The 140,647-nt window shown below is 42.9% G+C and overlaps 7 protein-coding genes, 1 long non-coding RNA gene and 1 pseudogene across 18 annotated transcripts; 6 read left to right on the plus strand and 3 right to left on the minus strand.

The window, feature by feature from the left end:
- Nucleotides 1-32,785: 32,785 nt before the first annotated feature.
- Nucleotides 32,786-40,253, plus strand: LOC114800361 (uncharacterized). The gene is made up of 3 exons (XR_003751378.1): nucleotides 32,786-32,856; nucleotides 34,588-34,641; nucleotides 40,229-40,253. It is a non-coding gene; the product is annotated as an uncharacterized LOC114800361 (long non-coding RNA).
- LOC114801495 (uncharacterized) lies at nucleotides 39,859-39,991 on the minus strand (annotated as a pseudogene).
- A 3,690-nt stretch (nucleotides 40,254-43,943) lies between the features above and the next one.
- On the plus strand, nucleotides 43,944-89,795 carry sema3fa (sema domain, immunoglobulin domain (Ig), short basic domain, secreted, (semaphorin) 3Fa). Of its 6 annotated transcripts, XM_028997956.1 has the most exons (19): nucleotides 43,944-44,146; nucleotides 44,772-44,912; nucleotides 75,919-76,079; nucleotides 76,163-76,225; nucleotides 76,345-76,464; nucleotides 77,042-77,131; nucleotides 78,520-78,613; nucleotides 78,695-78,814; nucleotides 79,008-79,147; nucleotides 80,747-80,861; nucleotides 84,491-84,560; nucleotides 85,170-85,314; nucleotides 85,389-85,611; nucleotides 85,921-86,009; nucleotides 86,098-86,139; nucleotides 86,642-86,799; nucleotides 86,955-87,022; nucleotides 87,107-87,240; nucleotides 87,669-89,795. In XM_028997956.1, the coding sequence occupies exons 2-19, from the start codon at nucleotides 44,801-44,803 to the stop codon at nucleotides 88,149-88,151; spliced, it is 2,427 nt and encodes an 808-aa protein (XP_028853789.1). In that variant the 5' UTR covers nucleotides 43,944-44,146; nucleotides 44,772-44,800; the 3' UTR covers nucleotides 88,152-89,795. The 6 variants fall into 6 exon arrangements, with proteins under 6 accessions (XP_028853789.1, XP_028853792.1, XP_028853796.1 ...); XM_028997959.1 differs by lacking the exon at nucleotides 77,042-77,131; XM_028997963.1 differs by lacking the exons at nucleotides 43,944-44,146; nucleotides 44,772-44,912 and adding an exon at nucleotides 48,117-48,177.
- A 1,622-nt stretch (nucleotides 89,796-91,417) lies between these two features.
- Nucleotides 91,418-95,879, plus strand: gnat1 (guanine nucleotide binding protein (G protein), alpha transducing activity polypeptide 1). Its single transcript, XM_028997964.1, has 9 exons — nucleotides 91,418-91,647; nucleotides 92,543-92,585; nucleotides 92,674-92,815; nucleotides 93,555-93,712; nucleotides 93,799-93,927; nucleotides 94,020-94,149; nucleotides 94,668-94,821; nucleotides 94,905-95,118; nucleotides 95,630-95,879. Exons 1-8 carry the CDS (start codon nucleotides 91,542-91,544, stop codon nucleotides 95,093-95,095), a joined length of 1,053 nt encoding a protein of 350 aa, XP_028853797.1. The 5' UTR covers nucleotides 91,418-91,541; the 3' UTR covers nucleotides 95,096-95,118; nucleotides 95,630-95,879.
- A 7,797-nt stretch (nucleotides 95,880-103,676) lies between these two features.
- Nucleotides 103,677-106,660, plus strand: cplane2 (ciliogenesis and planar polarity effector 2). 2 transcript variants are annotated; one of them, XM_028999041.1, is made up of 5 exons: nucleotides 103,677-103,847; nucleotides 104,220-104,372; nucleotides 105,338-105,462; nucleotides 105,595-105,731; nucleotides 106,219-106,660. In XM_028999041.1, the coding sequence occupies exons 1-5, from the start codon at nucleotides 103,736-103,738 to the stop codon at nucleotides 106,430-106,432; spliced, it is 741 nt and encodes a 246-aa protein (XP_028854874.1). In that variant the 5' UTR covers nucleotides 103,677-103,735; the 3' UTR covers nucleotides 106,433-106,660. The 2 variants fall into 2 exon arrangements, with proteins under 2 accessions (XP_028854874.1, XP_028854875.1); XM_028999042.1 differs by having other exon boundaries at nucleotides 103,705-103,866.
- Nucleotides 106,661-106,700: 40 nt separating this feature from the next.
- On the minus strand, nucleotides 106,701-107,810 carry LOC114801182 (heat shock protein beta-7-like). Of its 2 annotated transcripts, XM_028999195.1 has the most exons (4): nucleotides 107,627-107,810; nucleotides 107,386-107,538; nucleotides 107,179-107,295; nucleotides 106,701-107,097 (listed from the first exon to the last, which is right to left on the minus strand). In XM_028999195.1, the coding sequence occupies exons 2-4, from the start codon at nucleotides 107,410-107,412 to the stop codon at nucleotides 106,918-106,920; spliced, it is 324 nt and encodes a 107-aa protein (XP_028855028.1). In that variant the 5' UTR covers nucleotides 107,413-107,538; nucleotides 107,627-107,810; the 3' UTR covers nucleotides 106,701-106,917. The 2 variants fall into 2 exon arrangements, 1 of the variants encoding a protein (XP_028855028.1); XR_003751464.1 differs by lacking the exon at nucleotides 107,627-107,810 and having other exon boundaries at nucleotides 106,703-107,055; nucleotides 107,386-107,509.
- Nucleotides 107,811-108,456: 646 nt separating this feature from the next.
- Nucleotides 108,457-117,952, plus strand: glyctk (glycerate kinase). 3 transcript variants are annotated; one of them, XM_028999582.1, is made up of 10 exons: nucleotides 108,457-108,805; nucleotides 109,477-109,815; nucleotides 109,964-110,115; nucleotides 110,811-110,986; nucleotides 115,965-116,081; nucleotides 116,235-116,363; nucleotides 116,454-116,529; nucleotides 116,805-117,052; nucleotides 117,146-117,262; nucleotides 117,437-117,952. In XM_028999582.1, exons 2-10 carry the CDS (start codon nucleotides 109,528-109,530, stop codon nucleotides 117,532-117,534), a joined length of 1,401 nt encoding a protein of 466 aa, XP_028855415.1. In that variant the 5' UTR covers nucleotides 108,457-108,805; nucleotides 109,477-109,527; the 3' UTR covers nucleotides 117,535-117,952. The 3 variants fall into 3 exon arrangements, with proteins under 3 accessions (XP_028855415.1, XP_028855413.1, XP_028855414.1); XM_028999580.1 differs by lacking the exons at nucleotides 115,965-116,081; nucleotides 116,235-116,363; nucleotides 116,454-116,529; ... (1 more) ...; nucleotides 117,146-117,262; nucleotides 117,437-117,952 and adding an exon at nucleotides 111,617-112,528 and having other exon boundaries at nucleotides 109,477-109,877; XM_028999581.1 differs by lacking the exons at nucleotides 108,457-108,805; nucleotides 115,965-116,081; nucleotides 116,235-116,363; ... (2 more) ...; nucleotides 117,146-117,262; nucleotides 117,437-117,952 and adding exons at nucleotides 108,815-108,981; nucleotides 111,617-112,528 and having other exon boundaries at nucleotides 109,477-109,877.
- On the minus strand, nucleotides 113,171-114,716 carry tcta (T cell leukemia translocation altered). Its single transcript, XM_028999583.1, has 3 exons — nucleotides 114,432-114,716; nucleotides 113,915-113,969; nucleotides 113,171-113,681 (listed from the first exon to the last, which is right to left on the minus strand). The coding sequence occupies exons 1-3, from the start codon at nucleotides 114,640-114,642 to the stop codon at nucleotides 113,639-113,641; spliced, it is 309 nt and encodes a 102-aa protein (XP_028855416.1). The 5' UTR covers nucleotides 114,643-114,716; the 3' UTR covers nucleotides 113,171-113,638.
- Nucleotides 117,953-132,208: 14,256 nt separating the features above from the next.
- Nucleotides 132,209-138,592, plus strand: tnfrsf18 (tumor necrosis factor receptor superfamily, member 18). 2 transcript variants are annotated; one of them, XM_028999193.1, is made up of 6 exons: nucleotides 132,209-132,338; nucleotides 132,956-133,084; nucleotides 136,639-136,729; nucleotides 137,434-137,504; nucleotides 137,767-137,895; nucleotides 138,040-138,592. In XM_028999193.1, exons 1-6 carry the CDS (start codon nucleotides 132,272-132,274, stop codon nucleotides 138,105-138,107), a joined length of 555 nt encoding a protein of 184 aa, XP_028855026.1. In that variant the 5' UTR covers nucleotides 132,209-132,271; the 3' UTR covers nucleotides 138,108-138,592. The 2 variants fall into 2 exon arrangements, with proteins under 2 accessions (XP_028855026.1, XP_028855027.1); XM_028999194.1 differs by having other exon boundaries at nucleotides 136,642-136,729.
- Nucleotides 138,593-140,647: the final 2,055 nt, after the last annotated feature.

Genomic DNA, 140,647 nt, shown 5'->3' on the forward strand with positions numbered 1-140,647 from the left:
GTTCCATTAATTGGAGACTGTCAGGATCCAGTCCCGGAGTTATCATGTTTCCGGATTGTTTTCACCAGTGTCTGCCTGTATTAAGCTGCCCTGTTTCTTCCTGTCCGCTGTCGGGTCGTTGTTTGGTGATGTTTTCCCATGTCTTTCCCATGTCACGTGACGTTGTGTGTATGTGTTGTCCAGCAATCGTGACACAGACTTTAGAGTGCATTAACGCAGTAATGACAGTGAGGAGAGCGATTTACAGTCTTTTATGAATGACTGAAGTCAATCCTGAAGGTTAAGGATCTGAAGTGAAATTGCTGACACCTTCGAGTGACGAACGGCACAACATCCATTTCCTCTTCCCTAATTGCGTGTGATGAGTTTTACGTGTCACCTCAAAGGTCACACCACATAAATAGAAGCCAACCTTAATGAACTTGCTCATAATCAGACAGCCCTGTAATTGGTGTTCGTGGCAGTCTGCTGGCTGGAAAGACTCACTCTGTTGCTAGATTACTTTGTTATGGGCTGCAGTATGAAGCTTTCCAGACTTCGAGGGTCCATTGACCATTCTCTGAACTCACGATGCTGATGGATTCGGATGTTGTGCAATGGCCTTGCTCTGAATGTTTCTTGCCGCTTCTAGTGTCAGTGTGTCTTTCCCTTCGCATATGTTCTGTCTCCTTTTGTCATTTGAAATCCTTGAAGATGTTCTTCAAATATGGACCTCCTCATATACAGCTCTGGAAAAAATTAAGAAACCACATTTTGTTTTTTGGGTATTTCTCAGTTGAGGTCTTTTTCTTGTTCTTTATTACAACAAATCACATTTTGAATCAAGATTCCAATTGTCTTCAAAAACGTCTTCTAGCTGAAATTGGTCAAAAATGAACATTTGTTACATTCCAAATAATGTAATAATAGTGTTTTAAATTAAAAAGGTCTGTACATGTCTGGTTTTAAGCTCTCCAACGTGGGAGATCCTAGCATAGCCTACTCGTAAGTAAAGGAGTGAGGGAAAGATTGCACAAAATCACGCAATAAAAATCATTTGGTTAAATGAAATTCAAAAATATTCTTTAAATAAAGTCTTTGTTGACTTCCCTGTCTTATTACATGACTTATTATTAATGGTAGTAGTGTTGTGATAATGTGTTTGTCATGACCCAAACTGTCCCTCGTGTTTTCCTAGTGATTACCATCATCGTTCTCACCTCATATAAGAAATGTAAGTCGGTGTGTCTAGTCCGCGTGCGATCATCACCGTACCTTGTTACGTGTTTCCTGTCCATGTTGAGTTGTGGTCATTAAACCTCTTGTCTTTTCTATGGAGTCGTGCGCAATCGTCCCTCCATGCACCATGCCAGCGTGACAGTGTTACTGAATCCTGCCTTAAATCGTAATTGCAGTCATGTCAAGCCAATCCAAATACCATATTGCCAGTATGTATAACACATTTACACTGGAGAGGTCAGTCAACAGTCAACAGTGACAAGATGTCTGCTGCCTGCAGATCTTAGGGTGGTACGAACCCAGTAGGTAACACACTCGCCTATGAACCAGAAGTTACTTACAACCGTTGTGTCCCCGAGCAAGACGCTTAACCCTCTGGCAAATGGCAGAAATGTACATGTAGATCTGTTTGGCAGCATTTGCCCTGCCGCTTATTTCTAGTATTCTAGGGTGCATGTTATCTCCTCTCTGGACAAACAGTAGACTTTAGTGTTTGTCTGTTTATGAAACACAACACATAGCGTCCCATGGGGTCAAGATGCAGGTCAAGCCTGCTGGGCTCCCCATGATGAAGAGACACTTTAGCATGAAGGGAGGGGTTGGCAGGCAGTGATGGATCAGCCTAGAGGTCTCTATCGGGCTAAAGGGGGGTGGGGTGTGAGGCTCCACTTTTCCTATCTGGGCGGGGGCCTCCCACAGAGGTGTAATAAGAGCACGGCTTTATGGGTAAGCGGCGAGAGTAAGAGGACCCCTGAGGCCGGTCTCTGGATGTCTTCTGCACTTCTGTCATTCACACACTGGGCGTGTGTTTGGGTTATGGCCAGGGCAGGTGGTGGGGTGAGGAGGCTGGTCTGGAGGGGCACGCCGGTGCCGAGGTCTCAAATGTAGGTAATCTGGCTCTGCAGACTTCACCCGCACCCCCACAGGGCCTACTGACTGCAGCCATCCCTCACCATCCTGGCTTCACTTCATTTGTGACAAGCATCCAGAGCGCATTACCGTAACCTTTTCTCACAGTAATCATCAACCACGAATGATATGCAACATCAGTTATTTTGTGTCGATCCGATATAACCCTCCAGAGGGTGAAAATGACTGAGAAACAAATTGGAGTCATTAGTATGAGATTTATCATAAACTTTAATTTCCATCATCACTCTGCCACTTTGCACTCTGTTTCATTTACACAGTTCATTTGGTTTTGGTCTGTTGGAGTTAATTAAGTGATTTTTAAAGATTTGCTCTATGTATCTGCAAGTGTTTAAGACCCAGGAAGGGTTGCCTTGTGATAAGATTATAATCACTTCCATGGGCCATCCTCCCCATAAACTTTTACTGTGATTTAGGAGCAAGCGTGGGCATCGTGGGTATGTGTGTGGGTGTGTGTGTGTGTGTGTGTGAGGGCTTCGACAACAGGGTAGCAGCTGCCTCAGCATAAATCATACACAGAAATCCGATCAGGCATTTGCCCAGGCAGCATGAAGTCTTCTGCTAGCCGCTGTGCCCCAGGACTATATATCTTGGCGTTGTACAAATACAGTAACGTTAAGCAGATGAGAAGAGCAGTCATATTTCCAACTTTCGCTTCACCCGAATCCCCTCTGAGAAATACTGCTAAGCAATTAGTCTTTCACTTGATCTTATTTCTTTTTTCATTGTGGGTTCTGGTCGTTGGGTTATCCTGGAGTCTTTTATTGTTCGGATTTGCAACCGTAGACGTGTTCTGAACAAAGAGATTTTATGAGATTGGGGAGAAGGGCAGTGTAGTATTTTGTCAGAATTACACGTTCCCATTAGCCAGCGAAGGACCACACAGCAGCCACCTAACCTGTCCGGTTACGCTCTTCATTGTAGAGGCTTCATTGCGCCCCCCAAATCCCTGGCTATTGTCTGGGGCTCGTCTGTCAGGCTGTGTTCAGGAGGACTTGCTCTGACACGGTCGACTGAAATTGCTCTGCAGTTCACAGCAATTTACGTGTCATCTCTGATTGTCTGTGATGGAGCCGAACTCGAGGAAAGGCACTAATTACTGTGATCGTGTTTTTCCTGCCATGAAAATATGCCTCACTTCACTCTTTGTTTCCTGGGAAATGGTATGTAGCGTAAAAGGTGGAAGTTGTGACGATACTGTTCAGTGTCCTTGATGGGCCCTTTTACAAGATATTGCAGAGTTACATATTTGTCTCTGAATTTTGTCCAAACATTCAAAACGTTTCATAATAACATTTACATTTACAGCATTTATAAGACACCCTTATCCAGAGCGACTTACAATCAGTAGTTACAGGGACAGTCCCCCCCTGGAGACACTCAGGGACACAGTGGTAGAAAGCGGGATTTGAACCTGGGTCTTCTGGTTCATAGGCGAGTGTGTTACCCACTAGGCTACTACCAGCCTGTGTAACATTTCCAATATTATTTTCAGAAATGAAATGTTCTTCTGCAGCACATTGTCAGAAGGTCATGTAAGATGAAGGTATTGAAGGTCATGTAAGATGTACCATATGGGGCAGTGGTGGCCTAGCGCAGTGGTTCCCAACCTGGGGTCTAGGGGGCGCCAGAGATCGCAGTGGGAACGCGGAGGTCACCAAAATTAATTCAATTTGTACACATTAAGTGTACAAACAACACACCTGAAAATATCATCAAAATTCTGTATAATCCTGTACGCTATATAGAATAGAGCTGTAATTCTTCTAGAATCCTGTACGCTATATAGAATAGAGCTGTAATTCTTCTAGAATTCTGTACGCTATATAGAATAGAGCTGTAATTCTTCTAGAATCCTGTACACTATATAGAATAGAGCTGTAATTCTTCTAGAATCCTGTACACTATATAGAATAGAGCTGTAATTCTTCTAGAATCCTGTACGCTATATAGAATAGAGCTGTAATTCTTCTAGAATCCTGTACGCTATATAGAATAGAGCTGTAATTCTTCTAGAATCCTGTACGCTATATAGAATAGAGCTGTAATTCTTCTAGAATCCTGTACGCTATATAGAATAGAGCTGTAATTCTTCTAGAATCCTGTACGCTATATAGAATAGAGCTGTCATTTTTGGCCCCGGTCAGATTCATACTCACATTTGATCATTTTAGTCAGCTCAGGTTGGCTCGGCTCAAGCCTAAAACTGATGATTATTGATTTGCAAATAAAAAAGTTTTAATTAATCATTTTATTCTTTTAGTGTGTGTATGCGGGAAGGAACTGGTGTTGGGGGGTCCTGGCTTGTATTGAATGAGGTGCCAAAGTTGTCAAGTAGTTAAGGTTGCTGGGTGACCAAGGCCCATATATTTTATATCACCCCCTTGTGGTCTCCAAAGGCTATTATACCTGAAAACAAGAGATACTCTATAAATTAGATATCCAGTTGCATGCATTCAAATATATGCATGGATATATAGATATTTTATGACACACATATAGATTTTTTATTGGATTGCATTGCATTTTGCATGGCACTTCTGCAATTTATATGTGATACCCATATGTTGAAACAGCTTGACTATGATCTTTGTCTCTGTAGTTAAAAGTGTCAAACAGTGTAAACGTACATGCCACCCACTCTGACCCCACAGTCGCATGAGTGCCTGTTTTGTGCTGAACTGGAGACATTTTTTACGGTCCCTTCAACATTTAGAGGGACTGGGAAGGGGTGGGGGTAATTTTCCTTTATTAAGAAAATAGAAAGAACAGCAAAGGTTTGGGTTTCCTCCTGCGCACTGGAATCCCTGCCAACCACAACAGAGCCCTGAGCACGGGAAGAGAGACACACACGACCGCACTCTCTCACCTATCATGTAACCACGGCCTGTTTTTTGAAATGTACACCATCTTCCTTGGGCATTTTTACCTCTGATTATCTCCAGGCCTAGGTCCGTTAATTAAGGCCCATTTAAGGGTGTTCTGTTAACTACCTCGCACCCTGACCCGTGGGTACCCTCGCCAGTATGAATGTCAGCGTTGACTTTAACATGACTAGAACAGTATTTGGGGTGGATAATGCTCTTATCCAATGCAGGGAGAATAACCAGACTCGGTTTTAACAGCCTGAACAGTGATGGATCACTGAGATGCTTGCTCCTCATTGATATGAGTAATAAGAGGAGCTTTGTGCTCACTTAACACTGCCCACCATCGTTCTGTTCAGGGAGTTTGCAGAGATGCAGTCACTGAGCATCTGTAACGTCATAACATCTTGCATGTCAGCACATTGATGGTGGCTGAATGTGTTCATCTCAGCTCAAAGAGATTCTTGGACATGCACCCAAAGCAAATGTGTATAGGTGGCCGATGTTGTCGTATTTTCAGTTTTTTTAATAGTATCTTCATTAATGGAAAATTCTGGCATGAGCTGACGGCGAAACAATTTTTTGTGTGTGTAGCAAACAGATGTTTTCTGTTGAGGCAATTTTTGCACTTTTGAGACCCTTGTGGTAGCGTCCCTGAGTACAACAGACTTGCCCGATCGGCTGTCACTCAGAAATGAGATTTGTTTGCGAATGCGCAACCACTTCATCGCTTTGCCTTCAGCTGAATGTGAATCACTGTGAGCGAGATTCTAATGGGGTTATCAGGGCAGTGTGATGGAGACGCATGGCAGTCTTCCATCTTGTGTAATTAACGATTGGGCCAAGCCAGAATGGAAACACAATCTCAGGCTCTGACTGACAGAGATAGCAGAGTTCATCTGGCTGGACGCTGGCGTCGCAGGTTTTGCAGTAATTGCTTTTTTTTTTTATTTAAAACCCCATTAATCTCAGGTGTGTGTTTTCTGTTTGTGTGTGGGTGTCTGTGTGTAGTGTGGGTTAGAGGTTCATTAGTGTTCTTGCTGACAGACGAACCAGCAAGGGAATTCCACACACTAGTACTCCTTTATAGGGGGTACTTTGTAAGTGCTGAGTTGAAAAAAAAAATTATATATATATTATATATGTGTGTGTGTCTGTGTGTTGTATTTATACGTGTGTGTGTTTATAATTCTAATTGTCATGAGGAACTGTTAATACAACAATGCAAAATGACTAACCAAGCAACTTTATAACCCATATTAAATAATATAACAATAACACATAGCACGGTTCAATGGAGAAAAAAAGGTGAAATAGTTAAAAGCTTAGTTTTGGCTGAGCTGATCATCTCATCACCATCTCATCATGTTGAAGATGGTGTGCTGGTGTTGGTATGTATAAATGTGCCATAGAAATAGAAAGGTGATTTTGAAGTAGGACGAAAGCTCTTATAATCTGTCTGCAACTTTGGTTTTGTATAACAGAGATCATGCTTTTAATGGTTTATTACAGGATAAAACTGGATGGTTTTGTATTTAATGTTTAGGGAGAAATTGAGTAGGTATCAATCTCATTTAAAAATGTTAACTAGTCATAGCAGTTAAATACTTATAAGATAAGACAGTCTTGATAGTTCTGTTTGTGTATGAGCATCATTTTGGGCTGGAACAGTCAGGCATCTGGTTACATTGCTTGAGCTGCTCTGTGCATGAGACGTGTCAGTGGAAGTGTGTGTAAATCGTATAGAATGAATTAGCATGCATGAAAGTTGTCAGTCATCTCCTTTAATTCCTTCCGTTTTACAAGAAAAACATCATTTACTATTGTGTTCTGGGTGACAGAAGTAGTTACAAAGGTGTAGTTAGTATCTCTTCTTTAGGGTACGGAAAACTTTTTTTTTATCTATTTATTTGTTTAAATCCTGACCTTACACTTGACTTTACACTAACAAACAAGGCCCACCTGCCATGTGAGTCATAATCTCAGATACCTTCCCTAAGCTTTCCGTATTGGATCACCCCTGCTGACACAGGCCCACTGGGATTCAATAAAAAAACCCAGGAAACTCCAGTGAGTTCAATTCCTGCAGGGCCAGAGGTGTTTCCAAAACACAGCGAGCTGTTACCAGTCCGCCACCATTGCCCTCTGCATCCTTACAGTGTCTTTACAATGTACAGTGCACACCAGAGAAGCACATCTGCTGTCCAGATGTGTAATTGTAAGCTAATGTTGTGATGGAACATGTCTTCTCCATAATCCTAACTGATTGAATATTACATCTTCCACTTGGTTGTCTTGCCTGACACTAGTTACTGATGTATCTTGGTTATAATTTGTTATGGTCTGTGCAGGTCTTGGATACCTCATTTCTCATAAAACACTGGCATCTTTGGGCACTTTCTGCAAGTTTGAATATTTACTTTCGTGTAGTTAGCAGCCATTCTAAAATGACTATATTCTTAAAATGATTTTTGCAGATCACACTCAAGTTTGTAGGTCATTTCTGCCTTCTTCCCATAGATCATTCTGCTGTCGTCTCTTCCACATTATCACGAGGGAACCTGATTCTTGAGATCTTCTTCCATTGATCTATAGTCCAGTTTTGATGGACTATAGCCCATTGTAGAGAGAATTATGCCAGCATGAAGAGTCTGACCAGCTTACAGCAACACAGTCCCCATACATAGCTAGGTGTGGTGCACTGTGGGTCTGACACCTATATAACACCTTTCTATCATTTGGCTCTTCATTTGGGATCAGACCAGATGGTCTAGCCTTCACACTTTAAAAACATCAGTGAGCCTTGGTCACCAGTGAACTGGTCACCGGTGTCTCCAGTTCTCTGGTTGTACTTCCAGCTTTGTAAACTGCGTAGTTGTTAGGCCTAAATGGTAAATTTACCATCTGCATTCTTACAGCCAACTGCAATAGCTTTTATCATGAAATTCATCTCAATCTGTATCAATCACCCTTTCATGGGAGTCAGGTGTGATTATAAAGATGAATCCAGAATTTGAACCATCTGAGCACAGTATTTCACAGTAATAATTCAATAATAAATAACTTTTTGTAGGTACTTATACCTGATCTCACCATTGTCCCTTAAAACCAAAAACCAAAAGCTCCTGCTGATAAATGCAATGTGTTCATCTCAGCCAGGCAGCTTCGACTTAAAATCCCTCACAGCGGGGGGGCACACCTCACACAGGGGAGGCGGCCTGCTTTGGCCTCTCCCTCAGTGGCAAACAATTTCAAAAATGCACCAGTGCTTGGTGTGTTTCAGCAGAAATAACTTTAGACAAAAAAACAATGCGCTGTAAATCCCGCAATAAAAGGATATGGACAAAAAATCACCAGGATGGATGATGGGATTGTAGCTAAGTCCAAATTGCTTGAATTTAATAGCCTCTGCACTTTTCCCTTTTTTCTCAGGGATTCTCCTTTAATTGTTCAAGTGATAGACCATCATCTGCTCCAGTGAATCTCGGGGGGGAGGTTACTCCTCCACTAACCTGCAGTGCATATACTACAGCCAGCTATAACTCCCAGTTGTCTACAGACAGACAATATGGTCCAAGCACTCACTGGATAACTACAAGAAAGGTCAAAGAAGAATGTACTTCCTATGTAGTCTACAGTGGTGGCCTAGTGGGTTAGGAAGCAGATTCATAATCAGAAGGTTGTGGGTTTAAATCCCAAATAGCCATGGTGCCACGGAGGTCCCCTTGATTAAAACACTCTCCCCACACACTGCTCCTTGGGCGCCTGTCATGGCTGCCCACTGCTCACCAGGGTGATGGTTAAATGCAGAGGACACGTTTCGCTGTGTCACCGCAGTGTGTGCTGCAGTGACAATTCTTTTGTTTTTTAAGCAATACTTCTCAGGGGGTGAATTTGTAAATTCCTTTTTTGCGTCTCAGAATCAGTATGCAATATACCAACATGATTTATATTAATTATATGAATCAGGAATGACGCACCTTATGACAAATTAAATGGATAGCTGATTTTCAGGGCAAGAACACTAACCAATTAACCCAAAATATGTGTTTTCCCAGGCTAATATGCTACAGTTGGTAACTGGCACATTATCGAAAAGGAATAAAATATCAACATTTATAATATTTATTGACAATCATGCAGATTTTACTTTCTTTATCTAATTTGAGGAGTCGTAGTAGACTAGTGGGCAACACACCCGCCTATGAACCAGAACTCACTCACTTCAGTCACAGACTTCAAATCTCATTTACTATCATTGTGTCCCTCAGAAAAACACTTAAGTGTCTCTAGGAGGACTGTCCCTGTAATATTACAGCAAATGGAACTATAAAAATATTTCCCCCAAGCACGAAATCTTCTAAAGCAGCGTAAAATGAGGCTTTTAAATGTTTTCTACATCTGAATACAGATTTATATTGCTGTTACATGTATTCTAGTACATCCCAACCCTGTCTACAGAGGTACAAACTAGTTCAAAGCATGCATAAAACATAGCACCCTATTGATACATCAACAAGAAAGAACATCTGAACTAACTATTGCTAACTGAATTGATAAAGCATCAGCAGATATGCTCGATATTAAGCTTTGTTCTTTGAAACATTTCTTTGGTCACACCAAACAAGTGGAAGCAGAGGTTTGATTTCCAAGATTTCCTCTCAAACCCCATGGTTTGTCTTCAATAGTAGACCACCTCATCTGGACCATATCAGCAGCCCCACCAGCTGAGACTGAGAGGTGTGAAGGAATGCTGCCAGGGACCAAAGAGGGCACTTCTTAGAGGAAATGAAAGAGTCAAAGTTGTCACTCCAAAGAGCATATCGCTCTCCCCTTCTGTCTAATTCAATTCAGGTTGACCAGTCCATATTGTTCTTTGAGGGGAAGAGAACGCATGCCTTAATCTCGTTTAATGCAAATAACCAAGACTCAAAAATGACAAACCTGCATTTATTTGCTCAAGCAAAAAAAAAAATATTTTGTCACGGCTTGTGCCATATGTCTGTTCTCCTGTCTAATAAAGAACTTGTGCTAACTGTATGTTGGGGTCCTTAAAAAATGTTCCTGTTCTGAATAAGTGAGCGTGTTTTAAAGCACCCATGGGTCCCCGTGCTCAGTTGAGCGCCATTTCTTTGAAACCAACCTGTTGTCCCTCAGACTTTGGGTTTCCTCTTTGAATCTGACACCACAGACACTGTTGATTCAGACCAGGCTCCCCCTGCAGAGCTGTGGGCACCCCTGTGATGACAAATTCCACAGCTTATTTGAATTAAGTCCCTCAGCATCCAGTACTTCCCAAATTAAAGCCTGAAACCCAAGTCCTGTTAGAATATTCGAACCAGGGCTCAAAAGATCAAGGGCATCTGAGGTACATCAAGATGCAAGTCAAGATCTGAATGTTCTTGCTTTCTTCTCTGACAGCTCAACTCAAACCTTTACCATAGTCTGATATGTACAGGACATATTAAACATTACATCTCAGCTCTATTGGGTTTCTCTTGACAGTTTGAAAGCTCCAAAGAGGACACCTAAACCTGCAGTTTAAGATGTTTTTTAATAATTTCAAGCCAGTGGTGGACCATCTGGAAAAAACGGTATAAAATGTATAATCGTGTTTTGAACTGCAGGACCGCAGATATTGCATATGATAAACACTCCCACAGCTCTCCCACTGCTGAACCCCAGACTCAACCACATTCCCAGATCCATCAGCAGTTTTTTTCCCCTAGTCCTTTCCCAGTAACTTTACCCACCCAGTGTTGTCATACTGAAAACCGTTTATAGAAGTGGAAGAGGTCTGATGAGAAGTAGCTTTATTAAAGCTTAAAAAAATGCTCTTAAAGGCATTTGGAAAAAAAAAACTAACCCGTTTTTTTTTACTAAGAGTTAATCAATAAACTGAGAAGAACTTACACCCCAAACAGCATTTTCTTTACGTGAATCTATTTCCAAAATACAGAAGCTGGAATGGAACTGTGTTTACGTAAATAAATGGGAGGAGCCCATATTGATGATTGACAGGTCACACATCCTTCATCCTATAATATGACATAAGCGAATGTGACCTGGTGAATGTGACCTAGGGTGGTAGTAGCCTAGTGGGTAACACACTCGCCTATGAACCAGAAGACCCGGGTTCGAATCCCACTTACTACCATTGTGTCCCTGAGCAAGACACTTAACCCTAAGTTGCTCCAGGGGGACTATCCCTGTAACTACTGATTGTAAGTCGCTCTGGATAAGGGCGTCTGATAAATGCTGTAAATGTAAAATGTAAATGACCTATGCTCTGCATATTGATCAGTGTGATGAAAAATAGAAGCTGCTAGACTTTGAAATCTCAAAGCTGAAAATGTCACCATTTTCATACCAGACGTGGAAATTCCCGGATTGAGAATGTTGCCAGTGGGGCAGAGTGTTTTGCATAGAAAAGCATGTGGAAACCTTCTCAGCCGTAATGACTGACAGGCATCTTCAAAATTGGCCAGTGCTGGGGAGCTGATTAATGTTCCCAACATCTTTGCACCAGGTGACCCCAGTGACACCAGTGAAAGGGGGCAGCTATGTGAGTGACATGAGTTCACACTCATCACGGACGGTAAAAGTGTCCTGCTCATCCTAAAAATTGCCATTTGTACCGTAATGCCACTAGAGTTCCCCCCCAGATTTTCAGTGCTTTAATTTTAATATAATAAAAAAGAGAACATGACGGGTTGCAGTGACAAGCTAAAATGTGGGATTAATGAACTTGTTCATAAACATTTCAACTGCTGCTACCAGCAGTGTTCACTTTTTGGGGAATAAATCTTTATTGCCATCATACAATAATAATTAATGCATCTGATAAATGTCTGGTCTTCGGTACAATGTCATACTTTTTTCAGAATGTTGGGAATCGTCCGTTTCGTATCTTAATTGCCACAGGCCTCATCTTCCCCAATGAGAGTCCTCTTCTCGACTTCTTTTACAGCCGCAGTCAATCATTTTCTGAATTTGTTTGGGCTGTGGACGAGCGTTGGGATTTCGCTGCCAATGCTTAGCTAGCACTTAACACCAGTAGCGGGCTGAAAGTGCAGTCGCAGCAGAGCGTCCTCGCAGAAGATGATGAACTTGGCCCCGTGAGTGTACTTCACAATCCCGATCAATCACGGCAGACCGGCTGTATTATGTGCCCGTGCTTCCAGGGAGTTGTGTCCATTGAAATGAACTTACAATGTGACATGCAGGTGCTGCCCCCAGAATATGTGGCGTGTGGGGGGACGTACGTGTCTGTGTGGGCACTTCCGCATGTCTGCGGTTGTGGTTGTGAAAATGGAATGCCAGGTGGAAACGTTTTGCGCCGTTTTCGCGATCCTGAAATGCTACGTAAACTCTACAGCTTGCGTAAAACAGGCCTAATCTGAACAGCATACGACATCAGTCGCTGCAGCTCATATCACGAATCTACATGCAGAACAAACATAATATACTCCGCCCTCAAATCCAGCCACGGGGTCACAATATGGGAAAGAAATCCCAGCTTCCTGAACAGTAACAGGGAATCTCACCCCATTTTGTGGTTTTCCCCAGTTCTTTTCTCACATATTGCATGCAGTGAGAATGTCAGAATGCAGACTGAACGGAGCAGTTGCCTAAATGTCAGTTGAGCTGTTTACATAATGACGATTGAGCGAATCCGAATAGAGCGGTGGTCCGAATAAACACCATCTGGCTGCAGCTACGCCGGCGAGAAGGTGAGAAAGGTTGAACCTGAGACAGTGTCCTGAGACAAGAGCCTCTCTCGCAACCTAAAACTAATCCAGCATGAAATCGCTCACACCCGCTCCTTCCCACCAGTGTAGACCAAGAACATAGCACCTTAAAAACAAAGGGGTGTCACGTGTCCAGGAATATACACACGTGTTTATCCCAAAACGCACAGAAAACGCACAGAAACCAGACCCTCCTGAGATTCCCGTTACCATAGTATTTTATTCTGTTCAACTTTAATTTAATTCAGGGACCTTAGCTTTTTGCCCTCTCGTGGTCAGAGAAGCACTATACACTAAAACTGAAACGAAAACAAGATGGCGGCAATATCAGCAGCGTTCTTCTCTGGTGCCTCCAGAAACAAAAGTAGACACGGTGGAAGGTCTCAGGAGGTTAAGGTTCACTAACCAGTACGACTGACCAATGGATAAGAGCAGATAGCCGTTAACCAATTTCAGATGCAAGCTGGACGTCACAACGATACACAATCATATTAACTTTTAAATGCACAAAACACGCGTAGCACGCGCACAAGGCCGACAGGCTTCTACACAGTGTTAAACTGCACTTCGGCCTCTTCAGCACGCCGGTTTTGAATAAAGGTTTCATGTGTATTTTATTATTTATTGCTCTGTATAATAAATGTAAAAATAAATTCATGTACTTTAAAAGGAATGAGACCCTTTTTCGGATGTGGGGGGACGGAGCGTGAACCTGTTTTCCTTCCCTTCCTTCAACCGGTTGATGATGAAACTGAGTTTTGTTGTTGCCCGGGTGTCTCCTCGTCTGAGGTCGTGTTGGCTCCAGACTCGTAATAAATTATTCATCTCCTTGCCGAGTGACTGGGGGCGACTCGTCCACGAACGCGTGGTGCTGGTGTGCGGGGACCCATACGCCAAGCGGTTAAAAAGAAACGCCTCCACCAGAAAGGTGCGAGCGCGGGGCGGGATTTGGCCGGGTGGGAAGTCAGCGGTGTTTTCCAGCTCCTTTCTTTTTGGAAAACAAAAGCCAGCCACTTCTGCAGCCTAAGCCCCCGCCCGGCGGGAGCCGGCCTTTCTTTCTACGCTACAGAGCGGGTCTCTGGGGTTCTCAGGGACCCCTGGGGTCCACAGAGTGTTGGTGGGAGGGGCTCCCGCCCCAGGGTTTGTTTTCCCTCTCGCCTCTGTCCATTGCCCTCATGCAATCGTCCGTCTGATGTTGCTTAAAAAATTAATGAAGGGAAATGCTCTGACTGAAGACGCAAATCTGAACAGGAAGCCGGATTTGGGAACTGATTAAAAAGGTTTTGTTTTTGTTGTATAGTACAATCCGGTAAACATAATGAATGAAAAATGGATCAGGTTTTTTACTTTAATGGCTTTATAAATGCTTTATATGGGGGAAAAGAACCATCGGCAGTGAAGCATTTTAGCATACAGGATACGATTCATTTTTATTGTTGCTTATAAGATTAATTACAATGAGATAAATTATTTATAATATAATCTTTAATACACACAAAAAATTAGGGGCTTCATACATTTCTAAAATTTTGTTCACTCTAAAACAAAAGTTCACTGCAAAACTTTTTGCCCTCTTGTCCATATTTAAATGTAAAACCTATAAACCTATAACCTATATAAACCTGCAGCTGTATGTTAGTCAGTAATCGAAGCAGAAACGTGTTTGCAAGACCTTTGGGAGTAGAAACATGCCCACTGACAACATGGGCAGGGCGGGGTTGCTTGGTTTAAAAAGGCAAGCAAATCCTCTGTGTGTTTTTACCAGTGAAGTGTCAGGGTGAAACGTTAAAGTCTTACCTCAAGCTCTCCTTACCTAAAAGTAGTAATAGCAAAGGACACATAAGGGACATTTAGGAAAAGAACTGTCATATATACAGTAAAGGCCAAAAGTTTGGACGCACCTTCTCATTCAATGTGTTTTCTTTATTTTCATGACCATTTACGTTGGTAGATTCTCACTGAAGGCATCAAAACTATGAATGAACACATGTGGAGTTATGTACTTAACAAAAACATGTTTTATATTCTAGTTTCTTTGCTCTGATTACTGCTTTGCACACTCTTGGCATTCTCTCGATGAGCTTCAAGAGGTCGTCACCTGAAATGATTCTCCAACAGTCTTGAAGGAGTTCCCAGAGGTGTTTAGCACTTGTTGGCCCCTTTGCCTTCACTCTGCGGTCCAGCTCACCCCAAACCATCTGGGTGAATCAAAAAAGTGATATTGTGCTCATCTGCAATGGGACATTTTCAGGTCACATGTTGTTCTAAAATGCAGAGGAGAAAATGTCTTCTTTGTGTGAGGTCATATAATATAATTTTTTTGCATTTTTATCCTCATGTTGACTTCTTACTTGAATCTTTTTCTCTCCTGGGGACTGCAAGGACATTAAATCTTCTGAGCTATGAATGGTCAACCTGTAACAGCCTGACTTCTCGACATTCTTACCTCCTGTTTGCATTGTGTACGATTATCCGCTGTCCCCTGTCAGCTGTACTTTTTCCATCTTCCCTCTTGTCTCACAGTGTGCATGAGGTCGTCCCTTAGGGTTCCAGTGTCTCTTGTTCTGTGTTTAAGTGGTTGAAGAGCAGCATGATTGAGGTCAAAACTTATACATATAGAATGTCTTGGTGTGGCCCAGCTGTTTTGTCTGTGACACAATCTGTCAGCAATAAAGTTTTCCTGTGGGCCAAATTCAACTGTCAATCATCCTAAGGCTCTACAGGACAAGTTTACATCATCAGTGCCTGGTGCAGTGAAGCCATCTTATGCAGCTCTTCCAGTCATCTGTGCAGCTCAGTGGAGAGGAGTTCTAGGTCATTGTTCTTGAATATTGCACCACTGAAATACTGCAATTAAACATTTTTATTTGTCACTCATAACCTTGGTGACACACGGACGTCTGCAGCCGTAATGTTTTTTAAATCTCCCATTGATGCCATGGACTCAATACTGCTGTCTTGAACACTGGGGCAAGCACTGGGCAGGCAAGGCTATTGATTTTTCCGCTGTCACCAATCCGTGCCTAGCAGGCCCTAATCTGCCCAGTACATTAGTCTGATCATCTCAAGGGTGTGGAGTATTGATTGTTCCATATCTTTGTGATGGTAAATTTATGACTCAGAATGAGTGTTTTTTATTTTTTTATCTTTTAAAACGTATTGTTTAAAGGTCCCCTATTATGATTTTTTTTTGCTTTTATATAGATCTTATTGCAAAGCAGAATGGCCAAAGCCATCTTTACACCTATCGCCTTTTCTAACCACTGCAGGACCAAAGACAAACACTTTCCTAATAAATTAATTTATTTGGCCAATAATAGCCCATCAGTGAAATGCACAATAAGGACAATATAATTGGAAGCATTGCATTGTACATTGAGCACAGGAACATACATTTTGAAGAACTCTTCTATCTTGGCCAGAGACCAGACTTGGCAGTGACCCCCTTTTGACCTTTAAACCAGGACTGGAGTCATCCACAGACGTCTTGTTAGCACAGCAGTTCTGGTGCTCAGTGGGAGGGCGGGTTAAGTAATCCATGTTATCTGTGGCAGTTTTGCATGGGCATTTGGAGAGTGTTTGGAGGGTGGGGGTACATGGGTGAATGAAGAAAAGGAAAGGTGGGGCAATCAGAGTCACCAGCACTTACAGTGAAGAGGGATCAGGTGTCTAAGCTGCATGCCAGGGTTTATATAGTACCGTGAAGTCGTGAAGGAACCCAATATAACCTCACAAACAAACGACTCCCTGCCTTTTAAATCCTCGTTATTAATTACATTAATATCTCAACAACTTGTACACTTGCTTCCCTGATAATTACAGTAACATTACAACATTTATTCTAACTCTAAAATATACTACTGTTCAAATGTTTTTTAATATATAGAGAAGGTTTGCAGTGACCTTACAGTCCAGTGAGAATAAACAAGCAAGTTGGTGCATCAGCAAATGTTTTATTCTTTCTAACTTTGATAATGACTTCATTTGGGAATATTTTCTTTTTTAGACGACCCTAAATCATATTGTATAATTAGTCTATTAAATAATATATCCTTAATCATGATTTTTCCCTAACCCACCAATTTGTAAAAAATATTTTATTTAAATTTAGATTGATGTACCCTATATTTTTCTGCTACATAATTATTATCAATACTATTTAACAAGGAAAGCAACACGTTTTCAAAATATGATCATGACAGAGAACACTCTGCTGCATATATATTTTTATTTTTAGCAAGCCTAGAGTATGGTCTAAGTTTGGTTGTGTGTGTTTAACAGAACTGATATGATTAACTTGTATATATCAAAGAACGTTGTGTGACCCCTTAGCTTTTCTCATATTCAGAAAATAACTGTAATATTTTAATATTAAATGGAATTCTTAATGTATTTTAATCATTTCGTGGATTAAAGTCTTGACCTCCTGCCTGACTTGACAACAGTAGTAGGTATCAAAAGAACTGAACTCCATTCAAGTTCTAACGTTCCCTGTCTGATGATTGACATTTGATGAGAAGTTGAATCGGGTGGATAAGAAACGAGGAAGACACTGGGTGCGTTTCCAGTTCCTGCACCCCTGACCTGCATGTTAGGGCTGTTTGACCCATGGCATCCTTCCATGGAAGCATCAAGGATTCCCTTCCCACTAGAGCCTTGGCAAGAAGCATCCTCCAGTCCTTAAACCCTCTAAGCCCAATCAATCCACCGCTCTTAGATCTCGGGTTTCACAGGCGCCGCGGAGCAAAACCCTGCTGACGACAACCCCATTGGCAGCCGCGGCTCGACGCTTGTAAGAGGATCACAGGGCCACTCCTTGGACTCTGCGTATGAGGAATGTGCCGGAGAAAAGGGATGAGTACTCCGCGGTGTCTTCTGCCTGTCCCAGTGAAACCTGAGCTGGTGTGACACCAGAAGAGTCACTGTGTGTCTCTGTGAGCGCCTCCATGTCCTCTTCTTATCTATCTGTGTCCGTCTGTCTTTCTCCCATTTCCCATCAGCGCCGTAGATCCCGACGTTTTGTCACTAAGATGGAACAAGATGATTGCTCATTGTTTTTGCTTGATTAACTATCAGGATTTTTGATTAAAGATTGTTAAAAAGCTACTTAGCTTAGATCTTCTTGTCTTGATTGCCTATCTGCACGGCTTCACTCATAAACATGGATCTCTGTGCCATCTAGAAACTAAATGATAATTAGAGTGGAGGATCACAGGTCTCCAGGGTTTCTGCGGTAATGGCAAAAAAGAAACAGACGAGAAGAAAGTTACTTAAGGGACCTTTCTGCCCAGAACATATCAGTCTCTCACAATTTCTCCTAACCTCCCCTAGGATGGCATCTTGGATGGAGAAAGCCCCTAAATATCAAGCTAATCTAGGAGAGGTGACTAGCCTGGTGGACTGATACTACTTAATAAATGGCTCTCTATGACACTCATTGGTCGGATTTAGATATAAGGGTATACCACATCCTCAGCCAATGCTTTACCCTTTCAACTTCAGCAAATGATCCACGTATCAGTAACACCAGCAAGTAGGTCAAAACATAGGCAGACAAGATTACAATGTATTATATCAACTTAATTAAACATAATTAACAAGGAATAGGTACTTTTGCTGTTTTGTAGTAGTAGCCAAGTGGGTAAGAAACTCACCTATGAACCAGAAGACCACAAAGTCATATGCTCAAACCCTACTTACTAACATTGTGTCCCTGAGCCTGACACTCAACCCTGAATGTCTCCAGGAAAACTGTCCCTGCACTGAAAAAAGTGAACAAAACAAAAAAAATAAATAAATAAATAAGAAAAAAAATTGAAGCAATCTGTCATATCTAATATTTTAGCATTGCCGTAATGTGAATAATGTAAATAAACCAAACAAACCTGCTTTTAGTAGATTATAGTAAAATAAAAAAATTATTTGCTCATAAGCATAAATTAATTTGAAATTAATTTGAAAGAGCAAAACTTTAACTAGTTTAACTTTCCCCATTTCCACTCCCCCTTTCCCCAAGTAGATTGCTATATGTTTGTTTGTTCCATATACAATAAAACCCGTCCTCCGTTTCCTTTTTTTGTCGTGCCATAAGAAAATGACAACTACAGTTTACTTTTTTTAGTCTGTACATTCTGATCTCGATCTCCACCAGGTTGGATGGGAAGCTGGGCTCTGGCTGGGCCACTCAAGGACATTCACAGAGTTGTCCTGAAGCCACTCTTTTGATATCTTGGCTGTGTGCATAGGGTCGTGGTCCTGCTGAAAGATGAACCGTCACCCCATTCTGAGTTCAAGAGTTCTGGAGCAGGTTTTAATCCAAGATATCTCTGTACATTGCTGCAGTCACCTTTCTCTCTATCCCGACTAGTCTTCAAGTTCCTGCAGCTGAGAACCATCCCCACAGCATGATGCCATCACCATGCTCCACTGTGGGGATGTATTGGTCTGGCAATGAGTGGTGCCTGGTTCTCCGAACGGTACGCCTTGCATTCATACCAGAGAGTTAAATCTTTGTCTCATCAGAACAGAGAATTTTGTCTCTCGAGTTCTGAGAGTTCTTCAGGTGCCTTTTGGCAAACTCCGGGTGGGCTGCCATCTTCCTTTTACAACATTTATAGCATTTATTAGCATTTTACTAAGGAGTGGCTTCGGTCTGGCCACTCTACCATACAGACCTGATTAATGGATTGCTGCAGAGATGGTTGTCCTTCTAGAAGGTTCTCCTCTGTCCACAGAGGACCTCTGTGATAGTGAGCTCTGACACATTGTAGGTGCTCATTTTAGGTGGCCGGAGTCCTAGTGGTTTTAAACTTCATGCAGGCCACTATACTCATTGGGACCTTCAAGGCAGCCTTCATTGACATTTTCTGTAACTTTCCCAGATTTGTGCCTCAAGACAATCCTGTCTTGGAGGTCTACAGACAAATCCTTTGACTTCATGCTTGGTTGCTCTGTCAACTGTCAACTGTGTGTCTTTCCAAATCGAGTCCTTTTTTGACTCCAGTTAAGCTACAGAAACATCTCAAGGATGATCAGGGGAAACAAGATGCAATTGAGCTCAATTTTGAGCTTAATAGCAAAGGTTGTGAATACTTTTGGCAATACCTCAAGATAACATTTTTACATTGTCATTATGGGGTGCTCTAAGGAAAATAATGTATTTATACCAAACTAAATACAAAACAGAATACTTTACGAATGCACTGTATGTAATGTATATAAAAATTGTTCTAGAAAATTGCAGTGATAATTGAGAAAATATTGGTGCAATGCAATGTTTGCAAAATACTAAATTATCATACTTTCTGGATTAACTCACCATACTGGATATTGCATCTTAATTTCTTTTCAATGTCATAGGAATATGCTGAATTAATTTCTTTTTCACTTAAATCATTATTTTATTTTGATATGCACATGATGATGCATTTTTAATTTAGATCTGTATCAGCCCCTTTGCCACTCCCTTACCATCAGATATAAGGTTGTTGCATGCCCCAGGGTTTCCAGGATCGGTGACAAGGCAGAGCCGGGTTTGATTAATGCCCCTCCTCATTTAAGTTGCAAAAAAATAATTTATTGTCTGTGTAGAAATTGATTTTAAAAGAAAATGTAACTCGTAAAAACATAAACCAAAAATTACTTTAACCATAAACCAGGGAGTGTGTGGCTCCCACCAGCCTTGTCACATTCCCACATTCATGATGACACAAAAAAGGCTGGAAGTGTCTATGACAAATGTAATGTTTTACATTTCTCATTTTAGTAAGTTTGAATCTGGTTTGCTTTAATCCTCCCTTTGGAACGTTGTTGGTCATTTCAAGCACTTTTCTCTTGCAGGGTGGCACACAGTAGTCCATTCCATTTACTGTCTACTATGCAGGCCGGATCTCCCACTCTGTGTTTGGACAGCTGACTCAGTTCAGATTCTATTTTCTGCACTTTGTTTATCAATTTCCCGTTGGCGCCCTTAGCATCGTCCAAACAGAACTGTGCAGGACCTCATTTAGTTTGAATTACTTTCGCTCTCCTCAGCCATTACGTCTGAGTTATAATACCAAGCTAGAAATTGGCTTGTTTAGACATTCAATATGGCTTCAACCTACGGCATTTGTAGGTGCCAGGATTGATGCAGAGCATTTGTCAATATGTGGATGTATGTTCTTGATCTTTCTCCAAGACCAGTTTTGAACATTTGTTTGACTCGAGAGTGAAACATGGCGACTTCAGTCTTCCAAAGATTGCAAAATACAAACACAATGCAAAATAAATGATGGCCAAACATGAACTGTATAAAGCTGCATGGAAAAGGCCCATCATTAGGTCAACTTTCTGCAAAAGCGTTGTACACCAGTGAAGCTATATCCTCTGTGTCTGTCGCGACCGTCATGATAACCTGTAGCGTGTCTTCTCTGGCAGGAGACGCCGCGGATAATCGTCTGTGTCATCAAAATAAAGTTCTCCTCTGCCGCCTGTCAGCTCTTTTACAGCCAGCTACGGAAACATTCATCCATTCCACTCACGCAAAGATCGACTGAGGGAAGAAGAGGGCACTAATTTACAGACATTTAAATAGATCATTACCTCTATATTTCTCGTATAAAGTGACTGTTTCTTCCTTTTTTCTTCCTTTTTAATTAATCGCACACACACACTCGCACTACCTCTGTTACACTAAAAAATATTATCTATTTGTAATATAATCTTGTAATATAAAGGGTGGTAGTAGCCTAGTGGGTAACACACTCGCCTATGAACCAGAAGACCCGGGTTCGAATCCCACTTACTGCCATTGTGTCCCTGAGCAAGACACTTAACCCTAAGTTGCTCCAGGGAGACTGTCCCTGTAATACTGATTGTAAGTCGCTCTGGATAAGGGCGTCTGATAAATGCTGTAAATGTAAATGTAATCTATTAACGCACCGTTCCATTTTCCATTTTGCAAAGCAATATTTGCACTTATATTAGCGCTGTCTGTGTCATTGTTGTCTACATGTTTTAGTTAAAAGCTACTCTTGCACTGCCTGTGTCCCCTGTTTGTCAGTGTGTAGCTTTGTTTAAATGTTACATGTAGCACCAGGTTCCAGAGAAATACATTTCTAGAGAAATACAGATGTACCGTCTGACGTGTATATAGCTGAAATGACAATAAAGCTCAACTTCAACCTAAAAGATGCATTTTGTACCAGCACTTCACCCTAGAAAATGAGCAGTTCAAAGAAATAATTGGTGGTAGGTGGTAGTAGCCTAGTGGGTAACACACTCGCCTGTGAACCAGAAGACCCACTTACTACCATTGTGTCCCTGAGCAAGACACTTAACCCTAAGTTGCTCCGGGGGGGGGGGGGGGGCTGTCCCTGTAAATACCGATTGTCGCTCTGGATAAGGGCGTCTGATAAATGTAAATGTAAATAATTGAAAGGACAAAATTACCACAATGACATCAACCCCACATTGAGGCAGTGGTGACCTAGCGGGTACAGAAGCGGCCTCGTAATCAGAAGGTTGCCGGTTCAAATCCCAAACAGTGCCACTGAACAAAGTACCGTCCCCACGTAGCTGTGCTGTGTTTCACAATGACAATCACTTTACTTGCACATCCAAAAATGTCTGTTATTATGGGTAGAACGTCTGGGCTTGTTTGTGTGTATCTTATATCTTAGTATCAGTGTGATCTAAAGCAAATACCCCTGTCTGCCTCAGAAGAGTATGGGCCTTCTTGGCCCTTCATCTCTTTGTCACGCAGAGTGAGAGTGCGTGAGGCAGACTTGCATCGATGATCTGTCTTTTGTCTTAGTCCAGTGTCTGTTGTTTCGTGAGAGATAACTTTGTGTACTGAGTAACGATAATGATGAGAGAGATTGTGTCCAGTAAGCAAAATGAAACAACTGAAATACCAGCCTCATCTTTTTTTGAAGGACAGTTCATTAAAAATGTCTTTAATGTAATTTAGCATAAATCCCATGATTATAGTGAACGTTACAAATCCTTTCATCTTCTCTCATTCTCCCATTTTTTGTCAAATTAACAGTTGACATCCTCTTAGCAGCCACTTATTTATCTGTATGTTGCCATTAGGAGGTTATGTTGGAGGTATATGGAGGTATGTTGCCATTAGCAGGTTAGGTGTTGGCACAACCATTACAACCGGGTAGGCAAAGCAGGCAATTCTTCAGGGCCCTGAGCTGATGGGAGTTTTCAGAGGCACAGTTGACTGTCTACTGAGGGCTGCAAAACATTTACAGAGAAGGGTCTGGGCTAATATGGCAGAGTTTTGCCATCCACAAGGATACGCAGAAAAGAGACATTTAATCTGGTTATTAAATAATAACCGTTCTGGGTCCCCTGAAACGCCGTCTCCGTGTGGACACAAGGCCAGATTGGATTAAAAACAGTGTGGACGGGGCCTTAGTCTCCTTGTTACGTAATTCTTGCGTGTTAAAGCACAAAAGTCTGTAATTGTGTGCTTGATGCCTGTGTGCTTTCTCATTATATGATGAGTTGATGCGAACCAGGAGAATGAGTGCATGGTGCCCTATAGGCATGGGCACATTCTGACATGAGACAGTGAGGTGGTAACTGGATGTCGAGTCACCAAACATCTGCGTGAGTTGAGTAAACAAAGAATTAGCTCCATTCACACCCATTTTGACTTATATGGTTGCTTAGCGCGCCTGAATAAGTATGGCAGGATATCTGTTCAGTGTAACATCTACACCGCAACGGTGTGTGTGCTCTGCCTCGTGTGCTGGGGAGTTAGAGCAGGCCTCGTTTATAACCATTCCCATGACCTGCGATTCGTTCCTGAAATAACTGCAGGGCATTGCTTGAGGATGGTCCTGCTTGGATGTTTCTCACACTCACTCCCTCACAGGTTCAAGCAGTGTTTGGGTGTCATGGAAAAGCTCAAATGTAGCCTGGAACTGGGCCACTTGGCTCCTCTCTGTGAAATGGGCATGTCAGGACACTCATCATTAGGGTGCACATGAGCATATTTTGTGACTAGATTTCATTGCAGCATTCATCTACCATTGGAAGGTGACGTAGCAGGTAAGCAGGTCTTAAAGGTAATCTGTGTATCTGCACAAATTTCTGAGTGTGCAGATCATTTGGACAATGAAACACCTTAAAACCATCTGGTGACAACATCAGTTGTACCTGCAAAGCTTTTTAAAATGAATTCTGTGTGGCTGTGTGTGTGTTTGACCACCTCATTGACTATGTAATGAAGATTGAAACGATTGTTCTTACGCCACCTCTGAAGCCAGATGAGGATGAGTGAGGCTTGAGGGAGAGAGAGAAGAGGCGGTCGAGAGCTTGATGAGGTCCTGATGGCTTTCGTGTCTCTCAGCCATCCAATCATTTGGCACTAATCACACTTGCGTTCCCCTGACCCGACTGGGACTGCTGGAACCCTCCGCACTGGAGAAATGTGGTCCTTTTTGATTTATCACCCAGACGGGGCTAGCTTCTTATTGGATGTGAAATGAAATTAAAGTCAGACTGCTCTCTCCGCAGTAATTATCACTGTATTTCCCCAGTGTGTGCATCAGCACGTCAGCCCTGGCTTCAGTTCCGTGTCTGCTCAGGACACGACACGGCGACATTGAAGGTCAGCTCACACAACAGCATCAATGGTGAATGAAACCAATCTGGGCATTGTGCAAATTCTAATAAGAACACTATTAATATGGGCAGAAAATTCTTGGGCAGAAAATGTAAACATCTGTGGATCTATACAGGACGCGCACATTGAGCAGACAGGCAAACGCATTAAATGGACAGGCTCATATTAAAGCTATGATATATAGAAACATAGATCACCCATAACATTATGGGATATATGGATATGAACCATATTCACCACCAAAACCTCCTGGGCTTTCTTGAACATCCCAGTGTTTGTGTTGCTTAACTGATCCACTATTGGAAGAAGGAAAGCCGTTGGAGGCAGTGTGATGCTTTGGGCAATGCTGGGAAACCTTGTGAATGTTCCTTTGACACATCTCACCTATCTAATCATTGGAAATGGTATTCCACGGATTACAGTGCCCACGTTCAGCAGGATGCACCCTATTATACTGCAAAAATGGTTTGAGAATGATATGATGATTTGAGGAATAAAAAGTTTGGAGATCTGCAGTTCCAGTTCCACGAAGCATCCCAACATAAAAACCAAAAATTTTAATTGTTTAATTGGCCTGTGGACAACAACAGGACTGTACTAGTTGCAGAGCTACAGGTCAGTTTTATGTATATACACTGTCATGAAAACCCTGACTCATGCAGGGTGAGGCAGTCACACTGCAGTGTTGGGTGCTCTCCTTTGGTGCAGGCATGTTCTTCTTGATTGCGTGTTGCTGGAACCTCTGCATTCCACTGTCCCCTCGTTGTCTGCCTGCAGAATCAAGCTTCTTCAAAAGATAAAAGAAGAACCAAGAGAAGATAACCCCCCCCCCCAACACACACACACACACACACACACACACACACACATTACTGAGCGAGGATGACACCAGGCAACAGATAACCTCATGCTCCATCGATATCAATTAGCATGACCAGCGACTGAGTGCCCCCATCAGTGTGTCACAGAGTGGGGTGGAGACAGATTGCTCGCTCTATGAACATGTCGGGAAATCAGAACCCTGGCGAGGAGGGCATAAGAACAGGTGGCTGACTCTGGCAGCAGATGTGCTCATATCAATCATTAATAAATGCTCTTTAATTTAAAAAAGAATCTGGTCCAAATTATTATTTCAATATACAGATCTGCAATGTTCAGGGAATCACAGGGAAATTTGCACAAAGAACAATAGAAGAAATAAACATTTTTACAGTCTGTAAGGAATGTAAGGAATACTCCGTCATTTATTTTCACACACTACCTTTGCATCATTAAATGCTTTGTGTTTAAACACCCAAGGAGCCTACGTTTCTGGGGGAAAACAGTGTGACACACAGTGACCCTATTAAGCACAGACAGTGTTAAATTCACCTGTCCTTGTTGGGGTGCTGGGCCACTGTAGCACCAATATACCAGAATAACCACATATTTCAGTATTGGTTGTACAATGCCACCGTCGGCCGCTGCTTCTGTTTGTTTTCTCCGAGACATTGAATCAAGCACACAGACTACTGGCAGACTAAGAGATAAATCCTGGTTCCTGAAAACTGCTAAACAAGGACTTATCATAAAATAAACCCGTGGGTCACCACAGCCACCACCAACAACTACAGCTTCAGGGATTTTCAAATGGACCAGTAGCATCATAATGGACACGTAATTTATACCATGACACTGGACCACACTTTGCACTTCTCCACATCTACAGCTAAATAAAGTAATAAAATAAAGTGAAGTGATTGTCACATGTGATACACAGCAGCACAGCACATGGTGCACACAGTGAAATTTGTCCTCTGTGTTTAACCCATCACCCTGAGTGAGCAGTGGGCAGCCATGACAGGCTCCCGGGGAGCAGTGTGTGGGGACAGTGCTTTGCTCAGTTGCACCTCAGTGGCACCTTTGACGGATCGGGATTCGAACCGGCAACCTTCTGATTAGGCCACTGCCAAGCTGTAGGTCTTTTTCTTTTATTGGACAAACCATCACCAACCCAGCACTGACACCATTTGCAGGCTCACTCTACCCTGGACGGCCATCCCTCTCTGTTTCTTATTTTCTTTTTTCTCTCTCCTAGAGATTTTTTTTGTGCAGAAGGGTCAAGTGTCAGGGTGTAAGGTCTGTCAAAGCGCATAGATACATACTGTATGTGATCATGGGCTAAAAAAGAAATAAATGTTGTTGTTGTTGTTGATTATATCTAGTAACCTTCCTTGGATATTGGGACAGGGACTAGTGTGTAAAGAAGTGAACCTGTAATCGGAAGGTTGCCAGTTTGAATTCTGAGCTACTGAGGTGCCACTGAGCAAAGCACCATCCCAACACACTGCTCACTAAGGGTGTTGGATTAAATGCTGAGGGCACATTTTGTTGTGTCACCGTGTTCTGTGCTTGCTGTGCTTCACAATGACAATCACTTTCAATATTTACTATTTAGCACATTGACTCTAGTTTAACATTGATGGATTCCAAAGTGTGCAACCAAGAGGAAAGAATGGATCACAAAACTGCAACACTGGAAATGCTCCAAATCCAGAAATCTGTTGGCCCAGATCAAAATCTCATTGAATTTATAATATCCCTTTTGGACAGGGTACCATTAAGTGTTTTGAGGCCTTAGATGTAAAGAAAAATCTTTAGTGCTAAATATCAAATTAACAAAAAAAAATGAACAATAAGAATAATGTGTCTAATACCTACAGATTATTTTTAATGTGGTCATTATTTGTCTTGGAAGTAGAGCTATAGTCCATTCTTTCAATTGAGTCTCTTGTGTAAATATCCCAGAGGAAGTCAAACCAATCATAGTTAAGGCAGAGCAAAGTCAGAGGTTAAGAGGAACATGTGATTCACATTAAGTGGGAAATCAGGAGCCAGATGTAGCCCGAAGATGTCCCTGCTATCAGTGTGAAGAGGAAGTATCATCCTCTGACCTCACTGTGAGCATGATCAATTTATGCTGTCCATCCGTCATACTGCTGATTTCTCTGGAGAACAGCAGTCTCAGTCCTGTCAAATTCTCTTTCAGATGTCCTGAAGGTCGTCATTGCTGTTGTGTATATCCATAGCAACAAAGTGCTGAAACCGGAGGTCTTGGCTCCTGTGAACCTGACTCTTACAATCTACATAGTATCATGTCTTGTTTAGGTGACTTCACCAAATTATTATAATGAGCTAAACTTGTCTCATATGTATAATAGCACATGATACTCTGACAACTGCATGACAACTAATCAGTTAAATATTCCGAAATTCAGTACATTTCGGTCTAATACACCCTTATCCAAAGTGACTTACAATCAGTAGTTACAGGGAGAGTCCCCCTGGAGACACTCAGGGACACGATGAATGTAAGTGGGGTTTGAACCTGGGTCTTCTGGTTCATAGGCGAGTGTGTTACCCACTAGGATACTACCACAATAGTAACTTGTTGCTACATTGTGCTACAGTAGGTCTTCTCTGGGACCTGACACTCTAAACTTGGACACCCATAACCCTGTTGATGGTTCACTGGTTGCCCTTCTTTTGGTCTCTTCTGGCATGCATATATGGAACACACCACAATATCTACTGTTTTGAAGACCCTCAACCGTATAACTTCAGATAACTTATCCATTTTAATTTACGTGGTGGTTGACTGGTCTTAATGTTATGGCTGATCAGTGTACTTCCTGTGGCTCCTGAAAACCTACAACATTTCCTTTTACAGCATTTATCAGACACCCTTATCCAGAGCGACTTACAATCAGTAGTTACAGGGACAGTCCCCCCTGGAGCAACTTAGGGTTAAGTGTCTTGCTCAGGGACACAGTGGTAGTAAGCGGGATTTGAACCTGGATCTTCTGGTTCATAGGCGAGTGTGTTACCCACTAGGCTACTACCACCCTACAAGCCTTTCCTAGGCATATTTGACCTGATCCATGGTCCAGGATATGATTGAGATGGCATAATGGCGGACTGGCAGGTTCGTGAGATGGTGTGAATGTGCGAACAGTGTAATTCCTTTGAAATCTGAGTAGCTATGTGTGGAGGTCACTGTAATCAGAAACTGAGAGGAGGAATTGCAGCGATGTTCAGAGGGCATCACTAGGACAGTGCGATTTAAATGTTCTCAGAATACTTGTACTCTAAGCAAGTGTACTAGTGAAAAACATTGATGTTTGCTGTACTTGTTTTACAGCCAATTGACTTGGTTTCACATAAAATAAGTTGCTACCAGTAGTGGAAAGTAACAAAGTAAATGTAATTCACTACTGTACCTAAGTAGTTTTTCTTGCATCTGTACTTTACTAAATAATTTCCATTTTTTACTTCAATTTTTTGCATAACTGTTGACATAACTGTTGCACAAATGTTTCTTATCATAGAAACCCCCCCCAGGTGACTTAAAAAGGCATTATTTTTATCTGTGCACCTCCGGAATATGTCTAGGACGTTTTTGTTTGCTGAATGAGTGAATATTGAACATGGCTATGTGCGCATGGAGATCCAAACATGTTCAGTGCAGCAGTGTGTAAACATGCAGACAATCTTATATTAACTGTGCATTGTAAGTGTAAGTAAGTATTAGTAATTATTGTTTGTAATGACATCTAATGTAATTGTATGTCTAATGGAGAAATACAACTTTGCTCTCCACTGGTTGCCAGAGAAGGGAATTGAGAAAAGGAGTCAAAGGAGAAGTGTAAGAGACACGGAATATTGCTGTTCCTGTGTGAGGAGTATTTTCAACAGTCTCGCTTGGAGAATCATGAAAAAGTCATATTGAATGTATAGTTTGGAAACACTGAACATTTAGCCACTGAAATGAGAAATTAGACACTGTTGGTGGTTGTGTGAGCTACACTCAAGTCTGTGAGAGTGTGTATGTGTTGAGACATGAGGTTGATCGATCTTGACACAAGCCCCCATTGGGTAGTGATGCATTCTGAGTCACATGTGCAGAGGATTTAAAAACACTTAAATTCACATTCGCCTGTGAAAGTAACCCAAGCCTAATTTTTTTCAGATTGACTCCAAAACTAATCCGGGCCACTTCTAATCCTGGTACCAGCACTTTGGCCAGGATGCATATTTATTGCTGTTCTACTGTCCATGGAAGTGCCCAGAGGTTAAACTTATTTCCTCTTGTTTGGTTTGCTTTTCAGTGAAACCTGACTCTTCCTTTCCTTGGTTGCCTTTACCAGTTGTGCCGACCATGGAAACGTGAACTCAAGACAGATTTCCCGATTGACAACCGAAAGCATGTCATAACAGAGGTTAAAGGTCACATCCTCTCCGGTCACTGCATGCCACTGCCGGACCTACGCTTCACTAATATTTGCCCAGTGTGTTTGGTCTAAGGGGGCCGTTCTTACCAGGCCTGGGGACGTGAGGCCACAAAAAGCTCTCTATTAACTCAGGAAGGGTAAATGGAGCATATGTTGCTTCAAGCTTCTGGATTGCTCTGTCTCCAGAAGGTATTGTAAGCAATAAAATGTGTATCCCATATGGGTTGCCATGTCATGGGCTTTTGGCCAATGAGCTTAAGGCTATTTTGAAACTGATACGGGTAGTAGTCTAATGGCACAAAAGGTAAAAGTAAGTGGAATTTCAAACCTAGGACCTATTTTGACCATCTTATATGATGAGTCTTACATCTAAAACCAGAAGAAACATATTACTGTATAAAATGGGATACATCACAGCACACACAAACAGAGAATGTACCAAAGCTGACATAGAATTTAAACCCAGAAATAATGTTTCTTTGTAATGAAGCCCTGGTTTGTCTTCAAAAGGTTGTCAAATAGTATAAAATGAATTTGAGATACCAAAAAAAGGCACTTAATATGGTACATGCAGTTCTGAATAGCTCTGAAAGGACTGTAGTTCTGAAACTGTATGTGCTATGGACAAGAAAATACTGATAGTCACACCCCATCACATGAGGAATAACGTTGAAACCACTGATTGAAAATAACAGTGCTCAGACTTGCACCTAAAGCAGATACTGAGATAGGCCCCCAAGAAAATGGAAATTCTGTGTTTTCACTTTGGAGAATTTTATCCAGGATGGTTTCTCAAAACAAAAGTAAAAGGAAAAAGAATGTGCCTGTGTGAAAAAAAAATGGTCGTGGTGTAACATAGACCGTGTGGCCTTTTTGGTGATCCTGTCCCTTGAGAACTTCATAGCTTCCTCTTGGTTTGCATAGAACTGTGCTGTAGTGGAATGTTGACGAAATACAGCACAAGCCAATGCCAAGATGAAAGAGGAACCCCTCCTGGTTTTGCACCTCGAGTCCCTCGATTTATCCCTCGAAGAATCTGAGATGGATTAGGAGCTCCTTAATGCAGACATACAAAAAATTTGACCTCACTGACTCTGAGTCTATGCAGGGGAAAGCTTGGAGACAGACATTAGAGATATATAATAAGAATAGGTTCATTGTAGCTAATTTTTAAAAAATCTGTGCTTTCAAGGAAATTACCCCCTATGCTTCTATGTGGATGTGTCTGGAGTGGGGGGTGGTAGTGCCATGAATACAATCCCAGATGTTTGCATGTGTTCTGTATGTAATATGAACATCTGGCACAAGTGGGAAAGTACTTAGACACAATTCTCAGACGCAAATGTGTGCACATACACACACACACACACACACATAGAATCCAAAGACCAAATTATGCATTCAGGTAATATTAATGCTTCCTGAACAGATGGACTTCCTCTAGTTTCAGGTGAATGGAAAGTCTATGGAGCACAAAACCCCCATCAAAGGAAAGGAAGTTTATTCCACATGGTCTGACAGCCTAAACTTGCACATAGAGAAAGAAAAAAAGACGATTACACACAAGTGGGAAAAATGCTCAATGTGCGTATTAGTATTCTGTAACCAATTCCTTGGATGTTGGGGCAGTGGCGGCCTAGCGGGTAAGGAAGCGGACCCGTGAGTGGACGGTTGTAACCAATTTACATCTCATTGTCCAGTAATAAGGGATGAACCATACCTGCACTAATAGCACAAAATTGTTTTTTTTCCATTAACATTCTACTAATCTGTGATTAGCATCAACACATACTAGGCCTCACTTCTAGATTTTGGTCCTTTGGCTGGTCCTTTGGTAAATATAGTTAGGGTAGATGGATGAGTGTTGGATGTCAGCCATCATGTGTCGCTGATATCCAAAACCAATGGTTAGCCCTGATCACAGCCAGGAAGTTGTTGTGACAGCAGCATTACGGATGGTCATTTGTGCCGCTTTGAAGAAGAGGGCAGTAAATTGTAACCTGTTACGAAGCCTTTGAAGTCATGGCAGTTGGACCAAAACGAATGCCATGTTGAGCTATCGTGGAGTCTGATGTATAATCCAACCACCTAAAATGGCAACGCACAAATGCACGATGCAAACATGCAATTCTGCATATCTAATGCATCTCTTTACTTGCAGAACAACTGCTGAACACTGCAAAAATGTCAATTTTTCATTTCTCAACAGTGGATTTTATTATTAATTTCCGAATAATACACTTTTAGAAATGGTCAAACCAAACCTGTCAAATTTACTCCAATACAAACTCCTTGCGCTCAATATAAACCAACGCATAGCTAATCAAAAGGCTGCTTGGTGGAATTCTTGCTCTGTTGAAGAAAAATCACAGACTTTGCTTAGTTGAACCCTGGGGTTCAAAGGTCAATCTGGTTATCGATACTCTGAGTTTGTGTCTTCTGTCTGTGGTAGCGATAAGCATGTCTGCTGCTAGACGACACCACAGCTCCTAGCTGTGGGAGATGCACCCCTGTCAGGTATGACAGGGATTCTCTTTTATTTTTAGAGATGATTTTTTGGAAACGTGTCAAAAGGGGTTCTCGCTGTGAAATGGTGGTGCGGCTGGCAGACTTCAGCTCTTCAAGGTCGAGTAGGACAGAGCAGACCCTAATTTAGCAGTTATTCAATCCCCCCATCTCCACTGCCCAGAACGTCTGGCTGAAGGACAACACCAGTGCATCTAGTTGCTCCCACATGCATGATAAGCTTTTTGGTCATGTGGGGGTCTCGATTGTATTAAACCATAATTACTTGCTTAGCAGTAATGCAGAATTTTATGATAGAACAGGTCAGCAGGATTTGGTTTTATACGATGATCATGAAAGATTTGAGTTCCACTGAGTGTTAATGAGAAGGGGCTCAATTCCCTCTCTATTGTTCTCGCCCATCTCTATGGAAACAACATCCCAGAGGCATTGCTCTGATTGTTTGCAAGGTTGTGTGAGTGTGCATGTCATTGCACGAGAATATGTGTGTGAGATTTGTTCATTATTGTTCTCTGACCCTTCGCTTCCTGGGTTTCTCACCTGCAGGTAGATGATGATCCGCTGGAAGATTGGCTTTTCGCTCCTGCAGATTGTCCACACAGCTCAGCAGGCATGAGCGTTCGAGCCTGGTGTCTTCACAGGCCAGGAGACTGAATTATTCAACACAAGTAGGATTCCCTTTCCTATTCATTACTTTATTTGACCTCATCCTGCATTTCTTTCTTGCTTGCTTCATCCCAGGAGGGGTAAGGAATTATGCTGTTTGCTTTTTTTTCCCTGGGTGGATTTGTTAATGAATTTGTCTGTAGAACGACAATGCACAAAATCCCTGATCTACAATGAGTGATCAACATATACATGTATGAAAGATTGGTCTAAAAAGCATGGAATTCAAATGATAATCTCCTGAGAGGATTATGGAGAATTCGGTGCCAATTTACACCCCCATAATTACATTTAAAGTTCATCTCGTGAAGAGAATGAATAGTGACAGAACTGACAGCTCGCAAAATCAATGGAAAAGTTTGTCTGTGCTGATGTGGTGTGTTTGTGACCATTATCATCACTGGCATGTCAACATCTTAACATCTCTTGAGACAGACAAGCCCTCAATCTTTCCCAGAGGGAAAGAAAGAATTCTCATCCAGCCCGTGCTGGTATGCTCTACAGCATGGCAGTGAAACTTTATCTGAGCTATTAGCAAGTAGAAATGCATTAAGAGAGACCGAGAGGCGTTTCAGTCATTTCCATCCTGGTTGCATTATTTGCGTGTGGACAAGGGTAAGCCCGGGCCGCAGTCCGGCATTACAGCTGATCCTTATCTGCCCAACCGGTTCATGTCAAAGCTGACGACAGATGTTATTTGTGTCCACATGTGTATTCTGCCCATTCCATAATCTAAGTGGTCTAGCGGAAGCATTGGATTATAAACTGCAATATGGTGGCAATGGATCAGGGATTTAAAAGTTCATATTTCACCCTATCAAGGCGTGATAACTAATTATTCAGTCAGTAGCCTAATAAGTACTCGTTGTAACAGACTGTACACACACTGTACAACAAAACTGAAGAAACAATTAATTGTAGGCTCTTCAACTGGATGATCTGACAAATTTAGATCCAACATGGATTGTGGGACATGGTTTTGTTTGTTCTGAAGCATTCAATAAAAATTAAAAAGAGAATAAATTATTCATAATTTTTAAATGTAGGCTCTTCAGAGCAATGATCCAGTATTCCTGAAAGAGTTCCTATTACTTCACTTGAGTTAAGGTTCATTTTACTATGCTGCTCATGATGCGTATTGTGCGTGTGTATTGTGCATATTGTGCATATTGTGCGTGTGTATTGTACATGTGTATTGTCCGTGTGTGTCAGGGTTGTGGTCAGTGGACTGGCAGGGCTGCCGGGTAGACCCTGAGCGGACCTCGCCCACAAGGCTTTACAGAGTGGGTGTGACTCTGGGTGTCTGGGCAGAGGGCTGGCAGGGCCGTGTGAGGCCCTTACCCACGGGTCCCTGTGAGGCCCTTACCCACGGGACCCTGTGAGGCCCTTACCCACGGGTCTTTTAAGTGTGACTCTGGTGTCAGGCATGTGTTGGTGGAGTGTTTGTGTGTGGGTGTGTGTGAGTTTCCATTGTGTGTGTGTGTGTGTGTGTGTGTGTGTGTGTTTGTTCCGGGGAATGAGTGTAACTTTCCTTTCCTTTTCCTGTTTCCACTTCCATTTGGAGCTCTATGTGTTTGCCCAGTTTCAATAAAATGGTTTTCTGTTCTTTCCCTTCTTTGGTGTCCCTAGTGTACCTAGGCTTTGCTTAAATAAAGACCTTGAATTAAATGAATAAATGCTGAACATAATGAACAATATAAAATTAAGTTTCATCTAATTCTCTTAATTTGCAGGGCCAGTGGCGCAATGGACAATAATGCATCTGACTACGGATCAGAAGATTCTAGGTTCGACTCCTGGCTGGCTTGTGCTTTGAAGTTTTTTATCAGTACTTTATGATAAATTGGTGGCCTAGCGGTTAAAGAAGCGGCCCCGTAATCAGAAGGTTGCCGGTTCGAATCCTGATCTGTCAAGGTGCCACTGAGGTGCCACTGAGCAAAGAACCGTCCCCACACACTGCTCCCCAGGCGCCTGTCATAGCTGCCCTCTGCTCTCCAAGAGTGATGGTTAAATACAGAGGACACACTTCATTGTTTTGGGGCAGTGGTGGCCTAGCGGTTAAGGAAGTGTCCCCATAATCACAAGGTTGCTGGTTCAAATCCTGATCCGCCGAGGTGCCACTGAGGTGCCACTGAGCAAAGCACCGTCCCCACACACTGCTCCCCGGGCGCCTGTCATGGCTGCCAACTGCTCACTCAGGGTGGTGGTTAAAAGCAGAGGACACATTTCAGTGTGTCACCGTGTTCTGTGTTGCAGTGTTTTCACAATGACAATCACTTCATTTTCACTTCACTTAATGGTAGTGGATATGTCAGGGGGAAAGTAACCTAGTGGGTAACACACCACAAAGTCACAGGTTCAAACCCCACTTACCACCATTGTGTCAGTGAGCTGAGTGTCTCCCGGGGGACTGTCCCTGTCACTATTGATTGTACGGCACTCTGGATAAGGGCTGTCAAATGCTGTAAATGTAATGTTAAATCTACTGTCACATTAAATAACTTTATGATTCCACCTGTTATAAAAACATGCTGACTTTACAGCCTCAAAATAAGCTTTTGTGGGATCCCACTGACAAGGTCCCTGTGGGTTAGATAAACACACACCGATCCTATGACACAAAAAAGCATATATGAACTGCCTGAGAGACTGAGGCAGCCCCCCACCCATCTGTTTCTCTCGCTCTGTCAGACACAAGTTGATGCCTGCTGAGGCGCCATTAATATTAAAAGAACATTTCCCTGCAGTAGGGCGGCAAGTGCAAAGCACTGTGGGGGGACAGTGGCCTGGGGCTGATGGGAACCCAACCCACCCACAGGCTAGATCAAGGGCTGCCCGAACGACGAGTGGAAAGGGGAGTTGGGAGTTGGGGAGACTGAGCCCTCCAGAGATTTCCTGTCAGAAACGAGTCCTGTTAATTATCTCCAGTGACTGAAAGAAAAATGGTAATGTCCATCTGGGGACACTTTCCATCATAACTAATGTTGTAGGTTCGCTGAAACTACGTACACTGCAATTACCGCTTTGAGGCCTTCCATTTACGCTTCGTCTTGCTTAGAGGATTACGGATTATCTTTTCCCATGAAGGTCCTATCCCAGTACACAGAGACCCAGAAACAAAACGAGATCCCGAGGCTTTGCGTAACACCGTGGTAAACCTCACAACAGCCTTGTTGTTGTACCACCTACCGCTCGATATTTTCTTTTGTTGCTTGGGTTCCAGGGGTTTCACCACGCCACTCAAGTGTGTGCACAGAGAGGCCAGCTCGGCGCCAACTATTTCATTGTGCCACAATAGTATATACTCACCACGGTCTGCAACATGCGGTATGGCACTGCGCTTATGATTTTGTCTTTGGGGATGCTAGGGCAGATTTGAAGTGACAGTTAAGGGCCGCCTGGTTTCCTGGGTGGCAACAGCAGTCAGTTTCCATTTGCTGCACTGACAGCTGATTAGAGGCGCGGCCCGACCCAGCAAAAACACAAGAGAAGCTGGCAGACATTTCAAGCAGGGTGGCTTCGTTTCTTCATCGGGCGGTTCTGCTCATACTGAGGAACTATATGAACATCGCTTTCATTTACATTTGTAAATATACAACAAAATAATCTATTGGGACAATTGAAATATGGTTTTAAAAATGGCAAGTCTGTCAAACGTTGCTGGTGTTTTACCAGGATTATTCTTATGCTGTCAAATTAGTCAGCTTGTAGACTTTTGCTTCTGATGTCTTCAATTAGCCACTGAATTCACAATAGATTAAACAGTTAATTAATCCTGATGTAGTTACAATATTGAAGTTAATGGATTTCATTGTTATTGAGGAATTATTGTAAGCTTGTTTTGGCAGGAACACTGGAGCCCTGAAGATATCTCAATCATTTTGTGCTGCCAAGTGCGGCCTAAACGATCATTTATGTGGGGCATGCCACCCGGCCCGAGCGGCTCCTGAAGCAGCACAAGTCTGTGGTCTATTGTTAGAGGCGTACTCTCTCAGGAATGAGGGGTGAAGGTCCTTACATGATTACCCGTCCTTGTCCCTGAGAGAGGGGACAAAAGGGAGAGTGAGGGAGAGTTTGGTTGCACGAGTGTTCCGAGATCAATTTTTTTATCGTCACCATGGACAGTTTAACCAGGTCTTCATGTGGTATGCAGCAAATCAGGAAATGGGCGTGTTGACGTGCGGTGCTCATGCCTGATGACTGACATTTGAAGTACAGCTGTATGCGGGGATTTCTCAGGGGGGGAACTTAACTAATCCACCCCAGCGGATGAGTGACGTCTCGCTGTCCATCAAAGCGTGACCCGAGGCCCTCTTTTAACGAGCCCCATTCTACACGACAGGCTCCTTCCAGCACAGAGAGATCACGCTTACCGTTCAGCTCAGATTCTTGCCGAGCGTCTTGTCGAATTTATCGTGAGTCACGGTTTCAGAAAAGACCATTGCATGCCTGTAGCATCAAGACGGTAATATGCATGTCTGCGCTCGCTTTCTTCCACAGATCTCTAAATATTCATGTCTCCATTAGACCTCACAGTGCGTGAATGGTTGATGTTGCCGTTTGCTGCACTAGGCTTGCATGTATGTGAGTGAGTGTGAGTATGAGAGTGCCACACCACACTGGGAAGGTGTCAAACTGCATGTTGACCCATCAGTCAGGGTCTCAGCAGGGCTCCAGTGTCAGTATTAAGGCGCTTGCTTTCAGTATAGATTGAAAATTAGCTTGCTAATTTTAGAATGTGTTAAGAATGTGTTTGATAGAATGTGTTTATTAGTGAGTGAGGGCTTAATTCTGATGTTTTTGTTGAGCATGTCTGTGTGTTAATTTTTGAGATGGAAGAATTAGATCAGTAGTTAGTTCTTCAAGGAGCATGTGCATAACCGGCCCCTCTGGGGTGAGACCAAACTCTGTGTCAAGGTGGAAAAAAGATGATTATTTTTGACTCTCTGCTCTCTGGCATAGGTTCCCTTTGTGTGTACTGAAAGGTGATTTTGCTACTTAACTTAGGAGACTGTGAATTAGCACATACTCAGAAAACAAGTACTCAAATGTTAAATCTAAAAATCATTTCTCCATTATAGCATCACTGGTTTTACGACCATATTGTTCCATTTTTCCAGCTTTCAACCATCAGTATGTTAAATACATGTAATATTTCATATAAACAGTATTCTTACATGGCGACTGTTGCACAATAAACTCTCACTGGGAAGCGCACAGCTTACAACCAAAGAGAAATCTACAGATCCTGGCATTATGAACGCAGTTCCAAGAAAACCTTATCAGTGGGCTTTCCACCAAAATCCACCTCCCGAGGAGAGAGTGGAAATAGGAAGCAGTGCTTTCACACACTCTCTGGCCATAGAGAAAACTGACATTCACAGCCCATCCTGGAACAGGAGACATGTTTCCCACACAGCTCATTCACTGTTGACTGGAGTTTGATTGACAGACATAATTTGAGTGTGTGTGTGTGTGTGTGTGTGCGTCTGTGTGTCAGTTTGACAGAGGCTGTCTTTGGCACTATCAAATTACTGAGACGTCTCATTAGAAACCATGCTCGGGGAAAGAGTGATTACTGATAATTGAGAAGGGTATTAATAGGTATGCGGAATTAGATGCTGAGCATATTTATTATTCAGTTCTCACAGTGAGGGCCATGTTACAGCATCTTTGGGAAAACTGTCAGATAATCAATTGAATTATTCACTCTCAGGCTTTTCTTAACATCTTCAAATGGTTTTACGATTTTGAAGTGCTTCCTCAACACACTTAGCATGATTCAGCATGAACAAGCAATTTCAGTCTGGTTTTCATCACCACTGGTTTGTCATCCTTTCAACAGTCACTCTGAAATTGTTCTGGAAGGGGAAGTGGCAATAACATAATTTTATTAGAGAAGAACTGTTGATATCTCGGGATCTGCTACATGAAGTGTGTAATGTTCATCATGAACAGTTGATTCTTATTGGCTATACTGAACAAAAGAGGTGAAAAAGACATTCACCCGGAAATCAGGTTGTGTTGAGATGTAAGTGTCCTTTTTCATTTGGCACAGACATGCAGACATGATAAAATTCCCTGAACAGTTGTCTAGACATATCTCCCCTCTTCTTCATATAAGGGAGGACAATTTCCCAACATTCCTCACATATTAAGGGCATATATTGAACAGGAAAATGTGAACTACAGACCTTTTTTTCATTAAATATATTTGTAGATTTTAACCCTAACAGGCCACGGCAAGTTTTCATATTTATATGGCCTTTCATCTTCAATTAGCCTTTACAGACAAATATTCTGTCTGACCACTGACCACTATGTCATAAGAATAAAAATTATTAATAAACATAGCATGCTATGTCGAGCATAATGTTTAGGCTTTTTTGGATTGTTAAAATCTTAATTTATCTTCTGGCTGTGATGTTATAGGCACTGCTCTGATTTGCACTGGCTACCAGCCCTATTCTGCAAAAATAATCAGTAGCGCACAGCAGGCACAGATCAGATACTATCAAACTGACAAGCACTTGACCAGTTTATTGTTCATTTTTGGTCTCACGTTTATGGTATTTGGTGGTTAGGGTGCTGGGAGTGCTGGGAGTAGAAAATAATGTGCCATTTACATGACAAATATGCTATGGGTCATTTAGTATATGGAATTTCTATATATATAGTCTTACCATGTTGCAACCAGAATAAAGGCAACGCTCGATGTTTATTGCCATTCACTGTGTAATAAATAAATAAAAATAAATAAAGTGAAGTGATTGTCATTGTGAAACACTGCAGCACAGCACACAGTGACACAACGAAATGTGTCTTCTGCTTTTAACCATCACCCTCGGTGAGGCCCGGGGAGCAGTGTGTGGGGACGGTGCTTTGCTCAGTGGCACCTCAGTGGCACCTTGGCGGACCGGATTTGAACCGGCAACCTTCTGATCACGGGGCCACTTCCTTAACCGCCAGGCCACCACTGGCCAAATTAAAATAACTAAATAAATAAGGGGAGAGCGCAAAAAGCACTCCCCCGCTACAGGAAATTATCCAGTCGAGATTCCCACATTTGGGAATCACAAATTTGCAGGGGTCAGCACAGACTTCTTGATCACGGCCTCTCCCCTGCCAGGATGATGGAATGATTTTCTCCTCAAAGCTGTCAAACAATCATCCAGGAGATTTGATTATATCAATATCATCAAGTTTCTATTTATATTGAAATATTTTATGAAATATTGAAATACTTGTTTTTTCAACCTTTCAGCAAACTGAATGAACCTCTTATGCTCTGAAGCCAGTTCCATTCACCACAAGTATATAATATGTGTGGTCCATAGGCTTAAAATTAAACCATTTCCTTTTCGTTGCCCCCAGTTTCACATCCAGCACTGGGCCGCCTGTGGTTTGTGGGATCAGAGTGACAAGGCACAAGAGATGGTTTTGAGGTGTGACCGCAACTGCCAACAGCTACAGGAAGACCATTACACAATTCACCTTCCATTTTGGGAAGAAATCCAATGGGAAAAAGACGGGGTCTTTCCAGAATACAACAACTGTTATTGTACATGAGACACTCCAGTTCAAACCCCCTGTGATTAAACCCATATGTGCCTGCCAAACTAGAGTAATTCCCTCCTATTTCTTTCTGATTTAGGGTTTTTATTCTTCCATCAGTCACCCATTTGTTCACCTTCAGTAACCTTTGTCCTCCTCAGGGCCACAGTGGGTGGGACTTCCACAATCCCACAAAGAGAAGCATCTTTACAGTGGTGGGGGGACTGTACTATGGGCAGATATTTAAACGCACAGCCTGTCTCCCAAATTGTAATTTACTTTTATTCATTTATTCATTTGCATAAAAAGCAGAAACATTCATTCTTTGTGGCTAAAGACCATACAATTCAATACAATACAATAAGAGATGTAAATAAAAGAAGAAGCTCCCTTTTGATTGTGGTGTCCCTCTTTCTATTTCCAGCGACTGTATGCTGTGACCTGTCAGTGAATCGAAAGCCTCAGAGATGTCCGCGGTGGCGACAGCTCAGGCCTTGTCTAGTCAGTGAGCCAATGGCAACGGCCAGATAGTGTAGTATGATTTATAGAGGATGTTAGAAATGCTGTGTAAGCATCAAATGGCATAAATTTTATACACATTTAACCAAATCCAAACAAATGGCACATATATTGGACATTTTATTTGTAAGATCTATACATAATATGTCTAAAAATATGTCAGAATTACTTTCAGCATACACAATATGTAGCTCAAATTTTCTCCTGAAGAAAACACTTAAAATCTAAAAAACTAAAAGTCAGGGAGCTTCTTCAATGTTTTTTTTCCAAAGCGGGCAGAAGTTCTAAAAGAAGAAGAAAAAAAATCCATTGAAGTTTTCAGCTCTGTGTTGGAGGTACGACTCTGTCAACTGCTGTGTTATCGATTTCCATTTAAATGCTAATGAATGTGGCGCCGTAGTAGTCAAAGCGCAGCGAGGGCTGTGAATGTTTAATGTCTTATCTCACCTGAAACTAGCAGCTCTGGCTCTAGTGAGCAACGAGCACATGTTAACTCATTACATTCACCGAGGGTGATCCGACCCTGTGTGTGTGTTCGCACCAAACTAATTTTCATATGAGGGCTCATTCTGGCACACTTTGGAGTGGATGGGAAATCAGCCACACAATTAAAGCACAGACAGTTGATTAGTTCCATTATTATATAATGTGGCGTACATTTCAGCTGTAAAATAAGTTGATTTGTTCCAGGAGAATGTGAAAGGGTAAGGACGTTAGTGGCTTTTACAAGGATTCTACACAACTGGGTCAGTGGGTAACACACTCGCCTACTAACCAGAAGACCCAGGTTCAAATCCTGCTACCATTACCATTGTGTCCCTGAGCAAGACACTTAACCTACTAAGTTGCTCCAGGGGGGGACTGTCCCTGTAACTACTGATTGTAAGTCGCTCTGGATAAGGGCGTCTGGTAAATGCCATAAATGTAAATGTAAAGAACAGCTTCTGGTCTAGTGGAACGCAATTAGTGAGTAGTAGCCGTCAGAATGGATGATTATGGGTGCCAAAGTCTCATCTACGTGCCTAGAGAGTAGGCTGGGGCTAGATGTCCAGATCTAACCCTGTTGGGGGGGGGTCATTGTTCCCTGCATACGTGTTTTGATCATTTGAGCAGGATGGCCTTGCTTCAGATGTTAATTATTTCAATAACCCTTGTTAAGTTTTTTGGACAGTATTTACATTAAAATGTAATGGACAGTAATGATATTCACCATGTGTTATGGTTCAGTCTGGAAGCCCCCCCATCCCCTCCTACCCCCATTTTGACCCACTCCCAAAGAAAACATATAGGTCGGTCACATATATAAGTGTCCTCTTTCAGCCTCAACTCAACATTTTCCTCTCTGTTGCTTGAAATTCTCACCTATATTGGCTTTCCCCCCCGTTTACTGTCCAGAAGCGTTCCAAATCCCTGGTTTACGGGACGTTAAGTGTGCAGTGCTGCAGCCAGCGCCTCCATCTCTGTGCTTCTGTGTGGATAATGAGCTGCCTTGGCATGCCGTGGGTAATAATTGCCTCGCCTGACATTTAGTGATCAAGGGCATTCAGTGTCTCTTTGTCACTGTCAGCTCATTTTACACCTGTTGTTTCTGTCACTAAGCTGCTCTGGGACACGGAGCCATGAGCCGTTTCTCTCGGCGAGGTGCAGTAATGTCACGCCGCTTAGTCCCTGATTTAAGTTCCCCACTTCACTGTACAGATTTATATCTTCTTTCCTTTTTTAAGTGTGGCTGAGAAGCGGCCAAAGAGTTCAGGGCCTGTGACAGTCAAATGCTGAGGGGTGTTTTCATCATTCACACAAAGGCAAAAGAAGCATGCATGCTCATACAAGAATAATTCCCTTTTTGCTGTTTCTTTTGTGCATTTGCTGGATCTATTATATACGTATCATAAGATTGTACTCGGCTGAAAAGAACAGCGCTGAGGAGAAATAATTGCCAGGCTTTCTCTCAGCATGTTGCGTGACTGAGCTCGCCGGAAAATACAACAAATTGGAGACAGAGGAGGAAAAAACACAATAATGGATTATGTACAAAGTGTTGATGTAAGTATGCCGTTTTGTTTCTGTCATGGCTATTGTGGAAGATAGCTCATTGCAAAAAAATTTAAATCAAGACCAAGTGTGTGAAGAAAAATGATGCACGGTTCATGTGAAGTTCTATCAAAAGATATACGTACACAATCTCTCTCGCACACACACACACACACACACACACACACAGGGACACACACTCACATTGCATGTCATGCCCTGTCAGGTTCATTCAGTGGGTGAATGGATCTTCGCTCTGTCCGTTTGGTCAGGCATCAGGTGTGTTTGCTCAAACTTGCTCAAGCATCCTATTGCCCGGCCATCACACAAACCCACACACACACACAGGAATACACAAAGGGGCTTTGACACACAGTTCTGCTTCGTTGATGCACTAAAGCAGCGGGTGGGCTCTGTGGCCACATAATGCATTAAAATCAACTTCAAATCTCTGAGAATCAATGCCGGAGTTGGGATTTCAGCTGGTTTTGGCTCAAAAAGCCTTAGCAAATCTTAGATTATCCCCTATATCAAGCATTAGCCCACTCCCCTTGCCATGGAAATAATATTGAAAATAAGATTTGTGTGTGAGTGTTGTTTGTTTGTTTGTGTGTGTGTTTGTGCCCTTCTGGCAGCTTTCATTTTGGAGGAATGAAATGTGCTTTATCTTGTTCAGAATGTAAATTGGATTGTTACCAAAATCTCAATTGCTATGTAATGCAGTACTTGTCTGACATTATGTCTTATGATACAAATGAACGCACATACAGTTTTTACACGATATATAACATTGCAGCTCAACACGCTGTATAGTAAACCCTGGCCCAGGGCGAACCTGCGTAATGGGCCCTGAAAGCGCGTCCTCTGGCCGAACCTCGTTTCTGAGCGAAGGTAAGTCTCCGCCCCCCGGCCGGCGAGGGGGCGTGGCCTGCGCCAGAGCGAGGCTCCGGATCCACCTGCCCGCGCAGTTCAGCGCGCAGTTGGAGAAGGGGAGCGCCCCGTACGGAATAACGCGGCGGGACCGGACGCAGATAAAACGGGCTTACTGACCTCTTTAAAGGGGACGAATCAACAACAATTAAAAAAAAAAAAACGAAAACGCTTTCTTCGGATTCTTCTGTTGGGCTACTTTTAGCGTGACATATGTCTAGGAACAGCGTGGGTTGATTTCCATCTGGCATAAACCAGGTAAATCGTTTTAATTCCTATTAACAATATGTTTATTAGGCCAGAAGAAGAAGAAGAAACTGTATTCTGTCTGTTACACGTGTGTGGTGTCTGTAGGTTTTAGGATGTTTAAGTATAAATTCTATTAAGCAGGGGAACTGTCGACTTATTCAAACTCTCACCACGCTCTCTAACAGTGTAATAAAAATAAAATGGCCAAAAATCATAACTGTGTCAACATCAACACTGCTGGTCGTAGTTAACAACAGTACTTGCTTAGTTCTTAATAATGTTAAGTCCCATGTAATTATTGTCCCTCGGAGTGCTTGGGAGATGGAGGGGCAAACAGGAATATAAAATGTACAAGTTGTGCTGACCGTCGAGCAAACAGCTGTCTGCACGTCGTAAAAGGTGCAAATCCTCCTTCACGCAGCGTTTTTAAAACCGAGGAGACGTCCACGTCCACCCTCAATCCGCGCGTTGTGACGTGGGTGGCGCAGGGACACGCTGGCGGAGGAGGTGGGACAGTGGGACACAATCTGAACAATTCAGGCTGAGATTCTGGGGTTTGAAGTGGCAGATGGATTAACGTGACATATGAGGGTTTGTAAAGTGGGCTTATTTGCCATTTTCTTGTCCTGTTTAGGAAAATCGTTGACATCTCCGGGCTCAAACATGTTGCTCATTGGAAGGTTGGCAGTGAAGATCTTGATGGTCTTCATGTTTTTGACAGAGACCGCACATTGTAATCCCCTCGCGGCACCAAGAATCTTCTTGTCCTTCAAAGGTAAGATGCTCTGTGAAATGTGGGAAGTAGGTTGTCGCTGCAACATCATACAACGACTGGTTGTCTGTCGATTCTAGAGTTGGACCTAAATTGCCCATCCCTGGTGGGCTTTCTGAGGCTGGTTGTCTGTGTGAATGTGAGCCGGTAAACGGTATCAGATGGTATTGGTGCTGTAGGCGTGGTACAACAAAGAACGACCATTCCAGTGCAGTAAGCACAGCTAGAGTCAGTTTGTTTGGCATTGTGGTTTTTATTTTTCTTTATTGTGCTCTTATCCTTTTTCAATGAATTAATCCTTTAAAAAAAAATCTAATCACAACTTGTTCTACCAACACAAAGCACGAGTGCTGAAATGTGTTTGCCTATGTAGATGACTTTACTTTACATTTCAATTCATGGTTTAATTCCCTCCTTGTTATTTATGTTCAGTATCATTATTACCTTATGGCGCTTGAAGCAATGAGAGAAGCGTATACCTGAGCGGGTTTTACTATGGTTAAGGTGCATTGTTAATAAGGACTAACATTTTGAAACTTGTGTTGCTAATTGATTTCTTGATATGATTTTAATAGAAGTATGATAGAATGCAATAAGGTCAAATAAGCAATAGCATTTATTAATACAGTCAGTTGGCCAATTAATGGCTGTATATATATGCTGTACATATCAGCAATCAGAGTGCACTTTGAGCATTAATATGTAATTAAAGAATAATGCAGGAACAGGACCATAGGAGGTAAAGAACCATTCCAAACATTTGGAGCTAAATGCCCTGTCACCATGAAATATATATAAAAATATGAAATTTGGCATATAAGGGCAAAGAAGGTGCAATATGCAGAGTAACAAAAGATTACAAGCTGTTATGACAAAAAGATTTTTAATTTTTTATGGAAGAAAATGTTGACTTTAATTTGTAGTTTGGATTTGAGAGCGTTTTGGAGCAGCTGAAGGATTTGTTCATGAGCAGAAAGTGCACCACTGTGCTAGGTGCACACAGTTGTGTTAGTGAGAAGTGCCTCTTGCTTACTTGTCTTTTTTTTTTAATCTAGAGGCATTTCACGGCAGACTGATTCTCTTAACCGCTCGCCGCAGTCATTATCCTTGCTATTACTTTTTTTTTTTTTTTTCTTCGATTTTCTGCATTTTAATCAGTTTGAGACCAAACACCTCTCAACAGCAAATGAAAATGCATTTTTTTTTAAAGGCAAATGACATTTTTTTTTCATCTGGAACAAATTGCCATTCGTTTGCTCTATGCTGATAGAATGGCCCATTTTAGCTCATGTGCATTATGGGGTTTCTAAACACTTAAAGTGTATCAGCTCAAGTAAATTCTGATTTTATTGGCGGATTACTGTGCACGCTTCTAGAATCAGGCAAACTGTGACCATTGTTCTATGTCAGTGCTGCCTTCATTTATTCTGAAGTTCAGTTTTTACTCATTAATGGTAAAAAAAACCAAAAAGAATCTCTTTTAAGTTTATGACCTGCACTTTGAACAGGCTTATCTATCAAGCTTTGTGCAGAAGTCATGGGTCTGCAGACCAACACTTTTTTCAGGCCACACACACATGCATGTCAGAATCTGATCTGAAACGGGACACTCCGGGTCTGGGGTTTGGACTGGAGTTCTTTTGTTTCCTCGATTCTGGATTGTTTTCACCGTTGTCTGCATGTTTGAAGCTGCCCTGCTTGTGTCTGCTCGCCGTCAGGACGTTTACCGTGTCTTGTGTGTTTGTATTAAATCCCCTGTCCTTTGAGTCGTGTGTATGCGTCCTGCTTTCCTCGCCATGTCCTGTGACCATGACAGAATGACCCGACCAGATTGGGATGCAGCCAAAGCCGCCCCGCTGAGATCCAAGGAGTCGTGCCTCACCGGGAGGACAGCGCCAGCCCCCTTGTTCCTGGCTAGTGTTGGCTTCATGTTCCGCAGTGTCCCAACATGCCCGAGGGGTTTTCTGTGCGGTCGGGACGAGGAGAAGCGGCAATTCAGCAGGGAGACTCACTGGAGTGGGGGGGCGCCTGTGGACTGTGTACAGGGTGCCGGTCCACATGCTTTGACCTGGTCCTGAAACCCTCGGGGCAGGACGCCCACAACTCATCTTGTGGGATGTCGTCCACCCCCACCCCTGTTCATAGACTGTAATGAGGAGGGGGGTTACTGTCAGGATCTGGTCTGGATGGGGATACACAAATTGGAATTTGTGTTCGCCCTGTGTTAATATGATTCCACTGTTGGTGCTGTTTACCGTGTGCTTTGTGTATTAAATCCCGTCTCATTAGTCGTGCGTTTGTGTCCTCCTTCCACGCCCCTTCTGGCCACTGTGACAGTGCAGCATTATAAACACATACACTTTCACAAATGATGCCTTGAAGAATCTGTTACTATATATGTGTATGTTATGTCAGTCATAATGGGGAGAGGCAAGAAGCTGTGTTCTTACACACTTCGTGACCCTTTCCAGACATTTCAGGCAAACAAGCTGGAAGCCTCTGGAAGCCACCCCATAGACAGGCCACAGCTTTTGGCTTGCAACAGACATGAATGATGAGGGTGGAGATTAGTAATGAGCCGTAGGTGTTTAGAGCCCCCGGTCATACCCTGCGACTGCCTTTATGTGTTTTCCAATCTGCAACTATTGTTCTTATTGAATGTATGGTTATATTTCCACATCCACTGAAAGCCTACGGATTTACATTTTAAACGATAGCCTGAAGGAGAGAAGTTCGTTAACTATAGACGGCATAGCGGATTGTGCTTTTGACTCTTGTTCTGACATGACTGAGGATTTATTGGCCAAATTTCTTCATTTCCCGGGCAGATTCATGATCATGTCCCAGAATCAAGCTGAGAACAAAAGCTGTGCTGAGAAGAATGCTTCAGAGAGCAGAGGAACAGGGCACATTGTTTTCCTAAAATTTCCACATTGATTTACTCTCAAATGTAAATGGTGTGCATGCATCTTTTTTACATGCTCACACTCCAAGTGAAGTTTCTCTTTGAGCTAAATATGCATTTAAACAACAGTGCAGTGCAAATCTGATGTATCTTCAGCTTTCAGGCCACTGTGTCAGAATACTCAAAGTTCAGACATGGACTTTGTCAGGTGAGCGAGTCAGGTGACTGCAAGGAAGAGCGAGGATTGGTTAGGACAGGAGATAAACAGGAAGTCCTGGCGCCTGCTCCTCGCTCAGACATCGTGTTTAATTCATGGTCCATGAGCTCTCACCTGTTTCCAGTATCCAGTCCTCTCCATCTCCGGTACCGTGAGTTTCTCCATCTCTTCAGCTCGCGAGCTACTTATATCGGCCGGTTTATCGTAACGCCGTTTCCCCGGTGGGATTCCGCTTTTAGCGCTCGGGCGTTACAACAACAATCGCGTGTGTCTTCCAACCTCCCGCGGTTCTCTCCGCGTTTGGGTCAATCCCGCACGCTACAAGGGCGTATCTCTCTCACGATTGTCTGTGTGGTTACACGCCTGACAGACTTCAGCACCCATGAACATTTTGTGCATTATGCAGTTAATGAAAGTAAGTGAAAGTGCAGTTACTGTGAAATACAGAAATCTGTATAAGTGTTCCAATTGTTTGGGGCGTTACATCACATTAGGGTGTGGCAATATGACCTTAGGGGCAGTGGGGGCCTAGTGGTTATGGAAGCGGCCACGTAATCAGAAGGTTGCTGAGCAAAGCACTGTCCCCACACACTGCTCCCCGCTGCCCACTGTTCACTCAGGGTGATGGGTTAAATGCAGAGGACAAATTTCACTGTGTGCACCGTGTGCTGTGCTGCTGTGTATCACATGTGACAATCACTTCACTTTAAAATAAAATAATATTGCATTATTTGATATATTGAAATTTTCTCTAAATGTGTAAATGTTAAATTCTGCCTTATGGTGGCCGACTAGTTCAAATCAGTTTAGCATCATAAAAAAACATTTCATGAATTTACAACCTCATGAAACACTTTTACTAATCACCAAAACAAATTTACAAAAGTGAAATCAAATTTACAAACATGTGAAACACTTTTACTAAACACCAAAACAAATTTACAAAAGTGAAATCAAATTTACAAACATGTGAAACACTTTTACTAAACACCAAAACAAATTTACAAAAGTGAAATCAAATTTACAAACATGTGAAACACTTTTACTAAACACCAAAACAAATTTACAAAAGTGAAATCAAATTTACAAACATGTGAAACACTTTTACTAAACACCAAAACAAAATTACAAAAATGTGAAACACTTTTACTAATCACCAAAACAAATTTACAAAAGTGAAATCAAATTTACAAACATGTGAAACACTTTTACTAAACACCAAAACAAAATTACAAAAATGTGAAACACTTTTACTAATCACCAAAACAAATTTACAAACATATGAAACTCAGGGAAGAGACAGGAAGTATACATGATCTAGTCATTTACTACACATGGAACATGCCGAGATGCATCAAGTATTTTCAATTTATTGCCCATTCCTACATTCTGTGCTATAATTGCTTAAAAAACAAAAGCAGTGCATCCTCTGGTAGTTGCTCCTTACCCAGATCAGGGCTGGACAACTCTCCTTAGTGACAGAGGAGGAGCATTTTGGGTAAACTAGCTACTATCTTAATTTAAATGTTGCTGAATGTTAACAATGTTATTGTGTACATGTAATATGTAAGCATGATATTGTGTGGAAACGTATGGAATGCATTAAACATGAACGTGAGCTCTCCCACAATTGGCATCAGTACCAGAGTGTCCACATGGGCTTACTATAATGTTTCTATTGAACTTATACTGGAGTCAACATACTATTCAAGCCTAATAATTTAAAGTTCATGAATGCCTTCATAAAGAACGGGATGTTGATTTTTGGTAGTGATCTATTTCATTGTGCAAATTTTGACTATTTCCCCTCCCTGCATCCTCAGCTGACTGTTTATCAGACAACAATGAAATATATATAACAGCAGCATTTACACAACTTTACACAGTTCACATTGAGATAGATGTGAAAGTTAAGATTTTTCAAATCTCCTTTTCATAGCAGCCCCATGGAGCAATGGAGGAGACAGATCTTATCTTTCTAAGGGATTTATAGATTTATGTCACAACTGGACATTTCTGAGTGAAGACATCCCCCCAAAAAAAAAAAAAAAGAAGAACCTCTTTAGTTAGGTTCAGACAACATTTCAACTTCTTGGAATGACCCTTTTCCTTAGCTGATAACCATCACTTTTGTTACTCCTGTCCACAGCCATCTAAAGAGCTTTGGCCATCATCTCAATGGAGATAATCGCAGCTTCTACCTTCTCTTCCATTCGGGTCTTTACAGCTGTGTCTGCTTCTGGGTGGTTTTTGCTGGGGGAGGCACCTATATTTATCCCCAAATAAGCCCCAATAGGAGCCTATTTCTGGGTGTCAGGGTCTGGGGGTTTCGACCTCACAAACAGGAACAGGTCACGGATGGGGGTGGATGGGGTTAACTACATGTCTTGGGTGCCAAGCCGTAAATGGCTTCTCCAGTTAATAGACATTCTCATTTGAGGGCATTTAACCCATGTTTGGATTAGAGCGGTAGACTGCAAGACACCTGGAAGCATAATTGTCTGCTGCAATAAAAACACGAACCGCTACAAAATATTACACATACCTGCCATAAAATGACAAGAGACGTCTTTATCTTGTTTCCCCTCGTACTCACTCGCTCGGCCTGTGACTGCAGGGCAGGAATGCATTATTGAGATTGATGCCATCTATTTTACTGCTGTTTTGTCTCACACTTGTCTTTCCAATTACAGTAATTTACCATTGCCTATTTTGCACTGCCAGGAGCCGAATAGATGTTCACATTGAAATTTACATAGCCAGGGGCTCTCTTTTGTGATATTACCCTGTTGCTATAAGGTTAATTTACTGTATCGTGAGTGCACCGTGGCGGGCTTTTGTAGAGGAATTGGGATGATGATGATGATGATGAAGTGCTGAGAAGGCTCTTTTAAATTGCATCCCTTCAGCTGAGGAATTCCTATAAAGATAAAGGCGGGAAATTGGACTGACTGTAATTAGCAGTGTGCACGTTCCTGGTCTGTATAACAATATGGGAACCTTTAGTAGATTTTTATGTTCACTGTGGGGGGTTTTCTCTCTCTCTCTCTCTCTACATGTATATGCATATGTATATATGTATGTATGAATGTATCTATAAGCTGGTAGTAGCCTAGTGGGTAACACCAGAAGACCCAGGTTCGAACCCCACGTACCATGGTGTCCTTGAGCAAGACACTTAACCCCAAGTTGCTCCAAGGGGGGAGTATCCCTGTAACTACTGATTTTAAGTCACTCTGGATAAGGGCATCTGATAAATGTTGTAAATGTAAATGTATATAGAATATATAGTATTGTATCATCCAGGAATGCAACACAATGTTAAACAAGAAATAAACTGAATTTTGTTAATGCAGTCAACCTACTGAATTCACCAATATGTTAAACATGATTGTCTTAATTTCAATACAGCAGTCATTAAAGGGCTGTAATTAAGGTCAGACATAGGCTAGTGTCTGGAGACATTTTTATTTCAGACAGCCAGTAAGCAGTATCAGTATCTGCAGTATCTGCCCCGCCCTCCCCCCCTCCGTCTCATCAGTAAATGAGAGGATAAATTTCTGCAGCACTGTAATACACTGGGAATGTTTGCTAATGTCACATCAAGAATGTCTTCAGGATTTACAGAAATTACAGTTTGAAACTGCTGCTTGTTAGTTATCTATATTTTGGATATGAGGAACTGACCATTTGTTCTTTTTCAGAAATATCAAATTTGAAACTGCCCAATCTGGCAACCCCGCCTTTCTTATTTAACTTTGTTGTCTTTGTTCGTAATCCCACTTGTCAGGGGTCAGTGGACATAATAAATGTGATCACTGTTACAGTCAACTATGTCCACTACCAAACCAAACCGGCTGATAGTTTATTAGTGTGCTCATCTGAGAATATCTCAATAATTTTCAACGTAAACAGAAACACACAACCACATAAAATCAATACAAACCGAAGCACTGGCCAGTTATCTTGACCAAAATGTTTCTTTGTTTTTAGCATATGACAGTTATTCTGTCTGAAAGGTCACCTTTTGTTCCCTCATCAGGAAGGGAGGGGTCCGTAAGATGACAGCGCTGTATCTCGGTTCCTGTTTAAGACCCCATGTTCCGCCAGATTGTAACCAGAGCTGCCCCGTTCCGTCATTTACACCGTATAAATGCTAATTGTGTTTGTCTCAAGGTGAACATGTCGGTGAGACACCAGATGGTGAGTATTAAAAATCACCAGGTGAGGTCATTAATGAACATTTTATACATCAACCTGCCATCTTGCCACCTCCACATGCAGTAATCAAACCACAAGATCTAAAACCAGTCCTGTTCCCTCAAAACACTTTTTCATACTTGACCCCAGGGGCCTGTGTCTTTGTTTCATCTTTTAAGTTAAGTCCGAGCAAGGTCACTGTTTTTTTTTTTAATGAATGAATGAGTGTCCGGCGGGCGTTTTGGGATGGAAGGTTTATCGTGGTAGGTCAGACGGACACGGAGGTTTGACAGACAGCTGGCAGTTATCTGATGGAATGTGTCTCTCTCGTTCGATCTGGCTGCTCTTATCTACTCCGCTTTCATCTGGGCGCTGTGGTGGTGGCGTGTTGAGACTCCATGCAGGTTTTCTTTGTTGTCTTCCCCATGCCCTGCATTTCCCTGGCACGGAAACATGCAGCGAATGCTTTTCCCACCACTGCCTTCCGTCACCCGCACTCTCCCTTCATCCAGAACGCTCTGCTCGCTGGCATCCGCGTGTGTGTGTGTGTGTGTGTGTGCATTTGTCAGAGCAAGATCTCTCTTCGAGTGAGGTGGAGAAGGAGGGAAGGTGACAGCACCGGGGGATTCTAAATATAGTCCCCACCCCCTCCACTTCTTCCTATTTGTTCGTTTCTCTCCACCTCACCTCTCTCCCTGGGAGAAGATGTTGAGCCTCCTGCACGGCTGATAATGCAGACTGGACGCTGGGTTTAGAAGATCGGGTGTGGGGGTCTTCATCCCACCACGTCTGCCGTTAACCCTCCTAATGCAGCTGTCACTTTCTCTGTCAAAGAACTATTAAACCAAGTTCACCAAAAAAAAGATCACATTTTAATCAAATATTGATTGGTCATGTAAATGTACTACTTCAAATGGGACCAATGTTACAATACCCGGCAATGTTACAATACGTTTCCTAAAAATAATTTTTTTTTGTACATATTTTTTTGGACTCTGATTCTCTCAAATTTCGTCACGCAGCCCATGAAGTCTCGTGTTTGAGTGTTCATATGCACAGCTGTTTGCAGAATCTGACAGCACTTTTTTGCGGCATCAAGATGACGCTGCGGTCACGGAGAAATGACAGATTACTACATTTCGCTGTTACTAACGTCGCCGACTGCTGTCGTTTCGTTGTACTGGGGTTTCCCGCGGATCCCGTGCGATTAGTGTTCGGCTTTGTTAGCTGCAGGCCTCCGCACACCTCAGCCCTCATTACAGAGACAGGGAGGGGGGGCTGGGGGGCGGCGGTGCAGACGTGGGGGTGGCGAGTGGCGGCGGTTGAAAGGCAGGGAGGGATGGTAATGGATTTTTTCGGAAAAAAGTGTTTCTCTCAGGATCCAAAGAGACGGGAGAGGAGATGGGGGTTGAATATTCATCTTCTTAAGTGACTGCGTTTCTGAGCTTGAGTGTGTGTGTGTGTTTATGTGGGTGCTCAGGCAGATGTAGTGCATGCAGAGCGTTCCATAATGTAATATCAAGCAGAAATAAAGTAATGATGTCAAACATGAGTGTGTTTTAATACATTCATGCTTGCAATTAATTTGGAAATTTAGTGCAGCAGATGAAAAACACGTCCACCTTATTTCATCTTCGAAATCAGATTAAATCAGTGCCATCAGCTCCGAACTTGCAGAAACCAGAGGGACCCAAGTTCATCCACCTACTGTCTAGAGATGTGATCGTCATGAAGGAGTTGCTCAAGTGACTCAACTCTGCACGACAAGTGGGCAGCAGCCGCTCTGGAGTCATGAATTAAAAACTTTTGGGTGTAGCAGAAGGCGGTTGATACCATCATGCAATGCCATCAGGTAGGCATACAGTGGGGGAAATCCTTTGACCACTAACAATAAAATGATCAGTTTCAGATTGCAATGGTAGGTTTAACAGTGAGAGACAGAACAATAACACCAAAAAATCTAAAATAATGTATTTCAATGTATGACGTCATTAAGAACTATCTTTGGTGCAAAGAAGACCATTGAGTAGGAGATGTGATGGTATGCCCTCCCCCCCTGGGATTACATGAAGACACAGAAAGATTTGACGATGCCTACAGGCACAGAAAATCTGTGGTTGGTTATCCTAGATGAATTCCAGCAGAGTTCCTAAAAAAAACTGTGTCCAAATGTGTACTATTCTGTTCGCTCACTGCTTTTTGTTGATTGGCACATACATTTTAAAGCATTTTTAGTCTAAATGTTTGACACAGCGCTATAGATCATTCATACTTTACTATGATATCTAAATGAAGTGTGTGCGAAAATATGAGGCCTGTTTCATCATGGAATGTTTATATATGTGTTTGCATGACGTGTGTGTGTGTGTGTGTGTGTATTGTTGTGTGTGTGTATCTACACCCCAGTCCCTGTTTTGTTCAGTTTGAGCACAAAGAAGAATGCTCTGGCGCCCATGTCTGAAGGAATGGCTCGGAAGATAGATTGGCGTTTGCGACAGCAGTGCCGTGGGACCGTGATCGTCCTGGTTGTCATGGTAGCAAACTTCTGCACTCACCATTAGTCAGGGGTTTGGAGACCAGAAGTGTTTTAACCGATAAAAACTTAATACATCAAATATTCGAAAATACACACAGGCTCATGAGGATCCTCCAGATGTGCGCTGAGTGTGGGAGCTGCGCCCCGGGGTCAGCAGACAGATTGGACTCGACCTTGTGTCTGTAATTGTGAGGCTGTAAGGGACGGGTCGAGGCCACAGATTGCTCAGTTTGGGCTGTTTTGATAGGTTGCCACCATTTATTACCATCTGTCTGTCAGCCAGGGATTCTGTCTACTACAGCAGTGAGGAGAGGTCACCAGTGACCTGCAACACCCAACACAACACTCGGACAGGATGAGGCAGAAAGACCTGACATCTGTGTGTGAGGCTTTGCCTGTGTGAGTGTGTGTGTGTGTGTGTCTTGTGTCGCAGATTGTGGATTCATTTATCATCTGGGTCTTTTGTGGTTAAGCTTAAGGTGAGTTGTAGACTGTTGCATATAGTGTGTAAAATATGTATGACAGGCCAGAAGTTTGGTTTTTAAAACAAATCAATGATGTGCTGCTGTTTGAAAAAAAATGATAAAACAAATGTAACTGACTGAAATTACACATTATTTTTTACCACAAAGGCTCAAACCATTGGTTGCTGGTTTCATACATTAGTAGAATGACGGGAGGACAGGGCGTGGTTATTTTGCTGAAACTCATACATGAACACTCACATCCATTCAGTTGCACTTACGGTCTGTGCTTGTTGCATTGATAGAGTAGCATTTCTGATATGTATTGATACACAGATATGATGTGTAGCTCCTTTCTGTCTGTTTGTTGGTGTCTACTTAGGGGGGGGGTGAAGATTGCCTGCAACGTTTAGGCCGTGGCTGTTAACGTGAGTAGCCTTTCCATAAGAGCTTGATATTTATTCCTGATCTTTAGGGACACATCAATAACCCTACCAGTCGGTGGGGAAAGAGCGAGGGACAGAGGGAGGGTGGGAGACAGAGTGAGAGTGAGAAAGATGCTAATGGATGGAGGGGCATCAATGTCAGGGCGAAAGTGGGTCTGGGAGGCGGAGGAGAGGCCGGGGGCTTTGGAACACGCCCGGAACGAATCCATCACCTGTCACCATGCTGGTAAAGAGGGCTTCCTCCAGTCTCTGCTATGCTAATACCGCTTTGCCTGATATGCTAATTGAAAATAATCTGCTAGTGTGTGTGTGTGTGTGTGTGTTTCTATTAGACACTGTATTCAATCAGTAGAATGAAGTCTGAAAAATGGCCTGGAATGCCTTGTGCACAGCCCATCAAAGCAAATGCATTTTCATTTGTCTGTGTGCTGTAATTTTATGGTATAAAAGGCTATTTTCATGTTCTTATTCTTTGACTTGGAGAACAGTAATGGAAAGTGTGATGCTAGAAAAGCCGAATGTTCTCACGCTTCTTCCGTCTTGGAATCTCTCTGACCTTAGAAAAAGCACCTTTTTCCATAAGGCCGCATCAGCCCTTAGTACCGGAGCGGAGGCTCGGCGGTGGCAAATTATCATAAAAAGCAGCATAAGAACCTGTGAGGTGGTGTGAGGATGGAAATGAGCTTCTCTCACTTCTTCAAGCTCCTCACAATTGATCCTTCATGTGAGCCAACAGTCTGACACTGGAACTGGTTCATTTTCTTTTTTAGTACCAAGGGTGACCAGGTCCCTCATTTTGTCATTTTGTCCCCTGTTTTTCTTTAATTCTCTCACATTGTTTGCAATTTTCAGTAGTGAAAACTAAATTATAAAGAAATTTTGACAGCATGTGTTGTCATAATGTTGTATGGGGAATGAAGTGCGGAGCAGAACATTTCATAGAACAAAAGGGACCAACCCTAAGGCATGTGTCTTGAAGACAGGAACTGAAATGAACACAACGCTAAGCAAAGTCAAATTCCACCGAATGCCTGTTCTTATAAAGTCCTGACCCATCCCGCCTAATTCAGCTTGGACTGATCAGGACTCAGTGGTCAGGTGCCATGACAGCGCTCCAGGGCGTCACAATGTGTATGCAAAAGAGCTATGGAATGTTTTAAAGCGTTAGATTTTTTCGATTGTGGCATCACAGTTGTGTCAGATTATTAACAAGATAATGTCAATAATGATAATTTCCCTCTCATGAGTACCAATTTGGAGTTCTGCTTTCAATGCAAATGAATCGATGTGTGGAATTAAATAGAAGACAAAGTTTAAGATGATAGGTAAGTGGTTTGGTACGTCCCTATATGGGTCCCTATTAGCAACTGTGAGACTGAAGAACAATAGAGAAAAGTTTATTGTAGACAGGAATACAATTGGCCCTTCATGTGAGCTGACAGTCTGAAACTGAAACTGGTTCATTCTCTTTTTTAATACTAAGGGTGACCAGTTCACTGGTCATTTTGTCCCCCAATTTTCTTTTATAGTCTTCTGTTATCACTCCTGATAGGACAAGGGAACAGAATGTACTCCTCTCGTGCCGCTCACATAACATCATAATACATGGTATATATTTTGCTGAAGCATAAGATGTATCAAAATTATCAAGACTATTTCATGAAAGGATTAATCAGCATTATTAATCAAGATCATAAGGAATGAAGTGATATCAACATCATGATTTTTATCCAACAAAGCATACCAAAGTTTTGTGTTCAAATGCAACTTGTGAATCATTGTTGCCATTATATTCATTAATTCATTCATAAATTTATCTTGAATAAATCATGCCTTCTTTCTTAATTAAAAAACACCTTTTAAAGCCCTGTATATGTGCGTGTATATGTGCAGGGTCTGGTTCTCACCGCGCTGAAAACAGTGTTGACATAGGTGATGTAAGCGTGTAAAATGTCGACTAGGGCTGTGGTGGGAACTTTAATGTTCTAATGTTGCTCATTTGCTTCAATAGATTTGTGCTCTGTTTGTGTCTGTCGATGGACGAACCTTCTCATGCCTGCTAGGGGTCTTTGACCTCAGCGAGCATCCATGGAGGTAGCCGCTTTAAACAGGAGATGACAGGTAAATGGAGAGGCACATGTTGTAGCCTGTTTGTTGTAGTTGAGTCTTTGTTAGAGATTTGAGTGATTTGTGTTATTAAGGTGACCTCTGCCTTCTCTCTGGAGGCCGTCAAGTGACAAATAGTTTTTTAATGGGGTTCTCAATCAGGGTTGAGTAGGCAGAGGAAGCAAAACAAACACTTCAGGGGACCTTTTTGTTTAAAAATGGCCTGAAACAACCTGCTTCATTATTAAGCATTCAATACATTGCATCTCTAGTGTGCATCTCAGTAGTAGGTGAAAGCTGAACTCTGAAAGCTGAAAGTGAAACTAACCGTTGTATTCTGGTGCATTGAGGTGACCGTAGGAAAGCAAAGTGGAAGAAAGTGCTGGCATTCTTAAACAATACAGTCAAAATCTTCAGAATGGAGATGTTTCCAGAATGCAGTAGTTAATGGACCAATAATAAGATTAATTTATAGCGCCAAAGTCACAAGAACAAAAAAAAAAGACTGATATTAATTGAACAGAGAGGTGGTCAATTGAGATGTGAAGGTGGCAAAGCAATAGCTTCAATGTAGGGGGAATTACAGTCAGTTATATAAAACATTATGAGCATTGTTAAATGACAGTGTTGCAGAAATGATAGAATGACATTTGAAGAGTGACCTGATGTGTAATAAGTGAATAATCTAATAAATATCTGGATTTCTGACCAGGTTTGAAAAGTGTAACATCCTCTGCATTTAACCCATCACTCTTAGTGAGCAGTGGGCAGCCATGAAATGCCCCTTGCGAGCAATGTGTGGGGATGGTACCTTGATCAAGGGGACCTCATTGGCACCTTGGCACTTGGGATTAAAACCCATAACCTTCCGATTACAAGTCCGCTCCATTCACCTTAGTGTAGAGGTAGTATTATAGTGGTTGGATGACTAGAGTTGGAAATTAAGTTCAACCAGCAATACAGGTTTTGTAAAAGTTATATTGCAACTAAAAATCTCATGTGTGTACTGATATAATGCTGAATATTATCCGTATGGCCGTGGAAATCTCTGGCCCAAAGGAGGGATATATATATATATATATATATTTTGGACACACCTTCTCATTCAATGTGTTTTCTTTATTTTCATGACTGTTTACGTTGGTAGATTCTCACTGAAGGCATCAAAACTATGAATGAACACATGTGGAGTTATGTACTTAACAAAAAAAGGTGAAATAATTGATATTTATTCCTAGTTTCTAGTTTCTTCTAAATATCCGCCCTTTGCTCTGATTGCTGCTTTGCACACTCTTGGCATTCTCTCGATGAGCTTCAAGAAGTCGTCACCTGAAATGGCACTTTTTTTATGTTGTGGCTTATTGTTGGATATACAAGGGCATGTGTTTTTGGTCAGGCTGATGTAATATGTATAACTATTGAAATACAGAAATAAACAGAAAGAACTGTGTCATTTAGACCCTGTATCATCAGACTTAACTCGACTCCATACTGCTACAGTGACTCCCACTTATTTCTGTAATAGAATGGAAATAAGCCCACTTACCTTTCACACAACACTTATCCACGAGGACTTTCTCCTTGCTACCCATCAGATGTGTTTTAATGTAACCAAAGCAGTGAGTAGTAATTAATCCATCCAGTGTAAACAGGTAAAAGCTGCTGGTGAGCGCTTCTGTTCATCATTCATATGAGCAGACACATCTAGATGCTTGGAAAGTAGATTATGTTAGCATCTGTGAAAAAAGAGAGACGTTTAAGCCCTTCAGAGAAGACTTATATAAACCTCTCGCAGAAAAAAGGCATACGGTACGAGTGCAGGAGGGGAGTGAAAATGCACAACACTCATGTCTAACTGAGGAATCTTGGTGTGAAAGGAGATTCTGGGAAAGATCAAAGCTCCCTTGCACAGACCTTAAAAAAAAAGAAAAGCAGAGTTGGAGACAGATGGTGGAACTGGACAGTGGACCCTCTGTCTGTCCTTCTCTCTCCCTCCCTCAGATAAGTACCCCAGGTCATCTCTGGCGGCACATTTTCAGCCTTTGTTGCTCTATTTGGCTGCTCTGGGGCATGTATGCCCACTGCCAGGAGATGTGCGGCTCATTTTTTCCAGTCTGGAAATTCAGCTGGCCGCGCTAATGGGCAACGGGGTTCTTTGGGGGTCACGCTTGGTCCCTTTGCTGTCCTTTTTTCTGCATGCATTGGGTTTTTCGTTCAATTAGCAAACCGTGACGAGTCATCAGTTCTCGTCACAATTCCATCTGACTCGCCGTGGCTCAGCAGTGAGGAAGGGCCCTAAGTGGGCCGTGCAGACGGAGCAAAAGTAAAGCAGACAGTAGGATGTGTGCCAGACAAGAGAGAGATGAGGAGGCACTTCTGTCCAAGTTTTAAAGATGGAGTGGGTGAGTGAGAACGACGAGTGAGGAGACGAGAGGAGTCAAGAGGAGACGAGGTAGTCAAGAGGAGACGAGGTAAAAAAATAGAAATGTGGGAGACAGGCAGTAATAAATAAAATTCATGTTAATATATTTTCAAGTAGGTGTTGATCTGCAAGAACTAATAAAGAATACACACATTTTCCAAATGTATTTTATGCGTATTCTGAATACTTTCCTGTACCAGAATACAAAATGTTGAATCCATTTATGAATACGTTTTATGTACCTCCCTTCCCCCTCATGTCAATACATAACATACATGTAGAACAAGGTCCCGCCTCCTCCCTTTGTCTTTTTTTTCACACCTCATTTCCCACATTACCTTTTTTCACATGAGCTGACACCAGACATTAACAGAGGTCATGTCTGTACAGTCATCGCTTAGTAAATTTTAATTTAAGCAATCTGGTTAACAAACTAGTTTCTTATATGCCCCTCTGTGTGAATCCCCCTCTTTTACACCCTCTGCATTTAAAGTTTTTGAACAATTTGCCAAATTAAAACATTTTCAACTTTCATCTTTAGCATTATGTATAGTCTTTTAGAATGCACGTTCCCGGAGGAATTGGCTTATTTGGAAAAGTCTATGATGTTTAGTCACTTGTGTCTTGTCACGGCTGTTCAAGGGCTTTGTTCCACTCATCTTGTGAAATTAATTAAATATCGTAATCTGAACAAGGGACGGTCTTATTAGACAATTTCATGGACGGTTTAGGCTTAATTGCTGTAACGGCTGTAAAAATGAACATGCAGTAGATGCACAGTGAGCAGGGAACAGAGTCAGAATCCAGCGTTGTTGTGTGAGCTTTGGCTTTAATTAAATATGTGCTGGTTTCCCTGCTGTGGCACACACCCATTCTCACACACACACACACACACACACTGTTCCCCAGCACTTATGATCCCATCTCTCTTTGTTGAAAGACAAATGGAAGCATATCATTTGGCTGTGTATTCGTAGTCAATTAGCTATGTTTTTATTACCATTCATAATCAATTAGCTGTGACCCTGCTAGGCAAGACAAAATAAACTTGCGTCCCCCTGCTCCCTTTAGAAAGCAAGAGAGTGGATGGTTCAAAAAGTAAGGCGTTCCACCTGTCCATCAAGCAGCCAACAGATAAACTGCTCCATTGAGTCTGTCCACAACAGGCGGGGATAGTTTGTCACTTTGCAACAAGTGTAGAAAGGCAATAATCACCAGACCTGTCAACCTGTCAGTCACCCTAGGAGGAGTGCCCATTTATGCATTCAAAATAGACGGAAGTATTTCTAGACCCCCCATGAAGATTATAAGGCACGGACAATGCAACGTCTTCATCCAGTAACCGCATAGACAGTAATCATTTCTTTTAATCCTGTGATTCTGTTACTGAGTGAATGCAGTCCTTGGTTTTCTCTTAATCCCACGATAAGTAGATAACTTTTTTGCAAATTGACCAATGATGCACGTTGGTAAAAGTTTGAAAGCTGGAAAGCAGCCACCTCAACTCCTAATGTTATTCACAGGTCTAAAACGAACTGCCCTAATCCTGCCATTGAGGCATCCTGACCTATTTGAAGCACTGCTGAACTTAATTATGCTGTTAATTCTGATTCTAATGGGCTCTGGAGACCTTCTTTAGGAGTGTCACAGGACAGCCGGTTGAGTTAACAAAGCTTGACCTGTGTGTGAAGCTTCTGGCTATGCCCAGTGTCGATATCAAAGGGCATTCAGAGCAGCTCCATAGAATCAGTTGAGGTTGGGACCGGCATTGACGAGACAGAATGAAGGATACGAAGAGCAGGCATGCAAATGCGCATCATTCAAACTGGAAAAATTGAGTCTCTGTGGTTTGGGTTATTGTGTTCACTGTCAGGGGTCTACCCGATGCTGTTGCGGGGTCCGTACGGGTTACGTATAACAGTGAATGTTACGGGTTTCCCTCTTGTCCTTCCACTCTTGACAGTTGACGTCCAGGCAGATGATTAAAGACGACTCTGCCTGCTGGTCGTTCACACCCACTGTGGGCTTGTGGAATAGTGCATGAACTGTCTGACCCCAGTCAACCTCACCACCTGAGGTGCACGCAGTGGTTATGCTTGATATGTTGTTATGCCTTCTTCTAAATGAAACTATACCTAAATAAATGTTTTGGATGGACAGATACATCCCTCCTTTACTCATAATACCAGATAGATTATCTGCATTTTTTAATTCAAACTATTGAGTATGACATTTGCGAACATTCCCCGTTATGTTTATTATCTGACTATGCTGTATTAAATACTCTATATACAAAATCAAATTAGGACTTGGAAAAATGTTTAATCTAGAGACATTTTTTTTCTATTCTTGATTATTAATATAGCAATATATACATTCTTATTAACATTAATTTCATTAACATCAACATGAAAAAAACATTAATTTCTTAACATTCCAAAGCATGTTTATTGCTCTTAAACTCAAAACTACAAAATAAAATTCAAGGAAAAGTGAAATGACAGAGGTAGGATTCTACTCAATGCTCTCAATTGAAAGAATCCAATAACCAATGTAAACTTGGGGGGGGTGGAGTGGTGAGCGGCACCTGATAAACAGCTCGGGAGGGTGGGGTGCTCACCCAGGGCACCAAACAGGCCTTAAATCATCAGCGGGGTTTTTACAGTTGCCAAGTTTTGGAATTGCTTAAACATTCATCATGTCATTGGCATCCTACAACCTGCCCACTTGGCTCCGCCCCCAGCTCAGGTGTTTTCGTGAAGCCTTCGACAACATTGACATTCATACAACATAACTTCTTTCTACAAATAAATAAAATATGTTTTTGTGCTTATCTTTCTTGTCTTTATTATTTGCCACAGTAACCTGATGCTAAATGTAAAAGGTGGTAGCTAAATAGGAGCCATTTTATAATGTAACTAATCGATGACTATCAATATCAATCGATAATAAATCGATTAGTCAATGACTAGGTGACTATTAAAATAGTTGTTAGTTGCAGCTGTAGTATGATTTGAAGCATATGTTTCTAACAGTCCTAATTTAACCCTTAAGTCAGAGAGCTACATTGTTCGTCGTTCCTCTTGCACACGATTCTCTGTTATCTCCAGCCGTTTGAAACACAGCGCCGCGTCTCACGCTCTCGGGTGAAAACTGTGGTATCGAGTCTGGCTCATACTGAGCGATAAGTGAAAAAGAACATGTCTTTTCTCTGGTCATTCATCTCAGCTTCTTGGCAGGTGTCAGGATTGCCTGCAGCTGGCCTCCACACCTGACTTTAATCCTGACGCCCCATAAATGCCGGAAGGTTCCGCCCGTTCGGGGTCGCTGGCATTTTCGTGGACTCTGCACGAACTTGACCTGGTTTTGTTTTGAGTGTTTTGAGTTCTGGCAATCGCCACACGCCTACGGGTTAGTTTATGTTCGTAATTTAAGTTAAATTGTTTTCGGCCACCGCGCCATTGTTTATTTGTATTTCGTTATTGTTTGTTATAATAAAACCCCCTTCCCAGCATGTCAGACCTCTGCGCTTCCTTCCCCCGTAAGTCCGTAGTCGTGACAGAATGCCAGCGACCCACCCAAAAGCGCAGAGGTGGAAAGCAGAGGAGAAGAAACGCCGCGAAGGACGCAGCGCGGCGCGGCGAGCGCGAACGCCAGGGGAGAGACGCGCCGCCCGTTCTGGTGGAGCGTTTTCTCCCCGAGAAGCCGTGGTACGCGTCGCCGCGTGATGACGTCACCCCCGGGAAACTCCGCGAAACCCGGAAGCGACAACGTCAGCGGGTGAGTGGGCGGAGCGAGGACGTTGGCGTCGGCAGCAGCGAGGAAGTGACTTGGGCAGCGAGCGCAGAAGATGCGACCCCCACGATCTTCGCCATGTCGAGCCAAGAACTCTGCGCTCTGCTGGCCAGGCTCCCCGTGGACTGGGACGACACGGACGACGACGAGAGCACGGGAGACGAGAGTTGGGCTCCGCCCATCGCGCCAGTCTGCGATCGTCGCAAGGTCCGTGGGGACCCACGTCACTTCCAGGGGGGTGAGAAGCGGCAACAACAACGGCGGCGTTCCTCCAGCGAGGAGGTGGGCAGCCTCCAGCCCGAATGGCCAGAGTACTGCCCATGGGAGGTTATCGCGCCATGGGTCCAGGATGTCCGCAGGATGGACGACCCTTGGAGTCACCGGTGGGAGGACACGGATGACGAAAGCGATGATGACGTGGATTTTCGGTGGGCGGTCGGTGCCGGGATGGCTCCGCCCAGCGTGCGCGTCCGAGATCATCGCGGCGTCCGTGATGACCCATGTGACTTCCGGGGGTACGAGGTTGACACGGAAGACGACCAGGATGACGCCGTTTGGGCAGTCGGTGCCGGGATGGCTCCGCCCATCGCGCCCATCCAGGAGCGTCACGAGGTCCGTGGAGACCCACGTCCCTCCCAGCAGTGTGAGGAAAGCTGGTGGAAGAGGGCGACGGGAGGTCGCCAGCCAGCAACTGCGCTGCCGGGACTGCCTCGCAGGGAATCCTCCATTCCTGCTCCAGTTGCCGACCCGCCTTCCCTCTGCCCGGACGTTCCCCAGCAAAATGGCAGCGCAGCACCAGCGTCCACACCTGCTGGAGAAGACGTCCACCCCCCTCCACACCACACACCTACCACCATCTCCAGCGACGTGCCCAGCCCAGGGTGGGACCGCCCAATTGTCCCGGGACCCTTCAGTGGGGCAGCAGACACAGACGAGATCACTACCATCCTCACGTGTCTGACTGGATCAGCATGGGGCTGGAGCACAACCCTCTGGCAGCAGGGAGAGACAGACAGGAGTTTTCGGGACTTCCAACAGAGACTGAGGGCGGAGTTTGATCGGCCTGAGCCAGGGATCGAACTCTGCCCCTCCACCACATCCAGTGCCAGTCAGGATCCGGGGCAAGAAGACCCAGCACTGGTGGGCGACGAGAAGGTCGCTCCTCCCGAGATCCTGGCTGTGCCCCCTGAGGAGGTCCCGGAGAGCCCAGAGAGGGATCCAGACGACCCTCTCTTCTGTCTGTCTCTGTCTGTGTGTGTCTGTGTGGCATATGTGTCCGTATGTCGCCCCCACTTCCCCTCTTTGTGTCCACCAGATGTCGACCCAGCCGCGGAGCCGAACCCCAGGGAGGAGGTTCCTGACCCGAATGTGCTGGTCCAAGGCGAGGTGGACAAGCCCCAAGGTACCCCTAAGTCCAGCCGGGGGGGGTGCTCCCCCAAAGAATTTTTTGGGGGGGTGCAGTTCGGGTTGGGGACTCCTCCTGAGGGGAGGGGAGGTGGGGAAGCGATGGAGCTGGGTCCTCCGGTAGCCAGTGAGGAGGGCGGGCCAGGCATGGGCCTGCGTCTGCCTCCAGAGGGGTGGAGCGCCATAGAGCCCCCGGGTAGGCATGAGGACCCAGCTGGGACAGGCAGGAAGAGGGCCTGCTTGTCCCAACGGACGCAGAAGGGGCTAGCCGGATGGTCTGGCAATGCCCCCCCCCTTGGCACCGGGCCGTGCAGCGAGAGGGGCTGCATAGTCCCAGAAGGCACCAGCCTGGGGTGCCTGGAACAGTCGCCGGAGGCTCTGGGACAATCTCCCTGCGCGGTGCAGGGGGTGACACAAGATGTGTCAGAGGGGACATGTGGAGACAGGGCCCACCACGTACCAGATGGATCGGCCCTGATTATTGTGTGCAGGTACGGGAGTCCGGGGCCGTCATGCGGGACCACGCCGGGGAGCCAGGCCGAGGGTCCGGGGCCGCCATGCGCGGACCACGCGGGGAGCCAGGCCGAGGGTCCGGGGCCGCCATGCGGGACCACGCCGGGGAGCCAGGGCCGAGGGGTCCGGGGCCGCCAAGCGGGACCACGCCGGGGAGCCAGGCCGAGGGTCCGGGGCCGCCAAGCGGGACCACGCCGGGGAGCCAGGCCGAGGGTCCGGGGCCGCCAAGCGGGACCACGCCGGAGAGCCAGGCCGAGGGTCCGGGGCCGCCAAGCGGGATCACGCCGGGGAGCCAGGCCGAGGGTCCGGGGCCCGCCATGCGGGACCACGCCGGGGAGCCAGGCCGAGGGTCGGGGCCGCCATGCGGGCCCACGCCGGGGAGCAGGCCGAGGGTCCGGGGCCGCCATGCGGGACCACGCCGGGGAGCCAGGCCGAGGGGTCCGGGGCCGCCATGCGGGATCACGCCGGGGAGCCAGGCCGAGGGTCCGGGCCGCCAAGCGGGATGCCACGCCGGGGAGCCAGGCCGAGGGTCCGGGCGCCAAGCGGGGACCACGCCGGGGAGCCAGGCCCGAGGGTCCGGGGCCGCCAAGCGGGACCACGCCGGAGAGCCAGGCCCGAGGGTCCGTGGGCCGCAAGCGGGATCACGCCGGGGAGCCAGGGCCGAGGGTCTCGGGGCCGCCAAGGGGACCCACGCCGGGGAGCCAGGCCGAGGGTCCGGGGCGACGCCAAGCGGGACCACGCCGGGGAGCCAGGCCGAGGGTCCGGGGCCGCCACGCCTGACCACGCCGGGGAGCCAGCCCGAGGGACCGGGGCCGCCACGCCTGACCACGCCGGGGAGCCAGCCCGAGGGACCGGGGCCGCCACGCCTGACCACGCCGGGGAGCCAGCCCGAGGGACCGGGTCCTCCAAGGGGAGGATACAGCAGGGCAGGAGCCCTGTGGTTGCCGCCGTCCGCCCCGCCGCCTCCACTGATGGTACTGTTGGGGCTCCGAGGACGTAGCCCTTGGAGGGGGGGCTCTGTCAGGATTGCCTGCAGCTGGCCTCCACACCTGACTTTAATCCTGACGCCCCATAAATGCCGGAAGGTTCCGCCCGTTCGGGGTCGCTGGCATTTTCGTGGACTCTGCACGAACTTGACCTGGTTTTGTTTTGAGTGTTTTGAGTTCTGGCAATCGCCACACGCCTACGGGTTAGTTTATGTTCGTAATTTAAGTTAAATTGTTTTCGGCCACCGCGCCGCTGTTTATTTGTATTTCGTTATTGTTTGTTATAATAAAACCCCCTTCCCAGCATGTCAGACCTCTGCGCTTCCTTCCCCCGTAAGTCCGTAGTCGTGACAGCAGGCCTTGATCTGGGGAGGTTTTGTGTTTATTCTGGAGCGTGGCAGAAAATCCAACTTTTTTTCATGCTGTAGACACAGAGCAAACCATGCGCTTTTTGAAACAGCAGGGTTAATTTTTATCATATGTGCTGTATGTCCCATTATCATATATGACATACAGTACAGTTTGGACACACCTTCTCGTTCAATGTGTTTTCTTTATTTTCATGACCATTTAAATTGATAGATTCTCACTGAAGGCATCAGAACGATGAATGAACACATGTGGAGTTATGTACTTAACAAAAAAAGGTGAAATAACTGAAAACATGTTTTATATTCTAGTTGGTAGAGGCATTGAGAATTGGCTTTGCACATGTGTGGTGTTTTACCCGGGAGCTGGGCTTTGCAATTGTGGTTTGGCCAAGTTAAGCATGTATTGGAACAGCGTTCCAGTTATCCTTAGCTGATAGAATACATGATTGTGCTTTAGATTAAGAAGCCACTGTGCAACATTTCCTCTACCAAATAACCATAAATGGAAATTGATGCATGAGCCTTACATATTTTTTGGAAAATATGTTCAAATTGTGGCCTGAATGACTTCCAAATCATTGTTGGTATCTGATTGAAATAAGAAAATATGAAGTATCTGACTTGCCCATCCTTGTTGTCTGATAAATGGAAATGGAACTCATGTGCAGTCATACTTTCCCTTTCTTCATCGTCTCACTTTCATTTGCATTCTCTCTGAACTTTATGCAGGCTGACATGAGCCCGTGACTCATTTCTCATCAGCTGTAATCACTGAGATCCTGAGAAGATGCTCCTGTGTAATTACCATTGATTGTTTAGCGGGTGCCACTCACCCACTACAACAGCACAAATCAACTGGAAAAAAAGCACTTTGGTAATTAATATTTGCTCATGGTCCAGCTCTGTCACAAGGCTTAATAAGCAGACAGATGGTTGCTTACTTCAGATCTTAGTCTAATAATGAAGGTAAAGAGCAGGAATCAGTGTCCTGACCTCTAGCTCTCAGCGACGCATATCAATGACCTCCCACTTCAGATTATACATAAGCCATACAGATATTGAAAATGTCTGAGGCCCACCATTGAAATCCTTTCATTGAGCTTCTATGAGCACTAACACAATTGAACCCTGTAGAATAAACCAACTTTCACGTCCAGTGGGAGAGTTCCTCTTTCCGCCAAGGGTCAGGCCCAATCGCCCCTTTCAGCCTGGCGTCCCTCGGCTGTCAGATGGCATTAAACCCTGCTGCCTGGCTACGGCGCTCAGCGACGGCCTGTTCCTGGTTGGGGCTGACCCCTGTTTTGTGTGGTTCCAGCAGGGGTCAAGTGGGTGTGTTTTGGGGCCCCAGCGGGGGTCCTGGTGGCTCCATGACCCTGACCTGGCAACGTGGGGCCCATCGGCTCAGGCGCTGTCACTTGTAGTGTGATAACCCCTGACACACTGTAGGAAGTGGAGAAGGTGCCGTAAGGAAATGGATACTGGTGTGACTAACCACTCTTTTAACGCTCTTTAGCTTTTAGATTTGTAATACAAATAATTTTGGACAATTCCACTGATTTAAAGCATGAATAATTTTGTTAGATATTTTGTCTTAGCATGGAATGTTGGTTTGCGGCAGGGTGTGTAGGTTGGACATGCACCCGTATCTCGTCCATGTGTCTCCTTCAGAACTGCTCACTCTCACCTGGCCCATGCTGCTTTAGCAAGGATATAAGGCGATACGGGGACGGGTAGATTAGCAGCCGTTATCTTACCAGGAAGGTATGCAGACTGGAGGCAACATGTGAGATCATAGTGAAAAGGGAGGAAGCAGCACAGAGAGAAAATCAAAGAGATAGACGACAGGTTCCTTTTTAATAGGTGTTATGCAGGTATCTCAGATAGCGGGGTGTTGAAATATATTCTGTCTGATTAAAAGAGGAATGGGATGGGGGATTTATTTTTGTCTGGGAAGGGTTCTCAGTATTTTTTGCCAACCGCAAGACTGAAATAAAACTTCAGGTATTTCATTAATTTTTTGTGTGTGTGTGTGGCTTCCTCTCTTGTCACCCTTATTTAAAAATACCAGATCCTTACCATGTGTGGCAGTAATGTTTTTTTTTTTAAGATGGAAAAAAGATTCCTCTACAGATAAATGCAAACACGTGGAGAGAAAGTGAGTTTGTCAGTCGGCGTGTACACTAATCAGTGCAGCCATGACTGAGTCACAGCATTTCATATGATTTCCTTTTCTTTGCATTTAAGACCATGTGCACCAAGACAAATTGGGGCTCCCCTGCTGTCGTAGATAACAAGGGTTGGTTTGGCTAAACACTGTTTCTATCATTTGATTAATATGCACAGTTTTACCATTTTTTAGTTTAAATCTAGTTTGAAGCACATCCAGTAATTCTGCTGGTAGTTCTGAGTGTTTTATTCTAAATAAATAGCGTGAAACAGCATGAAATTAAGCTTTAGTTTATCAGACGCCCTTATCCAGAGCGACTTACAATCTGTAGTTAAAGAGACAGTCCACCCCTGGAGACACTCAGGCTTAAGTATCTTGCTCAGGGACACAATGGTAGTAAGTGGGATTTGAATACACGGTATACTGTGTATAATGTTGTACTGACAATAAACCAATCTTGAATGTTGAATGTTGAATCTTGAAAACCTTTGTTTTTTTATGACTTTTCTTTTCCAATTACACATCTCCAGTGAGAGTCCAGTCCAGTGAGAGAATTGCATCGGTCAGCCAGAACATTAAAACAACCTTTATTGTAGGTTTGAGACATGGATTGCATTTACATGGACTTGGTTTCAGCAGTGCTGACATGCCCAAACACAATATCTATCTCCTTTTCCTCCAGGTGTTATGGAGAGCTGTCATGAAGCATGGTTTTGACAGCATTTAGTTCAAGTGATGTGATGAGGTGTGGTTCTCTTTCTCTATCTCACTTTCTGAAGCACCGGCTCTCTCTTACTTAACATTTGCCTGACATTGACTTTAAAAAAATTCATGCATCTAGGCACCACATCGGAAGTGAAGGATACCTGGCTCTCAAATATACAGATACTGGACTGCATCCAGCACATAATTAACCTACAGTCCTAAATTCATCCTTCTATCATTTTAATTTTAGGACTTTTAAAACAGACATTATAAATTATTATATTTGAGATGCATGTATTTGAGATTGTATTTCAGATGCATGTCTGGTACTATACAGTATTAGCCTAGTGGTAAGGACAACACTTTCTGAGAAAGACACTTAACCCACTTGTTCCAGAGGAATTCTGTAGTTAATAATGAATAAATACATATATTCATTAAATCTCAAAATCGGTGTACTATCCATAGAAAATAACAGTTGTTTTAATTGGATTTGTACTATTTGAGGTTCGCCAGAGAGTGGTGTTCACATGCTTCTGAAGCATTCCTTTTTGAAAAGTCATATCTTCTTATCTCACCATCACCTAATCTGCTCTGCTTCTCGTGTCTTCTCTTTCTTTTCTCCCATTAAGTTTATCCTGGTTCACACGTCTCGTCTTTTGTCACACAACTAGTCAGAAAGAAAAAGAGCACAGGTGAATAAAACACACACACAACCTGCCTTGTCACATTAAACTTTGCTGCATTAATCAACACCTCATTATGCAAGTGAAACTGGAAGAAATAAAGCCATTATGTCCCTATATTGTCTCTCTTAAAGACATGGTTGCTGAAATCATTGCTACACCTGAGAATCTTCTTTTATACACACGCACACACACGCACACACACACACACACACACACACACACACACACACAGTGGAGTTTTCATGGCATGACGCTGTATGTGGCCTAGTGATAAGAGGCAGCCTGACAGTATTTAGTTTCTCTCAGCAGCTGGAGTGAAAAGCTGTGAAGATTGAGCTGATGTTCACGGGATCCCATTTCCTCAGAGAATGTGTCATGTTGGGACTGTATGGAGTGGGGTGTAAAAAGAGTTTTACCGAATCCTCTGCTTTTCAAAAAAAATTTTTATTGTATTTAGTGGTGGGCAAATATACTCAATGCTTCACAATTTGCTCCACATGCAATGTAGTAAATGACTCTATTGTAACCAACAACAATAAATTCTACCATTATTGTTATTGTTAAACAGACAGCATGTACTTCGCTTTCAAGGTTCGCTTCGTTGCCGTAGGGCTGGTGCAATGCATCATCATCATTGATTGCATCAATGCAAAAAATACGTTGCGGCCAGATGCATTGAATTCAATACAAAGATGGCGGTGCTGAATAGCGGCAACATCTTTCAACGTTTCATCGTTCATCAAAGATATGGACGTTCTTCAATGTAGAAAGAAGTTACTACATAATTCGTACTTTGTACTCAGTGTTGTTGTAGGAGGACATCTTAGCTGGGGGCGGAGTGTTTTTTCCATGTCACGAGTGGGCGGGGTATAGGACACCAATGATGTGAAGAATGTTTAAGCAGCATAAACCCTGGTATCTGTGAAAAACCCAGCTGATGTTTCAGGCCAGGGGCGGTCCTAGCATGTTTGGTGCCCTGGGCGAGCACCCCATCATGGCTGTTAAATTCTGTTGGTTTAGGAAGTATACCATCGGGGGCTGCCAGCTTCCATTGCTTTTTTTTTTTATTAAAGCAGTAAAACCCATTCTATATTCAAGCCCCCAAATTTACTTTGGTTATTGTACTCTTTCAATTGAGAGCATTGTCATTATTTTGCACCTATTTCACCCTTACTTGAATTTTTTTAGTTTTAGAGCAATAAACATTTATTGGACTGTTAAGAAATTAATGTTTTTTTCATTCATTTATGTAATCATAATGTATAGATTGGTATATTAATAAGTTAATGTGGAAATAATAGAGAACCGAGCGAAATAGAATTCTAATTGCTTTGGAAAAATGAATCATCAGATTACCCAATGTATCATAAAAATAATTGCTAGATTAATCGTTTCAAAATTAGTCTCTTTGCCGAGCCCTATTCTGCCAACAGCTCTGTTTTCCTGCCCAACCAGAAAACTCCCCCGGCGTATACGGGTTTGTTGCAGGAAGAGAAGTGAATCTGCGTCATTTTTGGATTCGTTTAGGGAGACCAGCATCCCCTTTTCCCCAGATATGTCATCTTTTTGAGACCTGGAAATTGTTTTTATAATTGGGTTTTTGAGCTGCTTAAACATATGTCACAACATGGGCATCCTACAAACCTATTCACTTCCACTAGGATGCCATGACGTCATGAATGTTTAAGCAGCTGAAATATCTGGACAATAAGAAGACTTAAGGACACTTCATCCAAAACATCAACTACCTGTTTACTATTTTTTGCTTAGAAGACACTACTGTGAGAGCATTTCAGTGACAGAAAAGGTGGCGACCAGTTAAAAAAATGTGAGCCACTTTTCAAAAACTGCAGATCTGTTGCAGCTGAACCTGTGAACTTTATCTATATTATACTTTGGTTTAGAATAAAGCATTTACAATGATAAACTTTGTCTACGTTCATTATATTGGTGTCATTTTATGCAATAAAGGGCTGAATTTAGCATTTATAGATAGAAGACTTTATTGCCATTATAAGTACAGCAAGATAACGTATACAAAGATCCAGAGGATATACAGTGATTTACAAGAAATTGAAGATATCAAGATATATCGCAATGTGTATTGCAATATAGCTTAAAAATATTACAATATTATTTTAAAGCCTGTATATGTTGCTCTATAAGCATTTAAACTGTTTCAAAGGAAATACTGGTTGCGGTATGAATTGAGGAAAGTGTCTCGCCCGCTTCCTTCTCCCATTCAATTCTATGAGTGCAGAGTAATGGCACTCAGGTAGATAGTAGCAGCAAACACTGGTACCTGCTGATATGGCTTACTGTCTGAGCATGAGCATGAACCAGAATATAGTGAATATAGCATAATTACAATACAGTACAGTAGTTGTTCTAGTACAGATTGTGGTGGAGCCTGTATTCAGCCACTAGAGGAATGATCTGGATGAAGGGCAAACAATCCAGAAGATTCAACCTTCGAATTGGGACATATTATTATAGTAATTAAAACAACAGAACAAAGCAGATTGTGTGGGATGTGACCATCTCTGATATTAGCAGTTTGACAGTTGACAATATCTGCTTCACTTTTAATATATTTACACTACAAAACAAAAGTTTTGATGCACCTACTCATTTTTTACATTGCGGAAATTAAAAACACTACAATTAAAGGCACTGTAAATTACGACAGCATTGTTGTCCTTTAATTTAAATGAAATTATATGGATTCTTTAAGCTTTTAAATGGGTCATATTAAGTAGAAAGGATAGTGTGCGGGAGGTTTCCAGGTCTGCTTGAGTACAAATGAAGCCGGAACGCACAAAGGCCTTTATTTTACTGGAGGCTGTGGGTATGGGAGCTGACTGCTGACAGAGTGATGTGTGCTTTTAACATCATTACTGTATTGCTGTGATCTTCCCAAAGCATAATTACCAGAATTATCCATTGAAACAAGCCATATAACACGATCCAGTTTCTGTAAAGCTAGACTGTAATTATTCTGTTGTGAATGCGTCTTTTTCTCTTTCTCTGGCATGATAAACCGCATACGTTTACTTTGACATTTTGGCACCAAAAGAACCCCAACATTACTGGCTTTCCATTTCAAATTGGCAAATTGCACAAAAGATTCTGACTTGACTTAATAGATATTTAAGCTTGAGTCAGATGTTGTATGTCTACATTTGGTCTGAATTTGTAGTATTTTAAGGTTTCCAAAATGTGGAATGTGAATTGTATTGACCTTTTTAGCAGAAACCCACATCTTGAACCAAACATCCTTTTGAAGCAGGATGTTGAGATGATCTGAAGCTGTGTGTTCCACTGAGAAAGTGAATTAAAGGTTTTTGAGACATGGTGAGGAGTGCTTGAATGTCACAGTGGCTTAGATAACAGTGAAAGTGAAGTGATTGTCGTTGTGAAGCACAGCACACGGTGACACAAGGAAATGTGTCCTCTGCATTTCACCATCACCTTTTCATTTCACCTTAGTGAGCAGTTGGCAGCCATGAATGGCGCCCAGAGAGCAGTGTGTAGGGATGGTACTTTGCTCAGTGGCACCTGAGAACTGCCACCACTGCAGATGTCTGTAAATGTGGCCCGTGTCAGCATCTGTACTCCTCAGGCTTCATGGACTGGCACTGTGGGTTTTTTTTTCTAAGTCTGTGGGTTTGTGTCCCAGCTGCTGTCTCTCTGTAAGCTCATCTCATGGTGCATTTGGCCTCTCACACCAGCTGAAACCATGACAGAGCCTTTACGCTCCAACCATCACAGAGAGGAATAATGGTGCTAGTGATCACACCAACAACTGGACAGACTCTCTGTCTCTGGCTCTGTCTCTCTACATCTCCCACTTTAATCTCTTTGGAGAACCTCATTCTAGTGGATGGCTACTCGTTTTTGTGATGTTCGTAATTAAGTGGATGCAGGGTATAAGGAAATGTAGTAAAGAAAGAGAGAGACTCCAGACAGTGGGATCAGTTTTCCAGGCTCATTCAACTGGCACCAGACAGGACCACAACGGCTGGTGTCCTCTGGGAATGGAGAGCAGAAATCAGGATCCATTTTCCCAGCCTGCACCTGGCCTGGGCGACCTTGGTTTACCTCTTGACCTGCTCCGGAACAGACTGAAGTAGAATTCACAAAGCCTGTAATGGAGTGGCTCTCATTTCATTTTACGCTGAGCAGTGGAGAATGTGAAGTAAGTCCTCTACTGAGTCTTCTGTTCTCTTCTCTGTGCTTATCTGCTTCGTCATTAACTCTCAGAGAGGAATCCGACTGGAGAAAAATAGAAATCAATAAACTGTAATAATAATGTTATACAAATGAATAAACAAGTCTTTACCCAATATTAAATAATATAGTACGATTACTTTAACAAATGAAGGTTTCAACAGAAAAAAACACAAAAACCCTTATTGTTTGGTGAGATTGGTACATTGGACGTGATGCTACAGTAAGGTAGTAATTAGATTTATAAATTTTTTTGTGGTCTGTCTCAAAACAGGCTTAAATATTCCGTTAAGACCTAGAGTTCACATTCTTCTCTGACGGCTGTCTGAAATAATCAATCTTTGTCCTCTTTGCAGAGATTTCTCTTTCTGCTGGGCCTGTACTAATTGAGAACCAAAAAACAAGTTCCAAACTACTGCTCTTTCACAGAAAACCAGCGGCACATAGACCCGGCCCAGCCAAACAAAGTTGGTATAACACAATCGGAGGCGTCTGGCCTTCTGGCAGTAAAAATGAAGGGGGAGAGTTGCAGTCGACTCTGAGAGGTTTTGGAGACCACTTCAGGTGTGGGTTTGTGCTGACATTGTGGGAACCCTGGTCAGCTGGATCTGAGCTGTGGACGTGTGTGTGAGCCTGGTTTCTTTATGCGTTTATGTGATTGGGGAAAAGTTTGACTGTTTATTGGGCCAAAGCAAAGAAAGACTACTACTACACTATTTTTCTAACCTTTGTTAGACCTGCACTGAAAATGTAAGTACACACCTATAGTCATATATGGCCAGTAATTGGTCTTTTTTTATGATTATATATGAATAACTATATTTCTTTCTGTGTTTTCTCTCTTGTTCTTTAGAACTCAGATCCACAGGAACTGCTCATCACTTCTCCTTCCTGCTCAACTCCACGGACTACCGAATCCTTTACATGGATGAGGACCACGACCGCATGTATGTGGGCAGCAAAGACTACATCCTGTCCCTGGACCTGCACGACATTAACAAAGAACCCCTTATTGTAAGGCCCACGCTGACCTGACCGTTGCACTTTAGAATTCATGGTCTGTGGGATATTCATTTTGTTTGTTTGTTATCTCGTAGATTCACTGGCCTGTTGCGCAACAGAGGAGGACCGAATGCATCTTATCTGGAAAAGACATTAATGTAAGACATTGAGCTGTCAAGAACAGTGGACTGAACAACAGTAGACTTGCACCCGATCAGGACTTAATCATTCATTTTTTGTAAATGTTTTAAACCCTTTTTAAAATGTTGCTCCATAGGGTGAATGTGGAAACTATATCCGTCTGATAGAACCTTGGAACCGGACTCACCTGTATGTGTGTGGAACTGGAGCTTACAACCCTATCTGCACCTATGTGGATCGAGGGCGCAGGTCACAGGTAACCTCCTGTCTAACAAGAGTTGAGAAGTCAAAAGGTCACCCCTATCTCTGCGTTTTTACCCCCAGTATCCCTTAACAACTTAAGCTCATTCCTTAAGTTCCCATTCCTCTAAGGCTGGTCTAGTCCTGCTTTGTATACATGGGATTGACCTGCTTAATCTTTAAATGTATTCTTCCCTTCATCAGTGAAAATAGTTTGTAAAACCCCATCTGCAGTCTGTGCTGTCAGTCTGCGGACTGATCCGGTGTCATCTCACCTTCGTTTTGACATGTGCTGTGCTACTTAGGAGCATGAAAGGATTCAGTATTCAGCTGTGATACTAACTGTTTTTCTACATACTCAAGATCTATTAACATTTAAATTAATTTTCTTCCTTGATCTTTCCTGTTTTTCTCGAACAAATGACTAATTTTTGTTGGTTTTATGGTCACATGATCATCAGGTGGTTTACCGACTTCTCAGATGCTCTCATCTTCGCACATTTTCATTCAGTGGAACCCTCTTCCATTCATACCGCGAAAAAGGCCGCAAGGTCTAATCTGGCCGCACGCTTTGGCTCTTATGTGTTTTTTAGGGTTTGTTCAGCGATCAGATGGCCAGGGCTGGAGGGCGGACAAGCCGGGCAGCAGACCTTGATGCCACGGCCGAGCCCGCTGTGCCAAAGGTGGGAACAGTGAAGGGGGCAAACTGGGGAATGGTGAAGCTGATAGACAGTTGCCATTAGTCTGGAACCATAATAAATAAAAAGACGCTATTGCCCTGTTGGCACAGTCTTTCAGAGTGTTAATGCATAAACCCAGAGGTGCAGTAATGGAAAAGAATAATGGGAGCAAATATGGCCATTGTAATGTTAAATTAGTTCTCGAAATACACTATATATTAAGGAGTCAGTGGACACTTACACTGGAACAAATTGCTGTTCCATAAACTACAATGAAGCACATGGCATTTTTATTACCGGTATGATTTCGTATTATAAGTGTACATCACAGCACATGCATAGATGATGTCAGTCTACATGTTCTTTAATAAAAAATAAAAAATAATGAGTAAGCATGCAACCTATATCTTTCCCGAAATGACCATGTGTTGATATATTATTTAAGTTCCCAGTTTAATGGTGATGGTCTCGCAGCGTGCTGTGAATATATTTGATTCATGGGGTTCTTAGGCCAGCTGCTGGCCTGTTTCGGATTACAGCCTTCTGTGTTGAATATGGCACTGCGATATTCTGCTCGCTCTTTTGTGTAATTATCACTTCAGACTTTAAAAGTGATTTATTCCCTGGCTACAGCAGAAGAAAAACTGTTTTAATAAACCGCTTTAAACCTGCCAGAAGACTTTTCCACGAAGACTGTTGATATAGGTATCTGTAAATCTTACTTAGTGTACCTAAAACATTTGAGGCATGAAACACACGCTAAGTGCTAACACTGATAAAATAGTCTCACCTTGGCCAATAGAGATGGAAGCATGAAGAGTTTTACAGCATGGACGACCACAGAAAATGTCATGGTGTATGCAAAGTAACAAAAAAACTGACAGCTTAACCAACTTTAATCAGTTTTTGTAATCTAACAAAGCATTTCAATTTTCAAATGTTCAAGGAAGTTACATTAAGGAAGAAAATACTAGGAGAATTATAATAATCAGTCAAAAGTAGCAAAGTAATAATAGGTAACATCACTGTACATTTATAATCACCAGTTAATGTAATCCCAACTGCAGATGAAATGTTGGTATACAGTAATGTCTTTTTTCGTGAACAATGTTGTTTTTCTATTGGAAAGTGATCAACACACTGACAGTCTGTGGAATAACTGGGGATTCTCACAAGCTTTACCATAGTGATTTGCATAATTGTGTTCCGCAAATTTTCTTGGCCCTTCAATAGACTTGTCTAATATTGTTACAATACTCAGAAACCACCACATTTGACCAATATAATTTAGCTAATGCAGATGCAAGCATTCCTTTGTGTGTGTGTGTGTGTGTGTGTGTGTGTGTGTGTGTCTGGGCATTTATGTGTGCGTGTGCTCACTCTACTTTCAGGAATACATTTTCCGTCTGGAGCCCGGTAAAGTGGATTCTGGCAAGGGGAAGTGTCCATACGACCCCAAACTTAACAGCGTATCATCCCTCATCAGTAAGCGTCAGTCCCTGGCACCTCTTCGCATTCTTCTCTCTGACCTTTGCCCTCACTGTGTGCTTCTGGTCTCCCTGGCAGATGGTCAGCTGTACACTGGTGTCTACATCGATTTCATGGGCACAGACTCAGCCATTTTTCGGACATTGGGCAAACACACAGCCATGCGAACTGACCAGTACAACTCCCGCTGGCTTAATGGTACATTTGTGTGTGTGTGTGTGTGTGTGTCTTAATGGTTTACAAAGATATTTATCTCAGTTATCCTGATTACATGATTAAAATTATTGCATGTATGAGCAAAAAAAATTCTGAGGATAATGGATTTACGATACAAATGTTATTGATTTAATATTGAGTCATTTTTCATTCTTGCCCTTGCTCCGTGTGTCAGATCCTACCTTTGTCCATGCTCAACTTATCCCTGACAGCGCGGAGAAGAACGATGACAAGTTGTACTTCTTCTTTCGGGAGAAGGCATCAGATATGGGACAGAGTCCCATGACTCAGTCCAGGATTGGGAGGATTTGCCTGGTGAGGACACGCAAAGACACAACAGAGAGGAAGAGACACTGTGATAAACTGTGATAAATAAAATAAACTGTGCTGACTGACATGCACGTCGGCTCCTCAGTTATACCTATCTGGCCTCCATTCTACTTCTTGAACGCCTTCCACAAACATTACTCAACTGTAATCTATGTGTCTGGCAGTTCCTCGTTAGAATCTGCTTGGTTCAGTTGGTGAGGAAGAATTGCACTTAAATGTGATTTTATAGCCGTTCATTATTTTTTACCAGCCATCGCTCGCCGTTTCTTTTATTGCAGTTGGCGGATGTCCACCACCCTCGGGACTAATAGAGCACAGAGCCAGTGTTTACTCTAAAAGCCCATTCAGCTCACATGCCTCGGAGAGACCAAAAAATAACATGGGCTACACTGATGTTTAAACAACATGTCCATTTTATAGAACAAGAACTGTACTCACTATGCTCAAGTTCCTTCTCCTCAGTACTTTTCTTTGGGCTTTTTACCATCTTTCTTGATCATTCTTGCTTTATTGTTCAGATAATTTTTTTTTCCATAGCTATGGTATGGAAAAGTAAGTAACTTATTCTTCAAATTGCCCTGTGAAACACCGTCAAGGAATTAACAAATATACAGTACAGTCTCATTCAATGTGTTTTCTTTATTTTCATGACCATTTACGTTGGTAGATTCTCACTGAAGGCATCAAAACTATGAATGAACACATGTGGAGTTATGTACTTAACAAAAAAGGTGAAATAACTGAAAACATGTTTTATATTCTAGTTTCTTCAAAATGGTCACCCTGATTAAAGATAAAGTGAAGTGATTGTCACATGTGATACACAGCAGCACAGCAAACAGTGCACACGGCAAAATGTGTCCTCAGCATTTAACCAATCACCCTTGGTGAGCAGTGGGCAGCCATGACAGGTGCCCGGGGACGGTGCTTTGCTCAGTGGCACCTCAGTGGCACCTTGGCGGATCGGGATTCGAACCGGCAACCTTCTGATTACGGGGCCGCTTCCTTAACCGCCAGGCCACCACTGCCCCTGATTACTGCTTTGCACACTCTTGGCATTCTCTCGATGAGCTTCAAGAGGTTGTCACCTGAAATGCTTTTCCAACAGTCTTGAAGGAGTTCCCAGAGGTGTTTAGCACTTGTTGGCCCCTTTGCCTTCACTCTGCGGTCCAGCTCACCCCAAACCATCTGGATTGGGTTCAGGTCCGGTGACTGTGGAGGTCAGGTCTCCACTTTTTGTTAAGTACATAACTCCACATGTGGTCATTCATAGTTTTGATGCCTTCAGTGAAAATGTAAATGGTCATGAAAATAAAGAAAACACATTGAAGATGTGTCCAAACTTTTGGCCTGTACTGTATATTTTTGAAATGTATTGTCAATATTGTAGCATCCACACATTTTGAAACTGGGTGATCATGAAAATGTTATTAGTTCAAGTCCATCCGGAAATTGGCCATAGCATTAGAAACACTATAACAGCATTCTGATGGGTTCCATTATCTGTAAATGGCTGGAGTACTTCATTAAAAATATATTCAAATCTTTTTCTCTCTTTTTCGCTCTGTCATCTTCCATTTTCAGAATGATGACGGTGGCCACTGTTGTCTTGTGAACAAGTGGAGCACGTTTCTGAAAGCCAGACTTATATGCTCTGTTCCTGGAGATGACAAGGTTGAGACCCATTTTGATGAACTAAGTAAGTTTTTTGTCTCAAAAAGCACAAGTACACTAAACTAACCAGTCCGAAACATAACCTATACTCTCATTGTTAGTTAGAAAAACTTGACAAATCACACTGACATTATTGTTTTGTTCTGTTCAGGAATGTTTCGTGTGGCATGCATGTTCTAATGTCAGCAGAGACTGTCCTGGTGACAAATAACATTGTCAGCACATGATTACTGTATACAACATAGGAGACAGTGGCCGAGCAGAACATCTGGGACATTTTCCCTTTTATGATGCCTGCTTGATTCAGGCTTGAAGCGTGGGAGGAGGTGTTTCATAACTGTGCCTCCGATGCGTCGGAAACATTAGAGACTCTGACAGATGGAGACTGAAAGTCCATATGCGTCCAGAAAGATCTGTAGTGACATGCAAAACAAGAGACTCTTGAATGTGGGAAGATTGTCAATAGACTCCATATGTCTGCTGTATTGAAAGCAGGAGTCACTGGAGCTCTGCCGGTTCCATCGTTGTTTGAAATGAGATCTTCGTAACGGCAGTGGGAATCGGGAGTTATGATTTGCTAATAGCTGCTGATGGTAGATGATTTGCCCCCTAAATTCCCCACACACACACATGCAGTCTGGACACTGGAAAGTTTGATTCTCTCACGGACCTTCTGTCTGGATTTCCCATATTTGAGTTGAATTTCATGTCAAACTTCATGTCTGAGCTTATTATCATAATGATATTATAATAATATGATATCATATTATAATGAATTAATGAATTTGCCCTTTTCACATTGTACTGATCTCTGATTAAATGATTGAATGTAGTTACCATTGTTCATCAATTATTTCTCTCAACATAATTTTAAGCAAAAATAAAAAAATCTTCCTAACATTCTTCCAGTATACGGATATGAAACTTTTATTAATCAAAGCATATGCTTTTGTAAAAGGGTTTATTAACCCCTAAACACCTTAGCACCTTCTTTTCTTTTTTTATTCAGTAATTACATTTCATTAATGCAATAATGTAAGCAATAATGATATGGAATGGATTCTGGAGGTGTAAAGGGGTTCAGTGTGCTGATTATGCTCTGGGGTTCTGGTTTTGCTGTCCCAGCAAATGTCTTCTCTGCGCAAAAAATAAGCAGAGGCCTGTTTGCCATGGTGAGAGTGACATTTGTAATGTCAGGTTAATTTCATCGTTTCTCATAACAAAAGTGGGTGCAGGAGATAATTTTCTCTCCTCTCTCGCTGCAGGGCTCTGCAGCCCGACTATTAATTCTGGATTTTATTGCGCCTGAGCGACAAGCTCTTGAATGGAGCTGCTGACCTCGTGTTTTTTCTGCCTTCTGTGTGGGGATTTGGGCTTTATTAGTCATGTTTGCATTCTTCAGCGTGTTGTACACACAGTGGGCCGCTGTGAAATCACTGGAGCTCCTTCTTCCACTTCCTACTCTACAGAAATCTAGCCACGTCTCATTCTGCTTCTTTAAGTTTTGAATTTGTGACGATCATAGTTATACCAGCACAGCAGGCAGTGAAGTGTGTCCTGAACCACTCCATTTATGCTGTGTGTTGTTAAGAATAAATTTATACAAATACAACATGGGGGAAAACATAAAACAGAATAAAAGAGGATTAATAAAAGAAATAATAAAAGAAAGGAAAGGTCAGGAAGCTAAAATGCAAGCAAATATTAATGTTCGTGGAGAACATGAGACACAGAAAGACGTCAGTGGGCGGTGACTATGGATTCTGCACTGATACAGTATGTAATGTTGAGTAAAATTGTACAGTAGTGAGTTAAAGTGAAAAAAAAAAACGGTGATGAAATTAAAAGACAACCTAGAACATTCAGTTGGTCAGGGTGTGAGATACAGTGGCATGTCCTGGTTGAGCCTTCTGAGTCTCTCAGGTGTGACCATTATGCTTCTGGGTCTTTTGCCTGATTTGAGGTGCTGGAACAAACTGTTGTTGGGTTGATGGTCCTGCATCTCTTGGTGTAAATGTCCTTCAGAAATGGAAGAGGTCACCTGCAGCAGGGTTCTGGCGCACAGATCACCCTCTGTAAGGATTTGTGATTCTGGACACAGCTGTTATCAAACCATGAAGTAAGATGTAGAAGGTCTTTAGGATGCCTCGAGACACCCTGAACTTTCTTAGCTGTCTCAGGTGGTACAGGAGATGTTTTGCCCTTTTGGTCTGAACCTGGATGTGTTCAGACCATGTCAGGTCCTCCGAGATGTGGACACCCAGATATTTGAAGGTGCTCACCTTCTCCACTGGAGTACTATTGATGTTAAGGGGATTTTAGTCCTGTCCACCACCAGCTCCTTGGTCTTGGTTCAGCTGGATGTAGTTTTCCTGACATCACCTTACATGTAGGCCATCTTCTTGTTAATTAACCCCATCATCACCCTGTCTTCAGCAAACTTCAGATTGGTGTTGGAGCAGTGAGGTGTGAGCAGTGAGTTTTGTTGGATGAACTTCCACTAGATGTCCAAACCTTGGACTAAAATTTGGACCTATTGGACCTATGTGGACTAAAAAGAGCTTTTATGTACACTTTCTATATAAAAAATTGTTAGGTTTTGAATTGTTCAGCAAATGGTACCTACAGAACGAGTCCTAGTGAACCAAACAATGGATTTCAATATTTTAAACCACTTATGTAAGTTGCTCTGCTGTAAATGTAATTAGACCATATGTTTCCATGCAGAGTCCATGGTATATAACTCATCCTGGTCAGTTAATCAGACTACGATGCTTGTCCAAACCTGAGACGGGAATTTAGTGGCAGATGAAGGTCCATCTCTAGGACCTGTGGTTGTCTGGCTTGCTTGTATTACAGTTTTTCCTGCTGCCCAAAATATAATACACCAAAAAATGAGCTAGCGGCAAACTGGTACCATTTGCTTGGGGCGTCTTTATGAATTTGAACTGTTGCATCAAATATGATAATTGTTTGGCTTTCCATTGTTTCATAATATTCAGCATACATAGGCTAAACTCGTCTCTTTGTTGGTCCAAAATTGGACAGGTATGGTTTTCATAGCTGCCAAGTTGTTCTTCTGTCTCTTCTGTCATTTTATTACCAGAGGGGCAATAGTGGAGCAATGCAGAGTGCTAGTTCCGGTCCAGTGTGTTTGTCCAACTATTAGAAGTTCAATTTATGTGCAATGGTTATAACATTATATATATGTTCAGAATTATCCCAATTTTCCCTAGATTGAAGTTCCCCTTTTACCCACACCTTCCCCCTCCCTTAATCAAGCACACACACACACGCCCACACACACACACACAGACCAGCCAGGAACTGCTGCAGACTGGCGTCACTTGCATTATGGATTTTCTCCACTCGTGCCAAAATTGAATTCCTGTTCTTGTTTGTGGTTTTCACCTGTCACTCTCCTGCTCTAGCGATAAATTAGATTTTTTTTTTTCTCACTATGATTACTCTGATCATTTTTCCTAGCACCATATCACACAAGAAGAAGGAAAAACTGAAGGGACAGGGCTGGTTGATGATTATGATGAGCTGAAGTGGGAGATTTTGGAAGTTCTTGAAAAGTGTAGAGATATCATATTCTTGCACACCCTCACAATGGTACATTATTTTAATGTATATGTTTTTGTACAACAGGGGATGTGTACATACAGAAGACGCAGGATACCAAAAATCCAGTCATCTATGGCGTCTTCTCTGTCTCTGGGTGAGAACCCCAACATGACAACACCCATTTCACTTGACTGTCATCTGCACTACTCAGACTAAAGAAATATCTTATGCCAATTTAACCTAAACTTTGTTTTATTATCTTGGGTCTTTTTGTACTCAAATATGTGTGGTATATTTATGTGAACATTTTATTTAATGAGAAAATAATAATTCCTTAGAAATTCTATGCAAAACCATTATATTATATGCTATATTTGCTCGAGCAGATAACTAGGGAAGGAAGCTCAAGCTTTCTTTTCCACAGGCTGGAGGCATAGAGTACCTTCCCTCTCCTGGGGGTCTCCATTGTATCATCCATATTCATTATCTCAGTTCTTCTCCCCCTAAGAAAAAGACTTCTTTCTAGTGTTGAAATATCCTCTCCATTTCCATTTTTCATATGTTTTGGCACAGCAGACTTCTTGGACAAAAGAGGGAAAAGGTTTCTCCTGTTTAACAGAGTGTTCCCGTGTGGATTGAGCAAGCAGCTGAATCAGAATTCATAAGGAGCAGGGTCAAAGTTCAAAACAGTAGCCTGTATGTGCGTGCATGTGAAAGCAAGCGAGAAACAACGGTTGACATTTTGCTGTGTGCATGTGTGCAGATCTGTTTTTAAGGGCTCAGCAGTGTGTGTGTACTCCATGGCGGATGTCAGGATGGTCTTTAACGGACCCTTTGCTCACAAAGAAGGGCCAAATTACCAGTGGGTTGCATATACCGGAAAAATTCCATACCCACGCCCCGGAACCGTGAGTACAACGCAGCACGTTCTCACAAGCATTTCCTGACCAAACACACTCACACAAGCCTTTTAATGTCCCAGTGTCCTGGTGGTACCTTCACGCCCAACATGAAGTCCACCAAAGACTACCCAGACGAGGTCATCAACTTCATGCGGAACCACCCCACCATGTATAACGCTGTGTACCCAGTGCACAAGCGCCCTCTGGTGGTGAGAACCAACGTGGACTATGAGTTCACCACCATCACTGTGGACCAGGTGGCCGCTGCAGATGGGAACTATGAGGTGCTCTTTCTGGGGACAGGTGAGGACTTCGGATCTGTCTTTTATCAAGACTTACAGGACAGTGTGGCTGATATTCATTCATACAAAAATACAAATCTGTCTCATACTTAAGAACTTAAATGAACACTTACTGCACATTAAACAACCGACAGTGAAATCTTGAAACTTTATTTTTGTATTGAAACGTAGCATTTATTGTACTTCAATTTGAACATACTTTAAATGTTCTTGACCAGATGTTTGTATGAATTTGACCTAAATGTTGGGTGTTTACTTCAAATTCAGGTGTATCAAAAAAAGGTATTATTATTGTTGTTATCTCCCTCAGACAGAGGAACAGTGCAGAAGGTTATTGTTCTTCCTCGAGATGACCTGCAGACAGAGGAGTTGGTGCTTGAGGAGGTGGAGGTCTTTAAAGTGAGTCTCTTTCTCTTTTAACTTGATCGCCTTCATCCGCCAGGATGTGTAATTAAACACCTACATTTGTCATTTTTTTCATTTCCAGGTTCCAACACCAATCACCACCATGAAGATTTCACCCAAAAGGGTATGAACTGTTCATCTGCTGCACGGTTTCACACAAAGAAGAGTGCTGTTTGAAAGAGTCCACTCATTTTTTTTACCTTATGTGAATACTTCCACTGCCATGATTTCAGCAAACAACTGCAAACATGTAATAATTCAGCCATTAGTTTCATGTAATTATAATATATTTTGTAGTATATTTATGAGTACGGTACTGCATGGTTTGGAATTAATGAGCTTGAGGACCAAGCTCAGCACTGATATAGGGCTAATAGGGGAAGTGGTGGCCTTGCAGGTAAGGAAACAGACCCATAATCAGACCCCACCCACTGCTCCCCGGGCGCCTGTCATGGCTGTCCACTGTTAAAAGCAGAGGCCACATTTCATTGTGTCACCGTGTGCTGTGCTGCAGTGTTTCACAATGACAATCACTTCACTTTCACATAGTGTAGGTGCACCTGACCGCACCCTTCATACCTAAATAGATTAGTATATGACCTATAGTGTCTTTTCCTCCCATACAGCAACAACTGTATGTGGGATCGGTAGTAGGCGTGACCCACCTGGTGCTACATCGCTGTGATGTGTACGGTGAAGCCTGTGCCGACTGCTGCCTGGCCAGAGACCCTTACTGCGCCTGGGACGGCAAGTCGTGTTCCCGCTACTCTGCTTCCCAGAAAAGGTGAGGCATGCTCTTCAATGACAAATAATAAATCACCAATAAACATGGCTATGCCAAGTATGCCAAGCCTGCTCATTTAAAATGCACCATGCAATCACACAACTTATTTAAAAATGTAAAGAAAAAAATTAACAATACGAGTATCTGCACCTCAGACGTAGCCGTCGTCAAGATGTGAAATACGGCAATCCCATCAGGCAGTGCAGAGGCTACAACTCCAATGGTGAGTCTGCAGTCATACACATCCTTCAGCCGTGCCAGGTCGGAGGGATTCTATAAGTAATGTCTCATCAATCCGCCGTCTCAGCCAACAAGAACACCCTTGAGACGGTGCAGTACGGGGTGGAGGGCAGCACGGCCTACCTGGAGTGCCAAGCCAGGTCTCCTCACGTGTCAATCAAATGGCATCTGCAGAAGGAGAACAGCGACAGGAAGAAGGAGGTTTGTGGTTTTTTTGAATTCCATGCAGCCAATGTTCAAATTGATTGGAAATCTTTTATTTTGTCTGCTGTTGAATTTTCTGTCAACAACCATTTTCCCAGACCATTAAATCTGACTTTTTTCTCTCTTTTGAGGAAGAATTACACGAAAGGGTGGGAGATTTTTTTTTTTTTTACATTTTGGCTGATCCTAGTGCCGCTTTTACAGAGACGGATTATTAAAGGCCTGTGATTAATCTGTACATACCAATTTGAATAGCTTGACCAAAAAAATGTTTGGCTAATATAGCAAGCATTTGACAGGCCTTGTGGTCACTGATTAGTTACCTTTTTTTCTAGATGTGTGACCACACATTTTTCTGGGATCGTGAGCAATTATTTCAGCTGAACTTTGAACTCTTGTACTGGCTTCCTGTCTCTCCCTCTCAGATGCGCTCCGATGGCCGAGTCCTGAAAACAGAGCAGGGCCTGCTGCTGCGCTCGCTGCAGATGTCTGACAGTGGCGTGTACCAGTGCACCTCCACCGAGAACAACTTCAAGCACACGCTGGTGAAGCTGCAGCTGGTGGTGCTCTCCTCCCACACGGTGAACTCCATCCTCACTGACGCCCATCCCGGCTCTGCGCCGGCCCCGTTCCAGAACACGGCCCAGGCCCTCGCCCCCCAGCCCTCGTCCCCCAGCTCCTGGACCCCCACCGCTGACCAGTACAAAGATCTGCTGACCATCCTGAGCCAGCCTGAGATGGGTCTCATCAACCAGTACTGCCAGGACTACTGGCAACAGGGAGAGCAGCAGGGTGTCCACACTGGACCCAAACGCAAGGAGCTGAAGGAGCTGAAGGAGCTGAAGGAACAGCGCAAGCCCCGCAACCGCCGACATCATGAGGGTCAGACCCTCGCCGCGGAGACATGAGGGGACTTGTCCTCTTACCTGCTCCATTCCTCCACCCTGCAAACTCATCAAGAAAGACTTTACATGATGGTCCGAAGAGTCCTGAGCTGCTGAATGGACAAAAATGGTGACATGCAAACCCATGGTTCATAATACAAAAAGACACACCAAGTATTTATTGTAGTTTGTAAATAGTTAGGGTTCTGTGGATTTTATTTGTACTAAAGTCGAGTACAGAAAGCAACGTTTTTGTGTATAGGTCCTTCTTTGCAAAGATTTTGGTATTGTTATTCTTTATATTTATTATTGTAGTAAAGCTATAACGGATTGTGTTGTTGTTTGATAGAAGTGTCTTCTCTAAGGGACTGTGACATTTTTGACCCATGGTGGACAAAAAAAAACCTGATTCATAGTAAAATGTGAACCAGTGGAGTTTTTTTTAAATCCTGTGTGGCCCCAATATGGCCATGGGGGGGCGCTGTCACTGTTCTGTTGCAGCAGTGACTGGTGAAATGGGGACGTCAGGGAAGCACGCTGACTCCAGTGGGTTAGTGCAAATATTTTTTGGTTCAGAGACTGCCTCCTTCTGGAACAGGAATATCAAGGAACGTGTCCCCCTGGCAGCAATCACTTATCAGTGGTGCTTAAAAATACACAAACTGAACAAAAAATGGTGTTCCATACAAGTACGTTTACTTTTACCCTGTATTTCAAATGCAACATTTGTTCACTAGTCTGTACAAATATAAATGTTAATATTGTTCCTTGCTACAACATCCTCACAAAGGTGGTCGAAATTAGATTGTTGTTTTATTAAAAAAAAAACATGTTTATTATTTAACATTTATATTAACACAGAAGTAAAGCACCTTCACAGCAACATTTCATTAGGTAAATTGGAAACTGGAAAACTGAATTCCTGTTCATCAGCTAAACCCAGAACAAATTGCATGACATGTCTATGGACTGTAAATACATTTTCAGATTAAAGCTAAAGGTTATGTGGATGTTTTTTTGAGATTGGTTACAAACTCTGCCATGACCCCAGCTATAGAGATTTTTTTTTTGGATGGGGGTTCGGCTCTTACTCATCTGATGATCAAGTGAGGGAATACAGGCGGCCAAAGTGGATAACAGCATCAGAATAAGCTCTCTGCTCCTCAGTACTATACCAGTTACGGAGGTTCTGAGAACTTTGTGGCAATGCCCCCAAGCTTTTCTCTCTTGTAGGTGAAGCAGACATGTCCGTGCAAGGTGGAGGTGGGATGCCCTGAGGATGCCATTGGAGGATGGAGGATAGGGAAGCTGGGCTGCAGTGAAGTCCTGAAGTTGACTTTTTACAGGATGGACGATGAATAGATGAAGAGAAGAATTTTCTTCTTCATTTCTGGAGAGTGTCCCATGAAAACCATCACAATGGCTCTAAAAGAAAACTGTACTTTGTTGTGTGTAAAACAATACATGAGTGTGGTTTGTCTCATCATCACTGTGTCTGCTTAATCATTATGTTCTCTATGTTTTTATGGAATAGAGATCATCCAAAAGAATTGGACCTGAGGTACAGCTGTCGTTATCATAATGTCTTGTAAATTGCCCCCCTTTTTGTGTTGCTTACTAATTCAAACAATTAATAAATAAATAAAAACTATATTTTATATTTAAAAATGTTTGAAATTAATTGAAATGTTGGACTAATAATTTTGGGATCTGTTTACTGCAGCTCTTTAACTGTCCACAAACATCATCTCAGCAGTTCTAAAGAACATGAAAGAATATGCCATACAGCAAAGGCCCCAGTCTGTGTTAAGATCTGCATCCATCTTCAAATTGAGGTCAATCAGTCTTGTCAGATGAGATGCAAAATCTGTTTAGGCTCATATAGTGAACCTAAAAAACCTGGGAATTTATGGTAAAAATTAAAATACAGTAATAAAGTCCTGCAACTTTAGCTTTTGCCAGTAATTTGAACAGAATATATGAATATATTGAACAGAATATATAACAAATATATGTGAAATCCAGCTATATAAAATAAACTGAAGAGAAAGAGACAAGGTCCAATAAATAAATATTGTCTTATGTTTTTTGATGGAGGTTATTGCATTTCGGGAAAAACTGTGAATCTTTATGTTTTGGATTTCATGGGCCAGTAATGTCTGCCACAGGGTAACAGTTAAAGAAATAATGACTGAAATTACATGAATGGTTAATCCTTTAGAATGAATCTTCTAATGAATAAATCTATGACTATGATATTCTAATCTAATCACAACAAAAATCAGGTGCACTGCTAGAAATGGGGCTCAAATAAAGTAAGTAACGGTAGGAGAGCACCTGCAGCTATCTGGGAAGAGTTATGTCTGGACCTCAAGTCATGTTTGTGCCTGCTTAACCAATGTGAAGGCGTCTGTTGACCATGTGTCTTCCCGGGTGATGATGCCGAGACCAGGACTCCTTGATCTTAACTACACGGGTTGTATGTTTTGGACCTGAGGGTATGGAATTGTGGATAAGTATCTGCCTATATTTTACAGCATTGAGGACACCATTCATCCGGATCAAATCTCCATTTGCTGAAACCTCCACCATGCTTCACTGTTACTTGCAGACACTCGTTATTGTACCAATTTCCAGGCCTTTGGTGAACAAACTGCCTTCTGCCACAGCCAAATATTTTTGCACCCCAGTTCCTTTGCTTTCGTACACTGTTGAGTTGTTTAGTCTGGGTTCAGTCTTGCCATGGTGTACGACCTGAGTATGGGTGTTCCCCAACTGAGTCTTAAACCTTTATTAGTACTGTATATATGGAGAGATAGGGTTTTAACTAACTGCAATTACTGAACATTCACATATATGAAAATATATAGATTTTTAATCTCTGGTTATTTGATTAAATCTACTGTGAATGACTCATGGGGTCCTACCCTGCCCTAAGTACCATGTCAGAGGCCTTCCTCGACCTTAAATGCATCTACTGAATTTCTATCTCCAGGCTACTTTAAAATGCATTTGTCTGGTTTGGAGAAAGCACTGACCGTCAGCGTTGGTCTATGCACCTCTCCAGTTCTCACTCTTATAAAGAGCCAAAGATGAGTGTGGGTCGGATTAGCAAGGAAGACGACCTTCCGCTGACAACAGCACTTTCTCCTAAAGCTGGGGTTAGGCGTGCTCCAGCCACTCTCTTTAGAAGCTTCAGGAGGAGTCCTGTCCTTGCCTCCCATTGGCCACCTCCACCCAGGTGGTCATGGGAGCACCCAAAAATCCCTGTAAGAGACTCAAGGGAATTTTACTCACCCCCAGTTGACGCGGGCTGCAGTCGGCGCTGGGTGCTGTGCGGTGGAGACTGGTGGAGGGCCCTCAAGTGACTTAGTGGTCATCCTGACTGACTCTTTCAGATTCTCTTAGGTCAAGATGGGTGCCGGCGCAAGCGCTGAGGAGAAGCACTCCAGGGAGCTGGAGAAGAAGCTGAAGGAGGATGCCGACAAGGATGCCAGGACCGTTAAACTGCTGCTGCTGGGTAATGGGATGATTTATTAATTACAATAAAGAGTCAAAATAGCAGTGCAATTGACAACTTTCATTGGTAAAACGTCATGATGATGCCTGGGGGTATTTACTAATGTTGATGTTTGCAATATTTGTGATATCTGTATAGTTACAAAAATTGTCATGTGAGATGTAAGAACACTCATCGCATGTCAAAACCATCAGGTCTTTGTCAGATGTTTAAATTACATCAAATATTATATCTGAGTTCAACCAAAGGTGTGAACTTTGTGTAATCCTATTAAACTAATAGCTATTTAGGTCAGTCAGGACGAGTCAGACCAAGCACATCTTAGGCACGAAGGTTCAGGTGAGAGGTGACAATGACACCCGAATTGATGTGTCATAATTACAGATTAAACGAAGGCAGAGCAAACTCTTCCAGCCGAATTAACAAAGACCACAGCACCACCGCTGGTGCAGATTTGGGTCAGGTCTGAAGGACATGGAGACGAGCTTAGGACAGGAGTAATGAGTCGCAAGCCTCTTACCATGATCCTCCCAGAGATAAGCCCTGCCAATGCCAAAGACAAAAGAACGAATGAGAGACATATATGCCATTCCATTCTTATTTCAATATTTACATGATTCAAATATAGAGGGCTGTTTTATCTTTCATTTGCATTAAGAAAGAGCAATGTCTAATAAAAACAAGAAATTGATATGAAATTAAAAAAAAACATATGCAATACAGTGTATGTGCACAAAAATGTGATTGGCAGAAATAGATTTCTTGATTTCACGCATTAAGAGAAAACTTTCTTTCTGAATTATTATCATTATTATCATTATATAGTAGTAGTAATAATGGTAGTATTATTAGTATTATTACTAAATGCATTTTGTAATTATCACATTTTCTTTAGGCGCTGGAGAGTCAGGAAAAAGCACAATTGTCAAACAGATGAAGTAAGTGCGCCCGAAAACCCGTTCACATTTGGTCAGCAGGACGATTTAATGATTGCGTTATGAGATTTCATGCTTGTGTAATTCACAGAATTATCCACAAAGATGGCTACTCACTGGAAGAATGTTTGGAATTCATTACCATCATCTACAGCAACACCCTTCAGTCCATTATGGCGATTGTGAAAGCCATGAGCACTCTCAACATTAACTATGGCGACGCGGCAGCACAGGTACTTTTTAGTCTCTTTTACCTCCCAAATATTGTAAAGAACAACATAACTAAAACTAAAACAGTTTTTGATTAAATGATAATCAGCTTTTATTAAATAATAAGCCTTCCAGGCTGTTAACAGGTTATTTAAGTATAATTTCAGTTCGTAGTGTCACCTCTGCCAAAAACAGTGGATCATGTCCCACACTACTGTGAGAAGCTTAGATTTCCAGCTGAGAGGTCAACCTGCAAGTAGCTGTGGGGGTTGAAGAAAATATGGCAGTAATATTCCTAACCCTGAGCAGCCAAAAATTAAACATCCCCTCACCTATTGTTTTGATTTCGATTCTATAATGACAGCAAGATCTCAGTTCAATTAAAATGATTTTATTATGGAACTGATTTGAATTTGATGAGGAGCTTGCAGAAGACAGCTGACCAAAACGTTATTCCCAAAACCAGAACACACATTGACCACATGCAGGTATGACTGGACAACGCTGCCCTGCTCAGATTCAGATGAAGCTGAAAATGCCACGCCGCTCCACCTCCCTCGTCTGCACATTCAGCTGTTTCTACCTTTAATGTGACTAAATGCTAGTTTCATTTTACAAACCAATAATTGCAAAGACAAAAATGTAATTCTCACGGCATTAAACATTCTCCAGCTTGAGAAGGAAGCGGGTCGGTTTGTAAGATGATGGAGTTTGATTACGCTGCCACTGTGTCACATTCTCTCCCTCACCTGTTGACTGCAGGACGACGCCCGCAAGCTGATGCACTTGGCAGACACCATCGAGGAGGGCACCATGCCCAAAGAACTGTCAGATATCATTTTAAGGCTGTGGAAGGACACCGGAATCCAGGCCTGCTTCGATAGGGCATCGGAGTACCAGCTCAACGACTCTGCTGGATAGTGAGTAAAAAAAAAAGATGCTCATTGCACACGGCAACCACCCTACATTTTCATCAATCCGTCATGACCATTTCTGTCTTTCGCAGTTACCTAAATGACTTAGAACGGCTGGTTCAGCCTGGCTATGTTCCCACTGAGCAGGATGTGCTGCGTTCTCGAGTGAAGACCACTGGTATCATCGAGACTCAGTTCTCCTTCAAAGATCTGCACTTCAGGTGGGCAATAAATACGTTTATAAAATTATAAATGTATAAAATAATCACGCAGCATCGTTATCGGACTCTAATGTCCTCTACTGTCTTTGCAGAATGTTTGATGTGGGTGGTCAGCGTTCGGAGAGGAAGAAGTGGATCCACTGCTTCGAAGGTGTGACTTGCATCATCTTCATCGCTGCCCTCAGCGCTTACGACATGGTGCTGGTGGAGGACGATGAAGTGGTAAGCTGTTCCAGCTTCCATCATCTGCCCAAAAGGGTGTTTTTAGGGTGTTAGTAGCCTAGTGGGTAACACACTTGCCTATGAACCAGAAGACCCGGGTTCGAATCCCACTTACTACCATTGTGTCCCTGAGCAAGACACTTAACCCTAAGTTGCTCCTGGGAGACTGTCCCTGTAACTACTGATTGTAAGTCGCTCTGGATAAGGGCGTCTGATAAATGCTGTAAATGTAAAATGTAAATGCAAAAGCCTATTTGGAAATAGTGTGGAGAGCTTTAATGTCATGATAAGTCATTGAGCTCCATCTAGATCAGGTGTCTCCAACCCTGGTTAAACCTCGCTCCTTGTTACCACCCTAGCTCTTGAGCTGAATCAGGTATAGTGTAAGATAGAAAGAACTAAGCTGAGCAGGGCTGGTGACTTCTATAACCAGGACTGGTGGCCCCTTATCTAGACGGTACACACCTACATAAGCCATTCCTCACAGATGTCCTGAATTCTCCTCCCTCTCCCTCAAGAACCGAATGCATGAGAGTCTCCACTTATTCAACAGCATCTGCAACCACCGTTACTTCGCCACCACTTCCATTGTACTCTTCCTTAACAAGAAGGATGTCTTCACAGAGAAGATCAAAAAAGCTCATCTTAGCATGTGCTTCCCTGAATATGATGGTAAGATCACACAAATGGCTGTTCAACGTATTGGGGACAACATTTTTTTATGTTGGTCATAAATAAACCGGCTTCCTACCCAGGCCCCAACACGTATGAGGACGCTGGCAACTACATCAAGATGCAGTTCCTGGACCTCAACTTGCGACGAGACGTCAAAGAGATCTACTCCCACATGACCTGTGCCACAGACACACAGAACGTCAAGTTTGTGTTTGATGCCGTGACTGACATCATCATCAAAGAGAACCTCAAGGACTGCGGTCTGTTTTAAAGAGGATGCTAACTGGATTTCAGGTGTGTTCCCTCTGCAAGCCAACCTTAAACATGTAGTGTCATATGGTATTCAGCAAAGGTGGTGAAAAAATATGTTGTGGAGCTTGTTCCACGGTGTAAGGCATCAATAGATGAAACCAGAAAGAGGCACTTTGTAGTTATCTGCACTGTGATGAAAGACCTGCTTTTTTCATTGTTGTATAACTATTTTTTCCCCCAGAAAAGATGATTAATTATGTTTTTATAGAGTATAAAATGGGAGGAGCTCAATGATTGACAGCTCTCACATATGATAACTCCTCACCCACCAATGCACCAATATGTGCAAAGCCCATTAAATTGTTTCTTTCTTGTTTTATTTAGTTCCTTATCCAGATCCTTTTATATTAGAAAACAAGCCCTACACTTGGCATGCGTCACTGCACTGTGGCTCTGCATTTCTGCATTATTCCTTTGTAAAGATGGCATGCCATGAAATATTTCATGGAAGAAACAGCAAGCTGTACCTCACTCGTCTTTCTCTGCCTGTTAGGTTACTTCCTGTCTCATGTTCCAGCTCAAAAATCAGACCCTTTTCTTCCAACCATCAATGGACACCATCATCCCCGGAAAACCAAAATGTTTTACTGACACAACATCGGATTCATATCATTAAGACAGCACTGTTAACGATCCTGTACACACAGCATGCATAGTGTTACCAGACCCGCTTAGGCAGTGGCATGGGGACCTGGTCTTCCTAGCAGCACTTTGCAAACAACAGCATTGCTGGGGTGTATTTCTAGTGCATTTCTACATTCAGGAAGTGCAGTAGGTGTATGGCGGTTTGGCAAATGCAATAAACCCAGAGTTTGTCACATAGATGCACAGGAGATGGCCAAATGTTCAGCGTCACCTGCATATGCACTTAAACTCAAGAAAATACGGAGTCTGCTAGATGGTGAACAGTAAGAAAAATATTCTTTCATTACAGAATGAATTATTATAGGTTTTAGTAAGCAGTAGGTTGGTTTGAAAAATATCAAATTCGTAAAAAAATATATATATATATCTTAAACTGCTGGTGAAGCTGCTACTCTATGGGAGCAATGGTTTTGGTTTGTTTTTATTTTTCTGTAAATTTTTGTATTACCAAATCATCAAGACATTGTGGGGGAAATCTGAAGAAGAAAATTAAATCCTGCCTCGAGACTGTGAAGCATAAAAATATTGTCATAGCTGTGCTCAGAGATGGTATTTGGACTGAATATTGGTGACAAATAATAATGAAATAAAGCTTCTGTAGGCAACTGTCTGAGTTCCCTGTCTTCTTTAAAATGCCACTGGGTGACAAAGAAATACCTCAATAATTTCTGACAATCAGGAAACTAAGATTTTTTACATATGTTAAGTTACTAAATACAGTATATTGCACTGTAAAAATAAATAAATGAATAGGTTACACATTCCAAACCTTGGTTGGACCACCTTTAGCTTTCATTTGATTCTGTTAAAAAATACTGCTCCCCGAACCATTCTTTCACTATTAGAACCTGATGAATCCTAATCATCTTTACATGTCATCATGAAAAAAACAATGATGGTCATTGGATAAGCATAAATAATACGATGGCAGCAGGAACATATTAATCATGGCATTACTTACAACTACAGACCAGTGTCTCTTCTTTCATTTCTTTCTAAGTCCTTGAGCACTGTGTTGAGCACAATCAGCTGTCACTTCGTCTGTCTCAGAACAACCTCCTAGATCCCAACCAGTCTGGCTTCAGAGCAGGTCATTCTACTGAGACTGCCCTTCTGGCTGTTTCTGAGAAGATACATGCGGCCAGGTCAGCAAAACTCTCATCTGTTCTTATTCTCCTACAGTTAACCACAAGACTCTCCTGTCCATCTTGAAGAGACTTGGAATTCTGGGCTCAGCACTGAAATGGTTTGCTTCCATCCTTGATGAGCGGTCTTACTAAGTGACTTGGAAAGGACCCACCTTCATGCAGATCAAAACATTTACATTACATTACATTTACGGCATTTATCAGACGCCCTTATCCAGAGCGACTTACAGTCCAGGGACAGTCTCCCTGGAGCAAGTTAGGGTTAAGTGTCTTGCTCAGGGACACAATGGTAGTAAGCAGGATTTGAACCCGGGTCTTCTGGTTCATAGGCGAGTGTGTTACCCACTAGGCTACTACCACCCTGTGGTAGAGGCCACCCAGATACTTGTTCAGTCCCTAGTAATGTCACGACTGGATTACTGTAACTCCCTTCTAGCAGGTCTACTTCTGAATGCAATTCAGCCTTTTGAACCTTGCAAAATTCTCTTACACCCCACTGCTCCTCCACTGACTCCCAGTAGCTGCTGCCCCCCGCATCAGATTCAAAATACTGCTGCTGACCTACAACGCTAAACATGGGGTTTCACCATCCTACCTCAGAGCCTTTATTACACCTAACACTCTCCGACCCTCCAGTACTGCTCAACTGCTCGAAGGTACGAGGACAACACTCATCTCAACTCTTCCCTGTCTTGGCCCCTCAGTGGTGGAATGAAGTTCCCCTCAGTCACTGAGTATTTTCAAATAGCAGCTGAAGACCTTCATCTTTAGAGAATATTTAGACTAACTTGTAACTTTCCTATAGTCTGAATTATGGGAGGAAAACTACAACAGAGTGAATAAAATGATTGTGATGATTGTATTCATGCTTTGAGTCCTAGTGAACCAGAACTGGTTACTTCATTGATGGTAACATGAAAGCACCATTGCAAGTCGTTCTGGATAAGGGCGTCTGCCAAATGCTGTAAATGTAAATGTACTAATGAAAGGCTCTTGCCGTTTTGCTAATTTAAATCCAATAGGAAGGGCAGTGTATGGATGTATGGGTGTATGGTATAGGTTACACAGGCTGAGCAATTTTAGAAGCATTTCCATTAGATCTCTGGACCTATGAATTGCTGCCGTCATATGCGGCACAGTGGATATAAATGAGTAAGTATTGCAAGATTAAATCTGTGATGCCCAGGTGCCACTGAGCTTAGCCAATCCTGATCACTGCTCATTAGGCTCATGTGAACCTTATGTGTTGCATAAATAACAAAACACCAATCCAAGGCTTTCTTATAAAGAGAAAAAAGGTCACTGTATCAGCATTAAATCATTATAAACAGGAGTGGCATCCCACATATAATGGCATAAAGATCCTTCTTTTTTGGTGCCATGATATAGGACAATAACAAAACCCTGTACAAAGCACTTAACATGGTTTGCTACCCAAACCATTCCTTGTAGTCTAGCTCCCTCCAGTAGCACACCAGGAGAGTCTGACATTATTGTCATTTTACACTCTGTGACTAAATGCAGAGTAGCTTGACTGCAGTCAAAAATAAATAATATTAACTTTAGGAACAAAATTGTCTCCTGTGTAATCTAGCTAAATAGGACTACACTACTTATTTAATACTGGTCATAATTGCTGTTTTGATGAGCCACATATTTTCTGGTCATCAGAACAAAATTAATGAAGCAAGTAAAGCTTTATTGTCATCTCAGCCACATATGTTTAGTACACAGTGGGAGAAAAAATGTCATCCTCCTGGACCATAGGTGCAAAAGACAGCACAGCAGAAGAGCGCAAACAAATGGTGGCAGTTCTAGGGGCGGGGCCACAGGGGCATTGGCTCCATCAGAAAATCTGATTGGCCCCCTGTAGTCCCCCTGTCATTTAATTTGATGGATGCAAGTCAAAGCCCAAACTCTAATGGTGCTAATGAGACAAATTGGAATCTCAAGTGTTAACAACGCTTACAGAAGATCATTCCATATTATGGTGACATTCACCACAACTTATTTCAAGCTTCCCACTCTCACCTTCAGTTTCAATTAAATAATTAATCATGTGGTTTTACAGAGAACATGGGGATTATGAAGGAACAGTGAAGGAACAGTGATTGTTTTGTGAAGGTGAATGTTTTGTCATTGTGATACACAGCACATGGTGCACACAACAAAATGTGTCCTCTGCTCATCACCCTTTGTGCACAATGGATGGTACCCTGCTCAAGGTGACCTCAGTGGCACATCGATGGTTCCAGATTTGAACCTTCAACCTTTTGGTTACAAGTTCACTTCCTTAGCTGCTAGACCTACAAGTTGGACCATTGCGCAAATTCTTCTCACAGCACATCACAAAGATTCTCATTAGTGTTAAGAGGTGGAGTCGGTATGTAAATGATCTCATGATCCCTGAAAAAACTCTTTCACAATTGGTGGTAAGTGACATTTACATTTAGATTTACATTTGCAGCATTTATCTGACGCCCTTATCCAGAGCGACTTACAATCAGTAGTTAGGGACAGTCCCCCCCTGGAGACACTCAGGGTTAAGTGTCTTGTTTAGGGACACAATGGTAGTAAGTGGGGTTTGAACCTGGGTCTTCTGGTTCATAGGCGAGTGTGTTACCCACTGGGCTACTACCACAATCATAGGCAGGCATATTACCAACGAGGTCGCTACAACGCAGACGTTTACTACACTTCTAGAATTTGTAGGATTCCTAGAACCATTCAGGGAGGTGTTTCATTAACTGACAGTATTTGTGGAAAAAGTAAAAAGGTTCAAATTCATTTAAAAGCTGGATTTTCTCACATTCTCTGTGTGTTTGTGAGCATATTATGTATGTGCAGAAAAAATGTAATGTGTAAGCCTTTTTTAAAATAATTGGTTAAATAAATGTTTTTTTTACACAAGTTCCATGTGTAAGTTCCATGTGTAAGTAATGTTGGTCCTTGTTAAGGCATAAAGCAAAAATCTCCACACCAGATTCCTTTTTGATTTTAAATAGCCTATAATCAAATGTATTTAGTTCCAACTAAATATTCAAAAGTCATCTAATAGAGTACTTTCTAGTATTTCTTTCCATAAAAGAAAACAGTTGAATATTGTACAGTACAGCTGCATAAAATGCATCGGCAGGAGCATCCCAACCATTTTCATCCATGAGAAGGTTTCATCACAGGGGTACAATCTCCTAATATTACCACTTTAATCTCGAAATTCCTTTTTTTATTTTTTTAATCAGTGGCCCTAAAATGCAGTCGTACTTATTGGTAAATCAGTTTTAATATAATTGATTAACATAATTAATCTAGACGCGGTGCCTCCAAACTTGTGTTTTTAGAGGAAATAACACTGTTGTTTTTTTTTCGTTATGTTTAATGAACAGATATCTGTGAAATGAACGTTAACCGGTTTTATATCCGAGACACGTGGCTCCCGCGGCCGCGTAAGTGCGGCTTCCGGTGCGGTTCGCCCGGGAACCAGGAGGCTCACGCCGCGGTTCGGTTCGGTTCGGCTTTCTCGCCCCATCATGCAAGCACGCTGCTGCGCGTAACTCGCTGCGTCCCGCCGCCGCGATGGCTCAGCCCGACCAGCCTGGAAAGAAGACGATACGGAGACCTGGTGAGGTCAAGCTGAGGTCAGGGGCCGGCGCCGACCGGGAAAAGGGGGCGCAGGGGTCCGCGGAGAGCATGTTCAGGTGAGCCAGGCGACGCTGAGGGCGCAGCGGCCTGAACGTGGTCCTTTTAAACATGACCGCTCTGTTTAAAGTGCTTGTGGGGGCATCGGAGCTGCTCTTAAAGCGGTGGCAGGGTCACCAACATGGAGGTTTCAGGGAGGCCAGTTCCCCTACTCACAGGAATCCTGCAGGAAGGATTCTCCTGGACTGTCTGATGATGATGAAGATGAAGAACGGTAAGAAAGCACAGTTGCTGCGAAGAAACTGTATGAGCTCTGGGAAAGTTCACGTATTGTTCATTCTCTGTCCAAGAAATGAACCCGAGACCATAGAAGATGTGGGGCCCTCGCAAGTGAATTTTGAATCAAAGTACCTTCAACGTTGTAAGTTTTAGTCTCTGGTGGTTAAAGTTGAGTTGTGTTACTTCTCTGTGTATAATGGGCCGCACGGCAGTGCCTCTTTATCAGGAGTACTGGCTGAAGGCGCTGAGAGCGGACGTGCACCGGGTGCACCACTCCGGCCTGGCTGAGCTCGTCGCGCCCAGGTGTCTCCCGGGCCTTCTGGCCCACCAAACGCCGAAGATTCACTCCGCCGCCCCCCGGCACCTCACGGAAGGGGTGACGTGCTCCTTATGGCAGGAGCTGCCTGAGGTGCAGGAGAGAGGTCTCCTTCAAACACTCTCTGGCAAGGAGGTGCGACTCCAAGAGGTCGGTAGGGATCCAACGTTTTGGTAAAGTTACAGTGATGCCCATTAAAGGGGCATTTATGGAAGATATTTATCTAACATTGTGCTTGAAATTGGTGTTCTTCAGACAATGTTTGAGCTGATGGCATCTGAGGCCTCCTATCTGAAGAGCTTGAGTGTCGCGGTAAACCTTTTTCTGACGTCCAAACAGCTGAGAAAGGCCCTGACCACGGTAGAGCATCACATCCTCTTCTCAAACCTCAGGGAAGTTTGCCGGGTCAGCGAGAGGTATGAACTCTTCTCTGTTCTCTGGCTTTGCATAAGTCTAGCGGAGGTGTGGACCAGTGGGTCCTTCACGGCACCACCATGTGTTAATGATCAGGATTTGCAGTTTCGGTGCAGCGCTGGTTTTGGCCTCAAATGTAATTGGAGGATTACAGAAGGTCCCTCGTGTGATTTGTTACGTGATTCAAGTTGGAAGTGAAAATTTGTTTTGGTTTCCACAGATTTTTGCTGGACCTGGAGGTCCGTCTCGGAGAAAGTATGGTGATGTCACAGGTTGGGGACATCGTATTGCGCCACCACACTGAATTGCGCCAAGCCTATGTCCCCTACGTCACCAACATGATGTACCAGGAAGCGCTCATCAACCAGTTAATGTTAGTTTTTCCCGCATGTCTCTGTATTTACTTTTAAAAACGGTGTCTCTTGAGGTGGGTGAGAACTCTGGAAGCTGGAAATATCCATCAATGATTGATTATCTGCATACATATCAGCAGCAATTAGTCTTGAGTTCCAGTGTTTTAACCAAAGTCTGTCACTTTAAAAGCTTAAACCGATTAAAGAAGTGACACTAGTGTAGGATCTGGTGCAATAAGCAATTTGTATTTGTATTCTTCTCAGGCAGCATAATCAGAAGTTTGTGCTCTACCTGCGTAAACTGGAGAAGGATCCCCAATGTCGGAGACAGACCCTCAAATCCTTTCTGGTCCTCCCCTTCCAGAGGATCACAAGGTTAAAGCTGCTTTTGGAGGTCTGCTACTGGTTTTCTGTTTATTATTATTATATTGCATCTGTTGTGGTAATGGAATTATTTTTCTTTTTTCTCTTCCTTCACCCTCGCTGGTGTAGAACATCATGAAGATGACTGATCCAGGTTCATGCTACACTGACAACTTAACTAAAGCCATTCAAGCCATACATGAGGTAATTGTTATTTGGATGGATTATTACGGCTTTTTAGATTTATATGTTTCTGAATCTGTGGAACAATTTAATTAAAGCTCGTGAGTGACTGTGACCACGGTGTTCAGCGGATGAAGCAGACTGAAGAGCTGGTTCGCTTGGGAAAACAAGTGGATTTTGGCAACATTAAGGTCTTAAACCATTTTTTGTCTCTTTGTTCTAATTTTACTCAGAATCTGTTCAAATTTCTCCAATTTCTTGTCCCTAGTCGATTCCTTTGATTACACAAGGTCGATACCTGATCCATGAAGGAGCTCTTAAGCGACTTAACATAGGGGGCAGTCCCACTGTGCGATCCCCCTCAAACTTTTCTAATGTCTACCTTCATCTGTTTAATGATCTGCTGCTCGTCTCCTCAAGGAAGTAAGATTATTTTTGGCATGATATGGTGTAATAATGGGTGGTAATGTTATTAATGGTTTTTCTTTTTTTCTTTCTTTCTTTCTCCTCTTTCAACCGTCCTAATAATTATGCACAGGGGACGTCAATACAGCGTACAAGATTATGCTCTGTTCCCCTCAAATGTCAGTCTCGAGTGCGTCAGGACTGACATGCTGGGTTTACCTGCAGAATCCTTTCTGCTGCGTCTCATCCGCAACCACACAGGAGCTCCCACTGCCTTTATTTTAGCCACGCGCACGAGGTAAAGAAATGACCGCGTTGAAGTGTACAGTACGATGTGCACTGCAGAATAAAATTATTTTGAAACGTTGGTCATCCGTGCAAACAGGGACGAGAAGGAAGCCTGGGTCCAGGCACTGTCTTCACAGAGAGAAAGTCAGACCTCCACGGTCTTATCAAGGACGCCAAAGGTTTTTTTTTTTCTTTTTTTTTTTTTTTATTCGACGATTTACCAGTTATTTTATTAATAATATTACTATAATGTAATTAATAATTTCTCATTTCTTTTTCAGGTGATGTGAATGGAAACTGGAACTGTGCAACACAAATGATAAATATTTTTTAATTTTTCTTAATTCTTTGTAACATGTAAATATTTTCAGTACTAAATAAAGCTCTTGGTTTGTAATGTCACGTTGCTTGATCAATTGCTTGCTTGCCGCGTTGGTGCGACTCGGATTCGGATTGGCTATTTAATGAGCCAATGAGACGAGCCAATCGGTCTGAACCCGGAAGTGTTTCCTCTGTGTACATCTTACGCGAGCAGGTCGATGTTTTGACAGCGATACAGCTTCAACATGCCTCCAGTTGTACCCGCAGGATCATTAATAGTGACCGACTGGCATCGCAACCGGGAAAGCAAGGAATATTTCAAGAGGATCTTCCATAATAAAAAGCGAAGACAGTTCGGCAAGTTTTCACTTCTTTGGTTAGCACCTGTTATTATAAACCGTAACCCGCCACAATGGCCAAGTTGGAATTCACGTGGAATTTTTTTGTAATGGGGTTTATGGAGAGTACTGCATGGAAATGCATACAACCGACAATGAGTATATAGAAAGAAAAGAAAAGGATTTTTTTGTTTGTTTGCAAGCTATTGCTTGACTTTTCGATCACTTGAACTGTTTCACGTCAACATTAGTGAACCACACCGGCCTACAGGCTGCATGAAGAACTTCAGTACATCAGAGCTGATGAGGCACCAAAGGACGGTCAAATTAATGATAGCAGTTTAAATTCTGCTCCACCCCTAATTACAAGCACAATGTCCCCCTCCCCAAGGTCTTTTGGAAGCGCCAGTGATGCCTCCGCATTTGAAGGTGGACAATATTTGCTACAAGATCTTCATTTCGGGGAAAAGTGGTGTGGGAAAGACCGCTCTGGCTGCCCGTCTGTCAGGCCAAGAAATTCCCAGCGTGCATTACGAGACAACAGGTAAGTGATGCATACAAATACAGAACAGAATATGCACTATATCAAGCCAATATTATCTTGATTTTAAAGAAAGACAGAGACCCTACAGGGTTAGCATCTTACAGACCAGTCTCTTTGCTTTCTGTTGACACACAGTTACTGAGCCAAATTTTAGCGAATCACCTTCAGACTGACATTGCCAAATTTATCCACCAGACCAGCAAACTTTATTTAACATTATGTGCAGAGCAGCGGGGGATTCGGTAATCATCTCTGTTCATGGCAGTATATGATATCAGTTTTAAAGGTCAGGTTTGGGGACACATTTATCGACTGGGTTCAGACAATATATAATCAACCACAGATGTCTCAAATCGAAACACATCTCAGCCTCTCAGATTTTATAGAGGGATACGAGAGGGTCCCCCTTTATGTTCGCCCTGGTTTTGGGGGGCGGTAGTTCAAGTTTGGTTGTTTTTGTAAACTGAGAAAACCAATAACAATACTTAAAATATCAATATAGCGTGATTATTTTTCGTGGTGAAATTGTATCAATACAGTGACAAATATTTTTGTATACAAATTTAGTACAAAATTCAGTTCTGAGCTATGTTGTTTTGTCTGAATTATTAATGTAATGTGATCCACACAGCATCTTGAATATCAGCTCAGTTTTAACATGAGCTGAGGTGCCACTGAGCAAAGCACCGTCCCCACACACTGCTCCCCAGGCGCCTGTCATGGCTGCCCACTGCTCACTAAGGGTGATGGTTAAAAGCAGAGGACACATTTCACTGTGTGCACCGTGTGCTGTGCTGCTGTGTATCACATGTGACAATCACTTCACTTTACATATGTACAGTATCATGATATAATCGTTTCGTGATACCCACTGTCTCGTGGGTATCCTTGACAATACACACTCCTACAATATGCAAGCGTAACAATGGCGAACAATAGATTTTTTTATATTTGACAATTTGCAGGCATTGAGACCACTGTGGTGTTTTGGCCAGTGAAACTGAAGCAAAATGGCCGAGTTTTGTTCTTCCGGCTGTTGATTTGGGACTGTGGGGACAACGCCCTGCGCCGATTTGATCACATGCTACCGGTAAACACTTTTTACAATGCTAGGTAAACTAATTTATTCTTGCCCATACCAATCCACCTGGCTCACTTAGTCTCGTCTTTAGTGTTAATTTAATATTTTTTACTAATTTTTGAAATGATTTGTTCTTTCCAGTCATGTAAAGAGCAGGTAGACGCCGTCCTCTTTCTCTTCTCCTACACAGACAGGACGTCTTTAGAAGATGTGACCAGTCAGATTGCAAGAGTGACCGACCCATCAGACAGAATCGTGAAGCTGGTGGTGGGGACCAAGTATCCTTTAATGGTGGACGTGTGTACGTGGTGTTAAGCATGTTCTGTGTACGTGATCAGAAATTTTCCTCCGTCTTGTTCATTTCTAGATCATTTTGAAACACATTCGTCATTTTCAACATGAACACACTAGAAAACAAATTAGACTTAGCAAGTCACTATGATTAATTGTAATGTAAGCTTCAGATTTTGTGATAATGTTTAGTTGAACCTGTGTACATTGGTTTGTGCAACTTAAAGTATATTTTACTTTATCATAATTAGCTGGACATTCTAATTTGTATTGGGTGAAATTGTATATTTGCAAATTAGTTGACTCAAATTATTTGAACTCTTCGACTTAGGTAAAATACATTTGTATAACTTTGACCAAACTCATGTCAGTAGAGCTTTAGTTAACTTGAAAATATAGTGATGCCTTGAAGTTGAGGGTGATGGAATTTTTTTGCAGTGTAGTTGCCTAGTTGATTCATCCTTAACTTTTTAGGTTTGACTTGATCATGCATGCCGACGTGTCTGATGATGATGTTGCAAGATTCGAGGAGGTGTCGGGCCTGCCTGTCTTCAGTGTTGGAGGAGATGTAACTGGGGGGTTGGGCGAGGTGGCCCCGCTCCTCGACTCCCTGACTGAACATCTGTGGCACCAGGATTGTATTACAGCACATTCTGTTCCTCTTTCTGAAACTGCACACACAAACTAGCAAGACAGTCATTTTTACACTGCCTTTTAAATTCGAAATGGTGTAACTAACAGGTTAATGTATCTGAGGTTGAACACAAGTTGCTAGAAAGGATGCAAGTCTGTGCTGCAAAACATTGAATGAAAGAAGAAGAAGAAAAAAAAATTGTCCACATGGACTGGTGTACAAATCTCAATGTTTTATCTCTACTACATACATTCACAAATGAGCCTCAAATTTCATTTTCTAATGCTGTTATGTTTTTTTTTTTTTTTTTTTTTTTTTTAATAAACTGCCTTTAATTTTACAAAAAAACCTTTTGAAGTTCTTATACTACAGAGTAGTCTTGCGGAGAATTGTAACTAGTTTTAGCATGGATGTAACATGCAGTTTCCTTTTTTATTAGAAGTGGATTGCCGACTCTTTTTCTTGCATTATGCAAATTTGTGGTCTCATTACGCAGGGGGAAAAAATCGGCCCACGGTTTAAAAGTACGATATGAGACGTCACGTCTTGGTTTCCACGTCGGAACGATGTGCAGGTTCACTTATGGTCGTGAGTCTGCAGGCTTTTACCGTCAAGATGCCACTGTCCTCTAGGGAGGATGTCACAGACATAGCATCCACGTCCGCTGGCAATTGGCACTTATGGAAGAAATTATTAATTATTTCGCCATCTGCCCCCAGCTGTTAGGAAAGAATGTTATTTTTTTTATAGGAAAAATCGGTTTTATTTGCTTTATTTAGCAGTGCAAGCGTTTTTCTTACCTTTTCCGCGTGGACCTCTATAAGGTTATTGGAGGAGGTGACTATGACCTCCTCTGGTGAAAACTCACTCACATCCACTGTGAACAAGTACGTGTTTCCCACTGTGACGAGTTTACCCTTGAATCATGATTGATGGTAAAAGTTAATGTTTTACACCATTTCATATAGACACGGTCCAGCTAGTCCAAAAAACTGCCCAGTACGTACCCAACTGGCTTCCTTCTGTGAGGTCATGATGTTGACGGTCCTCTATGACCTTGGAAAGCCACTAATGTCCAATTCTACTGAAAATATGCCGGATCAGGGCAGGAACAGATGTGGTGTGTCCTCTCTGACAGCCCCTATCATCACGCTGTCCAGCTTTATATAGTCGGAGGCTTTGGAAGTTATTACCACAGTGCCACAAAGGGTTGGGTTTGCATAAGCGTGTGCAGTATTTTTCACGTACCAGAGAAGCATAGTTCTCTCTCGATCCATCCATCTTCTCATTTTTACATCAGAACAGATCATTTTGAAATGATCGCTGTGTAAAACTGGATGCATTTCCATATTACAGAAGGATCTGCTACAGAAATTGGGAGGATTACTGGGAGGACCACAAGGATCATGGCTTGATAATATATTTGTGAGGTTGTGTGTGACTGTGGTATTTCAGACATCTTCAACAAGTTCACATTTGACACTGGCAGCATGTGACCTGCTGAGCATAACACAAAAAGACTGGCAAACAGATTTTAAAAGCTGTAAATTACTGAATGGCAATTATAGTTGTGAGGAAGCATTCAATATATAATAGTAAGGCAGATTCATTATTCTATAACATTTATTCTTATTCTACGTAAAAAAAAAAAGCTCCATGGAAGGCTTTAGAGTTTTCCCGTTTCCCTTGAATCCTTGGTTATTTTTAGATCTTTTGTGCATGTATGAATATTCCAGAATATGGTTTCAGTAATTAAGAGGGGACAGTAGCTGGTTTTATTAAAGGTTACCCTAGTGGGTAATACACTCGCCTATGAACCAGAAGTCCCAGGTTCAAATCCCACTTACTACCATCGTGTCCCTGAGCAAGACACTTAATCCTGAGTGTCTCCAGGGGGGGACTGTCCCTGTAACTACTGATTGTAAGTCACTCTGGATAAGGCATCTGATAATTGCTGTAAATGTATATATGTGTGTGTGTGTGTGTGTGCATATATATAAATGCAAATGGTGTTTTTTATGTGTGTGTGTGTATGTCAAAGTACGTAAAAAAATTAAAACTATGGCAATTTAGTTTTTTTATTCCCTGGATATGATTGAAGAGCCGGTGTGTGTGATGTAGGTGCAGCGATTCTCCTGTCCGCTGGGGGGCGCTGCTTTTCAGCAGCACGAACTGTGGATGTTCAGTAGATTATAATAACATCGCGACCTTTCTTCTCTGCGTGGTGAAGGTCTGTGCATCAAAGCTGGTCGAAGTTCTTGTTTGCTGGTTAATTAAAGCTGTTCGCCGAGGGCCGGACAGTTGGAATGTTGTCCCCTGAAGATGTCAACTCCAGCCAGGACCGTCCTGCGGACCTCCCACTCGCTCCCGTGGGTGCCGGGGTGCCAGGGTCCAGCGCGGTCAATCATTAACGAGCGGCGTGCTCCGGTAGGTTGTCCCCGGTCCGCCCGGTTAACGCCGTGTTCGTGTCGCTGTTAAAAGTGGGACTTAAAACGTGGCGGCGGTAGCGGAATTCAGCAGCGAGCTCCTGCCGGGAGTGTCCGAGTCATCTGGGCCCGGAATCATTAACCTCGCGGATTACTGGGCAGAAATGGAGGTTACAGGTGCCGATATTTATTCTATTGTATTTTAAACGTTTATAATTGCAAAATTAACATGCTAAATTTAACATGCTAAAACTAGTTAAAATTCTCCGTAGTAAAAGAACTTCAAAGACTTTTATAATTGTAGTGAGCTTCCAGGCCAGAAGTTAGTATTGCATGGTGGATCAGTCCTAGCTCGAACCCTCGTTTTATAGCTCTCTCTTCACAGCCACCACACACGTTTACATTTACAGCATTTACCTTATCCAGAGCGACTTACAATCAGTAGTTACAGGGACAGTCCCCCCCTGGAGCAGTTTAGGGTTAAGTGACTTTCTCAGGGACACAATGGTAGTAAGTGGGATTTGAACCTGGGTCTTCTGGTTCATAGGCGAGTGTGTTACCCACTAGGCTACTACTGACTCATGTCGGCCCTTTCACCCTGTCTTCACCCCGTTTCTGGTGAACAATTTCCGTTTCCATACGGTGAAAGTGTGTGTGTGTGTGTGTTCCCAGGTCACGGCTGCTGACCCGCCTCCCACCCCGAGGATCGAGTGACTTCGGCCCATGGCCCGCCTGCTGCCCTCCTGCCGCTCCGCGCCGCTGTGGCGCTCCCCGTGGGTGAGGGGCAGTAGAAGCATGTCCATGGACGAGCGCGCGCGGGCCGTCTTCGCCGCCGCCGTGGACGGGGTCCAGCCGGACGTCGCGGTGCGGCGGAGTCTCGAGCGCCGGGGAGACCGGCTGCTGGTCGCCGGGCAGACCTTCTCCCTCCGGCACAACCTTCACCTGGTGGGCTTCGGCAAGGCGGTGCTGGGTATGGCGGCGGAGGCGGAGAGGATTGTGGGAGACCACCTGGTGAGGGGGGTGATTAGTGTGCCTTTCGGCATTCAGGAGGCACTTAAAAATCATGGCAAAGGGTATATAATCGCCGTACCATCAGAGCAGGTAGTCTCGCGCCTCACGCCCGCTGATGTCCGCCGTCTCCGTCCAACTCCACCCGCAGGCACATGCTGCTGGGGCCCGGCAGCCGGATTGCGGTGATGGAGGGAGCCAAGCACAACCTCCCCGACGCCACCGCCCAGGAAGCTGCCGAGCGCATCCGGCGGCTGGCCGCGGGCCTGACCGAGGAGGACCTGCTGCTCGTGCTGATCTCGGGTACGCGGAACGTGCCGGAAACGCCGGCCTGGTTATGTAATCAGTCCCCTGAAGAGGGTGTGACAATCACAGAGAGTCCTGTGATATTGGCCACAGCGGTGTCGATATTAATATTGTTAATTATTCCATTAGCATTATGATGTAAAAAAATAATAATGGGTGCTTGGTGCTGTTCTTGCCCGCGGTGTCACCCGGCGCGCCCTGGTAGCAGACAGACGTCTCTGAAGCTTCTCAGCTGGAAAGGACTCTGCCGAGGCAATTTAATCATTTACATTTACGGCATTAACCAGACGCCCTTATACCGACCAGAGCGACTTACAGTCAGTAGTTATAGGGACAGTCCCCCCCTGGAGACACTCAGGGTTAAGTGTCTCGCTCAGGGACACAATGGTAGTAAGTGGGATTTGAACCTGGGGCTTCTGGTTCACAGGCGAGTGTGTTACCCACTAGGATACTACCACCACGAAAAATGTTTTAAAATGTAGGTGCAGTTCAGCGTTCGCCGGTGAGTTGGGGTGCGGTGGCCGTCCTGCCATGTGGTTTGAAATGCCGCGGCCATGTCTGCAAATGCATGAATTATTTCGGATTTTTTCACTGTTCGTTTCATGTCTTACGACAAAAATGACACGGCGGCGTATGTAAATAACTGAAAAACAGGATACGAGTGTTTGTGGTTTTTCGTCTTCTGTGTGTAGGTGGCGGCTCTGCTCTTCTTCCAGCCCCGGTTCCACCCATGACTCTTCTAGAAAAACAGGAAGTGACACGCCGTCTGGCCGCTGCGGGGGCCGCCATACAGGAGCTGAACACGGTCCGCCGTTCGCTGTCTCTGCTCAAAGGCGGCGGCCTGGCCGACTGTGCCCGCCCCGCCCAGGTAACGGTGCCCGACCAAACCCCGCCTTCAACGTATGGCCGATCGTGATCAGTTTCCACTCCCACCGCTGGCGCAGATCTGAATCATCACAAGAACCTTGTCGGTCTAGAACAGGAACCCGTTGCGTCAAGGTTTTTTTTTTTTTCTATTAACTGCAGAAAATACTTCCGTTCTTCTGTAAATTCAGTCATTAATAAAATAGAAATAATAAAAATATTTCTCTCGCTGTTCCAATCTACATTTACATTTGCCATTTACCAGACGCCCTTATCCAGAGCGACTTACAATCAGTAGTTACAGGGACAGTCCCCCCCCTGGAGACACTCAGGGTTAAGTATCTTACTCAGGGACACAATGGTAGTAAGTGGGATTTGAACCTGGGTCTTCTGGTTCATTGGTGAGTGTCTTACTCACTAGGCTACTACCACCCGCATAAACCCATCATTGAAATTATAGATCTTTTCTTTGTTGGTGGATTTAAGGAATAAGTCAGCCGGGGTTCCGATTTTTTCCCTGATTGTGTACGTCGTTGACGTTTTTACCGTTTTCCCAGCGAAGATCTGGAATTTTCCTTTAGATGTGGGCGTGTTGTTGACTGAGTTGGAGTTTGTTTCGTGTTTTTATGTGTAGGTGGTCGCTCTGGTGCTGTCTGACGTTATCGGTGACCCTCTGGACCTGATTGCCAGCGGGCCCACCGTACCCAGCGAGGTGCGGCGTGAGGAGGCGTGGGCCGTCCTGGAACGCTACGGCCTGTCGTCGTCCCTCCCCGAGTCGGTATCTGTGGTGCTCAGTCGGTGCGCCGGTCAGACGTCCGAACCCGGCGGCGCCGAACCGGCTCGAGTCCTCAACGCCGTGATCGGCTCCAACAGCATGGCGCTGGAGTGCGCGGGCCGGCGGGCGCGGGAGGTGGGGCTCCGCCCGGTGGTCCTGTCGCCGGGGGTGTGCGGCGACGTGGGCGCGGTGGCGCACCTCTACGGCCTGCTGGCGCGCTTCGCCTGCTCCCCGGAGGGAAACGCCGGCTCTCTGGGCGAGCTGGCGGCGCGGGCGCGGCAACTCGGGCCCGAGGTGGGCGTGGCGAGCTGGGACCTGCTCCGCACGCTGAAGGTGCTGGAGGACGGCCGGCAGGAGGGCTGGGGGGCCATCTGCCTGCTGGCCGGGGGCGAGCCCACCGTACGGCTCGCCGGGACGGGCAGAGGGGGCCGCAACCAAGAGCTGGCCCTCCGGGTGGCGCTGGAGCTGAGCAGAAATGGCGGGGCGGGGCCGGTCTTCCTAAGCGGGGGTACGGACGGGCAGGACGGGCCCACGGAGGCGGCGGGAGCCGTGACGGATGGCGGTCTGGCCGGGGAGGCGCGGGCACAGGGGCTGGAAGCCGAGCGCTTCTTGGCCAACAACGACTCCTTCACCTTCTTCTCCCGGCACGCCGGCGGCAGGCGGCTGCTGGTTCCAGGGCTGACGGGCACTAACGTGATGGATGTGCACGTCCTGGTCCTGCCTCCTCCCTCACCCCAGTGAGGGGTGAAGTGAAGCTGCAGCGCAGCACACGGTGACACCGCGAAACGTGTCCTCTGCTTTTAACCATCACCCTTGGTGAGCAGTGGGCAGCCATGACCGGCGCCCGGGGAGCAGCGTGTGGGGACGGCGCTTTGCTCAGTGGCACCTTGGCAGATCGGGATTCGAACCGGCAACCTTCTTGTGGAACCGGCAAGCCCAATTGTCGTTTGGGCTTCTCTTCATCACGTACCGATCTTTAGCATTTTACTAAAGATTTCCCGTGGAGTGCGGCAGTGGTGGCCTAGCGGTTAAGGAAGAGGCCCTGTAATCAGAAGGTTGCCGGTTTGAATCCTGATCCGCCGAGGTGCCACTGAGCAAAGCACCGTCCCCACACCCTGCTCCCCGGGCGCCTGTCATGGCCGCCCACTGCTCACCAAGGGTGATGGTTAAATGCAGAGGACACATTTCGTTGTGTCACCGTGTGCTGTGCTGTGTTTTTGAAACATTTTTTGAAACATTCAAATCTTAAGTAAATGTCATTTTCTAAATAACAGTATCTTCTGGAAGCTTTTAAAATATGACTGACAATAATCTGAAAAATGATCAGCTCTGTGCATGATTCATATTGCGTGGGTGAAGTGTGCAGGAATAAAGTTGATCGTAAAGCCACAGCACAGTAAACCACAACCATCCTTATTGGTTTCTCATTGTCTTCACGTTTAATGCATATCTGCAACAATGTAAAATAAACTCTTATCTTCACTTTGAACACTTCCCAGCAAACAGAAAGAAATGATGCATAATGCGTCCTTTTCATGAAAACGGGACAATGCTTCATCTTGTCTTTATTGGAAATGGGACCACTGCAAGTCGGACGCTTCAATTGTCTGTACAAATGAGATTAATTGCACCATCGTTTCTTTCACGTCCGTCCTTTTCACCTTTTGTCCTGAACAAACGCAAGTGCACAGCAAAGCATTACAGGTAATTGTGTCTTTGTGGAAATGTCTTCCAGTTTTGGTCCATTTCAAAGCACATCTCGTGCATCCTTTGAAGGGGATCGAATCCACTCGAGTCTAGCTGAAGCCTCAGAAGTGACCCTCCGTCCAGCCAGGCGATGGTCCTCGGCACTTGGTCGGGACGCGCCGGTAGAGCTGCTCTTCACTCCCGGTGACTCTTGAAAGCATCCGCCGATGAGCTCTCCCTACAAGAAAGGGTTACGCAAATCAACAAGCAACGTATTAAAATGAATCACAGAGAATCATGATGCCACGTTGGATTTTGTTTTAAAAGTAGATTCTGCAGAACTAACGAAAAAAACTCCAACTACGATTTCAGGACAAGAAATGTTTTTTTTTTTTTTTTTTTTTTTTTAAAAAGCCGCAAACCCAGAGTTGCTGGAATGTTCCTCGCAGGTGTAGTAATGTGGTTACCTACCATCCGCCCAGGTGGGGAGCAGCGTCGGGCGTCCCACCGTTCTGTCCCCCCGTACCTACAGAGAAACGGTTCCAAAGGTTTATTAACCCAGCAAAACAGGAATAAGGCGTCCTCGTCCAAATATTCACCCATTTTCACCTATTTCTACTACAAAAAACCCTCCCCCTATCAACCAGAAGACCCAGGTTCGAATCCCACTTACTACCATTGTGTCCCTGAGCAAGACACTTAACCCTGAGTGTCTCCGGGGGGGACTGTCCCTGTAACTACTGATAAGTAGCTCTGGATAAGGGCGTCTGATAAATGCTGTAGATGTAAACGTCACATGCGACGTGGGGTGGTAGTAGCTTAGTGGGTGACTACTGATTGTAAGTCGCTCTGGATAAACGCTGTACATGTAGTGCATTCAGGGACATTCAGCGACACGTTTAACAAGCCGCTGTATCGATAATTCTACGGCGCGACACACACGACAGAAAAAGGCGATGATCATGCTGGCATGGCGCAGCTCCGTCACCTTGTCGGTAGTACATGTCGTTGACGGTGCTGCCGTAAACCTTCCACGCGAAGTGGATGGCGACGAGGCTGAAAACGAGCCAGCCGAGCAGGATTTTAAACACGGCCACCCGCATGTCGTTGGCCAGCCAGTCGTCGACGAACTCGGACAGGAAAGACACCAAGGCGTCGGCGGCGCGCGACAAAAACTCCCAGGCCCACGGCTCCTCCATCCCCACGCCGGTCCCGCTTCGTGGCTGCTCTCCCCGGTACGGAGCCGCCAGCCTCCGTCTGACGATCTGACGCGCTCCCCCGCTGCCGCTTCCCGCCTCGGGCGACTTACCGCCACCTGCTGGCCTGGCGGGTGGATCCTGCTCGCTTCCTCATCCTCATCCTCATCCTCCTCATCATCCTTCTGCGTAAAATACAAATTCTTCTTCTTCTTCTTGTCGGTGATTATAATAATAACCTGGCTACCTGAAATCAATAATTGACGGGCTCATCATGGCCGCTTATGACCAATGAATTAGTGAAAGATGAAAGTGAAGTGATTGTCACTGTGAAACACTGCAGCACAGCACATGGTGACACAACGAAACGTGTCCTCTGTATTTAACCATCACCCTTGGTGAGCAGTGGGCAGCCATGACAGGGGAGTGTGGGGACGGTGCCTTGATCAGTGGCACCTCAGTGACACCGTGGAACCTGCGACCTTCTGATTACGGGGCCGCTTCCTTATCCACTAGGCCACCACTAGGCCACCACTGCCCCTTAAGACTAATTACTACAGAAACAAGCCATTAAAAGGCTGCGCAGACTTCACCAAACAAATATCTATAAAGACATGTCTATACTCACATCTACAGCATTTGGTGGACGCTGAAATCCCCCATTTAGTTTCACTATGGAACGTAAATAGCATTATTTTAATAACTCAGACTCCCCAATTTTTAATATATATGTAATCTAAGTATTTCCTAAAAAGAAAGGTTTTTAGTTTTATAGTATCTATATTATATTAGAAGAGTGGGTGTAGCTAGAAATGGAGAAAACATGGAGCATGAAACCTGCACCAGTGGAAATAGACGGTCTGTTCAAGACGGGGAGGGAAAACGTGACCAATAAATTTAATAAGAGATTTAGAAGATCTCGATTGGCCTCAAGACCCAGGCGCAATCCTGACTCCGGCCCAGGAGATCTGATCTTGTGCAGCACTCTCGTAAAGGCCGAAACAACCCCGAGTGACGTCAGAGACGTCAGTCCTCTTACAATACCTGTTACTCTGATCTGATGTCATGGTGCAGGAACAGGAAGTACGTGAGCAGTGGGTGGGTGGGGGGGAATAAAGCAGCCGTCTGCGCTCAGAAGGTTCGAAACCGCTCGCTATGATGCTGCTCAGGAATGGCTTCGCCTGCTTTACCGCTTTTATGCTTCTGGGCTTTTACCTGCAGATGAGCCACACAACAGCATGTCCTAAAGGTACATGTACATTTTCATGTAGAGTTCAGATGTCCTTAACACACATTTAACAGTCCTTTTTTTGGTTGTTGTCAAGGTGAGAGGATGAAATATAATAAAGAAGGATGTGAGCCGTGTCCTAAAAACCAGTACAAAGATAATGAGAAAGATTCACAGTTCTGTGTGAGGTGCAAACAATGCTCACAAATACCAGGTAAGGTTTTCCTTCAATATTACACATTCATACTTGTTGAATCTTTTCATAAACTGAAGTGCTTTCACCAATAACCCAACAATTCACCGTACTCGGTTACATTATGACCTTTGCTGTGACTATTGGTTAAAGAACATTTTCTTTTTAATCCAGGAACTACGGAATCGTCCAGTTGCACACCTATATCTGATACTGTGTGTACATGTCTCCCTGGATTTATACATCTGGAAAAAGAGGCTGGGTGTGTGTGTCCCAAGGGCTATGGAGTACAATCTATTAAAGGTAAAAAAGGATGGTTAAATATTTTTGAGATCTGTTGTCATACTATATGTAGACACTCAACAATTTTATTTCTTTAATATTCTGTTCCAGTAACAAAATGCATCCAATGTGACTCTGGGTTTTTCAGTGATAAAGCTGACATGTCAATGTGTCAAAAATGGAAGAGGTATGAGTATACATATTTTATATACTGTTAACTGTGAAAATAATTCATATCGCAGGAGCAGCATTAGCACTGGAATAAGTTATCGGCCGTATTTTACAGAAATTCATCTTTCCCTGGCAGTTCCATAGTCCTCCCACGTCTCACAGCATGATTTAAGAAAAAGAAATAACTAGAAAAAATCTTGCTCATTTCAAGTTTAAATTTTAAACGTTCCCATCTGAACAGATGGGTGTAGAGGCTTCGTCTGGGTGCCTTATTGATGTTTTCCTCTGCAGGTGTGGGCAGAGAGGTGTCAAGATGAACGGCAGCAGAACGTCAGACGTGGTCTGCTACAGTGAGGCGGAGGGGAAAAATATGACCAGCCCCCAAGCTGAGGAGTCCTGGACTACAAACAGCACGTGGAAAGGTTCAGCCATTACCCATCCTCCAACCGTAACTGCCACTGTGACTCAGGTTGCTTCTCGTCCCCTCCCGAGGACCTCCCCCACGAAATCCACGCCCCCGAACAACCACCCAAACTATGGTACCACGGCGTCTCTTTCTTAGCTGCATGTCGTATCCATTGGTGTGTATGCAAGTAAAACAGCAGAATAATACTGGTACGCTTCGTTTGCAGGCACTATTGCACTTTTTGTTGTTTCGTTCATTCTCCTGAGTATCTGCTTGGCTCTGACCTGCAAGCTGGCGTCTGACATGAGGTTTTTCAGCAAATTAAAAAAAGTCCCATTGAAAGGTATGACCACTTCCAGTTAATGACAGCCTCGCTGTGGCACCGATGAATGCATGAACAAATGCTAAATGACACTATTTGACATTATTTGGATTCATTCGTCTTTTTACATCTTGGTATAGTAAGAAACAAATCAGCGGAATCTCCTTTCTATAATGGGTTTCCCTTCCATTTCAGGAGCCGTTTGGCGGAAACCAGTAGAGGAGAGTGGAGATAAGAGCAGTTCTTCTGTAATCTGCACTGCGCCCCTGGTGTGTGGAAGTCAATCTGTTTAGATTACAACCAAATTCTTTTCATTTCAGTTTGTGGTGTTCATCTACTGGCAGCGAATCAAAGACAAAATCAAATTATGCCTGTGGTCTACATCTGCGGTTAAAAGCAAAAAAAAAAAAGAGAGAGAGAAAGAAACGAGACCACAGCAGTGGTGTTAACCTCGAAGACCCCGGTGTAAATTAGGGTCACACACTTATGAGGCATTGCACATTGCTTCAATCGAGCCTGACCTACAACTGTGTATACAGAACACAACTGAGGAAATAAGACTAAACACATAAACTAAAGTATATATAAATATTACATGCAGAATTTATAGAACCTCATTCTTTTTTTTTTCTAGAGAAGTCATGGGTTTCTAGTCTTTCCAGTCCATAGCTGGGAAACATTTGGCCTTTTCTTTTCTGTGACTAAGAAAAGCCAGTTTGTGCTTTTTTCTACATACAGTAGATAATGTAGGTTATCCACATATGGATCTTTGACACTTCTAAGAACTGTTTTTTTTTTTTTTTTTAATTTAGTTATTCAATTACTTTGGAAACACTTTGGACAATTCTATATTTTAATAAAAGTTAATTAAAACAAGTTTTTTGTCCAGTGTACCAATTGCATTGTGAGAGTGGTATGGAAGAAAGTGAACTTTTGTTTTAAGAGTCTGTTTATAAAAGGTCCTTTAAATGTCTGTCCAGAAAATGTTTAGAACTGGTCGTATCGGAACTCTTTCTATGGCTTGTGTTCTAGCTGTGGACCAATATTGAGATTTAAAGCACAGATCACATTTATCATCAAAAACAGTTTCAACTTCAAGCTCACTCTCATGGCGGTTATCGTTATAATGATAATATGAAAGAACATGTTATACAAAAAAGGCTTTGCCAGCAATTCCCCCCCCCACACATGCAGGAAACAAGACAAAGAGAGGAGGACACTTTCAGTTACTGCTACTGTGGACTTTCCCCACCTGCCGAGAGGAAAGTCTTTCAGTAGAAATCATTCCCTTTTAGTCACAAGTTGCATGTTTGCACGATAATCGCTGAAATTGTCTGTTCAACAGCCTACAGCAGTCTGCAAACACATCAGGTTCCTTTCTTTCAACCTCTTCTGTGCCCCTTGAGGCGCTCAGACACTCTACTATAATTTATGCATTTAGACGACAGGAAACAATGATGAAACCCTGACTGTCATCGGTACCGGAGAATGAAATAGAGAAAGACAGGCAAGACAGAACTAAGGTATCACTCAGGCAGGTCAGATACGAAACAGCACAGATAGTTCATGGAACTCGAGCGACCAGGAGTGGAGTTGAAATGAAAAACTGGTCCGAAACTGAACTATGCACTCTGCACATGCTACACAACTCCGATTCTGGCCTTTGACCTAGAAGTGATGTTTGCCTTCAGGTAAAACCAAATAATCCAGACGCAACATGCAATTCATTTGTGCAATAAGTGTACAGCAGTACAAAATGTTCAATTCACATCACAGTTTTCCATCTGTACCAGTTTGCAACCAGGCTGTTTTTGGTGTATGACAGAAAGGTTCAACCAGAAAATAACGCAAAACTAACAAACACATTGTTGTAGCAGAGTTAGATATAGATCAGTCGATAAATTGGTTTACCTTCCATGAATAGGGTGCAATATTACTCCAGCCATCATACATATGAAGAAATCAATATCATCATAGTAGCGATGATTTAATGAATTTCTTTAATACTAAAATTGTTATGAATAGAGATAAGGTTAAAAGCATAACAAACAGCTCCGTCGATATTACTATGGAAAAGCACCTTATGTTAAAAATCCTATCCTTAAAATTATTAACTTGTCTCTCAGCACCGGCCACGTACCAAGTTCGTTAAAGGTAGCAGTGATTAGACCCCTGATTAAAAAGCCTGATCTTGATCGCAGACAGCTTTTGAATTATAGACCAATATCAAACCTTCATTTTGTATCAACATTTTAGAAAAAGTCGTAGCCCAGCAGCTGAGCGTGTACTGTAAGAATGGACATCACAGGAGCCTGCTTTTGTATTGCGTAGCGACCGTCTGTGGGGGGATGTGTGACGTTCCTGTGTCGGTGGTTGTGCGTGAAGATTCGGCACCTCTGTTTTACATGCCTTTTGTCTGAGACATTTCTGTGTCGATGGTTGTGCGTGAAGATTCAACACATCTGTTTTACATGCCTTTTGTCTGACGGCAACGTGTGAGGTGTCAGCCGACAGGACCGCCCACTCTCTTTGTCTTCCCCAAATGGGAGGCACTGGGGGCGTGACATCAGAAACAACAGGTTCTGATTGATCAGTGACAACTTCCTGTAGGCCAGTGACAACTTCCTGTAGGCCAGGGGTATAAAGGTCTGCTCACATGTGGAAAAAGAGACTGAGCTTTCTTGCTCAGGGGTTTTTCCATCGGAAGCCGGAAGGCTTCTGAGTCTTTCTCTCTCCCTCTCTCTCCCCCTTTACTCTTTCTTCTCATTTTTATTTGCTCTGTAACCTTGGTACCTTTTTACATTCAATATTCACATGTAACTACAATAACTACAAATTAGAAACTGTTAATTTTTAACCTCTATTGTGCCATGCCTCTTTCTGCCAGGTAACATCAAGTTGGAGTGGTTGAATACAGTGCTTTTGTGTGGAGGGAGAAAGAGTTTTTCTACACACTCTCACACCACATGGTCTTTTTTACAGTACCTAGATGGCAACAATATTCATGAAGTATATCAATCGGGATTTAGCACTGAGACAGCGCTGGTTAAAGTGGTTAATGACCTGCTGTTGGCATGTCACTGCTTGTCCTGATTGACCTGAGTGCAGCGTTTGACACTATTGATCATGCTATTCTCCTTGACAGGTTAGAGAATATTGTTTGGATTAAGGGAATATCTGTAGACCGACTGGTCTTACAATCACTGCACTGGCTACCCGTCAAATTCAGGATTGACTACAAAATCCTACTTTTGACCTAAATGGTCTCGCCCCGCAGTACCTGGGTGAACTTTTAGTTATTTACGTCCCACCACACCCCCTGCGATCAAAGGGTGCGGGGTCACTACTGGTACCCAAAGTACAGAAGGTCACAGCTGGTAGCAGATCCTTCTCACATAGAGCTCCGCAGTCGTGGAATGGCTTGTCGGTCAGTGTCCGGGACTCAGACTCAGTCTCAGTGTTTAAATCTAAACTGAAAACACGTCCGTTTTCTCTGGCCTTCTGTTAAAGTCCCAGACACAGTATCAGTTATTGTCCACTCTATTGACCCTGTTAAGCAGACAGTGTTAAATTCACCTTAGTTAGGATGTCCTAGTTAGGGTACTGGGCCACTGTAGCACCAATATACCACCATAACCACATATTTCAGTATCGGTCGTACAATGCCACCGTCTGCCGCTGCTTCAGTTTGTTCTCTCTCTACTGGCAGACCCCAGTGAAGAGACCAGCAGATAAATCCTGGTTCCTGACAACTGCTAAACAAGGACATGGCATGAAACGAACCAGAGGGTCACTACAGCCACCACCACCGTAACAACTACAGCTATAGGGATCTTCAAATGGACCAGTAGCATCATTATCGGCACGTAACCTAGACCATGACACTGGACCACACTTTGGACTTCTCCACCAACTGTAGGACTCTATAACTTTTTCTCGTATTGGACAAACCATCACCAGCCCTGCATTGACACCATTTGCAGGCTCACTCTACCCTGGACGGTCATCCCTCTCTGTATCACTCCTTCCCAACGTTTCTTCCTTTCTTTTTTCTCTCCTAGAGTTTTTTTTTTTTTGTCAAGTGTGGGGGGTGTCAACTGTAGGGCCTGTCAAAGCCCATTGACACATACTGTATGTGATCATGGGCTGAATAAGAAATAAATGTTGTTGTTGTTGTTGTTGATATGTTCTGGGCTAAATGTGGGGCTTGTTCGCTTGTAAAATTCATGCCCGGGAGTCACAGTAAAATGTGTAAGTTTTTACACAGTTTAAAATGAGATGACATGGTTTTAACAGTCACCCGTCACATTGTGTTTTGGGTGACAGAAATAATTACACGCCACAACTGACAAAAAAATATGTTTGTTTGTTTTTTGTCATGATATAGATCACTACCAAGCAGTTTGTTCTTCTTTTATCTATTTATTCGTGAAAGTTCTAAGGATGCCTTTGACCTTAAAGTTGTACTCCTTTACCTACCCAAGGTAAAAGTTTACTCTGGTATCGGTAAAAGTCTCCCATCAAAATTTGGAAGTAAAAGTACAGTTATTTACTGTGGCTCTAATGTCTTATTAGAATTTTTGTAACAGGCTCTTTTTAGGTGAAAAGACTGTAACTCTTGGCACAGAATCTCTGACATTCTTTTAAAAAGCACCAAGCATTAAAACCAAACAACTGTGTTCACTAAATATTGGCTGAAGGGTTCGAGTACAGGCAAAGTTTAGTTACAAACCGGGCCATGTCAGATTTACTGGAGTCTGCTTCACTGAACATGAGAAGATGGTTGGAAAATGCTTGTTGTGTAGTCGTAAAGCCCACATTTGTATAATCACCAGATATGAATAGTTTCTACTAAGTGCAAATTCAACATTATATGTAGGGACTTTATGTATATAGGGATTACAATTTTTCATGCTGCAGAAATGAGGAGCACTGAACACACAGGGGTATTTCTTTATTATTAATAAATCTTTCTTTAATCAGCCTATCCGGTCAGCAAGAGAAGAACATTTTAAACTAGCTGTTTTGGTTAAAAAGTACATATGCAGGAAATTACATTTACATCGTTAGAGTCCACCACTGCACATTTAATACATTTAAAGTAAAGTGACTGCTTCTTTATTCCACCAAGTTTGGGGGGTCCAGGTTCTTTTGCTAGTATCCACTGTCCCCCTCTCTCATGTGACCCCGGTTTGATTTAAAAGACACAGTTAAACTGACAACTGCCTGCTGCTGTGCATTTAACATAATTAGTAGGAAAACCAAGCCAACTGTCTGAATGAATCATGGAGTGTAAGATTGAGTCAGAATTAGTCGAACTGATTCATTGTCTGAAACACTACTATGAACTCTGAATGAATACTCAAATGTGAAAAACACACATCGCACTAGACTGACACCCGGAAAGGGTGGATAATACAGCGCCAACAGAACTCCCATGATCCTTTGTTCTGGCTGTACCCTTCTGTGCTTCCTGTTTCTCCTTCATTCTGTAACCGTGATCATACTCGCTACGTGCTCTTCTTTTTTTTAGATGCTTTTTTTTAAAGCACAACAAAGTTAACAAATGTACAGATACATAATTATTACACTTTTCATGGTACATAACTGTGGTTTCTCCATGATCTTTAACCTCTGGGGCAGTGTGGCCTAGCGGGTAAGGAAGCAGACCCGATAGGTTGTCGGTTTGAATCCCGAACCACCACTGTGCCACTGACAGTGCTCCCTGGGCGCCTGTCATGGCTACCCACTGCTCCCTCAGGGGATGGCTTGCCTTTTAGTCAACCACCACAGTAGTTGAAGTGAAGTGATTGTCACATGTGATACACAGCAGCACAGCACACGGTGCACACAGTGAAATTTGTGCTCTGCATTTAACCCATCACCCTGAGTGAGCAGTGGGCACCCATGACAGGCACCCGGGGAGCAGTGTGTGGGGACGGTGCTTTACTCAGTGGCACCTCGGTGGCACCTTGGCAGATCGGGATTTGAACCAGCAACCTTCTGATTACCACCACTGCCCTATTTAGACATGTCAGTATGTCAAAAAAGGTACCTTACTCTACAGTGGCTATTAAATTAAATAGTATTCTCATATTTACTTTTTACATTGCATGGAATTGTGTGCAAATATATTAAAGTTGACTGTGTTGTCACCGGAGGACTCAAAGCAGTTTTTTCTTTGATTTTTTGTTCACAGAATATCTTAGTCAACAAACCTATATGATGAGACACAACACTATCACTCCTTCAATTCCCGTTCGTGTATTATTTAGATTTCAGAATGCTTGTGGTGGGTCATAAATGTAATAGAATTGCATTACTGGAAACAAAGACTAAAATAAAATAGTCCTGGATAATTCTGATTAAAATATGCCTGAAATGCTCAGACTTTCAGTTGACTATACTAAAATGAGTCTGGACAAAAAATAAATGACTGCTTGACACAAAGACTAGACAAAAACTAAAATTAAGACAGGCTGCCAAAACAACTAAAGTCTCTGCTTTGTCACCTTACTGCATTTGGTCTTTACATAAATAGTGTAAGAAAGAATCATTATTACTTTTTACAACTACACTTTTTACACTACATTTCAGAGGCTGGTCTTGTACACATAGGTACACAATTTACACAATGAGACATGGGGAACAGAGGACAAAGACTGATCATTAAGGGTGAGGGAGGCCACTTATGTACATGAACATGAAGTGGTGACACCACCTGGTGGTGGATGTTCACACCAAAATGATCATAGTAAAGATTGAAAGAATGAACAAACCTGGGGAATAATCCTTAAAAACTAACATTCACTTTACTTACTCATGATCCATAACCCCTTGGTCCTACTCAGGGACTCTGCTTAGGGAGTCCATCCCAGGACACTGGGCACAGGGTGAGGACTCACACAGGACACCACAACACAACACAACACAGGGCACACAGCAATCCTCTCACACACAACACACAGACAATTTAGAGTCACCATTTCGATCAGTTTACGTGCCTTTAGACAGTGAGAGGAAACCGGAGAACCAGAAGGAAACTCCTACCTCCAGAAGGAAACTTTTACCTCCTAATGAAACAACATTGAGTTCCAAAATGAGCCAATTTAACCTAATTAAAAGTACCACAGAATATTTATAACTATTTCAGAGTTTCAAAGGTTGAAAAACATACCAGGAAAAAAAAGAACTATGGCAAACATGGCATTGTGCAGGATTATTCGCAAGATGGTTATTTGCTTCTGTTGTGTACAGCACAGCACACAGGCACTCAATTCAGCATCTCATGGTGAGCAGTGTGTTCACTGGTTAAACCGATCTACAGAATTAACAGAGGGTAGTGTACGGCCATCTCAGACAGTCGCATCTGGAATTTGTCCTCATAAGGGGAAAGATTATCTCCCTTTTCGCATGCTTTGTCCGCCCAGAGAGTTTCCAACTCCGGGCTCCGTAGTAGTGATCTAGCTGCTTGCTAATATCTCATTTACATTTACATTTATGGAATTTATCAGACGCCCTTATCCAGAGTGACTTACAATCAGTAGTTACAGGGAGAGTTCCCCCCTGGAGCAATTTAGGGTTAAGTGGGGGACACAGTGGTGGTAAGTGAGATTCGAACCTGGGTCTTCTGGTTCATAGGCGAGTGTGTTACCCACTACGCTACTACCACCCTAATATCTCGCCCTGAACAAACGACTGTACTGTGAGTGCATACACGACGTTCTTTGTAAGAGTTAGGAGTTTTTCCTAGAAATGCAGGACTAGTCACTGACCTTGAATGTAGACATTGTTCCAGCTGTCTCAAGTTGGTATCACCCCAGTAATGGGCGATAGAAAAAAAGATGCTTCTGACAGGTTGCATTTGAACTGAGGCGTGTGCTAAATAATGATACTGTCCTGTGAGGGTGCACTGTTTTCCCATCGCGACCACTATGTCCGAGACCAAGACAAGACCGAGATCAAATAATGGTCTCCAGACCGATCTCGAGAACGACATCACTCTTCATTTTATTGGTAAGCATTTCTGTGGTTGTGTTGAAACTTTGACATACAGGTCATAAGCATGAAGGCCAAGGCTCTGCAAAGTGCTTTCTTTTTTTAATAATTTGTCAATTACGGCTGTTTGCAATTTATGAGTAAAACTTGATTTTACAAATCAAAATATGCTTATATGGAGTATGCGATGAGCTATTGTTACTGGCAAAACACAGACAAGTGACATAAAAGGAAATAGAAACCCAGACTGCCTTTGTGCAGGCATCAGATTATGTGATTTCTGCCAGAACTGTGCAGATAAAATCTACTAGTTAGTGTGTGAAGCTCTTTAACTTTGAACACATTTTTCATTCCAAGTAATTAAAATTAAAAGACATTTGGCATGTCAGATATCTCTGATGTCTAGTTTGCTAGATTTGGCAAAATCTAAATTTGACCATCGAGTACTAGAGCTCTGTATGCAGGCCAAAGCAGATAACACACTGTGACCGACAAACCCCAAACAGGGGCTGAACAACCTGAAAAAAGTGAAAAGTGAAAGTGAAGAGATCGTCATTGTGAAACACTGCAGCAGAGCACACCGCGACACTTCAAAAGGTGTCCTCTGTTTTTAACCATCTCCCTTGGTGAGCAGTGGGCAGCTGTGACAGGCACCCAGGGAAGGACTGTGTGGGGACAGTGCTTCGCTCAGTGGCACCACAGAGTCCCCTTGCCGGTTCGGAATTTGAACCAGCAACCCTCAGATTACGAGTTTGTTTTCTTACCCGCTAGGCCACCACCGCCCAAAGTCTTGTTTAAATCCATGCTTTCCTGAAGAGAATGGATAAAGTGCAACATAATGGACTGGTTACATGTGGAAATTTCAACTGGAATCATGGGTTGTAACCCACATAGTCACATAATCTACAACTATGTGCTTCTACTTCTTCCTTCAGCTGCAACCCTCCCCGTTTCCCCAGGCTTGGGACCAGAACCAAAAAATACACTGTGACGTACATCCCCAGTGGTTGGGTTACTAAATTTGGTTGATTGATTGATTGATAAATCCCTTTATTGCTGTTGCAAGAAATCATGTCAAAAGTACAAGTACTGCTGAAACTTGGCCATCAACCCGACCACACATAAACTCAGCACAGTACATTGGGGGGTAGACAGGTCAGGAAGTTAGGGGGAAAGTGCTGTGATACCGAGACACTTTCCACAGACAGCACCAGTCATTTTTGACATGTCAATTTTTGTTGTACATGTTAGATTCTTATAAGTAGCCACCTATTGCTTTGATGATGGCTTTTCCCACTCTTGGCATTTTCTCAATCAGCCTCATGAGGTAGTCGCCTGGAATGGTTTTCAGTTAACGTGTGCCTTGTCAAGAGTTAATTCCACGCCTTCTTAATGTGTTTAAGACCTTCAGTAGTGTTACACACAGGTAGGGTTGGTACAAAGGGCTATACAACTGAGTGAAGAGAAACGACAGTCCATCATTAAGCCATGAAGGTCAGTCAGTCCGTAAAATGTTGAGAACCTTGAAAGTATCCTCAAGTGCAGTTGCAAAGACCATCAAATGCTAAGATGAAACTAACGCTTACATGGACCACCCCAGGAAAGGAAGACCAAGAGCTAAAATATAAAGCATATTTTGGTTTTGTTTAAATAATTTTTTTTTTTGTATAGTACATGTACTGGCTGCCGCCACACAGGGTCACAGCACACCCACTCCCTCCATACTTTATTGATTTCATTTATTCTTTCCAGTTTACTTTGATAAAATGTTATTTTGCTTTAATATTTCATTATTTCAATATGGGGCGCATATTATCAGTCTGTAGGGTTAAGCAGGTAAATGGTGTTGGTTTACTAATCGTGCTTCGTTATTTGGGCGGTTCCTTCCTGGACCTATTTCAGCTGTACCATTTCTTCTGTGTTTCAAGGGGGGATTCGTGATTTTGTTGGTTATATTTGTATGTATTTTGTGATAAGTGTTCGTTGTGTTCCCCTTGTGTATCTTTTTTTTCGGCCAAGCCACTTTAAATGTGTTTGTGTGGAATGTCAGTTGTGTTTAGTTGAGGTCTTGTTAGTTCATGTTTTTGAGTTATGTTTGAATGACCCTTTTATGTGTACAGCTCTGTATGATGTTTAGTGAAATAAAAATCTGGTGTCTGTTTGGTCCCTTACTCTACATAATTCCATATGTGCTTCTTCATACTGTAGATGCCTTCCATATTAATCTACAGAGTGGAACATAAAGAAAAAAAATCATTCAATGATAAGGCGTGTCCAAACTTTTGACTGCTATCGTGTATACATGTAGTTGTCTAGTTGTCTTCTTCACAGCCACAAAATACTGAGCGATTTGTAAATTTGGGATTGCTTCTGCTTCATAGAACAGCTGATCTGTAGAAGAAAAAACTCAGATATATTACTAAGAACAATTATATTTTTATTGGTGCAGTGTAAAACCAGTGAAAAGAGGGAGTGAGGTGTAAAATAAAAAAAAATGGAATCCCTGTCACTGATAACATTATTCCTGTTTCTAGGGTACATGACTTCTACAAAAATGGTTCATGCTGAAAGGGAATTACTTTTTTTTTTCATTTCTATGAATCACTTCATAGAAATGAAAATGAACTGCTTCACACATTTATGAACACATACTTATAAACACTTTGATTAACTTTGAAAATGGATTCAAATGCTGCAACAGATGAGTCCGCAGTAATCTCATTCTGCCTCAGTGGCTGATCTGCTCCAGAATTTTCAGAAGTGCTCTGCAGATGGTGAAGATCTTGCAATGACAATGGATCGTGTCTGCATTATGGAGGCACTACAACCTGTAAAAAGTGAAAAGAGCAATCATGTTCACATTCACATTTTGTTAAAAGATTAATTCTGTTCAACCATAATAAATAATATGAACATATTATTTATAACGAACAACACTCAATTGAGTTCATCTCAATGAACAATACTTATTCACCACAATACACAGCACAGCTATTAAATACATGTTTGAGGATGGTGAATTGTGTGGATTGTCTTCTGTGGTTCCAGTGAAACTTTTCATAGTTACTGCAAAATGTAAAAAACAACTTATTATTTAATATAGTTGGTGAGTTACCAATCCTTGATGCAAACTAAAACAATTTATTGCAGGAAACACAAAGACACAAAGCCTCATTTCATCTGGCAGCTTTTTTACTGACTGGGAGATTTTATGTTAATGCCTCACGTTGCACGTTTGCTAAATCAACCTGAATTTGCTTTGCAAGAACTGCACTAAACTAACCTCGCAGGCTGTGGCCAAGAGCAACATCACAGAAAAGTGTAGAGCTTTCATCGCAAGAAAGGCAGAGTTCCTTTGTTAGCTGAGGTTTTGTGTCAGAAAGTGACAGGAACTGGTGGTATGAATTAGAGTAAATGCAAGGCTAAGAACACAACAGTCCCCAACAGTCCCTCGACACATTACCTCAGTCGACCACACACACACACACACACACATACACTTGCCATGCTACATCAGTATTAATGTGACTTCAGTGACCTTTGCCTATGGGACATGATAAGAATTCAGGAGGGAGCTCCTATGGGACACCTAAACCCACCTCTGCATGACACTGTTGCTGAGGCATCATCTGCTGCGTGGGTGTTTATGGAGGAAGTGACATTTCTCTGTTCTGTCATCAAAGTTCAATGAACTTTGCAAAGTAACGTGTAGTGATTGTCATTGAGAAAGAGTGCAGCACAGAACACGGTGCACCCAACGAAATGTGAGCAGGGCCGCTTCCTTATCTGCTAGGCTACCACTGCCCTTCTAGGCCACCACTCAGGTGGTGATCAGGGGTGTTCTATGTCTTATATCATGCCGAGGTGGGTTTCAGTGTCTTAAATGAAAAGTTGAAAAGGCTGTTGGGGACTTCAAACTAATGTTCTTAGTTTTGTATAGATTTAAACTAACAGTCAAAAGTTTAGACACATCTACCTATTTGTGGGCCTTGCACTTTCTACATTTACATTTAAGGCATTTGGCATGCTCTTATCCAGAGCGACTTACAACGTGCTTCCATGTTACCCATCGATGAAGAGATCAATTCTGGTTCATTATGAATACAATCTTTTTATTCACTCTGTTGTAGTTTCTATACAGAAGTCAGACAATAAGAAGGTTATAAGTTAATCTAAATATTCTCTAAAGAGGAAGGTCTTGAGCTGCCGTGTGAAGGTGCTCAGTGACTGAGCTGTTCTGACCTCGAGGGGAAGTTCATTCCACCACTGAGGGGCCAAGACGGAGAAGAGTCTAGATGAATGTCTTCCTTTTACCTTCAGAGATGGAGGGACCAGGCGAGCAGTACTGGAGGCTCGGAGTATACGAGGTGCAGTGCGAGGTGTAATAAGGGCTGTGAGGTAGGATGGTGCTACTCCATGTTTGGCTTTGTAGGCCAGCATCAGTATTTTGAACTTGATGTGTGCAGCTACTGGGAGCCAGTGGAGGGAATGTAGCAGAGGGGCGGTGTGGGAGAACTTGGGAAGGTTGAAGATCAGTCATGCTGCTGCATTTTGTATTAGTTGTATTAGTTTCTACATGATACAACATAAACTGAAGATAGAGAACTATGAAATAACACGTGAGGTTATGTAATAAACAAAACAAGACAAATCACATCAGGGAGCTTTTGCTGTGATGGCAGCAATTCACTCTCTCCACCACTTTAAGTTAGACGACGGGGACGGTTTACAACACTCCTAAAGGTTTATGCTGAACACTTTTTACCATTCACTCATGTGAACGATGTCAACGATGATGGTGAGAATAGTGAACAAAGCAGCCATGAAGGTAAAAAGAGGCGACTTTGAAAAAACTGATTCATCAAACACTTCATGAGGCACAGTATAGATAATTGGGTATATTATTACCGGGAGGCAGATGCAGCAGCGGAACAAAGCAAGAGTCTACCAGCAGAGGGGGGTCTTACTTAATCATTACTATTTAAAGGAAGGTACTTTGCATTGGAATTATCTTTAGCTGTTAGTAAAGATAACGCGTTGCCTTGTGTTTAGCCCTGGCATGTAGCATTGCAAAAATAGGGCCAATCTAATCCACACTTACAGTCTTAAGTCTGTGATGCTATGAACTTCAGCAACATGCCTGATCCACCACGTCCAGAGGTTTCTGGCATTGCCTATTGATCAGATGGCATGTCCACCAGCTTGAGGAGTTCCGAAATACATTCCTTCTACCTCTCAACATTCCTCAGGACAGCCTGTGAAGGGTACCCACGTTTATCACAATAGTTTCAAGGCTGTAATTTTCCATGTCCACTCCGAACTCCTCCCATGCCTTAGCTTTTGCTTCAGAAAGTTCCTTTATTGCAGTCTTTTTGGCCAGTCAATACCTTTCCTAACCCTCCTATTTCAACCCGTCTGCCTCCATTCATAGACGTCCACCACCTTGGGTTGCACCATAACAGGCACCAACTGTAGGGGCAGTGGTGGCCTGTAGGGGCAGTTGTGGCCTAGCGGTTAAGGAAGTGGCCCCGTAATCAGAAGGTTGCTGGTTCGAATCCTGATCTGCCATGGTGCCACTGAGGTGCCACTGAGCAAAATCACCGTCCCCACACACTGCTCCCCGGGCCTGTCATGACTGCCCACTCAGGGTGATGAGTTAAATGCAGAGGACAAATTTCACTGTGTGCACCGTGTGCTGTGCTGCTGTGTATCACATGTGACAATAACTTCACTTCACTTCTGACCACAGCTTTTAGCAGCCGCCTCTGCAAATGAGGCCATTGGCATGGTCCCTTGAGACTCAATGTCCCCTCCAGCATGACAGGTTACAAGTCCTCTCTAAAGTAGGAGTTAAATTACTCTTGCAAAATTGGGCTCTGCCAACTTAACCCGAAAGATCCATACAATTCTCTTGAGTGTCCCTGGTCTTAACATACTTTGCCCCATGAGGTATCACTCTCACCACCAGTTGGTGATAAGCTGTGTCCAGAAAATCATTTCTCAATTGGACTTTTGTCCAATGAAGCTCTGACACCAGGAACACTTGTAAGAAGGCCTATGTTTGAACAAGATGTTTCTTATGGCCAATCCATGATGGACACAGAAGTAAATACCAGTTAACCAGGCCCAAAAGAGCTTTCTCTGTCATTCCACACATGCACATTGAAATCTCCCAGTAGATCTATGGAGTCATTGTCAGTGGTTCCAGGAAAATGCACTTTCAGAGCCCTAAACCCCCCTGATCAGCACAGACAGTCTACTTCTGCCTTTCTTCAGAGAATCGTTTGCAACTTAGTGTTTTAAAAAGCACCTGTTTTGGTTTATTAATGTTGACAATTATTAATGAAACTAAGTGGATTTTAAATTAGTTATGGCTATGCTGCCGGTTCAAATCATTTTACTCTAAAATGTGACTACAGTCTCAGTGTTGTGTTGGTTATCTACAAGGTTCAGGCTATGATTGCCTTTTTCTGCCACTTTCACTTGTCTCACTTTATCTGAGGACACATCACATTCAGCCCACACAAAGCCTCACATTACGTTTCATATTTCAGCTGTGGTTACTGTTGGGCTGTACGTGTGTCTGCGTGTGTGTGTGAGGGGGGCGGGGTGGTGTAGAGGCGTGTTTGTGTGTGCATCTTTAAATGGGCTCGATCACGTGAGACACAATTACTTATATGTGTTCATTCATAGTTTTGATGCCTTCAGTGAGAATCTACCAATGTAAATGGTCAGGAAAATAAAGAAAACACATTGAATGAGAAGGTGTGTTCAGACTTTTGGCCTGAACTGTAGGTTCTTTTTTTTCATTACATACAAATGGCTGCTGCCATCACCCTGGCTGCCAAACTACGTTTCCCATTAAGGTGTACCGATTCTGTGTTGTTACTGGGCAACGTTTGCTGACGGCATTGTGGTTGCCATCATGCTTGCTTCTGACCACAGCTGCTGGTGACGTCAGAGTGGAGAAGCATAAACTCTGCGGAGGAACTTTCGGGCAGCCAACTCTGAGCTAACGTTCTCGCCTGTACAATGCGAAGCACTAAGCTGCTCTTCAGTTTGTTCTGTTACTGCTGTGTGTGGACAGTGAGTTCTCAAGGTAAGATGTTTTTGAGATAAAATGTTGATTTTTTTTGTATGGAACTTCAGATATATTTTTAAATGTTTAAAGGCTATAATGAATGGCATTAAGTATGTCCTTTTTGTAGGAAGTAATTAATTCATTCTCAGTCATTTAGAAAGTGTTAGAGGTGCATTGGAAACTAAATTTGAGAACCTCGAGCCATCAGGTAATTTGCATGGTTACGTGAGAGAAGAGTTGATGGTCATCAGCGCTGTTCTCCCAGTTCAGGGGACCATTATGTGGACCAGTGTGGTCAATGCCTGAAATGTCAAGACTGCAATTACTGTATGTATCTTTCACAAACATTCAGGGAATGTTTCACAAATTTCCAGAACGTGCACCAGCAACTTTCCACATGTACCTTCTCACCAGACAGTTGTGTTCATCTGGGGTTTTGTGGTCAGCCAGTGAGCGAGCAACTATTACGAAATGAGACATTTTACAAAGGCATTTTGAGACTGGAGATTTTGGTCTTCTTTTGTCTTCGCTTCGGGTTCCAACTCACAGAGCACTGAATGTCAGAAAAGTCTGAAACCTTTCAAACTGCAATGGAAATGCAATGAATATTGAAATTAATCTCTTTCTTTTGGCAGTGAAAAAAAAAATCTGCAGAAATGCAAATGCTGAATGCTTCTGTCCTGAGGGCTTACAGTGCCTGGACCGAGAATGTACAACCTGTGAGAAGAAGGAATGCAAAAAAGGAGAGGAACTCATAATTGAAGGTGAGGTCTCAGCCACTGTACTGGCAGGTCCTCTGCACTCTTTCATTCTGTAGCAGAGCATTCTGGTCACGAACTACGTTTGATAAGGTTTTTTTCTTCAAATTTTATCACAATTTCAGTATCGATTCACACTGAACTCACAATGAAAACATGCCACTCAAATCAAGCTTGTTTCATAAAGCAGTCTTCAGCTATCGGCAAAATCACACTTCATATACTGTCATATATCTTCCTCTGGAAGAAGACGTATTCCGTGTAGTTTGTAGTTTCAGTAGTTTACCACACAAAAACTTGCAATAAAGTATATTTTAACTTTTAAAATGTCTATATTACAAAAAATGTCTGCAAGTTGTTCATTGCTCTCAACACTGCTTACTGCGTAGTGATTTTATGTTGCGTACCGATGTTCATTTGTGGCAGAAATTCTCAGAAGATAAACATATTGTGAAAAAGGAAACGTGTGTGTTGTTTGAACCAGCCTTTTCTGAAAATCGGATCTTATAAGGAATCTTAATCTCAGTGGTCACAACGTCACATGCATGCCAAGGTCTGATGCATCTATGTCTCGTTTAACTGGGTCCTTGTTTGAGGTTAATGTTTGCAACCGTGACGACCAGCAGTCAAGTGATTTGCAAGTACGAGATTTTCACTGCATTATGTCTGGGGTTTGTTACCCCTTTTCAAACAGACATTCCAGATTCCAGGTTTTTTATTTTATTTGATGTGGTGTGCCTTGGTATTACATGCAACATGTGTCAGCTATTCTCAGAAAAGCTAAGGCCAAAAACTTCTGTCACCCTAAGAAGACATCGATCTTAATTCCTGGTTTATTATTGCTGGTTTATTGTTGCTGGTGTTATATCTGTGTAATTAGGAATCATTGGTCATCAACTGCTACCCTGGTGGCACTGCTTCATCTGTAACTGTGTAGAATGGTGTCAGATGAAAGGGAATAATGAAATTACTAAATTAATAATAATAACGATAATAAAATAATAATTAATAAAGAAAAAAGAAAGAAAGCCTTAAACATTTCAGTGACAAAAGAATACAATGAAAGACTGCAACAATGAAATTCTACTCGACCAAAAAAGACTCTAAAAGACATTTACCAGAAATATGAAACAAACAAAGGGTGACAGAAGCACCAACGCATACCACACAGTTAGGTGTGGGTAGGTTATGTGGAACACGTAACCAGGCCACTGTAGTGTACAGTTTTAAAAAACAGCCATCAAATGGTTGTTTCTGTTGTTTTGTAAAGGCAGTGTTTGGATTCTATTGGATAAAATCAAGTAAACGTTCGGTAAATGGGTGTTTAGTTTTAAATTTTTTTATAGCACCAGTACTATGCTAAAAGAGGACTGATTGATAACTATGGGTATTAAAAGTAGCATTACCCAGAATTTCAATGCTATATCTATACTATATATATACAGGGAGTGCAGAATTATTAGGCAAGTTGTATTTTTGAGGAATAATTTTATTATTGAACAACAACCATGTTCTCAATGAACCCAAAAAACTTCTTAATATCAAAGCTGAATGTTTTTGGAAGTAGTTTTTAGTTTTTATTTTTAGCTATTTTAGGGGGATATCTGTGTGTGCAGGTGACTATTACTGTGCATAATTATTAGGCAACTTAACAAAAAACAAATATATACCCATTTCAATTATTTATTTTTACCAGTGAAACCAATATAACATCTCCACATTCACAAATATACATTTCTGACATTCAAAAACAAAACAAAAACAAATCAGAGACCAATATAGCCACCTTTCTTTGCAAGGACACTCAAAAGCCTACCATCCATGGATTCTGTCAGTGCTTTGATCTGTTCACCATCAACATTGCGTGCAGCAGCAACCACAGCCTCCCAGACACTGTTCAGAGAGGTGTACTGTTTTCCCTCCTTGTAAATCTCACATTTGATGATGGACCACAGGTTCTCAATGGGGTTCAGATCAGGTGAACAAGGAGGCCATGTCATTAGTTTTTCTTCTTTTATACCCTTTCTTGCCAGCCACGCTGTGGAGTACTTGGACGCGTGTGATGGAGCATTGTCCTGCATGAAAATCATGTTTTTCTTGAAAGATGCAGACTTCTTCCTGTACCACTGCTTGAAGAAGGTGTCTTCCAGAAACTGGCAGTAGGACTGGGAGTTGAGCTTGACTCCATTCTCAACCCGAAAAGGCCCCACAAGCTCATCTTTGATGATACCAACCCAAACCAGTACTCCACCTCCACCTTGCAGGAGTCTGAGTCGGACTGGAGCTCTCTGCCCTTTACCAATCCAGCCACGGGCCCATCCATCTGGCCCATCAAGACTCACTCTCATTTCATCAGTCCATAAAACCTTAGAAAACTCAGTCTTGAGATATTTCTTGAGCCAGTCTTGACATTTCAGCTTGTGTGTCTTGTTCAGTGGTGGTCGTCTTTCAGCCTTTCTTACCTTGGCCATGTCTCTGAGTATTGCACACCTTGTGCTTTTGGGCACTCCAGTGATGTTGCAGCTCTGAAATATGGCCAAACTGGTGGCAAGTGGCATCTTGGTAGCTGCACGCTTGACTTTTCTCAGTTCATGGGCAGTTTTTTTGCACCTTGGTTTTTCCACACGCTTTTTGCGACCCTGTTGACTATTTTGAATGAAACGCTTGATTGTTCGATGATCACGCTTCAGAAGCTTTGCAATTTTAAGAGTTCTGCATCCCTCTGCAAGATATCTCACTATTTTTTACTTTTCTGAGCCTGTCAAGTCCTTCTTTGGACCCATTTTGCCAAAGGAAAGGAAGTTGCCTAATAATTATGCACACCTGATATAGGGTGTTGATGTCATTAGACCACACCCCTTCTCATTACAGAGATGCACATCACCTAATATGCTTAATTGGTAGTAGGCTTTCGAGCCTATACAGCTTGGAGTAAGACAAAATGCATGAAGAGGATGATGTGGACAAAATACTAATTTGCCTAATAATTCTGCACTCCCTGTATACCTATATATACCTATATAGGTGTGTGTGTGTGTGTGTGTGTGTATGTGTGTATATATATATATATATATAAAAGGTATATTTATTTATACAATCATCCTGCTAAAGGTGTGTGAGATGCAATAAAGTACTCTCAGTGGCATAAAGTTCCATGCATTCGCTTCTGTCAGCACATTCTAAATATATAAATCGCTAACAAATGCAGTGATCTTCAGCCCAAGCCTGACAACCCATCATCTTGGTCAGATTTTTAGTTTTGTTCCAACTCATTAGCTTGAACTGGTGTAGACCTAGTGAAGCTGGTATACCTATACCTGTACCTATATATATACATACACACACACAATGCAACAATATAAATATGCATATTTATATTGTTGCATTGTGTGTGTGTATGTATATATATAGGTACAGGTATAGGTATACCAGGTTCACTAGGTCTACACCAGTGTACCACTAAGAGTACTTTATTGCATCTCACACACCTTTAGCAGGATGATTGTATAAATGCGAGAGAAATTCCATAGCTTTAATCACACTTGTTTTTTTTTCTGTAGCAGGGCGATATAAAAATTCATTTCATTGTGAGCCATGTCCAGACAACACTTATTCTGATACGTGGAAGGGCATATGCAAGAACTTTACAAGGTATGGCACTGAATTGTGTTTGCAATGTTTTTTGTTTATGCAGAATTCCTGGTTTTTCTCCTCTGCATTTGACTCTGATCAACTTTCAAACCATCTAGGGTTGCTTGTGGCTGTTCTCCTTCTCTCTTTATCTTTACCACTTTTTTATTATTTGTTTTATTTCACCACTTTCCATTCACCTTGCTCATGTAGATTCTTAAAATGTTTAAATAATTTTACCTGAATTGAATGTCTGAGAAGTCAGAGAAACATTACGTAATTGGCGACACAAATTTCTGTGATACTGTACAGTGTACGCAGGTTCTCTGTTGTAATTCTATAACATGCGACACATTGTGCATTATAATGCTTGTGCACACTTGGTACAAAATCACTGGAGTCACATTCAGAACCAGAAACTTGAAAAATTTAAGCTAAAAGTCCACAAAATGCATGCCCTTTCCCAATATTGTAAAATGATAATGGGACTCAAACTCGAACCCAAACTCACTGTACAACAAGAGCCACAACATCTGTAGTGGTAAGCGACCTCCAAGCAGCATGTGGATCAAGGGCAATATTATCCTCTCTACATTTTCCAACGAGCATGTGACATTCAGTTTACAATTAATTGAAAATTGTCTTAAACGTAACTTGTTGAAACCCCGTATACTGCCACACAGTTGTTGTGCATAATTGTTTAAAGACATTTCACTGTTGAACAGGTGCGCTGAAGGTCTAGACACTATTTTTGCAGGTAACCAGACCCATGACGCAGAGTGTGGCATGAAACTAAGTGAGTGATTTTTGAGGACTTTTGAACATTGTGACAATTTTATTAACTGGCATAAAATTAAAAAAAATGTTAAAACTGAGCATTTAATGCATGGAATCTGATTCCACCAGGTCCCACAAGTGGTAACTTTACATTGGATGTGCGACTTACTGTGTGTGTGTTAATACAGAGACAGTCACGCAGCAAGGAATGACCCTGTCATTTCATTGTAGCTCTAGCTCTGTTCTAACTGCTTTACCTTCACATGCATTTCTTTTTTCAGCAGCACCACAGTCTGCGTGTATGGACTGGGGATTCTGGAGTGGGGTGGCAGTTGGTGTGTTGTTTGAGGCCATTGTTTTTCTTTCAATTGTCTGTCTTTGGAGCGATAGGAAGAAGAAGACTAAATCAAGTAAGTCATTTAATGGTTGCCATGTGCCATGTTTGGTATACATTTCTTTGAAGGTCACATGGAATAAAGCTAGTGTCTCTTGTAAAAGCGCAATGAATTGTGGGTATTAAAGGGAAAAAATATTGCTTATTTTCTATTTTTCAGAGAGATATTGCACAACACTGCAAGAGACAAGAACATGCCCATTGTCAGTAGAAGAGAGAGGGAAATAGACCATTCACATGTGGAAGGCAATGATTTTAGTAATCAAAGCTTAACAACATCTCTACCTCAACTAGCTATGACCATCAAAAAAGTGACATGTCTGATCCTCTGCGTTTAATATGTAATATTTGGCTCTTTTGTGTATAGATTCAGCTGATTCTATATTAACCTCATTTAGTTGGTAATATTAATCTTAATGAGCAAACGTTCTGTAAAATATGTCAAATTATCAATAGGTATTTTGAACGAATTCTCAATTAAATATGTGCACATGTATTTTTTTTCCATTGTCTTTGAACAGACCCAGTTTTGTGATCTTAATGTTTGTAGTGTAGCTATCTCATGTACACTTTTATATCACAAGCCATTCCTGAATGGACTAATTCCTCTCATCTCTGCTGTGGGCCCAGATTTATGTGAAGGTGCGGGAAACAACCTTTTTTTTTTCAGGATACTCAATATTCTTAGCACACAGAGATGGAAAACGTTTACGACTGCCCATGGCATGCTTAAATGATTTTTACAAATGTTTTATTTAGCTATTTTGCATATATGTTTTTATGTAATGCCATGCTATGTCTGTGTTCGAATAAACGGTAGGAAATTTGTAAAGCTCACACGTCACCTTCTTCCTTCTGCTGCTCCTTAGGGGTTGCCACAGCAGATCTGCCATTGCAAAAATTGCTAGATGCCCTTTCTGATGCAACCCAGGCTTGGGAATGGCACCAAGAAATACAGTCGTGGCCAAAAGTTTTCAGAATGACACAGATACTGGATTTCACAAAGTGTTTTTTTTATCTTTTTTGTCAGTTGTTTCTGTGGTGTATTGAAGTATAATTACATGCATTACATTTATATGTTTCAAAAGCTTTTATTGACAATTACATCAAGTTTATGCCCATTTTTTCCAGACCTCTGCAATTCGCCCTGACAAACTTCTGGGCCAAATCCTGACTAATGGCGACCCATTCCTGCATAATCAGTGCTTGGAGTTTGTCCGAACTTCCAGCCTCTAAGTTTCCTGGCTATGGACCCAAAATATCAATGTTTGGTTCCTCAAGCCACTTAGTTCTCACTTTGGCCTTATAACACGGTGCTCCATCATTTACATTTACATTTACAGCATTTATCAGACGCCCTTACCCAGAGCGACTTACAATCAGTATTTACAGGGACAGTCCCCCCTGGAGACACTTAGGGTTAAGTGTCTTGCTCAGGGACACAATGGTAGTAAGCGGGATTTGAACCCGGGTCTTCTGGTTCATAGGGGAGTGTGTTACCCACTAGGCTACAACCACCCCACATCATGCTGGAAAAGACATTGTTCTTCACCAAACTGTTCTTGGATGGCTTGGAGAAGTTTCTGTTGGAGGATGTTTTGTATTACCGCTCTTTATTCATTGGTGTGCATATCAGTCTTTCTTTGATGTTTTTCTTGTAGAGAAGTGGCTTCTTTTCTGCCCTTCTTGACACCAGGCCGTCCTCCAAAAGTCTCTGCCTCACTGTGGATGCAGATGAATTCCTGAGCAAGCTCTGCACTGGTGGCACCACGATCCTGCAGCTGAATCGCCTTTAGGAGACGGTCCTGGCACTGGCTGGACTCTCTTGGGCACCGCGCAGCCTTCTTCACATCACTTGAACCTCTCTACTTTTTTTTGATGATCTAATAAATAGTTGTTTTAGGTTCAATCTTAGTAGCAGTAATATCCTTGCCTGTGAAGCCCTTTTTTTTGCAACGCAATGATGACTGCACGTGTTTCCTGCTCGTGTTTCCTGCAGGTAACCATGGTTAACTATCAGAGGAAGAACAATTATTTCAAGCATCACCCTCCTTTTAAAGCATCTAGTCTGCTATTCTAACTCAATCAGCATGACGGAATGATCTCCATCCTTGTGCTCCTCAACACACTCACTTGTGTTAACAGGAGGATCACATATCCAACAGAAATGACATTATCAATGTGATACGTGATAAAATCTTAAAGTAAGGCAATAGCTACAATCAGCAATGAAAATGACAAAGGGGAGAGGCATGTTTTGTATAATTTATTAATGAAGCCATGTAGAGTGCATCTCAACTTCTCCAGTTTCATATTCTGCATCATGTCTTTGATCGATTGATTAATATTTTGGAGGGAGTTTGTAAATAAAAATAAATGTTAATCAGACACAAAGGCAAATAACAGGCTGAAGCCAAAGAACACAGAGGAGCATTTGTGAAGTTCCATCAGCCAATAGCATCAAAACTGAAGGTCTGAAGGAAATGTGCAAGGAAAGTAAAAGAGATTACTTTGTCATTGTGATGCACACAACGAAGTGTGTCTTCTGCATTTAACAGTACCTTGATCAAGGGGACCTTTGTGGCACCTCTTGGTTGTGAGTCTGCGGCTTTACCTTCTAGGCCACCACAGCCGTGGAGTGGCACAGCAGATGATGCCTGATTCATGCTACTACTACAGTGTGCACATACTGTAAAAAAAACATACAGTCTAAAAAGACTCAATAAGATTTTGGTTGCCATTTATGTCTAAACACATTATGACTTTTT

The sequence above is a fragment of the Denticeps clupeoides genome, chromosome 12 (assembly GCF_900700375.1).
Source record: "Denticeps clupeoides chromosome 12, fDenClu1.1, whole genome shotgun sequence".
Taxonomy (NCBI): Eukaryota; Metazoa; Chordata; class Actinopteri; order Clupeiformes; family Denticipitidae; genus Denticeps; species Denticeps clupeoides.

Bases quoted from the DNA above. Each gene is read 5' to 3' on its own strand.
- sema3fa (XM_028997956.1), top strand. From the start codon at position 44,801: ATGTTGCTCATTGGAAGGTTGGCAGTGAAGATCTTGATGGTCTTCATG. The intron at 84,561-85,169 runs GTGAGAACCCCA...GCATGTGTGCAG, and splicing joins GGCGTCTTCTCTGTCTCTGG to ATCTGTTTTTAAGGGCTCAG. The intron at 86,140-86,641 runs GTATGAACTGTT...CCTCCCATACAG, and splicing joins TGAAGATTTCACCCAAAAGG to CAACAACTGTATGTGGGATC.
- gnat1 (XM_028997964.1), top strand. From the start codon at position 91,542: ATGGGTGCCGGCGCAAGCGCTGAGGAGAAGCACTCCAGGGAGCTGGAG. The intron at 92,816-93,554 runs GTACTTTTTAGT...TGTTGACTGCAG, and splicing joins ATGGCGACGCGGCAGCACAG to GACGACGCCCGCAAGCTGAT. The intron at 94,822-94,904 runs GTAAGATCACAC...CTTCCTACCCAG, and splicing joins GTGCTTCCCTGAATATGATG to GCCCCAACACGTATGAGGAC.
- cplane2 (XM_028999041.1), top strand. From the start codon at position 103,736: ATGCCTCCAGTTGTACCCGCAGGATCATTAATAGTGACCGACTGGCAT. The intron at 104,373-105,337 runs GTAAGTGATGCA...GACAATTTGCAG, and splicing joins CGTGCATTACGAGACAACAG to GCATTGAGACCACTGTGGTG. The intron at 105,463-105,594 runs GTAAACACTTTT...TGTTCTTTCCAG, and splicing joins GATTTGATCACATGCTACCG to TCATGTAAAGAGCAGGTAGA.
- LOC114801182 (XM_028999195.1), bottom strand. From the start codon at position 107,412: ATGACCTCACAGAAGGAAGCCAGTTGG. The intron at 107,296-107,385 runs GTACGTACTGGG...TCATGATTCAAG, and splicing joins CACAGAAGGAAGCCAGTTGG to GGTAAACTCGTCACAGTGGG. The intron at 107,098-107,178 runs GTAAGAAAAACG...CTTTCCTAACAG, and splicing joins TAGAGGTCCACGCGGAAAAG to CTGGGGGCAGATGGCGAAAT.
- glyctk (XM_028999580.1), top strand. From the start codon at position 109,528: ATGGCCCGCCTGCTGCCCTCCTGCCGCTCCGCGCCGCTGTGGCGCTCC. The intron at 109,878-109,963 runs GTATATAATCGC...CTCCACCCGCAG, and splicing joins CTTAAAAATCATGGCAAAGG to GCACATGCTGCTGGGGCCCG. The intron at 110,987-111,616 runs GTAACGGTGCCC...TTTTATGTGTAG, and splicing joins ACTGTGCCCGCCCCGCCCAG to GTGGTCGCTCTGGTGCTGTC.
- tcta (XM_028999583.1), bottom strand. From the start codon at position 114,642: ATGGAGGAGCCGTGGGCCTGGGAGTTTTTGTCGCGCGCCGCCGACGCC. The intron at 113,970-114,431 runs GTGACGGAGCTG...GTTTCTCTGTAG, and splicing joins CGACATGTACTACCGACAAG to GTACGGGGGGACAGAACGGT. The intron at 113,682-113,914 runs GTAGGTAACCAC...CCTTTCTTGTAG, and splicing joins GCTCCCCACCTGGGCGGATG to GGAGAGCTCATCGGCGGATG.
- tnfrsf18 (XM_028999193.1), top strand. From the start codon at position 132,272: ATGCGAAGCACTAAGCTGCTCTTCAGTTTGTTCTGTTACTGCTGTGTG. The intron at 137,505-137,766 runs GTGAGTGATTTT...TTCTTTTTTCAG, and splicing joins AGAGTGTGGCATGAAACTAA to CAGCACCACAGTCTGCGTGT. The intron at 137,896-138,039 runs GTAAGTCATTTA...TCTATTTTTCAG, and splicing joins GAAGAAGAAGACTAAATCAA to AGAGATATTGCACAACACTG.